This window comes from Barbus barbus (assembly GCF_936440315.1).
Source record: "Barbus barbus genome assembly, chromosome: 45".
NCBI lineage: Eukaryota > Metazoa > Chordata > Actinopteri > Cypriniformes > Cyprinidae > Barbus > Barbus barbus.
The window spans coordinates 4,269,408-4,391,303 of NC_136723.1; the positions used below are offsets into that span (position 1 = coordinate 4,269,408).

The window sequence follows — 121,896 nt, forward strand, 5'->3', positions numbered from 1 at the left end:
CCTCAGGGGCAGAAGACTTCAAGCCCTATCTCGATTAGCTTATTTTGATGTTTTTATCCTTCCGTGATTGGGAGCCATTCTCGACAGCCAAAACAGACAGGTTTGCGAAGGCGTCGAGTGCATTTTTAGCCCCTCTCAGAGGACTCTGCTTCAATAAAACATCACCCCACCGCCTCCTCTGACTGGCCAGAAAGCTGCATGCGTCTCCAGCGAGCCCTGCCTCCCCCTGTAACATTACGCTCATGTGAATGACTCGGCCACTCAGTCGAGCTCTAAGTGAAGGTTTGCACGCAAACATGGCTCCTACTGAAGTTACCTCAGGCAAAAGTGCCTCCATCATCGACAAAATTAAACATTACGCCATGTCTCTGGCGATTAACGCCGAATCTGATTCGACTGCGCTGCATGTTTTTTTAATGAGGTGCGATCGTCCTTTTATACCCGACTCCCAGAGCAAGGCGAGCCTGTCATTCTTGCTGAAGGGGGAATGGGCAGGAGATGTGAATGGAATGGATTGTTGGTACAACGCTAGATTTCTGTTGGTGAAGCAAAGCAATGAAAACAGACTTTGCTGGCAGACATGACATGCGCACTGAGACTTCCCTCTAGTGACTGGCTATCTTTTATTAACCAACGCTGCAAATAGAAGACGGATTACTCAAACAAACCAAAAACACTTAGCATTTTGCATCCCTCTACAAATGCTGAGTAATAGTCATACTGTACCCTGATTTATGTATACCACCTGATATTAGCAAGGAGCTATTATTTGCAAGAACATTAAAAGATTACATCTTTTTACACTAATAAAGATTTTCACAAAAATAAAAGTTCTTTATTAGCATCTATGCTTCCCTGAAGAAAACTTAACATTTATGGAATTTATAATTGTACAAAGGGTTTTTCAGATTTTTCAAATATTCTTGACAAACAATAAATATATATATATATATATATATATATATATATATATATATATATATATATATATACACATTTTATTTTATTTATTTATAATTGTTTTCTAAGAACTGTTTACTAAAAAGTTATTTGGGGACCCTAAAAAGTGTTTTTTTTTATTTTATTTTTTTATGGTGTTGGCTGTGAAAGTACCCTTTTGGAACCGTTGTATTTAAGAGTGTATTTAAGAGTGGCTTTATATAAAATTTACTAAAATTGTCCTCACCCTCAGACCATCCAAGATGTAGATGAGTTTGTCTTCATGGGAAAAGATTTGGACAAATGTAGCCTTGCATCACTTGCTCACCAATTAATCATCTGCAGTGAATGGGTGCCGTCAGAATGAGAGTCCAAACAGCTGATAACAACACCACAATAATGCCCAAGTAATCCACACCACTCCAGTCCATCTTGTGAATTGAAAAGCTTCATTAAATGTAAGATATAAATAGATCGTTGAGGTGTTTTAACTAACGTCTGGCCAAAATATGAGTCCATAATCCATAATAACGCTTCCTCCAGTGAAAAGTCCATCTCCTTTTGTCCTCTTACATCAAAATCCACCGACATGTTTAAAACTGTTTTGTACTGTTTTCACTTGCAAACTATGCTTGTAAACTATGCTAAGAGTTAAATCTGTGCAGATTTCTCTCCCGATTCAGCAGAAAAGTAATATTATGGAAGCAACAGTTAAAAGCAGCGTGATGGATTTATTTCTTAGAAACACGCAGCTTTTGGCTTCATGAGATGATAATTGATGGACTGGACTACTTATGGATTACTTGTGGAGTATTGTTATGTTTTTATTAGCTGTTTGGACTCTCATTCTGATGGCACCCATTCACAGCAGAGGATCCATTGGTGAACAAGTGATGAAACGCTACATTTCTCCAAATCTGATGAAGGAACAAACTCATCTACTTAGATGACCTGAGAGTGACGACATTTTTAGCACATTTTAGGACATTTTATTATGCAATATATATTTAACTACAGTACTATGTACTAATATTAAATACCTACAAAACTAATAATTTTCTGTGTAACAAGCCTACATTTTGTTCTGGAAAATTTCCACATTTACTGTTAATCAGTTTGAGGTATGCGGTTTACTCTTATGTGTAAGAGTAAATGCTAATGGATGGGTTACACTTATGGGGCGAGTTTATAGCATAAATACATGTGCTTATTAAATGAAAGTTCTTTAAATGTAATTATGCATGTACATAATATGCATACTGTATCAAGTGGTTAGCAATGTAAATATTAAATCAGATTAAATGAAAGCTATTTTAAAGAAGATAACGACTAAAAACCTTACCTTATTGTGACAGTTTCCTCATGTGAGAAGGATCTCCACATAATTTCAGTACAGTCAATAGTGATAAACTCAAATCAGAGGACGACAGCCAATTAAATACAGACTGAAAAACAATCAATAATGATAAAACAGTTGGACTTCCTTTAGATGAAATGAGCTGCCTTCAAATCTGATAAATATTTTTTTTAAGAGAAGAGAAAAGCTGATTGTGCTAGTTTTCTGTCAGATTTGAATTTACAGGCTTTGTATGATCTATATCAGCAGTAATGGCTAACCTTGACGCCTCTTATTCACCAAGAGACAAATATCTATTGATTTCATACTTCCTAGTGCAGGAAAATACAGTCAAATACAGTTGTTCTGATAACATCTGCTGTGTAGTTATATAATAGTTTTTTTTTTTTCTTCACACGTTGTGCTGCCTGAGGATCTGTGTAACAATCATGCACTACTGCAGTTGATGCAGTTGTGGAATTAGGAAACAGCTTACTGAACTTTTATTTCTCAATAATCTAATTTGTTTTTAGATTATTATTTCTGTATTAATACATTTCAAATTTGTTAAGAGCTTTCTGAATTACGAGTCAAAACACAATCCTTCATCTGTTCTTTCTGTGATTGATTTATGTTCTAAAATTTATATTCTGGAAAATATAGATCTATTTTAATACTTGGTAACACTTTACAGTGTGCTTGTTATACATGTCACCTATTAAAGTAACAACAGTAAATTAAGCATACTCAGCTAACCCTGAACCAAACCCTAACCCCATGATAAGTTGCCTGCATGTTGTTAATTATTGTCAGTAGTAATTAATTGCATAAAACCACTGTAACAAGGACACCTTAAAATAAAGTGCAACCTTATATGTTAGATAGCACTAATAAAAACACAATTGCAAGTAATTGTGGTAGCTATTAATGCCTAATTAATGTGTAATTACATTGTATCAATGATTTTACACTATATGATCGATATTTGACTGCATGTGTGTGGGATCACGGTCTCATCTGGGCTTGGTCCTGCTGTGTGTGTCTGATTACCGCAACGAGCTAATCATTTCCAGGTGTGGCTCGTTTGCAGCACTATATTAGCTGTGCTAATCTCGCCTTGATTTGTCAGATCCTTGATGTTTGACCTCGCGTTCTTGGACTCTCTGTGTTTCCTGTTTCTGGCTCCTTGGTCTGCTTCCTGGGATTCTTCCTCCGTGAGCTGCCCATTGCATCCCTGAACTACAGTGACTGTTCAGCCCTAGACTGATGTGGACGCGCAATTGTTGTTCTTCAGAGATTCTCTAGTAAACTGTTTGTTTAGCACCCGCTATTGAATCCTGTCTCTGCTTCCTTGTGACAGCATGCATTTGCGACCTTTCAAATAATTTAGCTGTTATGTAAATTGTTACATATACTTTGCTAGTGTGACCTTCCTCTTACATTCTTTCTGAAAACAAATAACCATTGCATTAACAATACACTTCCACGTCAGTTATTAACAACCCAGTGAACATATTCATCTTTAGCTGCTCCTCAAGTAAGCTTTTCTAGTTAAACACTAAGTATAAATAAATTCACATGGTTTCATACCACTTAACTGTATGATTCTGTATCTCAGCTCTGTTATTGTTTCTTATTTGCACTCACAGTAAATTTTCCATAAAACACTATGAAATTTTCACACTGAGGTTATCACAGCAGTGTTTATGAAATTTTAAAGACTGTTGTCTGTTGAAGGTGTACTGTAAAAGCCTGGGTGAAGCAGTCCTTGTTTATGAAGAACGTCTTCAATGACATCAAATGAATGATTGCAACACTTATACGGCAATCTTAAAATAATCATCCATAACACCACCACAATAAACAACAATCTATATCAAGCTAAATCATTTCTCCCGGGGTACAGCTTATCCCACTGATCAAAAGAAAGAAAGAAAGATAATGCATTGGTTTTTAAATGTGTCAGGCATCCAGTTATTAAAGATTAATATTTTTATATTTAATAATAGCAATAATCATGTTTCATCTCTTTTCTCAGGTTACAAAAGGTATCAAAAATGTATTTCTATTTTTGTTTAATTGATAGAGAAAAAAACACCCCTAGGTTTAGCAGAACATACATTTGAAATACATTTATTTTGTGCTATGTGTAAATACATTTACATGATTAATAAAAATACTTTACAATTATACTTTTGGTAAACTACTTAAAGTAAGCTAAATTGGAAAAACTAATTTTGGGCTTACTGCACTTTAAATGTGTGCTGAGGTCCAACTAAATGTATGCTTAAACATATTTGTGCTAAAGTGAGAATATTGCAAGATTAAGGTACACATTGAATTTCTTGCATTTAAAGACTGATATTTTCATATACTATTATTATTCCTTATTATTAGTGATATTTGTTACGGAGCCGATGAGACATGAGACGTACGGATCCATGTGCAAAGCTTTATTAAGAGACGTGATCATGAAACAGGTATGGATTCAATAATGGCAAAGAGGTACAACACAGGCAAGACAAAGAGTAATCATAGGACAAGTGTGGGTCTTCGATCAGCGAACGATATCCAACAGGGCAAGGCAACGAGATAATCCAGGTATACGAGCAACAGTCCAAGCAAGGTGCAAACAGAGTCCAAAACAGCAGGCAAAGGGTTAATCCAAGATACACAGGCAGGAGATCAGGAAACAGGAATCAACAAGGCAACACAAAATGACTAGAATTAGACTAGAAATAGAAACTAGGACTGTAAACGTGAAATGGCTCTGTAGTGTAGCTATCGCTAGAAGAGTGACATACACTAGACAATACTCGGTGATCTGAAAGAGGAAGTCCAAGGCTTATAAAGCGTGTTTGAATGAATTCAGCTGTGTGTGTACAATCAGTGCAATGGATCATGGGAACTGTAGTCTGGAGTGAAAAGTATAAGTCTGTGTGGTATGAGAGGCAATGTAAAGAGAAGACGACATCTGGTGGTGAGCAAACGGAAATGCATGGACAGGATTCGTGACAATATTAAAACACATTTAGGCATAATATTTAGAAATGTGCATTGTGTCATAAAGAAATACTCCAACTAAAGTTTAATTATAATTTATATCAATAATCCGTCAACATATACAGTGCCCTCAAAAGTATTGGAACAGTAAAGACAAAATTGCTCTGTTGGCTGTGGAATCAAGACATTTACAAATATGATTAAAAGATGAATATGAGACAAAACTAAAGAATGTCATATTTTTATTATTGGGTGATTCAACACATAGATGTTTTATCAGCTAAGAAGTTCAGCACTTTTAGAGTTTCATCCCTCTATCTGATGAGAGCATAAGTATTGGAGCAGTTGCCTCACAGGTCTTTCTAAGTGATCAGCTGTGTCCTGTTGCATTAATTCTTCAGATATTAAAAGCAGGGAATGTGTCGTATCAGTTATATCCATTACTTCTGTATTCTGAATATTGCATTCGATGATGACACACACAAACCAGGATGAAGACGAGGGAGCAGACTTTGAGAGAAAAGCAAGTGATTTGGATGCTAAAAGAAAAGAGGAAGTCAATTAGAGCTCTAGCAAAAACAAAGGGCATGGAGAAATCAAGAGTTTGGAAACCACCAGCGACACCAGCAACCAACAACGACCTGATCGGCTGAGAAAACAACAGTAGTTGATAACAGACAAATCATAAAAGCTGTGAAAATTAATCCTAAAAGACGTGTCTGTAAAATCACCAACAACTTCCAGAAAATAGGAGTGATGCTCTGACAATCTACTGTCCTCAGGAGACTTTGACACAGAATTACAGATGCTACACAGCAAGATGAAAACCTCTGACCAGCACCAAAAATACAAAGGCAAGATTAGAGTTTGCAAAAAAAGCTCAAAGATGAGCCAGAAGAGTTTTGGAACTGTGTTTATGGACCGATGAGACAAAGATGAACCTTTATCTAAGTGATGGGAAAGCACTAATGTGGAGAAAAAAAATGGAATTGCGATGATCCCAAGCATACAGCCTCATCTGTAAAGCATGGTGGAGGTGGTGTCATGGCATGGGCATGCATGGCTGTCTCTGGAACAGGCCCTCTCAACTTTACTGATGACTTAATGTATGATGACAGTAGCAGAATGAATTTGGAAGGGTACAAAACCATCTTGCCTACCAATATTCAAGAAAATGCCACCAGATTCATTGGGAAGTGCTTCATATTGCATCAGGACAATGACCCAAAACACCCTGCCAGTTCAGTCAAGGAATTTATAAGAGCAAAGAAATGGAAAGTCTTAGATTGCCCAAGTCAATCTCCAGATTTAAGATTTAATTTCACCATCTGAAGAGGAGAGTAAAGGCAGAAACTCCCAAAATAAGCAACAATTGGGATTGGCTGCATTAAAGGCTGGGAAAGTATTTCAAAAGATGAGAGCAAGAGTCTGGTGATGTCTATGGGTCACAGACTCACTGCTGTGATTGTGTGCAAGGGATCTGCAACTAAATAATAGCTTTTAATCTTTTATATCTGCCTTATGTTCAACTGTCCCAATACTTATGCTCACATCAATGAGTGGGATGAACTCTAAAAGTGCTGTTCTTTTTATTTGCTAAAACATGTATGTGTTGAAACGGCTAATAATAAAATGTGACATTCTGTAATTTTGTCTCATATTCATATTTTAACCATATTTGTAAATGTATTGACTCCACAGCCAACAGAGCAATTTTGTCTTTACTGTTCCAATACTTATGGAGGGCACTGTATGTTCATTCGAAATATACTTAGTATACTTTTTACTAGAGATAATTTGTTTGAAAACAAAAGAGGGGGCATACAATACATACAATAATACTTTGGAATTGTTTTTTTTTTTTTACTTGCTTGCTTATTTACATTTTTAATAAATGAATGATGTAGGCCTATATCTTGGACAGGCTCACTCCATTATAATTGCCTACTTTCCACACTGTAAAAAGTGATAAGTTGACTTAACTTAAAAAAAATTGAGGAAACCTTTTGCCTTAAAATTATTAAGTAAATAATAATAAAAATAAAAAGTTAAGTGAACATGACAATTCACTTAACTTATTTTTTAAAATCATTATTTACTTAATAATTTTAAGGCAACGGGTTGCCTGCACCAACACCAATTTCTGACACCAAATTGACAAAAAATCAGATGACCAAAACAAAACTCACAAGCATCTAGAGTATATTCAAAAACCCATTTGTCTTTATTAAAGACAAAAGATTTATCTATGATGTGTTTTTATTCTGTTATGACATCCCATCCTTTGCCTGAACATTCAACTCCACTGAAGAGATTAGATTTTTGGATGGGTTTTGTCATTGCGGTTAGCAGTTTCCTGCCCCCCACCCCTGAGTCCCGAGCAAAACGTGGCAGTTAAGAGCAGCAGGAGATTTTCTTGATGGTCTCGTCTGTCTCGCTCGCAGTCAGTGTCCTCTGCCCTCAGCCGTTGGCACGATTGTGTCTTCTCGGCTAGTCCTGTCAATCAGCAGCCAGAGGCAGATGGCCAGGCCTATGGATGGAGGCAACCAGCGGCCTGTGAGCAGCCCCACAGCTATCCCCACCTTAATGGAAAGCTAAGGAGGATGGAGACATACAATGCTGATGATGCCATGATCTCAAGAGTCTGCAAACATTCCCACATCTGACATGCTCTGAAAGGAGCCTGAAGCCTTTCATTGAAACTGTGGCGTGATGGAGCAGTGCCAAGCCAGCATGTAGCGCTGCCAGGATGCGTGATGGGAACTATGGCACCCTACAACATAATTTGTTTGATTGGTTAACACACTGTTATTCAGCCTAGCAAACCATTCTCAGATTTTGGGCATCAGATCTTTCAGTAAATTATGAAATGTATTCATATATGCAATATAGATGACACCAATAAAGTCATGAATTGATCTGAATTCATCAGCAAAACTGAACAAGTGGGAAACACATGCAGTAAATACATATCAATGTTTTATGGCTATATTAAAATGAAAAATAATAGAAACATGTTTATTAAACATAATGACTACTATATTATAGGCTTGTAATGAATAATTAGTATACTTTACAATTTGTTTAAATGTAGAGGGGAATTATGGTGTATAAAGTGTGAAATTATGTATTATGCAATATTGTAGTCATAAACATTGTTCTTGTCTAGTATTTTGAAAACACTTAATTAATTTTCTAATTAGTCAAGGTCTTGAATGATTATGTATGATGTCTACAAGTGGAGTTCATCAAATGAATACGTTTTTAAAAAGTAAATTCTAGTTAAAGTATTTAAAAAAACATTATCATTTAATGAAGTTGGAATACATTAATTTTGACAGGTAGAGTGGCAGCTGCTCTCAGTGGACTCTGTCTAAAAACTCACTTGCAATGAGGTTTATGAAAAACACAATTTAGAATACGTCTTGTGGAAAATAATTGAAATTTTAAGGAAAATGTCGTGAAATGTGTTTTATTTTCATTAATTTCTAGTAATTCAAATCAAATGCATTGCATGAGTATACAAAATGTAATGTAAAGCATGACTGTCTCTAATGTAATGATTACGAGCATATATCAGCAAAATCAATAAACACTATGTTTGACATGTTCTGCGTTATTACATCCTTGAGAAACAAAATTATATTTTACCTGCATCAGATAGATCATGAATAAAATAAATAAATTAGCAATTCAACTTAGGAAGAATTAAGTAGTGTCGTTTGCTTAACCTGCCAACTTCTTCTTTTTGTTCATGCTCGGAACGAATTTGTTATGCCTTTCACAGGCCCTTGAACTCAAGAAAGAAATGTTATCTTCATTTAAATTGACGAGTGTGGAAGTTTTTTAAAGACTTCTGAGAATTTACATTACATTTGCATGCCAGTGTGGTTAATGGCATCAAGGCATTTCTCTAGATGTACTCAGCACTTCTGTACCTCTTCATTATCTCTGAAGATTCTGTAGATTTCCATTCTTTAGATCTATAATTATCTTCCAACTGCAAAACCAGAGAATACGTGGTGCTCACAAGCAAAATTCATTGTTTAAAACTAATAATACTAGATGTCTCTTTGCGGCCAAATTAAGATATAACTGGGAAGGAAACATGGTGAGATGCTTAATACATGAATAAGTGGCCAAAAAAATTTACTTGGCATTCCCTGAAATGTTCCACTCAGCTGCAGCTCTGAAATAACATTTTCCATTACACATATTTGAATTTGCATGTTTGCATATTTGAAACATGACTTTTGGTGTCAATGACGTCAAACCTGGTTTGACGCATCCATTTTGAACCTGCGTGCAGATGTGAATAACATATCTGAACCTTCAAAGAACCATAAATTATCACCATTAAGCAGGACTTAATGGTGACTTTTTCCACTCTATATTAGTACCAAATTAAAAATGGCTCAGTTACAACAAACAACAACGTCCTGCTTTCACTACATTTCACTATTTATAATCATACTCATTACTTATCCCAGTGTGATTCCTCTTAAAATATTGCTAAGATCAGCTGGTGGTACTGGTTGGTTATAGCTTGCAGTGTTTCTAGCCACTGTATGAATTCCAAATTAATATTTATTTGTATATGGACCACCTGCAGTTCATTCACTGACCGTCTGATGAATATTGCACACAAAATTGACAAGAGCTGCCAATTCCTATCAGATTTGCTGGCTTTAAACAGCTTCCAAGAGTTAGGTGCAGAAATCCACCTGGAAACATTTTTGCTGTGGTACAGTTTTGATAGAATGAACACTTGAGGAAGCTAATCATTGCACTTGCCAAAGTTAGCCAGGTTAGAGGCATCATATCTTTCAAAGAGACTCGGAGTTAGGTATTTGACTGTGGGTGCTTCTTGGCTAGAATATAAGATGTAATGTGAGCCAGACTTTATGGCGATATTCAACAGTTTACCCAATACTACTCTCTACGTTTAGGCAGGGGTAGCCAGCCCTGCACCTGGAGAGCTAAGATCCTGCAGAGTTTAGCTTCAACCCTAATCAAATACACCTGAACCAGCTAATGAAGGCGTTCAGGATTACTTGAAAATCACAGGCAGGTGTGTTGAAGTAGGGTTGGAACTGAAGTCTGGAAGGTAGGACTCCAAGAACACTACCCTTGCTTCAGGGGATAAAAGGAAAAATAGTCACACACCTTTGACAATTAAATAATTAAAACACTAGAGAGCATGTAAACTAAATATCCATGAGCAGAAATGCCTACTCTGCTTCCTTGTCTGAGAAGTAATCTGTATTTTAATTCTGGCTAGAAGGTAGTTGTAGACTTACACTGCTGTGTATCCTTCCATCCACCTTCCAACACACCTGTCCTATTCAGGGGGTATGTGCAGCCTCTCTCATCATCTCAGTCCATAGGCAGGGAAACACCCTGGATGCACCCTGACCTGTATTTCTTAGGATTGTAATGGAAACCTAAACACCTGGTCCACAGAAACAAAGGGAGAACATGCAAACTCCACACAGAAAAGCCTCCTGGTTTAGCCAGGACTCAAACTAGGGACCTTTGAGGTGACAGTAGTACCCACTGAGCCACCATGCTGGTCTAATTATATATAAATATTAGGGGCTTTCGCATGTAGTTCTAGGAACTAGCCAGTAGGGCGTTTCCTAGAGAACCAATTTCTCCCTTGGGCCGTTTTCCTGGTTGCATTCACACCGGCAGTGGAAACTCGGAAGCGGTCAACAGCAATGTCTTTATTCACTGTATTTACAAAACGTCAGCAACCGGTTAATGGAGGACCCTGTGATCGGAGATGTTTTTGTTGTGTGTCATGGGTATCATGATAACAGAGATTGAATGTAAATGCACAATTTACGCAATTGAAAGAGCATGAAAATCTGGCTAAATCTCCTATGACAGCTTGCAGTGTTAAATATCATGGAGGCTGAGACACAACACTGCAGACAACAGGTAGCTAAATGTCGTTATCTCTGTTTTCCATGTTCATGGAGTAAATATTTCTACACAGCTTTTTAAAAATTTCCGGGTAGCCGCTGTTTTGTTTGAGTTTGGACAATCAGCATACACTTACATCATTGGTAGTTCCTATAGAACTGTTTTAGACCCTACTCTGAAACCGGAGGCAATTTAGTTCCCCCAAAACGGAGTTCCTGTTCCTGCGGTGCGAACACACCAAAAGGCAGGAACTTCTGCCAATAGTTCTAGGAACTATGAAAAGGTTCCTCCTCTGCGAAAGCCCCTTATAATTAAACAAATTTTGGTCCATTTTGGTCAGATGGTCTCTTCCCGTGGAGAAGTTCCTGATAAGAATCAGCTGGCCCAAAGTGGACTGGGGCCGGTTGCATAAACTGTTTAGACTAGTATTAAGTCATTCTATTTTTTTTTTCTCTTCAAGAAGTTCTTATTTGTGTTGTAAAAGTAAGACTGATTACCCCTTGGGAGCTGCTAGTTGGTCAAACTAGTTCTTAAGACACAGTCTTAACATGGTGGCTAAGTTTATGCAAACTTTCACAAACGTACTCTTTGCTCCTTCTGTGCCATTCATGCGTTTGATACCGCCAATATATTGTCCTGAGTTTCATTTTGCCACACTGGCGATAATAGAGCAGGGTCTTGCCCAGATTCAGATAGCGTTGATTAATAAAGCAGAACACTTAACTTTGTGTGGGTAAACACACTTTGTAACCTACACTTACATTTCTCTGTTGGATCAATAATTCATTGCCGGCGATGATTCTTTCATGAGACTTGCTGCACATTATTCATGCTGGGCTGCAGAAAGTAGGACACAAATAGAGTGAGCGAGCTAGCGCTGCTAGCATAAGGATGAGAATATCACTGGAAACTCACAGGCTTCAATCGAGGGGGGAGGGTGAATGCTCAAAGACGTCTCAATTAGAGAGTTAGCAGGTTTGTGGTTGACACAAAGATCGAGCAGGGTAGCTGGAGAACCTTGGTGGCCTACATTTGCAGTATAACATTGAGCCAGGAAGAGGAATCGTCTGTGTGAGGGATGAAGAAATCTCAGGTGTTGAATAAATGTTCAGGCAGCAGTTTTCTTTGCTGTCGTTAGCTCAAGGGCAGTGTGTGTTCAAGAAAGGTAACGGCGCACACATCAAGCTGCGAGAGGTGAATCTCGGGAGGGAGTGTGTGTACGATGGAGAGAGGGAGAGAGAGAAAGAGAGAGAGAGAATGATAGGATATGATGTTTTTGGGCTGTAACAAGTGTCAGAAACCATCTGGTTTTATAGTTGGTGGCACAAGATGCTGGTGTGTGGAGAAATAATATATAACAACCAAAAACCACAGCGGCGGCAAACATTTCTGCAGCATTTCTGGTTCCATTGACATTAAACAGATGACAGGGGAAGACAAGCCTAACAGAATGCATTGATATTCCAGAGGCATTATTTTGTTGGGGCCTCACAGAGACCATGTAATTGTTGCTCTACAGTACGTAGCCTGAATTACAATCACATGTGCTTATTGTTATGAATTTACTTTGTGTTCCTCTAGACCAGACGGCATACCCACAGCCTGTTCACTGCCGCATTGTGCATATTGCCAATAAAACTGGCAAGAAGCTGTGGAATATCGCAAGCGCCAATCAGATTGGCAGATTCCCTTTTAAAAATAAAGGTTGTTTAATGCCATCAGTGATTCCAAAAATGTCTTTTAACATCCTTGAAACCTCTTAATTAACCTCTTAAGTCTCTTAATTAACTTATTTATTGAACTGTTGTACAAATTCTATATGTAATAATGCTGATTTTTGGATAAAAAAACTCCAACTATATGAAATTATATAAATATATAAATGTTCTGCCCTTATATCTTCAATTTTATGATAATTCTAAATGCATTTAACAGACTGAGTCATGCATTGAAAGAACGCACTGTAAATGCGCACGCGCACTAATCTAATCTACTAGACTTCACTGCACTCTATAGGAGAGTTTTGTTTGGTTTTTGGCTAAATACCAGTGTTGGGGAAGCTACTCTGAAACTGTAGTTTGACAAGCTACAAGCTACTCGTAAGTTAAAGTAGTTAAACTACAGTCAAGCTACCCTTTTGGAAAAGTAGTTAGCTACACTACAAGTTACTATCAAAAAGTAGCTAGCTACATTGAAACTACTTTTGATTTTTTTGAACAACGTATATTATAAATAACTGAATAAGTGTCTGAGGAATGTTTTAAGTAAAATATTTAGTGTTTAAAACAATGCAATACAATTATGATTTCAAAGAGTATTGTTTTATTACACACAACACTCAAATATCTCAGACTGTTACAAAAAGTGTAACCTTTACTTGTCGTTTCTTTGAGAGACATGAACTTGGACAAATAAGGCCATGGGTAATTAACGTTAGTTGTTTCTCCATCCTCCAAATCTGCCGCCACGTCTTGCTCCATCATGGATAATATGGGTGTGTCAACCCACTTCTGTACGTCAGTGAACTGTTAGCCGCAAGATGCGTGATTAAACAACAGGTGGTGGTAATGGCAAAAAATTAGTTTGTAATCAAACAAGAAGAATATCCTTGCATCGCGCTGATTCGCGCAGGCTCGACAAAACGCAATGTAGCTTTTGCTCGCGCTACACCGCTACTTGCTGCAAAAAGTAGTTAGCTACTGGAAAAGCTACACTGTTTAAAACCTGTTAACCCGCATCGGCCCGCGGGCGGGCCGGAAGGGCGTGGTCGGGCGTGGTCGGACTTTTTATTACCTTTGTTTTAGAACAATATTCAATCAATTATCATTAACTATATATCATTTGAAAGCTAAAACACTCAAGATTAACGATGTGAGCTTGTTTTTGAAATCAATACACCAGAGAGGAAAGGGTTAACAGAAATGCTGAAAGACCGGCCATTTAAAATGAACAAAGCGAACCGCAGTACTCATGTTTGATCGCCAATAGCGCTGGTCAGCTCAGACTATTCCAAGACACACCAGCATACATTTCAAGAGAAGGGTCCACTCTTCAAAATGCATCCACTTTTTAATCCAAAACAACGAAAAAATAGGGGAAAACACGATAGATCCTCCTTTGTTTACATAAGCGATTCGAGTTATAGTTATCGATAGCGTCCATTTTCCAATAAATATCGATTATAATTCGTATTCCAGCTTTGAAACGCCATCTATTTCCAGCAGAATCGTCTCTTCCGAGTAAGAATAGCCCTCCCTCGTCTCTCTCCTTCAATCGCAGGAGCTGTTATAACCCGGGACAGTAAGCGCGTCCGTGAATGGGTCAGCGAGGTGTCAATCCGGACACATCACAATAGGGGTGTTTGAACCCAGCCAATGCCTCGCCAGCACAGTTTTGATGGATGGAAGTGTTAGCCAACCACAAGGACGTTTAAAGTGATTGACAGTTTGAATAGTTTACGTAAGATTGTTTAGAGAATAGCTCGGCGTATTGTCCGTGTGTTTTCGTGCGCTCTCGGGTTACGCATGAAGCGTACACATAATGGCGTCGCGGCGCTACACAGACTGGCTATCAGCGAACAGATGTTGTCCAAAGCTCACATCTGAATCTCTCCATCGTGGATCTTCGACTTGAGAAGTGTTTCTGTGGCGTTTGGTGGTGTTTTGGAGGACGTGGGGAGAAAAATGGCTAATTTAGTAGCCGAATACGCGCTGAGATCGCTGGGAAGCGTGGATAGCATTAGCACGTAAGTGTCTCCACCCTCCTCTTGAATGTTTATGTGTCTTTATCATGTATTTGCAGCTTTTGTTTCATGTTAGCTGTTTTAGATTCTAAAAATGACAACGGAGAGGGATAATATGAGGGGATTACATGAGTTTTGTTCGTGTGGGTGGGTGGGTGTGTTTGTTTGTGGGTATGTCCCGGTTATTGTGTGTGTGTGCGTGCGCGCGTGTGTGTGTGTGTGTACAAAATGTAAACAGTGTTGCAAGTTTGATTTGTTTTGCTTACACACTTTCTCACTCTTTTTCTCTCACTCTTCCCTGTCTTTTCAGAGGTCTGGTGAATCCAGATGGTCAGAAAAAAAAACATTTTAGTGGCTGCTAGAGCGTCTTCCTCCACTGTAAATACTGTAAATAGTTTTTTTTTTTTATTATTTAGTAATATTAGTAATAGTAATCTATTACTATATTAGTAAAATAGTAATATTCATAATATTCACCATATAAAATAAATAAAAAATACAAATGTTGTAAAAACAATGTATTTTGCATGTTTTGTGTTTTCACTAGTTCAAAAATGATCAAATCTGTTTTGGTTCACTGTTTTCATTATTGGAATTGTTCAGAATAAAGACTGTTTAGTTATGTTCAAATTCTGAAATAGTTTTGTGTTTTTTTGTGGTTTCATTGGTAGAGCAGTTCTGAATTGATATACATATGTAGTATGCAGTGTCTTATGGAGTCTCTAAATAGCATTTTTGAAAGGATTCCTAGACTTTTCTTGAAATAAAATATCCAAATGACTTTTCCAAAGCTTTTCTTGAAATGAAATACCATAAAGATGTACTTTCTGTAAGTCTTTACCTATAAAAAATTTATTATTTCATATTTTATTTCAGGAAATATTTAGGCGTTTTTTTTCAAAAATGCCATTTGTAGACTAACCAAATGACTAAATGAGTCAGCACTACAAATGCTGTTCAGAAATAGTTTTTTATCGTGTGTTTTGGTGGGCAGAGCAGTTCTGAATTGATATACATATATGTATTATGTAGTTTTGACTCATTTGGACATTTGTTTACAAAGTGTCTATTTGGGGTCTCCAAATGGCTTTTTTGAAAGGACGCCTAGATTTTTTTTAAATAAAAGCTTACAGAAACTACATTTTTGGGAGTATCATCCTCAAATTTGAATCAAAACATGGTCAGATGTTCAGCTTTATCTTTATGGTGTTTTCAGGCCTTTGGCATGAAAGTCTCATCCATTTTTCCCTTAGTGAGCTTCATTAAAACATATCGCGAGTCAATTTCATGTATATTTTACCTTGTTTTACTCTATTGCTATACTAATTTTGAGTTATTATGACTCTAGAGTAACAAAGGATCAAGTGTCTAGTTTCAAACAACACCAGATTTTTAAATATAGACCTTAGGGTTCAAGAGCTACAGACATTTTTATTTGGTTATATCGTTTTTTACAAAATGCTCAAAAATAGGGGCGCAGGGTAACAGGTTAAAAAGCAACTGAGCTACTGCCAAGCTACTGAAAAATGTAGTTAAGTTAGTAGCATCGCTACTTGTAGTTAACTACTCCCCAACACTGCTAAATACTGATAATGTCACATCGCACATCATTAAAACAACAATTACGATATTATCGCAGACGATATATATCGCAGACCCTGCACCACTGTCTTTTTGGCTAATTTGTGCAAAACCTTTTGCTAAACTGTCAAAGCTTCATTTTAACCACCAATGCAACGATGCAAGTATTTACCTTACCTCTACATGCTTGTGAAGGGTTGATGTTGAGATTTTGTAAGCTGCTAGTTTGGTCTCCTTAGGCAAACACAGCTAACACTGCATAAAAGAACATAAATATGGCCAGGGGTTCACCTCATTTCCTTCGAGTTCAACTTCAGCAGAATACGACAGGGTTTTTATTTTCAGCTGGGGCTGCTCCATAACGCCTGTCTTGTCCGTCTGCATCTTTCTTGTGATTTTAGCGCCAGTTTGTTCTCATGGCCAAAATTTACTGCAGTAGTTTCCAGGGAGCTATTTTTTTTTTTACTCAGTAATTAATGGGTTTTAAAATGTAGTGGATTACAATACTTCAAACAAAGTATACTTAAGTAAAAGTTAAAATACAGATTTTAAAAATTACTTTAAAAAGTAGAAGTACACAAAAAAGCTACTCAGTTACAGTAACGAGAGTAAATGTAATTTGTTACTTTCCACCTCTGCATTTTAACATATTTCCTCTGTGTTTTGTTGACAAGTATTTGGATTTGGAGATATATATATATATTTATTTATTTAATGTCATCTATTATATATATTATGATATCTGATATCAACATGTCTTCATGAGTTTTCATGAGTCTTCCTTGCCTAAGTTGGTGGTCAATGCACCAAATTGTTATGAACTGAAGAAAAACGTAGATGTTTCATAATTTTCAATATCACCACATAATAGATTAATAACTCAAATTAATTTATGAATGAATAATAATTCATACAACTGCTATAAGTATATCCATCCTTACCTGGATACACACAGTAGGGATATATACAACATAGCAAATCATAATTGCCTGATTTTTGCAACATGTAACTATATTATAACCCAGCTCTTTATATAAAGGCGTATACATAAGTATGTCCAAATTTATCCACATACATAAAGTACTCTCGTGTAGGGCTATATATTCTATATAGCAAATTATAATTGCTTGATTCCTTGCATTGTTGTAAAAATGTAACTATATTATTGTGCAGATGTAATAGTTGCAGAATCAACTATAAGGCATGCAAATAAGGCAAGGCAAGTTTATTTATATAGCACATTTCATACACAGTGGTAATTCAAAGTGCTTTACATAAAAGAAAGTGAAATAGACATTAAAATCAATAAAAACATGGAAATAAGAACAATAAAAACAAGGAATTTTAAAATGATATAGAAAATGATTTAAAATAAATTTAAAGAAAATGATTATACATAAAATGTATTGCAGTCAGTTCGGACATACAGCACAGTGCTCATTCAAATGCACAGTTAAACAGGTGAGTTTTGAGTCTTGATTTAAATGTTGCTAATGTTTTAGCACATCTGATCTCTTCTGGAAGCTGGTTCCAGCTGCGGGCCGCATAATAGCTAAAAGCAGACTCCCCTTGTTTTGTGTGAACCCTTGGTATTTCTAACTGACTCGATCCTAATGATCTGAGTGGTCTGTTTGGTTTATATTCAGTGAGCATATCAGCAATATATTTAGGTCCTAGGCCATTGAGTGACTTATAAACGAGTAAAAGTACTTTAAAATCAATCCTAAATGTAACTGGAAGCCAGTGTAAGGACCTGAGGACTGGTGTGATATGCTCAGATTTTCTGGTTCTATATCTTATAAATAAGATATTATAAACATTAATATCATGATTGTCTGTAAAGCTCGATTTAAGCAATGAGTATTTTGAAAATAAATAAATTTGACTTGACTTTATGACCTGAATAAATGCAATGGAGACCAGACTTTATGGTGACAGTCAAATTCTGGTTATATCATACTACTGAAGGTCCTACTGTCAGAACTTGAGAATCTCCAAGGGGAAAAGCATAAAAATAGTCAAAACATGATTTTGACAGGGATGTAACAGTGGGCAGTATTATATATTATCAACAACCCAACTACTGGACAGGGCTCGAATTCTCATAGCTAGTAGTTTGTTTCAAAATAACCATTCTAACTGTACAGTTTGAAATAAAAACCCCAGTTTATTAATGAAAACATGTATGTTGTCTGTGTTTCAGCTGTAATAATGGATGGTAATATTCTAGTAGTCCATTTACAGCTGAAAGGGCAGCAGGACATACTGACCTTTCTTACACTAATGGTGATCTCTCTCTCTCTCTCTCTCTCTCTCTCGCTCTCTCGCTCTCTGTCTCTGTCTGACAAACACTCAGTGGAGTGCAGCCGTTCCCAGGGGTTCAGAGTCCACAGGAACTGCCCTTAGAAACAAGCTCACTGCCAATGAAAGTGAAGAAATGTGTTTCACAGGTGAGAAACACTTGAGATTAGTCTGCCTGATTGTTGGAAAGAAACTCAATGTTCAATGTTTCACACTCCCATGTGTGGTATAGTGTGGTTTATTGTTAGCACACCTGGACATCAGGGAGTGTTGTTTTGTTCTTTCCTTCACCTCATTAATAGAAAAGATCGGGACGCTTTCATTCTTATCTATATTGCATGTGCTGTTATTGTGGTTCAGACACAGTTCGACCTATGCACAGGATAGCATGGACAACATATTGCATGTGTTCTGCGATAAGATGTCCCATGTCTGGTTTATGTTTACTACGACAATTGAATGTATCATGTTACTTGTAAAATATCCAATTATGAACAGTTGTTGGAGTGTGACAGTGTATAATCTTATGACTCCGTATTTGGAAATAAAAGTTTGGTGGATTTCCCCTCAAGAAAACCTCCAAAAAAAGAGTGTTCGCCAGAACTTCAATAAAAAGTATAGCACTATAATGTGGTGTCATGTAATTTTGGTGACTGAATGTGATGTATATATGTATATTTTTATTCAGCAAGCATGCAAATTATAGGTGACAGTAAAGTATGGAAGCTAGTTTCAAGCATGGGATAAAACAAACAAACAAATAAATAAATAAATACATTTAAAAGGATATTGTGACTTTTATCAGATTTTTTTCTCAGAATTGCTTGAAAAAAAGTTGGAATTATGGGATGAAAAGTCACAATTAGCTTTTTTATGTTTAATTCCATGGTGGTAAAAACAACAAATGTATCTCACAGTTCAGATTTTTCTTCTCAGAATTGCAAAATTAACATTCTAAATTATAAACAATAATACACACACACACACACACACATATATATATATATATATATATATATATATATATATATATATATACATATACATACATACTGGCATAATGATGCTGAAAATTCAGCTTTGCGTTGTAGAAATAAATTGCATTTTAATATATATTCACATAAAAGGCAGTTATTTAAAATTGTAATACTATTTACAATATTTCATTTTTTTTTTTTCGTTTTTTTTTTTTTACTTTTTTTTAATCATGTAAATGCTTCTTTGGTAAGCATAAGAGACTGGTCTGATCTGTTCCTCACTCAAAACTATTGTATTAATTTAAGTGTTTCTGTAACGGTTTTCTAAAGTATTTTTAGTGCATTTAAATTAATTCATGCCTCGTGCAATGTATTGTTACATTTGAACATATTTTACAATATAAAACAATTATTTTAAATGGTAATATTTCAAAATATTACTGTTTGACTTAAATTCCGACCTGGCAAGTATAAAATACTTCTTCAATAAAAGTACCTACTGACCTTTTGAACAATAGTGTTTATCTTTACAGTCACTGTACTCACAGTAAAGTTCTAATGACCGCTGTTATATAGTTTTACAGCATTTTACCGTGAAATCATTTGTATTATCCTCCATAATATAGTACGGTCTACAAGATCTTGTTTGTGTGGTACATCGTGTTTTCAGCACCTCCCAGAAAACAAACCCATAAAAACAAAGGAAGTATCAGTTTGTCATGATCAGATTACTTTTATAACGTTTACAAGATGATAACAATCGTCTCCATATCGATATGCACTCAGACTGTCTGATGACCGGGAGTATATTATATGATGAAATAATTGTTTTCATAAACAAATTAGTCCATTGTAATGGATATGGTCGCAGAGCCTATTTATACTGTAACTGCATGTCTATCTCGTTACAAAATTATACATTTATATTCATAGACATATAAGGTAAAAGAGACTTTGTGCGTTCTGATAAGCCTACAAAGCTGATTTCTGCTTACTTTGTTTATTATGTGGCACACCAAAGCAATTTTTGCTCTTTGTAATTTTTTATTTTTCAAAAGTTCAAAGTTTCCTCCTAAAGCTCCATTTATCACCATGTCTACTTTAGAGGTCAGAGAGCCCTTCAGAAAAAAAATAACACCCCTCCTTAATGATACACTATGAGGAAATGGATGATTTGAAGGCAAAAGTTGAGCTCACTGTCAGAGATTTCCAGAGGTATTTGTCAGATAAGAAGTCTGTATGGTCATTAGTGCATAAGAGCATGATGCAATCACACACCTGTGATGATAGACAGATGCAAAGAGCCATATAACAAGCTCACTGTAGACAAGCTCTTTCAGGATCCCTTTCATTTTTTTTCTAAGCTAATAGTGTGTATAATATGTATGGATGTCTAATCATAAATCAGCTGTCCTGTTAAGATGCTTGATGAATGCAGATCCTAACCTTTTTCATTCATGTCTATAGAAGTGCACAGAGTCTAGTTATCATTTGCATACCTCATTGGACTTCATGGAGGAATTTCATCCCATTTCCATTCATTACAGAGCAATGGAAGCATTATAACGGTTCTGGGCAAATTATGGTGTGGCAAAAAAAAAAAAAAAAAAAAAAAAATCCAGATTCCAATAGATAATAAAATTTGACCAAATTACATTTATTTAAATAAATAAATAAATAAACAATAATAATAAATAAATAAAAATCACAATCGCATAAAGAGCTTAATTAGTTACAGTTATTGCAAAAAAAGGCTAGATTAGATTTACAAAATTAGATTTACAACATTGTTGCCTAATCAAAAAGATTTCAAATGTATAAAAAGTTCGAAAATAATATTAAAATCTATAACTATTGTAATGACACGTGAGTCATGGGGATCCATTTGCAAGGCTTTATTAAAAGGAGTGGTCGGAAACAAGCATGGGTCAAACACTGGCAAACAGGAATATATATGGCAAGACAGAGTAATCCTAGGGCAAGCGTGGGTCGACGATCGGCGAACAATATCTAACAGGGCAAGGCAGAGAGATAATCCAGGTACACGAGCATTTATACAAACGAGGGGCAAACAAAGTCTGAATGGCAAGGCAAAGGGTTCATCCAGGAAACACAGGCAGATATCAAAACACAAGAAAACTAGCAAGGAAAGACTAACAACTGAGTGGGCTCCGTAGAGTAGGCTAGCTATCGCTAGGATATACACTAAACAATACTTGGCAGAAAGGAAGAGGAAGTCCATGGTTTATGTAGGGTATGTGATCAGTGCAATCAGCTGTGTGTGTTGTCAGTGCAGTGGATTATGGGAATTGTAGTCTGAGGTGGCGTGCAACAGTTAGTGTAGTGCAAGAGTCCCTGTGGTGAGTGAGTGACCTCTGGTGGTGAGTTAACGGACGTTCGCAGGCCAGATTCATGACAACTATGATGCAAGGATTTAATTAGTTAATTTAGTTATTATTATTATGATTATCTATATGTGTATTCAATGCCGCTCACAAACAATTACAAAATACTGCCCTACAAAATAAAATAAACCTCAATTTTTCCGTCCATATTGTTTAATGTCCTGCACCAAATAACTCATTCCACACACAATAAAGTTGATCTAATTTTCCGAGGCCTGCAGCTGAACTTTAGATGTGTGTAACAGGATTCGGCCGTCTGTAGCAGGCTAATCACTTCACTGTGAAAGCCGGCGGTCGCATGGGGAGAAAACGCCTTTGATGTCCTGTATGTGCATCGGGGTCAATTGGCATCACACTCCCACAATTCTCTGCTAGTCCAAATGGCAAAGCTGGTGAACACACAGCAATTCAGCCCTTCGCTTTTAATAAAGCTGTCAGCGATGACACAGTCGGCCGGGTCTGCGTGCGTGCGCGTAACTTCTTCCTCTCTCTCTTCCTGTGATCGGGACGAGGGGGATTATGGAGATGAGTCTATGCATTGTTATAGACTGGGGAGCATTGTCTTTTTTTTTCTCACAGAGCAGTCTGCAGCTTTCCCCCGGTTTCATAAATGCCTGCACTGATGAGCTGTCTCTTTGGGTTAAAAAAACAAACAAAACAAAACACCTAACAAAGCTATTTTAGTTCAGCTGTTAACTAGATGTGGCAGGCTTTGGCAAGAGGAAACCATGGCATTTTTTTTTCTCAACTCTATTTCTTTCTGCCCTTTCAAGTTTTAATTGCCCTTGCCCTGCCAAGTGCAGCCAGAACCTTTGCCAGTGTCACAAAAATAGCAATTACGCAGCATGCACACGGCATTTTGCATATCACTTGAAATAATCTCTTAGTTGGCTTTTTTTTGTTTTTATTAGTAGATGCTGCAAAAGGATGTATTGCAAAAATGACATAATCACATAAAATGATGAAAACAATGATGTCTTACTGGATATAATGTAAAAGATAAGAGATATTATGTTTGCTAATAGTATGTAATATTTAATTTCTGAAGGACATTTGCTCATAGGTTGATTTGTTGGCTTGTTTTCTTTATTATTTTTATTATCATTTTTAAATTTGCTAATTTTGGCAAAACTTTATTATACAGTGACTTTGTTACATATATTACATGTACTTACTATGGTAATAACAACTAAACCTAAACCATGTATGTTGTTAACTAACTTTTCTCCGTTCTTATTTGCTTTTCCATAGGTACATCTAGAATCAAAATTGTATTCTGCAATTTAGCATTATTATAATTATTTATTTATATTTGCAAAACTTTACAATAAGGTTTAATTTGATAATATTAGTTAACTGCAATAGTTAACATGAATTAATAATGTAAAATATCAAAAATACTAGCTCATTTAATCTTAGTTCATGTCAACTCCAAAATGTACTAATGCATTATTAAAATCAAACGATGTAATTTGCATCTTTGAATATTATTCAATGGACCTGAGCTGCATTAATTAAGGGTTAATATTTGTATTTTTTTAGTAACTAACATTAACAAATAATGTAAAAGCTATATTATGTATTGCTCATTTTTAGATAATATTTGTTAATGCATCAACCAACATTAACTAATGAGACCTTACTGTAAGGTATTTTATTATTATTATTATTATTATTATTATTATTATTATTATCATAATCTATACTACAACAACAACTACTACTACTACTACTACTAATAATAATAAAAACAATTGTATTACATTTAAATTAACTTATTATATTTTAAATTTTAGAATACATTTTATAATTAAATATCACTTATTAATAATTACAATACTTCCCCCCCCCTATATTTTTTAATTGTTGAATCAAACATGCAATGTGGTGATGTCATGTCATGCTAAGAAAATCATGCTATTGTTTGAAATGTTGCAAAGTATGTACTATTTCAGGTACTTTTTAAAAAAAATACAGTTTTACATAGAATACGATATGCAGTAAGCAGAAGTACACACAACCATTTCGAACATAGGCATAGCAATAAAAAGAAAGTGGTTATTAATTAAAAGTATCATATAATTTTCATGAAATATGCTTTTTATTGTATATTTGAAGCAATATTAAAAGTAAATTTTTATGTGTCTTGGATGTAATAAAATAGTATATTAATATAAACACAATATAATTATTATAAAATATTAACAATACATTTATTACATAGTTATAAACAGTTATAATATCAATGAGTTCCCTGTTTACAGTCCCAACCAGGTGTAAAGCCAGTGGTGCTTCATAATCCATATGCCACTAATGACACTGTAAGCATTTTGACAGGCTGAACCGTTATGCAAAGCAAGTGATAAATACACTCATCAGCTAAGTTGCCTCGTGTTTCCAAATCCCTGAAGTCCAATCAGTGTTGTTGGTCGTGTGATTAGAAGAGTCATATGCATGTGCAAACACAGACCAACCACTGAAACACGGGTCCAAATGTTGGTGGTCTGTCTTTGCAGCCCAGAACCTAGGGCCACTGTCAAAGTGTCAGATGCTTTGTGGTGTACTATGGGGACAGGGATGTTTCTGTGTGAGGCGTACAGTACTCACACACACTAACAGACGGGCTTGCCTTTATAACAGCCCACTGGTCTCGTCGCCCTCCCTTTGGACTAAGAAGATTTGTGATTCAGACAGCTGGGTCTGGCAGTTCATGGCCCAAACCAACCCTCCTCAGCATTTACCAGCAACCCCAGACGCATCTCTGAGTAATTATCAGTTGATAGATTGGGATAATATGCAAATATCTGCTCATATCCATGATGAATGAACTTTATAGCTACATTTTGAAAATCTAATATGTATAATGATGCAACAATTCCTGCACCCATAATTTCATAGTGTCATTTGCGATAAAATGCATATGTGTGTCATATATGATTATTCGCAGCCACTGGTTCAAAGGTAACACACTGAGTGCTGTCTACATATATTATTAATTTCCACCCTACACATGTGTTATGATGGTTTTAATTAAAGACAGAATGTCTTGTTGCATTCTTTCAGAAATCTGAATGGGGAACATTTTTCTGCCCAAACAAGCAGCTTCCTACTTAAATGACTGGATTTTACCTGCAACATTTCACTGAGCCATGGTAAATGTTATGCACCTTCACACTAGCAAAGTGAAATCAATGATTTGCAGTGACAACACTTGATAAGATTGAAAATTCTGAATACTTTGTACCGAAACGTAACGTTTGGTATGAATAACTATCCACAGCCATATCACCCTGCAGCCCAAGACCGGTTGCCCACTGAAGCTAAGCAGGGTTGAGCCTGGTCAGTACCTGGATGGGAGACCTCCGGTGAAAACTAGGTTGCTGTTGGAAGAGGTGTTAGTGAGGCCAGCAGGGGTGCTCACCCTGTGGTCTGTGTGGGTCCTAACGCCCCGGTATAGTGACGGGGACACTATACTGTCAAAAAGCACCGTCTTTCGGATGAGGCGTTAAACCGAGGTCCTGACTCTCTGTGGTCATTAAAAATCCCATGGCACTTCTCCGTAAAGAGTAGGGGTGTAACCCCGGTGTCCTGGCCAAATTCCCTCTAATGGCCCTTGTCTATCATGGCCTCCTAATAATCCCCATACACTTGATTGGCTCTATGACTCTTTCTCCTCTCCACCTGTATCCGGTGTGTGGTGAGCGCACTGGCGCCGTTGTCCTGTGGCTGCCGTCGCATCATCCAAGTGGATGCTGCACACTGGTGGTGGTTGAGGAGAGATCCCCCCCACATGATTGTAAAGCGCTTTGGGTGTATAGCAATACACAATAAAGCGCTATATAAATGCATCATTCATTCATTCATTCAATAACTAAACAAAATCTAGTTATATAAGTAATTCCTCATTATATGCTTAGTTTGGATTACTACAATACCTTACTCCTAACTCCAACAACCTCTATAAAAACTTTATCTCATAAGAAAACACATCTATTTTAAAATCTGTTGATTTTGTGTGAATGCATACGATTTGATTTGTATGAAAACATTTAATTTTCAGAATAAAAGTAAGCATGAAAGTCCACATCTATACCTAACTCTCAGTATAGGGGATGAACAGATCATACAAAAACGTACAAATGAGATCCTTCGAATGTTCTTATTCACCACCATTTCGCAAAACATAATATAGTTATGAATAGCCATGAGAGTGTGTTATCTGTAACTTAATATTCCATGTGAAAATATGGCAATAGAAGAGATCACAACAGACTTTGCAAATAAAACAAAGATAATTGGATTTCAAAAAAAATACTATTTTAGTTTTTAATTCGATGTCATACTTGCCTTTTCTTTGTAATTAATTGTGACATTTACTATAAATTTCTGAGTGAAAACAGTTTCTGCACCAATTCTTATTTATTTATTTATTTATTTTGTGCAGTGTACTCATCTCATTAAGTATTAAAAACCGTGTAATCAAATCAGGAATAGCTGTATAATATAAAACTACTGCTGACTGGTGAATGGAAGCATCATGCAGTAAAAAAAAATAATAATAAATAAATAAATGCGCAATATATCAATCCAAACAAAAGATGCCACCAATGCATGTATTTAAAGTGTATTGCAAAATAAATATACTATTTGTAAATAAAACAACGATTATTGTAATATGTTTTACAAGAATCATTCCTTCTGTTTCAAAATGTTTAATTCAGTACTTTATGAAAGTGGGGGTTTCTGCTGAGATCCATATCCATGGTAGGACCAATGTTGTTTGGAGGCAAAATTGAAGGCACAATCCAGGTAGTATTTCATGCAACTGAAAATTTTATATGAGGGCAAAAAACTTCTCCATGCATATTTTGCAAGGGGGTTGATATTAGTCATGCAGATTTGCTGTGTTGACCAACAGAAAGCTACTTGGTTTGCTTCATAGATCATGCTATTGACAACAGACCTTTTTTTTTTTTTTTTTTTTTGCTGCACCGTGTACTGAATAGAATAAATATAACAGCACACATATGCAGTCATGAAGTCATGTGGTTTGATAGCATTGGTGTTTTATAACGTCATAGGAAGATCTCAGCCGAACCTCACCATAGGGGGTTAAGCCTTTCACCCACAATCCCGACAGCAAGTGGGATTTTGCAAATTGCATTTGATTGCAGAGCACCCGAGGTTAACTTGTAATGAAGAATCAAGTTCTGCAATTAAAAAATAAAAAAGTATGCATTCAGAATTAGCATTTGAGATAGAAATAACATCTTTGGATGCGAGTGAATTGCAGCTGGCAGCGGTGTCATACAGTGACGCGTTGTAGCAGACGTCTGGTCTGTTTCTCCTCTGTAGCAGCTCGTATGCAGCTCACACACTCACCATATGCTTGAGTTTCACAGTGTTACCTCGGGAGCCTCCAACATGCTCAAGGACCAGCTTAAAAACATGCTGCGATGGATTACTCTCAATATCTCTGTTAGATTATATTGAGATGTATGTAAAAACTAGGTCATTGGCTGTAGTAATCTCAGTTTAAAATGCTAAATATTTAATTTTGTAAGGAAATTCTCAGTAGGTTTTTGTTGTAAGGTTTATTAGCGATAAGGCAAGCATCACTGTTATTCGGAGATGCTTTCCCTAAAGAGAGATTTTCTTGAGCTCATTGTGGGGAGCAGGAACAAGAAAAATATGGGAAACTAAATGTACATACTAAGAAAATAATGCAAGTATTTAAAATGGGGATTTAAATTTTTACTCAAAAACGAAAATTGTGAGATATAAACTCAAAATTGTAAGATATAAACTCGGAATTGTGAGATTTAATCTCAAAATTTTGAGACATAAACTATTTGGAATTGTGAGATATAAACTCAGAATTATGAGATTAAAACTTGGAAATGTGAGACTAAACTGAAAATTGTGAGATACAAATTTGGAATTATGAGACGTAAACTTGGAATTGTGGAATTTAAACTCAAAATTGTGAGATTTAAACAAAATTGTGAATTTTACATTTGGAATTCTGAGATGTAAACTTTGAATTGTGAGATGTAAACTTGAGATTGTTGGATACAAATTAAAAATTGGGAGATTTAAACTCATAATTGTGAGAAACTCGAAATTGTGAGATGTAAACTTTGAATTTTGAAATGTAAACTCATAATTTTAAGATTTAAACATGTGAAATGTAAAATAGAAATTGTGATATGTATACTCAAAATTGTGTGAACTCAGAGTTTTCAGATAAACTCAGATTACTCTGAAACTCAGATATAATTCCATGTTGGAAACGGCTGGAAATGCTACCATAGTTTACTCTTAAGGTCTATTTATGCCAAGAATGCTAATATAGTTATGATTAAAATTATCTATAAAGTTAGCCTTTATGGTGTGAACAGGCCCTTCAGTCCAGCAACCAATCCTTCAGAAATGCTTCAGAAACTGCTCATAACATCCTAGCAACTGCATAGCAGCATTCAAAAATCACTCAGAACTCTATAGCAACGCTCTGGAAACCACAAACAGCCTAGCACTATGGCAGCGACTTTTACATGGACAACCAACAATCATGTTTCAGAGTAATTTCATGAAGTAATTTTCTCAGTTTCATTTGAAGACTGAATCATCCTTGGAAATGGGAGGTTTTTGAAATCTTCCAAACTGCTTTTGTTTTCATTGTTAATGAAATCATGTGTAACAATGAGGTGATCAGTCATTGCTATTTTTCACTGTCACACTGTCAAGCTCTTTGAATAGAAGGGAGAATAACCCTGGCAGTGGCCAGTGACCAGTGACTCCGTGAGCTTCATGTTTGGACAATAGAGACACAATTGATGTGAAATGCACAATTAGGAACTTCAGCGCCACTTGCCAAGTTTACAAAAGTGGCGAGTACATATTGTAATCAAAATATTATGGCCTGTTACTCACAGTTTAGTAGATTGTGGGATTGTGATTGGTGATTGTAAGTAGGTTTAGAGTTGACAAAACTAAATATATCAAAACGGGTTTCGATCAGTTTCACAACACTCGCTATAATAATTATCTGCCAATTCAGGGTTTGAACCAGAGTTTATTAATGACACATGCAGTGAAACATGGAGAGCATCAGTTTGATTCACTTCTCATTTGAGAGATATAGTTAATTAAAACTAAAGCTAAAACCATAAAAAAACCTTCTCTTACTTAAATTACACAAACTTAAAACGAAACAAAATAATAATAATAATAATAATAATAATAATGATTATAAAACTTATGCTTAAATATTTTTTTTTAATTTTCACTTAGTTTAACTTCAAGTACTTGAATAACTCAACCTAAAGCTGAAAGAAATACTTAAATAGTAAATAATGAATAATAACCCCTTAGAAAGTCAACACAATTTACTTTTCCGCTGAAGACTTGGAGATCATTACTGAAAAAATCATAAATTTAAATTAATTTACAAGGAAGGATAAATATAACTGCTGTCACAAAAGTTGGATAAAGCAGCTGAAAGAAAATATCTGACTATATTAATACAAGTGAATGAACGGAGTTTATTTAATAATATATATATATATATATATATATATATATATATATATATATATATATATATATATATATGTGTGTGTGTGTGTGTGTGTGTGTGTGTGTGTGTATTATATTATATTATATATATATATATATATATATATATAGGTTAACAAAGAAATCATGTAAAAGCTTAAGAATTCCAAAAGCTTGGTGAGCATTTTCATAAAAGTCAGTGGCACCAACATATTTCACGTCAGTACAAGTTGCTTTTAGTTAAGAAATCTCATACATGCGTTTTAGTCTGGGACTAGGTTTAAGCTTTGCCTGTGAAACTGGGCATAAGGATAATATATTGTATCAAATAGATAGGTAACACTTTTTTTCCCACTTTTTATTGACTATAAGTAACTTTTCAAGTATGTGTCTGTCAACTTACTAACACTAATCATAACCTAACAATCTACTAATACTCTAATGAGAGTTAGCTGAGATGTAGTTGCAAAGTTACCTATAGTAAGTAGAATATCCAGCTATTGAAATAAAGTGTAACCGATAAATACAATAAATTATTAGCAGCAAAATTGGAGAATTTCATCTATAAAACACTTTTGTGTACTGCTTTAATTTGGAGTGGCTTTATTACATCAGATATATATCACTTTGCTCACAGCTGATTCATTGTGTCTTCTATTCAGAATAGTAAGTTACCAATGTGATGATCACTGCTAAACACAAATCCATCTTCTTAAAACCGAAAACTTTGCTCAAACTAATTTTAAACTTACCTTGATAGCCACTGAACCCGATTGTGCAACTAAATGTCATAAAATGTATGGAAAACATGTGCATGAAAAAAAGAGCTTTTTCTACCTTATCTGACGCTTAATACCCAGTATAGTCAGGTTTAAAATGTAAAGGTATGTAGAATCAGCCAGTTATTGTCTTATGTGAGGATCCTGTTTGTGGACTTCAGCTCCGCTTTTAACACCATCATCACAGAAACCCTCCAGAATAAACTAGCCCAGCTCTCCGTCCCCTCCTCCGTCTGCCAGTGGATCAACAGCTTCCTGACAGACAGACAGCAGTTAGTAAAGCTTGGTAAATTCACATCCAGCACTCGAACCATCAGCACTGGAGCTCCTCAGGGCTGCGTACTCTCCCCACTGCTCTTCTCCCTCTACACCAACGACTGCACATCTAAAGACCCCTTTGTCAAGCTCCTGAAGTTTGCAGACGACACCACACTGATCGGCCTCATCCAGGACGGTAGAACGGTGATGAGTCTGCTTACAGACAGGAGGTTAAGGAGCTGGCTGTCTGGTGCAGTCTTAACAACCTAGAGCTTAACACGCTCAAAACTGTGGAGATGATCATGGACTTCAGGAGAAACCCCCCTGCTCTCCCCCCACTCACCATCATGAACAGCACTGTCATTCAGATTCCTGGGCACCACCATCTCCCAGGACCTGAAGTGGGATATTCACATAGACTCCATTGTCAGGAAGGCCCAGAGGTTGTACTTTCTTCGCCAGCTGAGGAAGTTCAACCTGCCACAGGAGCTTCTGAAACAGTTTTACTCTGCCATCATTGAATCCATCCTCTGCACTTCAATAACTGTCTGGTTCAGCTCAGCTACCAAATCTGACCTCAGAAGACTACGGAGTGGAGTCCGGACTGCTGAGCGAATCATTGGTACAACCCTCCCCACTCTCCAAGAACTGTACTTATCCAGAGTGAGCAAAAGGGCTGGTAAAATCACTCTGGACCCCTCACATCCAGCACACTCCCTCTTTAAACTGTTACCGTCTGGTCGACACTACAGAGCTCTGTGCACCAGAACGACCAGACACAGGAACAGTTTCTTCCCTCAGGCAATCCATCTCATGAACACTCAACAATAAACGTGGAACACACAACTATAATACACTATCCATTCACCACACTCACTAATTTTATCTTTATTTTCTAATTTCTAATTTGCACATACTTGACCTGTACATACATAGTTGTCTATATTATATATTGTGTTTTTGCTGCTTTGTACATTGCTTTTTGGTATTTGTTGTTATTCTTTTATTATCTGTGTCCTGTTCTGTTGCTGTCTTTCTGTTGCACTGTGGAGCTTCTGTCACTACAACAAATTCCTTGTATGTGTAAACATACTTGGCCAATAAAGCTCATTCTGATTCTGATTCTAATAAACCCGGATCAGCAGCCTGGTGTGAAACGGAAATACTTTTATCCTGCACATTTATGGATACTGACCAAATTAATGGATATGAAATTGTGATTTGAGTCAAAATTGTTGTATGAGAGAATTGTTGTATGAAAATTGTTGTACATTTATTTTCTGCCCTGTACATAAATACAAACAAATACTTGACTGTATAATGCAGTGACTGACCACTCAGAGAGCTGTAACAAGAATGTAATTCCAAAATGTTTTTAGTATGTAAAACGGTTCTATGTCGAACCATATTATAGTTTGTATTTTGTCAGTCATGACTACCCACTGGCTTCTGAGTCACCCTCTGCCTCCCACAATGCACCAGTGTGCTGCTCTTAGACTGTGCGCTGACTCTCAAACTGTTCCTCTTCCTGTACTTTTGTCCAAGTCTTCGCTCTCTTTAATGCCAGGACACGATTATTAGTAGCGACAGCTCAGCTGTGTCTGCCCAAACCGAGCCTCCTCTCTGAGTGCAGCGGCAAAGACCCTGCTGCTTCAGAATCACACAGGCCTGGGCTTCGCTGCAGTCCATGATTTCATTTAGAAGTGGCAGCTTGTTCATTTTAAATGAGATATAACTAGACCTGCAGAAATTCTGTGCATGCAGTACTCCAAAAAAGCTTTGTACAATTTAACCAAACACAGACTTTAACCCATCTATTCCAAGCTTGTTTTTTTGTCATTTGCGTTGCTTGTTAAGACAAGCCTCGCTGATATTATTGGATATTTTCATGTCTTGGCGGATCCATTCCAGCACCACATAAAATGCAATTAAACTTACATTGAAGTGTAACTCTGTTACTCTGAAGTGACTTTTGGCCGCTTATACAGCAGCTACCGCCTATCAATGACTCAGCAATGCATAGGTGTACTCGGGAAACCCAGTGTGAACACCTTAAATGAGAGAGATTGTCTTTAATACATTTAATCAGATTTAAAGACTTTTGTAGAGGTTTGGACCTTATTTTTATTGTGATCGAGACATTTAGTACCAGATCCTGACCATGATTTTGTGATGTCACATGAAACCGAGACAATGGTGTTGTTATGGATTGGTTTGTATATGCCAACTCTTTTCTCGCCTGATTTTGTTGACATCTGAAGACAAAGCCCTTCTCTGTTGTTCTTCAGCTTGTCGTTTTGAACTCAGGAGGAGCTTGGGTCTGATGTCGGCTGCTGAATTTCTCTGAGTGTCTGGTGAATGAGGACAAACGCTGAGGAGCGTGAGATGTGTCGGAAGGGCACGGCACGGGAATATGTATAATCATGCAGATGAAAGAGATTGAGCTGCAGTCATTGAGCCACATTTATCTTGTGGGTGGAAGAGCTGCTTCGGCTTAAATTTGGATTTTAAGAATGCAGTGAAAAATAGAGCTATGGAAAAAAGTCCATGTGAGCTTAAATCACATTTGCTCTGTGAATACAGACCTGCTTTTGGAAACCTCTACATTTGTATGTTGCACAAGCTTGTTGTTTTAAGGAATAGTTATAGTTTAATATGTCACATAGTAAATCAGCCAAATTATCAGACATTACTTATAAATAAAAACATTTTAACCCTGAATGTCATTTAATGTAACGACACAATAAATAGATATACATTTTATGCAATATTAATGTCACAAACTTTTTCACATTTTATTGAATTATTTTAGATAGATAGATAGATAGATAGATAGATAGATAGATAGATAGATAGATAGATAGATAGATAGATAGATAGATAGATAGATAGATAGATAGATAGATAGATAGATAGATGATGGATGGATTGATAGATCAATAGAAGGATGCATGGATGGATTGATGGACAGATTGAGAGATCAGTAGATAGATTGATAGATGGATGAATGGATGGATGGATAGATTGATAGATCAATAGATAAATCAATAGAAGAGTGAATGGATTGATGGATAGATTAATATATGGATGGCTAGATGGATGGATGGATGGATAGATTGATAGATCAGTAGATAAATCGATATATGGATGAATGGATGGATGGATGGATGGATGGATGGATGGATGGATGGATGGATGGATGGATGGATAGATCAATAGATCAATAGACGGATCGATAGATGGATAGATGATGGATGAATGGATGGATGGATAGATTGATAGATCACTAGATAAATCGATATATGGATGGATGGATGGATAGATCAATAGATGGATGAATGGATGGATTACTTGATTTATAGATCAATAGATAAATCAATGGAAGGATGGATGGATGGGCAGATCAGTAGATCAATAGATGAATGGATTGATGGATGGACCAATAGATTAATCAATAGAAGGATGAATTGATGGATGGATAGATTGATAGATAAATAGATAAAACAATAGATGGATGGATGAGTGGAAAGATTGATATATCAATAGATGCATGGATGGATGGATGATTGATAGAGAGATTGATAAATGTATAGATCCATAGATAAATCAATAGAAGGATGGATGAACAGAGTGGTAGATCAACAGATAAATATATAGAAGGGTGGATGGATAGATGGACAGACAGATAGATAGATAGATAGATAGATAGATAGATAGATAGATAGATAGATAGATAGATAGATAGATAGATAGATAGATAGATAGATAGATAGATAGATAGATAGATAGTGTTATGGTATATTATGTGATTAAAAGGTGGACTTTATAGATTTATAATGCATTAAGATTATTTATGATGCTATGTTTATGTACAGGATATACAGTGTTACTGAGTCTATCATCTTTACCTCAATACATGCATATTATATGGGATTATACAGCATATTATATAGCATACAGGCTTAATAGAAAGTGTTGCTTCATTACTCGCATTAGGGAAATTGCAACGTAATATCAATCCAACACAATCAATATAATATGATGTGCACATAGCTGTCATTTTTTAGCATTATTCGTCTGACTTACTCCTTCATTAGTCTGGATGAGTCTGGTGTCACGAGCAGTCATCGATGTCTATTGGAGAGCTGTAATCGTTTACTCATCCTCCTCCTCCTCCTCATGCTGTCGGCTGTGTGGGTGTCTGACAGTTCCGCGAGTCTCAAACCCGAGCGCTTCAACACTGAACGCTCTCCGCTCAAATGTGCTTTCATTCCTGCGTAACTACCTTCCGCGCTGCTCATGTCCTCCGTAACTCTCTCAGGATCGTTTCGGTGCTGATGTGAGTCCAGTGCTTTTATTCATTTGACACATTTCTTCAGTCGATGAGTATGCGTTCACGTTGGAGTTACATCGCCTGGATTTGCGTCTTCAGTCTCGGCGCGTTCAGGACTTTCTGCATTCCCAGTAATGAAGGTAAGACGCTGGATCTGGGAACGGTGTTGTTTTCAGGGATTGATGGTTGACAGTCACTGGATTCCGCCTATACAGTTCTGGAAATGAAGGTTCAGCAAAGAACGCTCTTCCGATCAAAAACCGTTTTTGGCTCCATACGGTCCTCGGGTTGCTATATGGTTGTTTGGAGACTAAAACGAAAGTTCTTAATGTTAAATTAAAGATCCATTCGATCCGAGCGTTAGTTTCGGAGTTCTCTACATTATCACAATACAATGTGTTTTTTTTTTTTTTGTTTTTGTTTTTTTTTGAAGTTGTTAGTAGAACATAAAAAGGTTCTAAAATGGAATTAGACTGTGAAACTGTTTGGTTTTAAATAGAACCATTATTTTTCATTGACGCATAATTTACCAGGTTAAATTGCAATAAATACAGAACATTAGAGAAGTGTCAATGCATCAAAAACCTGTCAGATCTTCTCCAGAACGTTGTATAGGTCTATAGGTTTGTGGCATATGATGTGTATGGTTCTCCAACAGAAATGTTCTCTACAAAGCATAACATATCATCTGTGAAGCATTACGTAATATATTATCCATAAAGCCAACAATGATTTCACGCCAGACCGTTTAATGGAGCAGAAGTTCATGTGAAGATCAGTGATTACAGTTCACCAAACTCCCAGCCAGGTGGTTTCTAAACATCTCAATTCACTATGAAAACACGAATTCATAAAGTATATCGTGAATCACTTCATTGCCTTTGAACATGTTCACTGCGTCCCTTTAAAGATTTTATGAACTGTATTGTTCAGTAAGAACATCCATTCACAATCACAGCTCAGATCAGAATGAAAGCACTATTCAGTGAAGCTCAACCATCAAGCTTTATAAAAGTCAAGTCAATGGTCTATTAAAGACCTGTTGTAGCATAATCTTTCAAGACACAGATATTAAAACGATAGATGAAATGCAATGCCTATAATACGATTTCTAAAGCGCAAACAAACAGAGATATATGAGGAACTTCATGAAGATTTTAAATGAATCTTTCATTCAAAGGTTAAATTCACTAACTAAAATATCTCTGTTGTATTGGACCACAAAGGCACTTTTGGTAAAAAATATGACGTCTTTTTTTTTGTGAGAGCTGATGTGCACACGTGGGATGCTGCATTTGCATTAGAGGCGTAAAGACAAAGGAAACACAGACACGGCTTCATCAAAGTTCCCTAAATTTGCTTTGTAGTGGTCAGAGAACAGCAGGCACCGACTACAAATCATATTCCATATTTTACAGCTTCATTTCCCAGAATACAAAACTGTATCCCTGTGGAACCCTTTCAAGTTACTGGATGTTTTAACTAGCGTACATAAAAAAAAAAAGGAAAAAAGATTTCACCCGGTGATACCATGGGAAATGTCAACAAATTATCAGCAAGTAAAATTGATGTGTTTCCATTTATCACTCGAGCTGAAGTGCGCAGACTATAGAATATGTAAATATTCTAATGAGCAGAAGTCAGCATATGGATAGTGCAATGACAAGTGTGGGGATGAGTTGATTGATTGTACGCTGATGATGGCACAATAAAAATGAGAGCAGGATGGGGGAGGGCGCTCGGGTGCCTACACAGGCTGGCACAATGGCCCAGCAGACGCGCAAGGACATCGGCCACTACTAAATCACAATAGCGGTAAGTCTGCTCGAGTTTCAACAAACCTGTCGATTCGGAGAGCTGCGACCTGCCATGAACTGTAATCTGTAATGCACTTTCAAATGAACATTAACAATATTTGCAGTTACAGTACAATTGGACTGTTTAAACCTTGAGTATTCCAAAGCAGAAAGGCAACAAATCAGAATATTTACATTAAATATTCTGCAACATACTAATCTTCTATGTTTTTATTTTTCAGTTTTAAAGTGTATTTTTCCCTTCCTGAAGTTAGATTTCTACATATTGCACATCTTGCCTGTATTTGCCTAAGGATGGACATAAACTCTCTTTTATCTAGTTCAGAACTGTATTTCTTCCTGCTAATTAGATTTATGCGATTCTCCCCAGGATATTTTTCAGTTTAAGTAGGACAATGTACATCAATGTCTGTCATTCAAAAGAAACACATTTAGACCTCATTTAGAGACATTTAAACAGAACACAAGCGGATTAAATGTAAATGTATTTTAGTGTTCCCACAAATCATTATCAAATTTGAGGTTACGTAATATTTATGATCAATAACCATTTTCCGCATCCAGCTGTTGGTTTTATTTATTAGGGCATGAAGTGCAAAAATGATTCTAAATATGTGCTTTAAATTTCAGAAGTTTTGATGAACTAATCTTTACCTTTTGAAATCTTCTTTTTTAGCACCATTGTGACATCTGTGTTGGTTTCTTAGTCATTAGCTTATTGTTTTGATTCCCAAAATTATTGCTATTGTGAGTCATCTCACATGCTAAACAGTCTCACCACACAACCTTTGATCAACACAAGGTCAAATTAAAATTCAGCCCTGATCGGACTGTGAATGTAAAGGTCATCTAATTAGCTATGGCGGTACTCATTCGTAAAAGGTTCCAGCAGATAAAAAAAGAACCTGTGACCTACTCTGGGTATCAAATACTGGCACAATAATCTAGAAAAAGACTGGCTTGTTTAATAGACATCGCACATAGACTGTGCACTCAATATAACCAAAGGCAAAGATTATACAACAGATATTATTCCATGTTCTTTTAGATTTTCTATTGGGTATTTTCAAATGATTTTCCGCATTGTTCTGAAACATTTAGATCAATATCACAACAAGCCTATACGATCTCGTTTGTTTTTTGCAAGTATTCAGATGTGAAGTGTCTGGATACATAATATTTTCTGACTGGGATTGATTTTCGGGGGCATTTTTCCCCCTAAATCATAAGACTTTTACTTATTTATTTTTTGCATTTATATATTTATTGTATTTTTTTTATATATTTTATATGTATTTTATTTATGTATTTATTTATTTTAGTATTATTTTGTAATTGCATTTTTGACAGAAGTCCTTATTAAAATTTGGACCTGTTACAATATAAAGAAATTGCTGTCATCTAAAACATTTTACAGACATATATATTTTTTAAGGGTAATAGATTATTGCATTCATGTAATTCATATGTATGTCATTTTATTTTCTTTGAATAAAACAGATTAAATATGTTTATATGTTTAATAAAATGTTAAATTTTAAATCTATTTACATTTCTCATATGCACTTTACTTATGAATGTCTATGAAAACAAATATACTGAAACTACATTGTTATTAAGGGATAAAAATAAAAAAAAGGATAAAATATGATTGTGTAATTATGATGTAAGTAAAAAAACAAACAAACAAAAACAAAACAAAACAAAACTGAAGAATGTGTGTACAGTGTATGTACAGAAATCCAGTTTGCAATTTATTTTAAGGTGTCATTATTACAGTGTAATTATATTGTAATTATTATGTGATATAATAATTAACAGCATGTGCTTAGTATACAGTTAGAGTCTGGTTTAGGGATAGTTGCTTGTAGTTATGCATAATTTAATGATATATTACTACAGTAAGTGCATATAACAAAGGCAATGTAAAATAAAGTGCTACCGAAAGCTATAAAAACGAACAAGATCTGAGCGAGACGATGTTGTGATAAAGAACATCTAATGTGATCTGTGATCTTCATATAAATGTTCTTTCTATATTGCTTTTACAACTCCAGATCATTGATTTGTCCCCGTTTCTCATTCTCCCGCAGTGAACTTGCTGGACTCTCGCTCTGTAATTGGTGACCTGGGGTGGGTCGCCTACCCGAAGAATGGGGTGAGTTCCACACATCTTCCTGTCTCTCAGCACTTTGAGTTAAGAGCCGGCTTAAGAGAACATCTCAAGGTCTCCGATTCCCTTGATGGCAGAAAAGACAGTTTCAAAGTGAAAAATAATAGAACGTGGAAAGCGCAGCACAGAGAGAAAGGGACTACGAGAGGCCAGAGACAAACAGAGAAGAAGGGAAAGCCCTTTTTTGTTCTAAAAGAGGCACAAAGACACACTAAACCTGCTGTTCTAATTTCTTTGTGACTCTCAGAGTGAGATTCATTTCTGTCGAGCCATCCGATTGGTAAACCTGCCGAACAATGTGTTGAATTTTAATGACAAATGGCCAACTTTATATACACATCTGTTTTTGTGTTCCCTATTTCCATTGAGAATACCAAAGGGAAGAAAGCTGAAGCTACATGAAATGGTATGTCAGCAGAAAAGCAACGTGTTGAGTATCTCGGTAGTTTTTGACAGGCTGACAGGAATAAGCAGCTACAAACTCAAACAGAACATGAAAATAAATATCCCAGTATTGCTTCAGGTCTGTCAGTATACCCAAAAAACAAGCAACACCGTCATGTTAACTTCTTATCATGACATCACCCAGTTTACTGTTACAAGAATAGTGCACCAACTAGGGCTGTGTGATATTCACAAACAAATTACATCTCAATGTTTATTGGGATATTTACGGTACCATGGCTGGTCTATATGGAAGGCCATTTTCACCACTTAAAAAAAAAAAAAAAACTTACCGTTAGACAATTCTCAGAATTGAGCGATATGAACTCGCAATTGATAGCTATAAAGTCAGTATTGCACGAAATAAATTTGCAATTGCAAGACAAGTAGTCGAATTTGGGGAAAAAAGACAAGCGTTTTCTTACAATTTCGAGTTTATATCTCACATTTCTGACTTTATGACTAGCAATTGTGTGTAATAAAGTCACATTTGCAAGATATAAACCCGCAATTCTGAGAAAATGTAATTTCTCAGAATTGGGACTTTATTTCTTAGAACTGCGAGTTTAAATCTCACAATTGTAACTTACAAAAAGAAGTCAGAATTCCTTGGAAAAAAATTAATTGTTAGATAAAAAGTCGCAAATACCTTTATTTATTTATTTGTTTATTTATTTTTCTGTGTCAGAAACAGGCTTTCGTAGGTTTAGGCCTGTCATGGACAAATACATAAATACACCGGTAGGTGGCGGCAAATCCTTGTCTTAATGAGTGACTCATTGGATCATTCATTCAAGCAATTCGTTCAAAAACAGATTTATTCACGATCGAAATATCACTATGTGTTGCTCTGAGACATGCAAATGTTCTGATCTGGCTTTGTTTGAAACTATTTTCATCAGCAAAAAAAATAAAATGTAATGTTAAAAATGTAAATTACTCAACAATAACTTTGTGTTTGTTGAACTCTTGTATAAAATTAATATGACATTTGTGATCACACCTACGCGCTAATATTTAGGAAAACTGAACTTTTTCTTGTTTGATATTACTTAACTATGTAAAAAAAAAAAAAAAACGCAAACCTACGATATTATCGCAGATGGTATCGATTGCACACCTTTAGGACTGACCAATCGCTCACTTCTAGTTTTGGATTTTGAGATTTTGATTAGAAAAGTGTGTTTTCTTTAGGAATGTGCAAACATTGTCACTTTTCCCTTCTCAAAATCAGCTTGCTCGTCCCAGCTGCTGTTTAGAGGCCTTTATTGTTATCTAGCGTGGCCTGCATCCAGTGTTGACAGCGTGCAGTTATAGCTTAATTCAGTTTCCTGTTGTGAAGGTAAAAAAGAGCGCTTGCATTGTGCTTACCTGCACCTGCCCTCCAATGCAACAATACAGGCCGACAATAAAGTCTCCAGGCACGCTGAATAACACCTGTTAACAGAGACGATTATTCCTCCTTTCAGATGGAAATACAAACATCCTTGTGTGATATCCTGAATATGACGTGAAATCTGGAGAGCGATAAATCAAAGTCAGATACAGCAGAGGGTTTTTCACATCCTCCTCAATGGCTATTGAGATTAAATGATTTTTGCTCTATTATTAGCTGTTCAAATTACTCAAGGGTGACACGTGCCGTCTGAGATTATGTCAGCAAGCCTGGGATGTTAACTGGTATCTCTATTATGCAAGATGTGTCGAGTTTTGATAAAATAGTTGATTTTAAGGGCTGGGTGATTCATTTAACTGTTAATTTGTTGATTTTTCATAAATTTTTCAAGTCATGTTGTAAAGAAGTCATTCATTCATCTTAATTTTAATATTATAAATATGATTAATCATAACATTAATAGTAGTATTTGATATTAATATATTGATTTTTTTTGTCCCATCCATTTATTTTAAATAGATTAAAAATATAGATAGTTTCAAAGCAACTTTATAGCGATACACAAGAAAATACACTCCAACAACGACAAAAAAAAAAGGTGCTATATAGCACTAAAAGTGGTTATTTGGCTTGTAATCATAGAGGAACCACTTTTGGTGCTGTATAGCACCACATCTTGGTGCTTCAGTGGTTTTTCAGCGGTTCTTCACAGGTTCTTTGGCATGACTCAGGGGCTATATAGCACCGCTACCCTAAACAGAACCTGTTAAGCTTCTGTATGGTTCTTCAGAGGTTATTTGGGGTGATTAAGGTGCTATATAGCACCAGTGTCGTACAAAGAACCTGTTAAGCTCCTTTAAATGTTCTTTACGAGCCAAAGAACCACTGTTTTGTTAAAGAAATACAATGCAATATGGCACCTCTTATGGTTCTACATAGCACTATTTGACAAAGGTGCTGTATAGCACCTTTAAAGATATGGTGCTATATAGCACCAAAAGTGGACCCTATGATTACGAGCAAAGAACCACTTTTCAATAATAACATTATGAAATAATTTTAATAGAGGTTGTAAAACGTGATGTGGTGCGACTTCCCATAAACTTTGTTACGTTTATGTTAAACTATTTAGCTGTTTGTACATCCATATTGTTTTTAAAAATGACCTTTGACAAAAAATACTGTCTCATACTAAGGTGACAATATCAGATGGTAATACCTGGATATCTACCATTGTACTGAATCACTACCATTTTCTACCATAGCACAAATCCAAAAAGAAAGAAAGAAAGAAAGAAAGGAAGAAAGAAAGAAAGAAAGAAAGAAAAAGAGAAAAACGGTATGAGTGTGTGTTGTAGACCGAATTGTCAAAGTATCGTCAAGTTATGCATGTTTACCACAGGCTTTATTTTAATTTGAATCAACTTTTCTCAATCACCCCAAAAAATCTTTTCTCAATTCACCCCAAAAATCTGCATGAATTTCTTTCTTCTGTGAGCCATAAGAGAACATATTTTGAAGAATTTGTGCAACCAAACAGTTGTTTGGCCCCCATTGACTTCCATAATATGGACAAAATGCTATGGAACTCAACAAGAACCAGCGACTGTTTGGTTACACACAAATATTCTCTTTTATGCCTCGTTTCCACTGAGCGGTACGGTAGAGTACAGTTCAGTACAGAACGATTCGGTAACCCTGATCAGGCTTGCGTTTCCACTGCCAGTACCCTTTACTTGATAGGCGTGGTGTATGCCTGAAAGTAGCGATCGACAATAAAGCACGACAATAAGCACAACTCTGCCTCTTTTATGTCATATAGCATGAGCACGGAGCACCCGGCGATCGCCTGGAGCTTCGAAATTGGCATAGCAAATTTTCAAATAGGCGCTATTTCTTTATAAATAAACCGCAGATTTGAGTTTTAAACAACTACATTCTCGCCTGAAAAACTCTTAAAACTACATTTCATGACACAATAACAGTAATATTTTGAAAATTACGCAGGTTTTTAGGCAATGACATTTCACAAGAACAGACAAGAACACATATTGAGAAATGGTTATTGTCTGTGTGAAAATATTAAAGTATAAAATACACTGTTATTTTTTTGTGTGTGTGTGTTTGCGCACACTGATGTAATAAGCAGAACACAGCAGAGCGGAACGAATGAAGGAGAAGCTTTATCCCCTTGTATGACGCACAAATGACGATTCTAGTAAACCAATCAACTTCTGCAGTGAGTTTAGCTCCACCCTTTTGGTACCCTTTGCTGTGCTAGGTACACCAACGAAAGGTTACCAAAAAAGTGGTACAGTACGGTTCGCTATTTTGGTACCATCCACAACTTCTGACAATGGAAACGGACATAATTGCGTACCATACCGTACTGTACCGAACCGTACCGCTCAGTGGAAACGAGCCATTAGATCATTATGGGATTGCCTTCTCCACAAGTGTTTTAGAAGATATAGTAGCATTAAAGTGTTCACTAAAATGATGTTTAAGTAGGCAGCTCACTAGATTCTGGAAAGGAGCTGTGAAATAACAACAGTTTAAATTCTTGTTTGCATGATTTATGTCGGTAACGTAATTGGGTCAAATGCTGGTTTTTGAAGACTCAAAGGCTTTTGGATCTACAATCAGCAATCTGTACTGGCAGGTACATCACAAAACGCCAACAATTATCTTTCCTCCCTGGTTTGTTTATTGTCAACGCTGGCTTCATGCTGCTTTAACCGCTGTCAGAGCGGGCCAGATTTGCCAAGTCAACGGAGCGGTTTACAGGAGCTCAGCTAAATCCGGGCTTTGTGCAGGCCTAGGGCACCTCTGGCTCACACCGCTCTCTTACCGAAGGGGAAAAACGCATTGACGTGATGCTCAACAAAGGAGCCGCTCCACCCACCCTGAAAAGTCACATTCACATGTCCCACCACACTCTCACGCAAAGACATTCAGCCAGAATCATAGCAGGGAGCTGTTTTCAACCTTGCCTGTCAGTCATGTTCAGCTCCGCCCCCTGTGGACCCTGGGCGGCAATGACAGGGATGGCTGGGTGATGGTGATTGGTGGGTAATGACGGGTTGTTTTTTGAAAGGCAGTGGGTCGTACTTGCTCGTTCTCTGCGGTGCAGCGCCGGTAATAAGCCGAGAAGGAAGTGCTCTGGGAGCTGGGGTTTATGGGTAAATGCATGCTTATAGCACACGCTAACTCACACTGGGAGAATTGATGGTTTTAGGGGCAGAAAGCATTGGTAAATAAGTGTGCCGGGATAGCGGAGGCAAGGATTTAGATGGAGAGAACGAGAAAATGGAGAGGGTCTCAGTAGGGGACGGTAGGAAAGAGAGTTTGAGTGATGATGGTTCACAGATTTGAATCTCCATATATCAGACTCGATGTGCTCTTGTTTGATTAGTGTTTATACAGAAGTTTTTTGTTTTTAGTTAAATGCACCATCTGTTTTTAAGCTATATTAGAGTCAAACCCAGTCTGTTAACCTCCGCTTGATTAACCAGCACTAATTGGATTTGTTCCCTCACCCAAGAACTGGACCAGTGTCAGACCCAAGTCTAATCTTCTCATTCAGTTACTCCAATTCAATTCAATTCAATTGTATTTTTCTTTTCTTTTTTGAGTAGGATTGAGAAGGAGTTAAGGTAGAACTCCAGTAAACTAATGATCCACCTTATTCTTAACATAAGAGTAGTCATGGCCATTTTTTACCTTTAATATGCAGGATTTCCAGTTTCAATCCAGTTTTTAGTTATTTCACCAGTATGAAGACAGTCTGTTATGCTTCTTGATATTGTAAAATGGTATTTGTCATCATATTATTTTAATGTATTATCATATTCATAAACACACTGGTTTATTGCACAAGTACTTTTACCGTTTACTCAACTTTGTTATTCAACACATATTTCATTCAGTATTAAAAAAAATATTGTTAAAAATAGTTACAGGCATATTATGTTTCTTAAGACTTGTGGGTTTTCATGATGTTTGGATTATTACTGTTAGCTTAGCAACATGCTAACTCAAACACTGTTGAAAACAATGAGTCTTCGTGTGAGGTTTGCTATTTGTATATTCCAAATCAGCCACAAGGAATTCATTTTCAGATTCATACTGTATGTAACAAACAATGGGTTATGAATTGTCAGATTTTTAATAAACGGTATGCATTAGCATGCACTAGCATACTAGGGCCACCAAATATACCAGGGTAATGTCCAGGTGTGCCTTTTCAATCTTTGGCTTGATATGATTTATGTTATCAGTACACAGATGTGACACACATCCTCGTGCAATATCTCTTCTCAATGTGGTGTTTGTAATGAAAGCCTTTTTGAATTATCTATTCGTCTTCATCCATGTGTCAGAAATGTTGTCGTCCCGGAGTGCCTGGTATTAGTAATGTATTTTCACATGAGAGGTTGAAACGAATATCCAAACGCCCTTGGATATCTGCATGATCCAAATTCGCACAGGCCCATTTTCATTTCAAATGGCAGCTTTCCCTAAATTGCAGCTTTGCCAATGCAATTTACCAGATTGTGGCCACACTGACTCATATTGGAGAAATCTGTGACACGCACTTTTCAGCATCATTCTGGTCCTGATTCATCACCACGGGGCCCTTTGGTATATATGATCACCTCGAGTAAAATTCATATGGTAATATGGACATTTGGCTGATTGGAATGAAATTAAAATGTGCCGTGAATGTCCTTTGATTGTTGAACTTGAGGAAGAGCGGTGATGGTACAGGGAAATGGATTTATGGCTCAGTTTTTTTCAAATGAGATGTGCTAAAGCTGTGACTTTGAAACTCATGTTGGAATTTTATGAAAGATACAAAAGAGTGTATAAAAATAGTTTAATGACAATATTATGCATTAGTGGGCACAATGAATAAAATAAGCAATCCATAGGTTTCTTAGTTGCAGAATGACTTTGAACCCATTATAGAGAATTCATACTTGACTAAAGGTTGAATGGTACATAACACCAATTAATTATTGAATGTGCTTTAAATAACCTATGCTTTGCATAGTACAGATACTGATTTCTTAGTTAAAATCTTGTTAATATTTACCTGTAACTGAAAAATATGCAGTGTGCTTTGTTGTATACTGAATATGTTAACTAATGGTGTAAATTATGATCTATATAAGCTTATGAAAAGAAGTGCTTAGCTGCACTTTTAGTGTACTGTAGTATAGGCATACTTGATCTAACTATTAAAATAAAATAAATAAATAAGGCCACTTAAGTGTACTTAGAATATATACGTCCATGGTTGTTTCTAAATGCAGTACACTGATGTCAAATTGTTTTACATTAAAATAAAACTTTTATTTTAAAAGTACATTAAAAAGTGCATCTTTAAAACAATACAAATATTCTGATCTGTTGACGAACATATTAAAGCACATACAAAGCACTTGATTATATATAACTATAGTGTTATGCAATATTACATTTAATGTTAATATATTTTAAATGTACTAAATTGCAACTTCATCTTTACAAATGTTCAATTACAAACATATTTAAATAAACAACACATGGGCTTCAATAGAAATAACATTAAAGCATAGTTTACCATGAACATCCAGCAGTCCATCTTAACTATATTTCAACAGACAATAGAAGTAATTATGAAATTACAAATTAATTGTACTTATGTCCTACTTAAGAGGCTCAAAAAACACTATATATTTTTTTTTATTATTTAATTGCAATTAACATGCCGTTACATGCTTGAAAACATTAAGTGTATTATTATATAGTACAGTATATTATTTCCATAATAAATACTCTTTTTAAAAGTATACTGAAGTGTACACTTTTTCACAAAGATGTACTGAAAAAAAAAAAAAACGACGACTAAGCCATATGAAATAAAGGCCCCTTGTTTGGTGTATTTTGTTGCACATTTTGAAGCAGTTATGACATTTCCATATTGACTAAAATTACTGCCTATGTAGCACTTCATAATTTGTACACCTTCTAACAGTAAAGCCGTGCTCACACTAGATTTGAACATTCAAAATTTCTTCAGATGCTGCAACAGTCGTGATATGACGTCACACTCTGCAATGTCTCTTTAATAAAATAAACACATAACAGATACTAATAAATCCAAAATGCACAAACATACATGCTACTCCACTTTCCTGCAGCGCTGCAGTTTTACAATTTTACAATTCTGCTACGAGGTCATGTTGTGATGTATTGATCTTCTATTGGTCAAATGTTTTCACATGATAAGTATTCACAGGTCGAAGCTTACCAGTCATGAACTTTAGAGCTCAGCGAAACGCGAAACAACTTTGCATGAGCTTGCGTTTGCGCTCTCCTGCATTCACGTGTTCGAATGAAAGTCATTGGAATGAAAAGGTGCAGTGTGATTACACCTTAAGTCATATAGGCAATGCATTTTCAGTGTGTGAACAGCAAAACTCAGACTGTTAGCACACACTGAATGACTCCCAGTGGTCCAGACTTCAGTTCTTCTACTGTCCACACAGCTCACAATCGCTCACATTCAGAGAGCGTCAGGCAGAGGTAATATGAGGCCTCGGGAGGGTCTCAATGGTCATTGACTGCGTTTGAAGAGCGCTGAAGGGCCGCTCGGGCCCTCGGGGTGCATTCTGAGGTCTTGCTTTGTTAACTGCCATGTTACAAGCCTCCTGACTGCGTAGATTATAGCTGGCAGATTGTTTGTTCCAATCTCTCTGCCACCTGTATTGTTATTGAGCATCTCTACGGACAGCAAAGCATAGAGGCATATTTTGTTAGATGTGGCAGTTGTGGTGTGTGAATATGCCATGATGTGCTTTAAGGGTTGAGGTACTATTATGCTACAGTACACATGTATAACATTCCCTAACATGCAGTAATATCAGTATAGTGTTTAATGGAATTTTACTGGTTGTGTGTGTGTGTGTTTTCTTTTTTCCCCTCTACCAAGACTGCTATTTCTACTATTAACATGTCTTTTATGTATAGTTTTTTTTTTTCTTTCTTTTTTTACGCTTGTCTCAAACTAAGACTTTTCCAAAAAAAAAAGGATTTTTAAATATAATTGTTTGATAAATTATTTGATAAAATTATATATATTTTATTATAAAATTACAATTATTTGATCAACTTTTTAAATGTATTTCCAAATTAGTCTACAGTTTGTGAAGAGCATGGTTGGGATGAATGAAACCTGTTATATGTGAGGAACTTCAACTTCAAAAAAATCATGTGATGTGTGATTTAGACAATCAAGGTACACAGCACTTGTGAATCAAATAGAACATTTTAAATTCCTTTAATCCGTTAAAATATATATTTAACATGATTAAAACAACATTTCAATCCCAGAATCTTATTAAAAAAAAAATGAACAGAATTCACATTTCTGATCCTTCAGATAAATTAACTTAACTAATGTGGATATAAAAGTGAGTTTTCAGGATTAGTCCACAGCACCAAACATGCTCATAGTTGAAGAAACACCCAGTTCCACTAATATTGCATCAGCCACTGAATATATTTTAATATATAATTTGCAGCCTGTACTTGACCCGAATGACATGTCCACGAAGTCCACTAGACCGCAGGGTGTAGCATTTGTCACTTCATGATTCAGATGGGTGAGCACACCCTTAGAAGGCATAATAAAAATGTGCCCTCAATGCACCCCTCTGCCAAGCACGCAGTCAGTCTGACAGTCATTATGTCACCTAAATGTGGACCTGTATTTGGTACAGGGCCACTGTCGACTTCTACGGTGTTTCCTAACCCTGGTCCTGCATGGAGTACTTAAAGCAGTAGACAGTTTGGATATCATTGTTATCTAGTCTCAGCCTCATGCATATACGGCACACAAAATTGAAAACACTGTGTGTGTAGCGTTCTTTATCGTTCTGCCTGGATGCCATGATGCCAAACCCCCTTATGGAAGAAGAAAGACATTGTGTTTACAACTGTGACATTGAGCGCTTATCAGGATCAACTAGACACTACATTTTCTAAAGTATGTGAAATATTTAAAGTTTGTGGCATAGACATAGATTTTTGCAGGGACATTTCCATGTGGCACAAAACATGATTGGTTGCTTCACCTGTCAGTTGTATGGCCTCTGGGGCGGGCCTTGGCCATTCAAAGCAGCCAAGGTTCCCAGACCGTGAAACTACTCTTATCTGACAAACCTATTTCAGGCCTTGGGGTACAATTACATGGCAATGATTGTACTAAAAACGTTTTTCAGTTTTTGAAAAGTATCGCATGTAGACCATACTGTTATATTCATGCCAGGCCAGTAGGTGGCAATCTCACTTTGTAAAGTAAATCTACGCGTCTGTGCACGAATCTATAGAATGAACACATAATACGCATGCGCATGGCGTCACCGTTTTAACAAATTCATGTTTTTTTTTTTTTGTAGTTTACAAAAAATAATGGCATTAGACAATAATGGCATTGTTTTCAAAAACTTGCACTTTAAACCAATTTTCAAAAGTTTGTATTTTCAGGCTCCCAAAATGCCATTATTGTGTAAATGAATGGCCAAAACGCATAAGTTTTCTGTTTTAGTTGAAAACGGTGTCTTTACTAATGAGCTAATCAGTAGATTCAGAAGAGTTTGATTTGGGAAACATACAAAATGTTTTGGGTACATCAAGTCTAAGGCTGGGAACCACTTCTCTTCTACACAGAGGTTGAATCAGAAGTGTTTTTGTCAGAGCCATGGCCTTGTGGAAAGTGCTCCGACAGATATGGCGCTTTTCCACTGCATGGTATACGGCACGTTACTGTTCAGTACGGCTCACTTTTGGGAGGGGGGGGGATCCACTGGGTACAGTACCTGGTACTTTTTTTAGTACCTTAACCAAAACGTGACGTGTAAACTCTGCTGATCACTGATTGGCCTGCGTCATTGAACTTGCGGCACGAGACACAGAACAGACCTGCAAGAATTAAATCAGCACAGCCAGTAAAGGATCGAATGCAACTGTTTTGAATGAACGCACCTTTCTTTTAACTACCAAAAAATGGCTGTTTCGTTGTCTGTTGAGGAATTACAGACGTTCCTCTCGTTGAAAGCCGAGGAGCGGATCCAGCGAGAGCGTAATGGAGCGACGCGGAATTAAAACGTTTTTCAGGAGTCATGGCAGTATAGGCGGCACAACTATAACAACACGTGAATAATCCCACCCACTCTAAAGTGGCACTAAACTGCAGTGGAAATGCAAGCCGAGCCGAACTGAGCCGTGCCGAGACGAGTCGTACCATGCAGTGGAAAAGCGCCAATAGTGGAACAGTACTTTGACTGAATACAGTTTGAGTCCCAACTTGTAGTCCTCTTTTTGGCCCCATTTACAGTGCATATTCATATGTGGAGATAAAATTATATGAATAAATCTGGATATGTGCATTAGCTTCTGCCATGTAAGCGGACAGATCGGATATTCCCTTGAATGTGAGTTGAACGTCATTGAGAAAGCGATGATAGTAAATTATGTTAATGCAGGTGGACGTTTTTCTGGGCAGTGTTGCCAAGTCTGCAGATTTTCCCTGGAATTTGGCTACTTTTAAACTGTTGCCATGGGTTAAAGTGATCTAAACCTGCTATTTCTATGTAGAGGGACCCCCACAGGAGGGGAAACCATGAAAAATGCGATTAGTTTTGAATAACGATTAGGCTAGTTTTATTTCCCAGACCAGGCAACCTGTCAGTACGTCCATGCTGGGTTGTTTCGGCAAGTTTATAATGCAAATGCAGATATTGGATAGGGGTCACTTTTAAAAGAAGATGTAAGCTGGTCATCAGAATTATTTTTTTTGGGATATAATCAACAAATCAGAATTGGGCATCAAGAACTGCAGTGTAAATGCGGCATTGAACTGTCCTCTCAAACAAAAGGCATAAAAATCCCCAAAAATGAATTAAAAATCAACTCTTTTTGATCTGATTTTTCTCTCCTTGTTCTTTAGTGGGAAGAAATCGGAGAGGTGGATGAGAACTACACGCCCATCCACACGTACCAGGTGTGTAAGGTGATGGAGCACAACCAGAACAATTGGTTGCAGACGAACCTCATATTAAACCAAGGTGCCCAGCGAGTGTTCGTGGAGCTCAAGTTCACTCTACGGGACTGCAACAGTCTCCCCGGAGGTCTGGGCACGTGCAAGGAGACTTTCAATGTCTACTATTACGAAACCAATGACGAGGAGAGGAAAAATATTCGGGAAAGCCAATACATGAAGATCGACACCATCGCGGCTGACGAGAGCTTCACGGAGCTTGATCTGGGAGACAGAGTCTTGAAGCTGAACACGGAAGTTCGGGATTTGGGTCCGTTGACCAAGAAAGGCTTCTACCTAGCTTTCCAAGACCTGGGCGCGTGTATCGCGCTCGTGTCCGTCCGTGTCTTCTACAAAAAGTGTCCTTTTGTTGTCAGGAATTTGGCCCTCTTCCCGGATACTATAACTGGGGCAGAATCCTCCCAGCTTCTGGAGGTGTCAGGGACCTGCGTCAACAACTCGGTGGCTGATGAACTTCCCAGAATGCATTGCAGCGCGGAGGGGGAGTGGCTGGTGCCCATTGGGAGGTGCATGTGCCAGGCGGGCCATGAGGAAGTTAATGGCTCCTGTCAAGGTTGGTGAACATCTTCATTATTATGCAAATGCAAGTGCTGCCGATGCCGCACGTGTGTGACGTATCCCCTTGAACTGCGTCTCTGAATGTCACACACGCTGATGAGAACCTGACCTCTTTGTGTGGTGTGGGCAGACTGTGACATTCATTTCACAATCTAGTAATTTTACGGTGTGCATTTGTCATGTATTATGGCAAACAGAGTTTATATTTGAGATGTTTATAATGGTTGTGTGCATATTTAAGGTACTTAGAACACTCAGAGATACTTTCTCAAGATACTTTCTCAAGATGGTTATAAGGATTTACGTGACTCAGTGCTGAGAGGCAGCGTTAATCATGGAGGAAATGGTAGAAGTGATTTGCTAGTGTAAGAGCTGTCAGACAGTATAAGAATGACAGGCAGATGATTCTCTGAGTTAAGCAATACAATGAATCTTACTGGATGGCAGCCCACTTCATGCCGGATATTGTAGAGTTTTATTGTTTTAAATAACACCATATACACTGCAACAAACTTGTATTCAGACAATCTGAAAGTAATGTGAAGTGTGTCCAAAATGTTTGTGCCTCGCTAATATTAACTTCTGAAAGGAAATGTCTTCAAGATTTGACAGGAAAGTTTTGTTTTAGAGACTGTAGGTGGGATCAGTTTGTTCCAGGAAACTCCACCAAAATCAAAATTTTGAACAAATTCTTTGGTTTTCCAGCATTTGTGTGTATTTTAACCCTTTCCAACAATGATTGTATGATTTTAAAATCCATCTTTTCACACTGAGGACAACTGAGGGACTCATTTGCAACTATTACAGAAGGTTCAAACGCTCACTGATGCTCCAGAAGGAAAAACCATGCATTAAGAGCCAGGGCGTGAAAACTTTTGAACAGAATGAAGATGAGTACTACATTTTTCTTGCTTTGCCAAAATATCATATTTTTTTCATTTAGCACTGCCCTTCAGGAGCTACAGAAGATACATTCATGTTTTCCAGAAGACAAATTAAGTGAAATTTACCTTGATCTTCAAATTCAAAAAGTTTTCACGCCCCGGTTCTTAATGCTTGGTTTTTCCTTCCGGAGCGAAATTGTTGTTGGCAGGCTCCAATGACAAAGAAAACTCAAATTTGACTGATGTACTGCAATCCATCAACGGAAGAAAGATAGAAAGAAAGAAATACTGTACACGAATGAATGAATGAATAAATTAATTAATAACAACATTATATAAAAACAGGAAAACTGAATTGTCAAAAAAAGTAAATTAATAAATGAGGTACTGCAACATCAAATGTTTTAAAAAAATTACAATGAAAAAAAAAACATTCAAAGATAGATTAAGAAAGAAATTAGTCTTGATTTGATTTGTTGATGCCAAGTGGCTTCAAAAATAAATAGTTGTTATAGGGTTGTTATAGTGGTTATTAGTATACACTGTACATCGTTGATGGGATTTTTTTAATGGCTGATGTCAGTATCTCTACAATATCCATTATATGACTTATATAATGGCAGAATGAGTATGGAAATTCTATAAAAGCAAGTAATATACATACAATTACCGCAAACAAACAAAAAAACCCCACAATACTGTATCTACCCAAAAATCTTTTTGACACTATTAGCTTGTCAATTTATTTTCTCTTTAGTGGCAGTTCTCTTACATTGTTTAGATGCTCTTGTTGATCCTCAAATCTAGTGATATTCTAAATACTTTATTCTTTCTGTTTTTCCTCGGTAGCATCCGGTAAAGATGGTAAAACTATTTTGCATTCTACTACTTTGGTTTCTGTAGGCACCACAGTCTTTGATCGCCAATATACTATATTTAAAATGTTCATTCCCTGTGAGCTATGCTTTTGCTTTCTGCACCATCCTTCCTGAAATGCTAACACATGGGTAGCACATCTTACTTAGTGGTGTCTTGTTTCATCTCAGAAACTGAAAATTCAGAGGGCAGTTATTCTTCAGTTAGGTTATGGCTTTATCATGCATGGATTACATTTTATTTGGGGGGGGGGGGGGGGGGGGGCGTCTTTGTTGGCTTTACCCAACCCCCATCCACACCACTGGAGCCCAGAGGATATAATGATGGTTTGGATAGAGGAGACAGGATGTGATCGAGGGGTCCACGCTCCAGTGCTGGAGGAGGACAGTGTGTCCTGTGAATGAAACGGTTCCTTCATCCTCCTCCTCCTCTCCTCAGATTGCTTCCTTTGTCTGCTGCCAGAGTTGGCGCTTTGCGATAAGGGTTCTTTTTGAGCACAGTGTGATATTTCTGTGCAAATTAATTTCCATTGAGCTGTCCTGAGGGAATGTCCGGCGCTTGTGCAATGTAAGCTTTACAGGGAGTTGGTTTGTGCAGTTGGCCAGGTTTCCAAGCAGACCAGGCGACAACGTGTCTGAAACGCTTTCAGGGCTTTTGTCTGGAGGACGGGCAGCAATTCAGTGGGCAAAATGGTACAGTGAGCACCGGAGCTGTGGGTGTGGGTGTGCAGCGCTGTTTCTATTCAAATGTTTCATGCAGACAATTATAAAATTAATGTAAACATGACAGTCACCTGAGATAAAGAGGAAAGGGGCTGTCTGGCTGCTCTTTAGGGAGACACGCTGAATACATTGTTTGTCAAATAAATAGGACATTGTATCAGAGTAGAATAGAAATAATGCAGAGGCTGATGGCTTCAATGAGAGTTTGTACCTCTTGCAATTAGAAAAGATTTTATGAGTTACAGTAAACTACGACAGCTTATGCAATTACCCAGCAGGAAAGGCCTTTAGGCCCGTTCACACCAAGTGTAGTGATAACTATGTTAGCCTTCACATCAATGGATGATGTGAAAACGCTCTGAAAATGATTCCAGTTATATCGTTCCTCTATGCCATTATCTTTAATGTTGTAGTGTCTGCTCTTCTCTTAGGTTGTGGCCACATTAGTGAAATTTCGAGGACAAAAAAAAGGTTGATTGTCTGTTGTCAAAAGTGTTACAATCACTTTCAAACCTGTGAAGGGAAATTTTGTGCAAATATTGGGGTTTCCAAATTAAACGACTGGATTTGGCCTGCAGAAATATTCACCACCAGTGTTAAATGTGACTGCACCTTTAATCTGCAGATACAAATTAATAAACAATGTTTTGATTCATAAAACGTTGAATACTGATATTTGAAATTATTAAAAAAAAAACATAAAAAATACTGTAAATGTGAAATTAAAACCCCCAGTCGGTGACATCAAGACTCTGTTAATAAGGGATTCATTGCGACTCAACCGAATCATTTAAACGGTTGATTCATTCAGGAACGAAACACCTGCTCAGAGACGCAAAACAGTGCTGTGGCTGTGTTTGGGATTATTTTTGTTGGTGAAACAGAGCAAAAACAGGAAATATGGTGTCTAAAACATAAGTCTCTTAATGTTAACTTCTTGTTTATTAAACTGTTATAAAATCACATTTGTAATCATGATGGTTTTTGGAGAAAAAAAAAAGGCGCTCGATCTTTGTGTGAAGCTATGTGAAATTATATAAATATATACATTTTCTTCTCCCATATGTTGAATTTTCTGGTCATTCTTCATGTATTGTAATACTGAATCATGCAGTAAAAGAATGCACTCGCACGTGAGCTAGTCTAACCTAGACGACTTTACGTAATGTATGCGTGCACTCTGTAGGTGTGTTTTGATTCTTGCAGTACACTCGATAAAACAACAATTACGAAATTAATCGCAAACGATATATATCACACACCCCTATAACAAAGGCTATATCATAAATAAAGGCAGTTATTATTGTTTTTGGTATTGACTTTTTCAAGTTACTTGTCCGACTGGGCAAGTAAATTTCTCTTTCACTTGCCCGACCAAAACATTCAATTGTCCCGGACAAGCGGACAAGCGTTAATGTCGAGCCTTGCCATGATCACATTGAATTTTATTACAGGAGTAATGGTATATAATTATAGTTAATGTATTTGTGATTAAGCTGTAGCATGTGTGCATGTACACTGAATGTTTTTAGACTACTGCTTGTCATACAAATAGGCTACCTAAAAACAATATAGTTATATTTTTTACCATGGTATTGAGGTGTTATATGTGTGGATTTAACTGTGTTTATCATGATTTAAATGTATGCTACTGTGGGAGACCAATGCTTAATTAAAAAAAAAAAAACTTGGTCAGAATAAATTTAACCATATAAAACTGAGCTTGCTACAATTTGAATTTGAAAATGTATATATTTAAATAATTTCATATAGTTAATCAATATCACAGAAGAGTGCCGTTTTTTTCTATCCAAAAATCAGCATGATTACAAATGATTTTTACAACAGTTCAATAAGTAAGAAGTTAATTAAGAGACAGCATATTGCCTGTTTTTGCTCAATTTCGCCAACAAAAATAAATCCAAACACAGCCACAGCACTGTTTTGCGTCTCTGATCAACATGACAGCGTTTCGTTCCTGAATGAATCAACCGTTTAAATGATTCGGTTCAATCGCAATGACTCACTTATTAAGAGTGACTCGCTGCCACCTGCTGGTGGTTTTAATTTCACATTTTATAGGGGTTCTATTATGCTTTTTTACAAAGTCTTGATTTTGTTTTGGGGGTGTACTAGAACATGCTCTCGTGCTCGGTGGTTCGAAAATCGCATTATTTTTCACATAATTTACATTATTACAATACCTTTCTCCCCAGCCCGACACAAACGACTCGATTAGTTCCAGGTTTGATGAAGGCCCACCTTCCAAAAAACAAAATGTGTCGTGATTGGTTAGCTGTCCCAGTGCGTTGTGATTGGTGAACAACTTAGATGCGTTTCAGTATTGCCCCGCCCCTTGCTAGAACAGCAAATTTGTCAATATTGCCATATCAGTTCAGACCCGAAAAATATTGAACAACAGGATCGTGCAGAACCTTTGCGTGCACGGATATTGCAAGACATATTAAAGTGGTAATGTTATCTAGTTGTTGTTGTTTTTTTTTGGCTAAATCACGTTTTATATGGGATGTCAACAACAGCTTAAAAATAACTGCATTGACTATGTACAGATAAGTGCAATGGTAATATGTATTATGTTTATTGTTCTTTAATTCTAACATTATAACATGAATTGCACTGCAACTGTTATACAGTTGAATTTATTTATACCATAGTCCCACAGACTTACAATATTTGTGGCCGCATATATATATATGCAAATAAATTCTCTGCCAGCAGGAGGAGCTGTTGGAGCAGGAGAGTAACGCTGTACACAAAACAGAGCTGAGCTCACAAACACTGCTTTGCATGCAAGATTAAATGAAAAGGACATCCAAAATTTTCTGAAAATAGTTGGTTTCCATCAGAAATACAGTGATATAAAAACACCCGCACCGGGTTTCGATTTTGAAAGGTGCAGTGTTCCTCAGCCCCCAACCATTCAAATTTCTGTAGGCGGGATTTACAATTTGTGATGTCATAAATACAGGAAAGCAACTCTGTAGTCCAAACGAGCCGTTCGCTGTAGTTCTTAAAAAGGGATTTTTAAAAAAAACTAATTATCTCCTTTTGGAGTGGACTTTGAGATTTGTACATTTGTAGAGCTTGAATCTATCTTTCATTGAAGGTCAAAATCCCTTCCGATTTCTGTGGGGAAAGGAACAGCGGCTTGGCCATCTCCAGCAGTGATGTACTCACCTCTGGTCCCTGTGGGTACCAAGGTCAGCGAATTTGCGCTGGGGCGATGGGAAGGTTGCGACGTTTTGCATGGCATTTGTCTGGCATGCACTGGCTTGTCAACATATGCATGCCACAAGGTTGTGACAGGGTTCAGGTTGTGGCGCTTTCCATAGACCCCTAATGTCGTCACGACATAACTCGTAGTGACCGACAGATAGGGAACGTCTCGGTTACGTACGTAACCCTCGTTCCCCGATGGAGGGAACGGAGTCGTTATGTCCCCATGCCACAATCTTTTTAAGGAATAGCTTACCCAAAAATGAAAATTTACTCCTCCACATATTGTTCCAAATCCATACAACGCACAAAGGAATTTGAAATATGTATATACAGAGAGAGAGAGAGAGAGAGACAGAGAGAAATTTTAGATTTTGAAAAAAGCTTTATTTGCAAATACTCAAAGACTCTTTACAAAAGACTTAAAAACAAAACATACCGCAAGAACACATTAAGGAAACCAAAACACCATAGGATTATAAGGAAAACACCAGAACATCTTCAGATAACACACACAAAGTCCCATGACTGCACCAAATTTGTTCAAAAGTGGAAAGATCTTTCATAGTTCTATAAAACTGAAAATCAATCAATACTCTAGATTTGACCAATGTCAGAAAACACATAAACATCATCACTAGATCTTTGTTCAAGCTTATTCTTCCGGCTAATATACACAACCAACTTTGCTTGTCCTAAAATAAAATTCAACAATTGACAGATAAAACGTTGTTTTTTTTTTTTTTTTTATGTAAATATTTAAAGCCCAAAATAAAAGTCTCAATCGAAACATTCTCATTCAACCTACAAAACAACTCTTTTAGCTTCACAAATAAAGGTTCTAATCTAAAACAGATACATGAAGGCATGAAAAATAGTTTCTTTTTGGAGACAGAAAGGGCATTCAGGACTAACTTCAGGGTTCATCGTTGAGATAAACGAATTAACAGCAATAGCACCGTGCAAAACCCTCCATTGTATATCACTTACCCTCTTTGACAATGGTGGCTTATACAAAGATCTCCATTCGGGTTTTACATCACTCTTCAATTTAAAAACAGACCGCCATGGTGTATCAATTCTTCCAACAAGCAACTTCTTATTAAAGACCAAAACACAGGCTTCATACAGTTTTTTTTTTAACCTTCACTTGACAAGAAATCTACAACAAAGATTCACATGGTTTTAAAAGAAAACTTGTATTCTCCTGTTAACTCCTGTAAAAAAAGTATTTCAACATATGCTCTTCTTCAACCGTAAAACATAGTCTTTACTTGGTTAAAAATTGCTTGAACAAGCAAACAGATCTAATTCCCAAATGCTTGGAAGTTGCCACCACATGCTCAAAATGAGGCCCAGTTAGAGTCAATAAATGTCCCAAAGTAAAAACCCTGGATTCCCAAAGAGAGGTACTGAACCCTGATAAGTTACAGTGTGAAGTATTATCCAAGCAGGCTCCAAATAGCAATGGCTCCTGTAGTAGCCAGTGAAGAGAAAATTAGTTCTCAATCTTTTGGACGCGAAAAAGGCTCGACACTTTAAAAAGATTCCAAGAAAAGACAGGCAGTTCTGATAAATCCAACTTGGTAGGATCCATTAAAAATACCATTTTATCCAGTACAAAACCTCCAAGGGTACGTAGAATCATGCAGCTGACGGCACTCCAGCTACAATCTGTTGAACCATCCAAAAATCTTCAACGAAAAGCAGCAATCCTACTTTGTAGGTGCATTAAACCTTGTCCACCTTTTTTCCCTTGGGAGGTATAAAATACTCTGTGGGACCCAATGTAGTTTATCCCAAATAAAATTAACAAGAGCGGTTTGAACGTCAGATAAAAAATATGGGGGAGGGTCTACACATGCCCACTATGCCAAAGCAAAGAACACCTCTTTTATTTTTAGTTGATCTGAGGAATAACTCGATGTCATCAAGCTCATAACTCTGGCCAACAAACTCACTCTGAGAAAGAGTCACACTAGAGTCAGAAGACTCAGCATCACTCTCCGTATCTTGCTCTTCATCCTCATGCATTTTAGCATTGGGTACTTCATTACTTTTCTTTCTTTTTTGAGGCATTTTAAAAATAGATTGCTCTTCTTCCTTTCTAAAACAATTATCCACCTCACACATTTCTTGCAGCTGTGCCAAACTATGTCTGAACCCCTATCAATTTCCCCATCTCCAATGTCTCCAGAACCCTGCGCCACATTAACACCAGAATCTGAATGTGTTTCAGTGTGTGCCGTACTCGATGCAACAAGGTCGATCCAGTCACAGATTCACTGGAAGGACCTGGAGCCGCAGCCGCCGAGCTTTCCCCTGAGGGTACCACCTCAGCCGCACAGGCATCACCAGCTGTATCACCACTTACATTGTTTTCTTTTGCTGCAATTTTTCAGGACAGTTATGAATTAAATGACCAAAAACTCCACAGCCAAAACATTTCATCTTTGCGGTAGTGACAAAAACAACAATTAAAATCGTCAATCCGAAAATTAAGAGTCATGTCCAAATCAGCGTCATCCTTAGTGATCATATAAACAAAACCCCTAAAAGAAACAATATGTTTCAACAAAGGAGAGTCACAAGTAATTGAAATCTTCGTAATCGGAGAAAACAGTTTACCATAACGAGATAAAGCCTGAGTTAAAGTGTCATCGCTCACAAAAGGTGGAACGTTTGACAAAGTGACTCGCTTAGCTGGTAATGAAAAGGAAAGAACAGGGACAAATTCACCACTGATAACTATTCCGTGCTCAACTATCTCATTAGCTTTATCTATACTGTCAAGAAAGACTACAGTGGCACTGTTCATTCTAGAGGCGGAGAACACACTCTCATGTCCCACCACCTCTCCTATTGCCAAGCAACAATCTTCCACACTCCGCGGATGCCACCTTTACAGCGTGGCATCGTGTAAGTGAGCCTAACCCCTTCACGTTTGGGGCCGACATGCTTCCTCAATAAAGCGGATAGCACGCGGCCCGAAAGCAGCAAAAGATACAACTAGAACTACGCAGCCTAAGGATAGACACAGCGAGGAGAAGGAAAAAATTATAAAAGTTTCACTCACAGCACTCCACCTGCTCACGCTCACACTCGCACCAGAAATGAGAGAGAGAGAGAGAGTTTAGAATGAAATATGACTTTGTTGGGAGGCACTCTTATCATAAAATAAATAAATCAATAAATAATAATAAAATAAAATACTTTTATCTTTAATAAAATAATTTTCCACTTATCATAGGCCACATTCTTTTATGACTTATTCAATATGACAATACAATAAATATTATTATTGTGATTATTATTTAAAAAAAACAATGTTACATATAGTAATAATATTAAATTATATAAAATACATATTAGGCTAATAATACTCCTTGAGAATTTAATCAAATTAATAATAATTGAATAGTACAACTTTAAAATTAAATAATACTTATTCACTTCATTTTCAAATGTTTCAAATTTGTATTTGTTTTATTCATTTTAATTAACTAAACGTTTAGTTTAACATGCAGTGCATGTGTTTAATTAAATCACAGTCTTTGCGTTTTGATAATCACAATAAGCCATACTGCAAATTTAATTATATGTCATTATGTATTTTTAAGTATTTTACCTTGAAAGCCATAATCAATATAAACTGTCCTTGTATGCAGTGTGAATGTTCTGTAGTATGAATATTCTTCAAAACGTAGTTAGAGAATATACATATAACAATATTTAGTACACATTATCACTTCATTTATCAATTTTTTTTATACTTTTTAGAGCTTGACAGCCTTAGGTCATTTTTTTATATGTATATTTTTATCAAATGGAAAAGAGCAGCATGAACATTCTGCTAAACGTCTTTTGTGTTTTATGGAGGAAAGTAAGTCAGATGTGTTTTAAATGACCTCATGGCAAGTAAATCATAACAGAATTTTCTATTTTGGATGAATGATTCTTTATATTTTTCATATCAGCTGACAATTTCACAATCATTTGTGGCAAGAAATATCATAGAAGTATAGAAACCGAATTAGTGATTGATTTATTTCAATGCACTGTTCATAAACGGCTTGCTACTTCAGCATGATGGTAATTGTATAGTGATTGACTACATTTTCCTGTGCCTTCAGTATGAGAATTTAATAGGATTTTTTATGGGCTCATTTGTAAGCCGTTCTACCTGTGATTTCACCCACTGCTGCAGACTGCAGTGCAGAGATGTCGCTCTGAAAGCGGCTTCTTGAGAGTCAGGAAATGACAGCTTCATCCAGAAAGTCTTCTCACCCCATCTGTGGGCCCCGCTGGCGAAAGAAGCCCAGCTTCACACACACAAGTGAAAAGGACACAGCCTGAGCTGTCCACACTCTCTGCGCGAGAAGCCGCCCGGGTTGTGTTTAATTCAGCATTTCCTCCTGCACACCACCATTCTGCAGTTACTTCACAATCTTGTTAGTCGACGCCGAGTTTCACGGTTGAACATTGATCTGAGCCGACTGAAGTGTGGTATGTAGGTTGTTCTTGAGCAAACTAGGTCTGCATTGACACTAAAGAAATGCAAGGTCTTTGGAGGTTATTTTGGAGTTGCAGTCAAATGCAAATCAAGCACATGTTTTGCCTTATTCAAACACACTGAGAAGCTATCGCTGTTTACATACCCATACATGTTTCAATGACTTTTCTTATATATGTTTTTTCAATAACATCACCAGGATATTTATTATTATTATTATTATTATTATTATTATTATTACTTTATTAGATTAAACATCATATTTATTTATTTAACATAATATTTTTATACATTGGTCTTTTATTAAAATACAATATTTATTTAGTTATAATTTATTTAGTTATTTATTTACTTTAATGTTTATTAACTTGCTTTATGACTCATTACCAAAATGTGATTTTTTACTTTTTAATTTTTTTTTATTATTATTTATTATAATTTTAACCATTTATATGGCTAATTTTAATGCAATATGCAGACTTATGAACATGAAATTGACAAAATTGCTGATTCAGAGAATGCTTCGAACAAACACAGGGGTAAAAACTGTTTAAGCATTTGCTTTAATATCAAGAGACAAATTAATTTGTGCCAATGCCAATCCTAGATAGATAGATGATAGATAGATAGATAGATAGATAGATAGATAGATAGATAGATAGATAGATAGATAGATAGATAGATAGATAGATAGATAGATAGATAGATAGATAGATAGATAGATAGATAGATAGATAGATAGATAGATAGATAGATAGATAGAATTTTCTTTGCCCTTTGATAATCTGATAAGGCTTTCCTCACTTTGTAAAATTAGCTGCATGTTATTATTTGTTTTTAGCACAGTTTTATTTTCTTTCTTTCTCTCTCTCTCTCTCTCTCTCTCTCTCTCTCCCCCTCTTTCTCTCTTCCTGCTGTTCTTTATGAGAATAGATCTCCAACCAGTTTTTTTGGGGTGGCGACCCACCGATTGAGAATAACTGAACTAGATAATTATGCATAATTGCAACATTTCTGTCATTTTATGTCAAATTTTTGTCTCTATTATATTCCCTTTCAATACCTGCAGCACCTGCACACAATTCCTTTATTCCTTTTACAAGCAGCACGCTACAGTTTCTGAATGCTAATCGCTGCGTTTGAATATGTTGTTGGGGTATTTTATCAAAGCGAACAATGAAAACCTGAATCAAAAGCTGTTAATTCATCAAAACATTGGTGAACCATTGATATTTTAGCGTTTACTGGCTAAACACTGTAGATGTCCACATACATGATCCTTATCCTGTGTTTTGTGCGAGTCAGATATTGGATATTCATTAGAAGATGAAATATAAACAAACATCAATTCTAGCCTTTGTTTCAGAGGGAATCATTTAGCGTGTTTTCCACACCTTTATCTGCAGACATCTGCTAAACAGGTTTTACTGTCATGTAAATGTGGGAACTTTAGCTTATTAATGCATGTCATTTGCTTAAACAGTCAACTAAACTGCAGTGTAGTGTGATTTCAAACACCCGTTTGTGAGATTTTCATAATTTGAAATCTTAGATTTAAAGATGTTCCCTTGTTGTCATATATTCAGAAAGAATCTGTCAATTCTGGATGTATGAGCTTAAAGGAATGCAACACTGATTATTTTATCATCTATAATTTGGTGGATTTCGGCAGGGCTTCGTTTCCACCAAAAATGGAGAGAATCTAATTGATTTTTCCCATTTTTATGCAGTAAATAGTGTAGCATTACATCCCATCTAAGCTCTTTTCATATCTCACAATGAATGACAAAACCCAACAATGACATTTCTGATGTGTTTTCAGGCCTGCCTATAGCGGGCATCAGCTAGAGATGACATGCTGTGAGTATTAGCAGGCGTCCAACTCGATGTCATTGACATAATGGAATTTAGATAGCAGATTTGCTATGCCATAAATCAGCTTCAGTCCGGCCCGCTATTCAAATACAGCATTGAGGAAAAACACACAAGTTTGGCCTCCACAATAGCCGGGCACAAAGACCAACACTAGCAGCCGCCAATCACATGTTTGCATATTGTGATTTGAATGTATTGGTTTATAGTGGCGTTTACTCACAGGACGTTAAACACAGGAAAAGGATGTTTATTGGTGGCGCTCAATAGCCATGTGGGGTACCATTGTTATGGTTTCCTCGCTGTCTGTTTCTGTTTTAAAATGCATTCTTGGAAAAGCAAGTTTATGTTTTCTGACTGGTTTTTGTTTGACATATTGATGTTAGCACAGATTTCAGCTAGAGATGGAAATCTTAAGGAATTTAGTGATTCTGGCTCAGATTCCAATTAGTCCAAATAGTCAATAACTGTTCTGAGCAATTTAGTCGATCAATTTTAAACAATGTTTTTGTTATAGCTTGTTATAGCATACAAATGTTAAGGGAACATTATATTTTATCATTTTACAAACATTATAAGAACATTAGTTTTGGATGTTCTTTCAATGTTCTTAAACAAGTAGTAATAGAGTATTTAACCCATAGTAAACCCGTCCTTTGGATGAGACGATAAACCGAGATCCTGACTCTCTGCGGTCATTAAAAATCCCAGGGTGTCCTTCGAAAAAGAGTAGAAGTGTTACCCCGGCATCCTTGCCAAATTCGCCCATTGGCCTCTGATCATCATGGCCTCCTAATCATCCCCATATCTGCTGATTGGCTTCATCACTCTGTTTCCTCTCCACCAATAAGCTGTGGGCGTTCTGGCATAATATGGCTGCCGTCGCATCATCCAGGTGGATGCTACACACTGGTGGAGAATGAGGACATCCCCCCTCACATTGTAAAGCGCTTTGAGTGTCTAGAAAAGCACTATATAAATGCAACGAATTATAAAAAATGTATGTTTAAAAAAAAAAAAAGTTTGACAAACATCTAACATTTTAAAAACGTTTAGAAGAAAACCATTCCATGTCATGTTTTTTTGAGATTGTTTAGTTTCATTACCGGAAAGTGAACCAACTCCAGCGTAAGGCTAAAAGCAGCTTAATGTTTTTTAATAAGACTGAATTTGTATTTAACATGAAAATGCTTCCATGTCCTCAGTTACTCAAACAGCAGCTACAGAAAACGAGCAAAGAACATTTACATTACCAAAAAACATCATCACTGACTTCAGGCTAGCGTTAAAAAACACTCCCGTTATAATCAGTGAAGCCATCTACACTGTATGATGAATAGATCTTTTATACTTACATCACACATACATCTGCACTTTGTTGTTTACGCTGAGATCATTTCCCAGAGAGCTGAATTCAGTCAGCGAGCGAGGCGAGCGCAATAAACAACAAAACTTTGCTGTTTCTGAAAGCCTCTGATTGGCCATTGCATTCATAAACTCAACGGAATAGTGTGTGATAATGTGCAACACTGAAAAAGCAGCACGGAAAATAAATATAATGGAACAAATAAGCCCTAATATTAATTGTATAGCATTACTAGCCTGATACTACTACTACTACTACTAATAATAAATAAATAATAATAATTGTATTGCTATCATCAGTGGCATCAGCCACAGGCGATATCTCTGACTGTCGTCGATACACTATACTATCATCTAACACAACCCTAAAGTACATTCAATTAAGCAACAGATTATTCTATTCTAACATGTACTGTAACTCAATGTGCTCTTTATTAAATGCTTGTCAAATAACTCTAATTAGCATCAAATCTATTTATAAACTGCTTTCATCATAATGTTCTCCAGCTAATTAGTTTTCGTTAACCTACTCTGCCTCTTATAGCGAGCATCAATTATCGGACATATCTGCTATCAAAGCTTGTTTGAAACACTTTCTTTTACTCTGGTAAATATAAAAGCTTATTAATCAACAGATCTTGTCTCAATGTATCTCTATTAAAGGCACACATATTGAGATCCTCGCAGCTCGTTAATTGCCAGGCCCACCACTGTTTGCTGCATATTAATTACCTATTAGCCTTGTGTGCAGCGCATTATGACTTTAGCTAGACTCCCTCTAGAGTGAGCAGTGATCATCCCTGAATCGTCAATGAGACGCTGCAGACGAGCATGTCCAAATCACATCACATTCAAGTCAAGGCCGAAGTGCACCAGAGGGATTTCCACATTTCATGGCCAGCGTTTTTCTTCAAGGGATTGTGAGATAATATTTAGCGTCTGTCGTTGTTTGGTGGGTTGTTGTTTGGCTTAGATGTGGTGTGATGTTGTTTGGAAATATGCATAAATAAGTAAGTAAATAAATTAATGAATGGATGGATGGATGCATGAATGAATGGATGCATGAATCTGCATTAGATTAAATGTGGCTGCTGCACTTTTTTTCAACTGTATCTCATTGGGCCAACCATTGTTATTGTAGTTACTATGTAGTTACATATAAAACATTGTTACTTAAAATGAACATTAACTGAAACATCCTATATTATTATTATTATTATTACCATATAGTGTGTTTTTTAAAAGTACAGCTTATTAAAGCTTAAAATCTATTTTATTTCAACTAGTTGCCATGGCAAAATTTCTAATTTTCATTACTAGAATAACTAAAACTGAAATAACAACAACAATAATAATAATAATACAACTATATTAAAAAAATATAAATATTGTCCAATATATTCAATAATATCAGTGTTATTAAAATAACAACTCTCTATTCCACAAATACTTACTTATATATCATCAAATGTTTTAATGTAATGTTATTGTGCCATATTCAGTGTTTAAACTATTTATTTATTTGTCTGCCTGTCTGTTTATGTATGTATGCATGGATGGATAGATTTATTTATTTTTGAATGAATGAATGAATGGACATGGTGGAAGTTTTGTTTTGCTGCTGGTTTACACAGAGCAGTCAATTGAACACATTAAATTCATTATTATTTTATATTTTTTAGATGGATAGATAGATAGATAGATAGATAGATAGATAGATAGATAGATAGATAGATAGATAGATAGATAGATAGATAGATAGATAGATAGATAGATAGATAGATATAAATAAAATTCATATGCTTAATTTGATTCTAATGTTTAATTGATTGACAGCTGTATTTTTAATGCAAATATGAACAAAGTTCTCTGACATGAAACAAAACTAGCTTACGTTTCTGCTGTCATTGTCAGCTCAGTTAATAAGTGACCGAATGACAACAATGAAGTCATTTTTCTCATTTCACAGGCAAAACACAGATTTGCTGTTACATCTTCGGCTCTCTTGTGTTGGAGAGACACAGAGGTGATGATTGAGTTACCACCCAGCTGAAGAGTGATAAGAGCGTGTGCGTGCGCGCGTGTGTGTGTGTGTGTGTGTCAGCATTGAAAGAGCCTGGTGACAGTGATGAATCGAGCTTGTGAGCAGGTCTCACAAAAGACTGAGCCATTGAGAGGTGATAAACAGAGCGGCTGGCTATCAGATGTATGTGTGTGGGTCTGGATCATATCAGGAGAGCTGATCATAAAACAGACTCTCAATGGCCAATCAGTACAGCATGACAGAAATGATATCACAATCAGAATCTAGGTTTTTACTGCCTCTTTCAAGGCTGGTGAAACTTATACAGTTAGAAAATACAAACTTATTATTATTATTCATGTATTTATTTATTTATTTTTACAAAAATGCCAAGGCTCTGACTGCAATCATAGAGAAAAGCAGAAAAGCACATCCATTGAAAAGGGATAATGTTATCTAAGCCTTACAATGCGTTTCTCATATCTAATGATAAAATGGCGATGCTCATATACTGCCTGTCTATGACCCAGTTTCATATATATATATATATATATATATATATATATATGATTCTAGTCAGTTTACAAATCAATACAAAGACATCAAAATGCTTTCAGTGCTAGATCAATTTAGCATGATTTAGTATGCTAAATCAATAAGTAGAATGAAATAAGCCAAAAACCACAAAAAAAGCCCCTTGGTCGTGAGATGAAAGATTTCAGCATTGTGTTTCCTAGTCTAATGTTGCATGACAAGAGATTCAGTGAACGACTTAAAAAAAAAAATAAGGGCCCAGTTAGGTTTGCAAAGGGAAAAGGTCTTTGGAAAATAAATAAATACATAAAATAAGACTTCCAAATCCATCCTTTTGGAGCTATTGGATTAGGGCTTCAAGCACTTCTGTAAACAGAATGCATTTTTTTCTAATCTTCAAGGAGGCATCTGCACGGTTCATGAAACAATTTCATGAAAAATGCATTTTAGATATTTTTAAATATCCATTCTGCGCTTTCATGAGTCGAGCATGTCAGAACAGATATATACTTGTCTTGTGACTTCATTATGCAGATAAAATGTTGAATAATCTTGTCGCCTGAGCTGTTCATTTAATAAAGACACGTGTGTCCGATCGATGCACACCAGCTCTGTGTGTAATGCAATCAAAGGTTCCTACAAGCTGCATTAGTGCAGCCCAGCACCAATGCTTTATTTAATCAAAACTCATCTAGTTTCCATTAACATGGGCTTTTAGATCATAATGCTGTGTGTCGTTTGCGGGGATTATGCTATGTGGAGTTGAGTGAAGAGTGGAAAAATGTATTTTGCCATGTCGTGATCTGTATCTGTCAGCTTGCCATCGCATCTAAATGGATCATGGTCATATGACAGAATGTTTAAATGAAGGTCTTTTCACACGGAATCTACAAGCTGAATGCTGCTCTAAACTCTATCTATCTAATGTGTGTGTGTATGTGTGTTTACATACAATATATTTTAATTTGTAAGTGCAGTCAATGCATTAACAAAAACACAGTAATATTGCAAATCTTTATTTTATTTAAAATATCATTTTATTTTCATTTTATTACAATATTTAAGAAATTAATGACATGAAAGTTCAAAATAACATAACTTATTTGAAATATATTGTATAACAGTTCATAACAATGTCTTGATTGTCACAAAAAAAATAATCAAAAATAAAAAAAATAAAAAATATTATTAAAAAATATGTAAAGTTGTGTTTTTTTTTCTACAATGCTCAGTGACCAAATGTCACTCATACAGTATATTCAATAAAGTTCAATTCAAATGTATTTGCATAATGCTTTTCAAGACATACTGTTTCATACAAATGTCATATATATATATTTAATGACATATAATCTCACTAAAACTCATGCTGTTGGAAATCTGTAACCAGTCTGTGTTTGCCCTTTCATGGAGATAATAATAAGACTGTGAGCTTTAGAATGTTCTAGTGTTTTCCAGCAGGACGCAGGTTAATGCTAATTGCAAGGTCACTTAGAGGTGTGTGTAATTTAGAGTTGATTCGTGTTAGCACTACTCTAAAACAACAGGAGGCCAAGTCTGACAGTAGATTTTAAAGCGACAGTTACCTAAAAATTATAATTATGTTGTTTTTTTGACCAACAAACCTGCATATGTTTCTTCTGTGACACAAACTTTTTCACCATATTAACTTAAAACAAGCAGTCCGTTTAGCTCATGTGAGGATCGTCTCGTCTAAACGCTGCCAATGGGGCAAAGATGATCTATTTACGGCCTCAGACAGACGGCTACAGCTGAGCAAATCTCGTCTGGAGGCCACGGCACTGCCACTCTGAAAAAGATGGATATGTTGCTCATGCAGAAGAGAAAGTCATATGAGAAGTTTAGATCACATGATTTGGCAACAGATGAAGAGAGAAGCACAGGAATAATTATAATGAAAACTATAACTATAAAGTTATAAAAATCAATCTAATTCCTGAGGATAGGGAAGTCCACATCACAACTATAAGAATAACAATGCAGAGGAACTTAATGGTTCACTTTCAGGATGATTTTTTTTTTACAGCTTATGAACAATAAAAACACTGACAACTGATTAGAATACACTCGACTTTAGACTTTTAAACAGGATGTTACTGTTTAGTGTGGACACTAATATATGGTTATTGTTATGGTTATCTTTATAGGAATCATTGTTGGTGTGAACGGGCCATATAGTGGTTGGCCAATTTTTATAGCGCACAGTTAATGGAAAACGTTTAAAATAAAAGAGTTTTTGATTTGTTATGTTGGCTTTCTTTGGCAACCTTGATGAATGACAGTTTCACAAGTCATAAAATCATAAAAGATAATTATATAGAAAAATCACGGGTGAACACCATTTTTAATTTATTTTATTCAGTAATCAGACTATATATATATATATTAGTGACACACACCAGAGTGGAGCCAGGTGGTGACGTCAGCCCAAAAAGAAAAGAGGCACTTATTGCATTTTCATCGAAAACCTATGAAGATAAACATTCTTTGGAATGCAGTGATAAATAATTTTACAATAAGATGGAGTGCGTATTAAAAAGTAAATAGGCTTACTTTTGATTTCATGTTGACTTTTAAGGCAAAGTAGCACAACTACAACTGTTTTGTTGCACTAAAGTGGACTTCAGGGAGAAGAATAAAATACTACGGAAGTGCTGAATACGGCTCATTAATAATACTTAAATGCTGAGTGATATTATATATCATATAATTCTGCATTAGCCGCCTCTTTCAGCTCAGCTTGTTCTCGCCGTGGCTCAGAGTTGGTATGAATTCACCGTGCACCTCTGCTGTCTGCCTCTTAATGCACACCAGGGAGGCTTTAATTCATGTCTTTGTGTGCACTTTGGACCGCCGTGGCCATTGATAATCTATCTCTCTCTCTCTCTCTCTCTCCATGGCAATACATTATTTAAATGTATTTTGCGCTGACAGGGTGTCTGCTGTGCATAAGCACCTGTCCTGAATGGAGAAGCATTGCAAAAACCAAATATACTGAATCCATTTGTCCCACTTGTGGGTGTAACACTGTAAATTGTGGTTTCCATGCTTTCTGGGAATGTTGCTGTGTAAGAGGCTGGATGAGTGTGGTGTTTTAAGAGTGATTGTGTGAAGATTATACATAACATTGTTTTAAAGGAACAGTTCACCTTAAAAAAAAAATATATATATATATATATCTATGTTATTGTTTACTTACCCTCATGCCATTCAGAACCCATTTGGAGAAGTTTAGCAAAATTTAGCAAAAGTTTAGGAAAAAGACTGCTCTTTCACTGAAAAAATTTTTGATTGAGGAACATACTAAAAATTAAGTAACTGCCTTCCAACATACAGTAACTCTCAAATCCTATTCATCGTAACTGACACAAAACCTAATATATTTTTATGTGCCATATGCAAATCAGATTTCACCGATGAATATCAGTGAGCAAGACTTTCAGCAATATTGGATTTAATTTAATTTATTTTATTTGAGCTTGATTGCACTTTCATTGCATGGAAAAGAGCAGCATGATCATTCTGCCAACCATCTCTATTCATTAATATATACTACAATTTAAAAGTTTGGGTCAGTTTTAATTAAATTAATACTTTATTCAGGAAAGATGGATTAAATTGATCAAAAGTTACAGGAAAGACATTCATAATGTTACAAAGATTACTCGCATGTGACACAAAGATTGAAGTAATGAAGCTGAAAATTCAGTTTTTTATTTTTTTTTCATAAAAAAAATAAATCTAACCAACCCCAAACTTTTGAACAGCTCTGTACACACATATTTCCGTTCTACCCGTTTGCCTTGCACATCAATACGATTAACATTTAAAATAAACAGATGCTAATTATTAATAATTCAGTAACATTAAACAAAGGAAATGTTTCCCATCATTTATAAATCCAGTAAAAGACTCATTTTGGGTTGATAGCAAAGAACAGAAAGTAGGCTATTCATTAAACCCTGTTCAAAGCAGCAGCTCTCTATTGAAATAAGCACCTGCTCTTTTTAATGAAGTTGTTGCATGTTTGACTTTAATGACTACATTTTCTCACCAGCTCTGAACAAACAGTACAAAGGCACTGATCGATGGCATAAGTAATGTAATCACCTCCCTATTGTGCTTGATATCCCTGCAGTGTGCAAGCCAGGCTTTTACCGATCAGCTCTTCAGACCAAAAGCTGCAGTAAATGTCCTCCCAGAAGTTTCACCAAAGTGGAGGCCTCCACCTCCTGTCAGTGTGAGCAGGGATACTACCGGACTGAATCGGACCCCACCAACATGGCCTGCACAAGTAAGAGGTTCCAGGGATAGTTCACCCACACTGTAAAAAATGATTGTGATTTTAACGGTAAAAAACTGTGAAAATGCTACGGTAAAAACCTGTTACATGGTTAACGGAAAGTTCCTGTAAAATTTACTGACGTTCCCAGAATTCCCTGCGTTCCAGTTCAAATTAATTTTTTTCTTATCAGTTATGTTTATTAGGGTTGTATGTTACATCTAATGTTGTTAAATTAATGTTTATAGCATATTTCAGTTTAATGAGTCTCACCATGATGGTGTTTAGTGCTTGTGTGAATGACACTGTGCACCTTCTATATATGCTATTGTTTAAAAGTTGCTTGTGATGGGCTTTGGTTCATCATGTGACTTTCTCATCATCACCTGCATTTGGTGGTTATCAGTGTATTTCAAAGGAACAAATCAGATTTCAGTACTTTAATAGGTTGGTATATTAAGATTATATCAGTTAAATAAATTACGGTATTTAACTGTAAATTTAAGTTAAAACCTAAAACGTTGCTACCGTATTTTTTACGGTAGAATTCTGGCAACCACAGCTGCCAGTTTTTTACCGTAAATTTTACGGATTTTTTTTTTACAGTGCAGAAATTAAAATTATGCTGTTATTTTTCTCCCTTTCAGGCCATCCAAGATTATTATTTTTTTTCCCATTGCCTGATGTTTTAAATAATGTTCAGTTTCTTGCACAGACCGATCGTTTCGCTTCATAAGACCTCAATTTATAGTCAGGAGCCACGGTATTAATTGTATGTTCCTTGATAAGCTTTTTTGGAAATGCTGGTAGCCATTAACTTGCATTTTATGAACCACCAAAGACCACCATTTGCTCTATTTAAAAAAAAAAAAAAAAATCTTGGATGGCCTGGGGATGAGAAAATTAACAGCAAATTTTAATTTTTGACTGAACTATTCATTTAAGTGTACTGTTCTGCTATATTTTGTGGTATAATATTTATAATTTGGTCATGATACTTTATTATCTTGCAGAGCCACCTTCGGCCCCACGTAACGCTATTTCCAACGTGAACGAGACCAGTGTCTTCTTGGAGTGGAGCGCTCCGGAGGAGACAGGTGGTCGGAAGGATGTTCGATACAACATCGTGTGCAGTAAGATCAGCACAGACTCGGGCCAGTACGAGCCGTGTGGAAGTCATGTGCGATACCTGCCTCAGCGGACGGGTCTGAAGAACACCTCCATCATGGTCATGGATCTCCTGGCTCACACCAACTACACCTTTGAGGTGGAGGCTGTGAACGGGGTGTCGGAGCTAACTGTCCCTTTGAGGCAGTACGTCTCGCTCAATGTCACCACCAACCAGGCCGGTGAGTAGATTCGTCCCTCTGGAATTGTTCCTATTACATGCTAAAGCTTAACGTGACAAAGTTCATGCTGTCCGCAAGAGCTTAAAATGGCATTTGCAAATCATTTAATTTATGTAATGCGACACATTTAAGAGTGAAACTGAATATTTGGCTGGAAATAATATAGGACGGGGCTTCACTTGACCTTTGGATTGGATTTGATCAGGAAAAATGTCTAAACATAAACTGTATTAGCAGGACGTAGTCTTTTGTACCCCAGCGACTTAAGACTGGTTTTGTGCTCCAGGGTCACATATGATGTTAATAAAATAATATAAATAATCATAAAAACACTTAATCATACTTAAAGAGAAACACTTTCATGATTCTTAGCACATTCTTTCAAAAAGTGCACTTGGTAATAATAATAATACTTTCAAGTACATTTTTAATCCTTATGTTTTAATAATCGTTTTACGCTTATTTTATAGTATACTTTATAATAATTTACAATTTGTATATTTTATAATGTAATATAAATAATCAATTTTGATTGGACAAAGGTGCAGCTTCATTATAAAAAATGTGTAGTTACAAATATATTTAAATAAAGACAAGTTTAAATATAAATTATGTTATATAATTATATTGTAGTTTATCATAAATGCTTGACAGTACATTTAACAGTACGCGCTAACCATATATTGTGGAATGGAAAAAGTTATTTGGATGCAGATGAAGAGCCATTATTTTTCCAGAAATAGTCGAGATATTAAACGATATTAAAAGTGATTTATCTTTTCTACAGCATGATAATATTGGTTAATGTTATTTTTCCCCACTCACATGGCCTTGTTCATATTATTAGAAAAGGAAAATCGTTTCAGAGATGGTGGAAGTAATTAGATTTTAGGAAAGCTCATGAAAACAAACATTTTAATTTAGAATAATGTGCATAATAATGCTACAATTAACTAGGGGACATTCTAATAAAGTAAAATTGTATTACATGTTGGCTTTAAAACAAGAGTTAAAAAAACCTCTGACCAGTCAATTCATGGAACTATTTTTTGTGGTCGACATGTGACGTCTTTGTCACATAAATAAGAGGGTGTGAACTGGCCCTAAACCCTTTTCAATACAGTGGCACCTTTCTCTGACTGCTATTGACTTTTCATTAAGCTAATGATGACCCTAATGGACACTGAAGCGTAATCTGCTTTATCTGAAAGAGGGTCTGTAATTGCTGGGGGATTTGCCAGAGATGGGGGGAGGGACTCTGTGTGTGTGTGTGTGTGTGTGTGTGTGTGTGAGAGAGTGTTGTGTGGATCATGGCAGTGTTAGAGGTGATAAGGCCTCTTAGAAATGAAGGGTTTTGCGTGAGGCGAGCGCAGGTTGCAGTGAATGCTGAGCGCTCTGCCGGTGTGGTCGGGATAATCCGTTTGGTCGATGTGTTGAGTAGCGGTCATGTTTTATATGAATTGGATGGCTGGAGGCTAAGCGAGAGGTTTGGCTGGAGTTCTGAGACCAGACGTGCTCACAAAGGTGCTTTACTGTCTGAAGGTGATGGGCTATTGAAATATTGAGGGGTAATACTGGCTTCCTCTGTGCCGACTGACTGAAAATCACTTTTCCATTATCTTGCTTTTTTCTTCCCTCGTTTGAAGCACAAATCTCAAAGCATACACATTCTGGGACATTCCTACAATGCAGTACATTACGTTCACGGCTTAATATATTGGTTAAAATATTACACTGACAACTTTTATGGAATATGGAAATCATATTAGATCGTTTTTCATAATTAATGTTGTGTTGTTATTGTTCAAACTAAAATGATTAAAAATCCTTTTGGTAACTGAAATAAAACTGAAATGTAATTATTTATTTCAAATACTGAGAGCATTTTTGGTAACACTTTATTTTAAGGTGCCTTTGTTACACGTTACATGTACTATTATAATAACAATGATTTATGCATAATTACATGCAAGTAACCTTAATCCTAACCCCTAACCATATAGTAAGTACATGTAGTCAGTTAATATTACTCAGACCTTAAATGTAAAGTAAATTATAACCCATTTTTATATAAATCTTCTTTTTGCTTTATTTTAGATGAAAAACTTAAATGAGAAGTAGAAACGTGGCCTTGGCAACTAACTGAAACAAGTTTAAATTGATATACAAAAATTACTACTTCTTCTTCTACTACTACTACTACTAAATACATAAATAAAATAAATGTAATTTTTTGTTATTATGTTTTTACTTGATTTAGATTTGTGCAGGAATGACATCATTTTGGAGGGAAAACAAACATCACTTAGTATTAGAAGTGTATTTGATGGATTCTGAGACTTTTCATGCTATTAGTTGATTTGTATCTCTATAATAATCTAATCTATAATAATCTTGAATCTAATGTTTGATATACTTACATACCAATGATTGGTATGATAATATATTAATAACATTGTAATAACATTGTTATTGTATCACCTGTATGATTCAATCCTGTTTTTTTGGCCAATGTGTTTAATAATCGAGTTATAATGTGTCATATTTACCTTTTTTACATAAATACCTTCTAAAATCAAATGAAATGCTACTGGCTGTGTAGCACTGGTCAATCAGTTTCTTATTTTCATTATTGAAGGTTGTGACAATCAAAGCAATGCTAAACACCATGCAAACTTCAACCCGTTCGTGACCAATAATTCAATATTGGAATACGGCAGAGTCGCTCCAGCTTGAAGACCCACAGCGCTGCAACGCAATAAGAGGCACAGGTGCCGTCAGGCTAAGCACATTTATTTTCACTTTGTGTAATCCATTATACTAAACTCTCAGGTCTTTTTTTGCAACCTTTACGCACGGCCGCTGCATTCTAATTTAGGGAGAAATATTTAACATAATATTTGTGCCTATTTCCATGCCCATGCATCTCTGTCACAAAAGCGCAGCAGATGCGGTTACGAGGCGTACAGAAACAGTCTTAGGGTGCTAATTTATTTCACTGGGCCTGTGAGGCTACAGTATTTTTCCCTGAAGAGACGACATCAACATCTGCTCAGCTCATTAACTTACTCTCAAATCAACAGAGGAATTATGCTCTTTAAAACACTATTAATTATGACAAGCAAAATGATCATTTTTGTAGCACAAGGCGAGCTGCCACGCATAGTCAACAAAGCTTGTGTGCGGAACGCTAGCTCGCTAATGCGCTTCTTTTCAAAGACGTCGATGACATAAATTCTGTTTTTACTTCACAAGTGCTGGGATTTTTAGTACCAGGAGCAGATTGTACAGGTTGATCAAATGCGCGCTAATTTCTAGAGTTTTCAAGCGGGATTTCAAAACCGACTGAATAGTTTGCAGGTGCGAGTGATTAGCACGTAGCATTGGCGTGCCTCTCAAGTGCTTTCCCTGATAAATGTCGACAGACTCATGAGTGGAGGCATTTGTGGGGCTCTTTTTGCCGAATTATTTTGTGAGCTTTGACTATTTTCTCATTGACAGCTGAGTGCATGACGTGTCGGTCTGAAAAGAGTTGTGACACTAAGTATTCTCAAAGCCTCTCAGCAAAGCTCTTCTGGCACACGGCTGTGAGCACTTGTGCTTTACTAAACTCAGCACTTCCGGCACTCGATTGTTTGAGTCTCTGCAGATGGTGACCTGATCGATTTTAGAGAGTAACTAACTAAAAGTACAGAGGCAACTAACTTTCAATTGTGTGACAGTCATTTTTAAAACTGCAGCCTTTCAATGACATGCTTGTTACCAATCAGTTTTTTTTTTTTTTTTACACATACAGATTTACAGCTACGAACTAATATCAAAATATGCTTGCTAACATCACACCATTATTTTTTTTTCACAGTACCATTTTTTAACAACAGTGTTTTGGGGACATAAAAATGCAAACTTTTGAAAAGTTTTTGAAAATGATACAGTTATTGTCAATGTGTAAACTACAGAAATGTGTAATCATATTATGTGTATTCACTCTATGGCTTTGAAGAAAAATGCTAATGTTCACTGAAATGAATAAAACAGCATTTTTTGTAATTTTCGTAGAGTGTTTTGGCAATGTTGTCATCTATACACAAACTTTTCAAAAATGTAAAGGAAAAACTTTTTCTACTTTTACTTTGTTGTTGTATAAATATACCGTTAGAAATTCCTGTTCATGCTAATACATTGATTTGTTTGTCCAGATCATGCAAAGAAATCAATGCAAAAATTGATTCAGCGCTTGAGTAGCTTCAGTGTTGTTAGTTATGTTTTGTTCGTAGGCTGTAGCTACATGTCTAATTATGCTTTTTAAAAGAATATCTGGACTGCAGTTTGACTACATTAAATTATGAGTAACTTGTTACTGCAAACTACAGTTTCAAAGAACAATGTAAAAATATATTTTTAAAGTAAAAAACAAATAAGATTATTAAAGTATGTTTTTCAAGAAAATACAATTTCAGTTTTGGTTAATTGAAATGTCATGTTTCATTGGTTGTGTTACTTGTCTTAAAGTGCATCTATTATGGATTTTTGAAAATGACCTTTCATGCAGTGTGTAACACAGCTCTAAGTGAATGAAAACAAAGCTTTAAATCTGAAAGTGCCCCGTGTATAAAGTTATTGTCTCTCAAAAGAAAGAGTAGACTCTGAATCATTGAAACAAGCCGTTTTTTAAAACGAATCCCAAGTCCTTTCATGTTGACGTCAGCATGAAACATTACCACATTGCCTGCCCACTTGTTGCGCGCGGGCCTGGGAAAACTTGATTTACGCGTTGGTCTGAATGAAAATGCAAATTCATTATTTGCCAGTAGGTGCTGCTTTTGGATCGTTAAAAATAGCTGTTTCCCCGGTAACACTGTACACAAAGCAGCACTGAGCTCACAACACTGCTTTAAATGAAATCGACCAATCACCGCAGATTAGCGCCACACAAAGGAGGGGTTTGGAAAAATTAATTGTTGAATGAATCGTTGAGCAAATAAGGAAAAAAATAAATGCATATTATAAGAAAATAAGTGTTTTTTGACCTTGCATGCATGTCAACCTGTTGTTGGGGATCCCCAAAACCAAAATATGAACCTTGTATAACCCATAATAGGGGCACATTAATTAACTGTAATTCATTTAATAGCAATTTCTATCAAAAATTGCTTCTACATTAATTTTTTGGTTTTAAAGTTTAAAAGTAAGAAATGAATACATTTCTAATATAATAAATACAGCAAATTTGCATTAAATTGATAAAAAGTGACATTTATAATGTTTGAAAGATTTCTATTAAAAAAAAATAATAATAAAAATAAAAAATCTTAAATAAGTATTGTAAACCATACTGCACGTTCCGCGGCAGTTTAAAAGTGAAGCATCCAGTGAGTGGCACTGAAACATGGGGTCAATATGTGACCCTGGCACGTATTTGTTATGTTGATATAGGCACTTATTACTGTGTTTGTTTTACGTTGCTTCAGGTACATATTGCGGTGGTTCATAATTCAAATATCCGAGGAGTGTCGCTAAAAGTTAATGCTCTATCATGTTGGAAATATCCCCAACACTAAACCCAACCCTAAACCTACTCAATAGTGTTAGCAAATGGAAATGTGATATAAAAATACACTTATTGATGCAGCCCTATTTTAACTTCCTTATGTGGATCTGAGCTGTTTTGTTGAACCGCAGTTTCACAGGGTTCGTACTGGAGCTCTTCATCACTTAAGTGCAATGCCACTTAAGCACGCGTGAGCTACCGAACAAACCTACTGAATTAGAAAACTCATGCATATGAAGCTGGATATGTGACGAGATGCTCTAAAGTATCAGTTTTCAAATCAGTTTCCAAAATCGCAGCATGCAAATTTTTATTTTTAAATTCATAACATAATATTCCTCAAGTAACTGTGTGAAAATTAGATAATAATCAGAAATGTTTCTTGAGCAGCAAATCAGCATATTAGAATGAGTTCTGTAGGATCATGTGAAACTGAAGCCTGGCGTAATGATGCTGAAAATTAACAGAAATAAAAAACATTTTAAAAAATATTAAAAACTGCTACTTTAAATTACTATACTATTTCACAATATTACCATTTTACTGTAATTTTGATCAAATAAACACAGCCTTGCTGAACAATATTTAAAAAACCCAAACTTTTGAATGGACTATAATAGTACTGGTTAAGAAAATATGTTGGCATTTTCTTAGAATCTGCACTCCTGTGTCTAGCCAGATGCTATGCATCAGGGCAGATACGTTTGGCAAATAGTTAAGATTGTGTTTGGTAGCTCATAGTTCTCAGGCCAGGCCTCTGGCTGGCACAGGCGTCTGTTGGCAGGAGTTATATCTCAGGCCTAGATTTGGCCGATGGGCCGCTCGGCTCTGCCAGGGGTTTTTCATCTTGCTTCTCGGCAGGGCTCCCCAAACAACACTTGTTTACAAACACACGGCCTGTCGAGATCCTGATGCTGGCAGTCATTCGGGGCCGGAGCGGAGGAGATGACCTTTCTTACCCAGATGAAAACCACGGCCCAGCATGCTAACTTCAATTAAATCACATGCAAATATTTTCTTGGAAGATTCCGCCTACACAAAACTCAATACAGTCAGTGTTGTACAGCCAGGGTGATGCGAGTTTTCGATGCTGCTCACGCTAAGCTGGATTCTTGTTGACAGCTGAGATTAACTAAGCTAAAGCGGCTCGGGTTGTGTGAAAAAAGAAAAGACAAAAATAGTTTGCTACATGAGGTCGGTGTGGAAGTAGTGACATTTCATGCTGTTTCTTCGGCTAGCACAGAGACTGTATCAAGCCTTTGCGAGTTAGAAGATTCTCACACTAGATGAAGGCAACACTTCCCATTTGGAGGAATTAATCAGAGTGAAATAATCACACACGCTTCATCATCTGACATGCTTCCCAGAGAAGGCTGCCGTTCCATCTGTTAATGAACTGAGAGGTGGCACTTTGGCAGGACCTTTGCACTGTGAGCTGTCACCGGTGATGGGACTGTCGAGGAATTTATTACCTTTGCATTTCAAAGCTGACTGTATATTGTGGTCTTTTGGAAATGGGAAAGATCCAGTTCAAGCTGTAATATAAACAGTATCTGGTTATATCACATTATTAGACGATCCACAATATACTCCGCAAAGCATGCTACAGTAGATGAAATTTCTTGCTGAGCTAAAAATAGAACTGTGAAATTTCACACAGAGGAAGGTTTCGCTGCTTTTGTGCTGTCGTATAGGTCTACGCCAAATCTGCACACATTTTTACATTTTCTGTGTCGATTTTAGGGGAATATCTGTGGAAACAGATGCTAAATGGATTTTTGTATACAGTGAAATGAGGTTTACAATTACTTGTAACTAAAAGTGTGATCAAATAAATCCAAAATAATCTGTATGTAAAAAAAACAAACAAACAAAAAAAAAATAGATCTAATGTCATATTACAGTAAAATACAGTTGAATTAAACATTTTTGTAAGTGGAAAATATGTGTTTTTGTGTTTGTGACAAACTTTTATTCATCATGTGACTATCTTTATTACCTGTATTTTTAAGGTGGAATTCAGTATTTATTTATTTTTTTTTAAAGAAAGATTTAACAGTTAACCTTAGTTAACAAGAACTATCAATGTAAAATACTTATAAAGCATTAATTAATAATAGTTCATGTTAATTCCAACATATACTAATATGTTTTGAAAATCTTTTTTTTTTTATCATCAATTTTATTAATTGATTGATTGTAATTTGACTACTTTAAATTATCTACAAACGACATTTATTTATTTATTGTAAAGTTCTGGCAACCACAGTTTTTTTTTTTTTTTTATCACAGTTATCTTTTTTGTTTGTTTGTTTATTTGTATTTATTTATTATATTTTAATTATTATTATTATTTTTTACAGTATACATACAAACCCTGAACCATACATGTTAAAGAGACAGTTCACACAGATATCAAAAATCTTTCAGAGAGAGAGAGAGAGAGTCACAGCGCAGCGTCGTTTGTGTGTGCGTGTGTGTGTGTGTGTGCGTGTGCGTGTGTGTGTGTGTGTGTTCGCGTGTGTGAGAGAGGGAGAAATGGTCACACAATCATGGCTTGTGTGCAAACACATACAAGCTTCATCACTGTGTCTGTCACACGACTCTGTTCCCCTCTTGGGCTTGAACTGATGGTAAAACTAAGGACATTATTTACTGTCTTTACTATAATTTTGAAAGCTGAAGCTCGCGATCATGGAAAGGGGCGTTACATTTCCGACACATCTTGTGGTGTTCAGCCAATCACAATACACTGTGCCAGTTGGCCAATCAGAGCAGACTGCACTTGTCGGAAGGAGGGACTTTGTATAAAACGAAACGAAGCGAAACTTTTCAACTTTTCAAGCGCCAACGCAGGCGTCAGCCAATCAGACCGCCTTATGCAAATACCCTAGTGCAGACACTAGCCAATCCCGTTCGTGCACCAGAAGAGTATGTGATTGGCTGTTGTCACTATGACGGCGCGTCAGCACCAAGCTTCAGACACGCCCTCCGTCAAGTGTTGGCGCCGACGCCCCGTGTGAATGGAGCGTTACACCACAAAATAATGATCTTTAAAAAGCATCATATGACCCCTTTAAATATTTTGTTTGTGGACTTTTAATGGATGCACAAAATACGTATTAAAAATATCTGTATTCTGAATATAGCTTTGAATGACATGAGTGTGAGTAAATAGTGACAGAATTTTCATTTTTGGGTGAGTTACCCTTTATAACTTCAACAGAAAGATTCCATAGATTTACATTGAAAGAGAAACTCAAGCCACATCACCATAGAAACTCAGTGGTTCTTCATAATAAACAGAGACACATATAGCATACGATGTGTGAATTACAGGCGTGCAGATACTGTGTAAAACAGAGTGTGGGCAAAGATTTTGTGTGGACCTACCAACATTTGTGCGTTTGGATATATATTCTCACTCTCTGTCACATAGCATGACTATTTTGTTTGATGGATCCCCTGCTGATGTTTTTGTTTCTTGCCATCACCAATATAGATCAAAATTCCCTGTGCTGACCTTAAGGATTATTGAGAATCAATAACTCAAAGGGCCGCGTCTCCCGCCTGACTGAAAGTCAAACATTTAACAGGCTGCCAGACCGTTTAAGTGGCCCATCTACCCTCCATAATACCTCTCTTCTCCTGCAGGCCTGAAGATCAGGTTGCCAAGTATATGGCTTCAGGCTTTTAAGATAGGAATGATTACAGTTTTGTCTGAGCAGAAAGGATACAGTTACTCTTTGTTTGGGAAAGAGAGGATGGGGGGAAAAAGACTTTTCTTTGCTTTCCTATCATGGGCTTCTATTGAGCTATTGGATCTGCGCCTGAGGGATCGTCCGGAGAACTTAAACGCGATTTATCTCGTGGACACAGTCTGACACTTCTGTTGAGGAATATAAAGCCGGGTTTGATTTCAGCGCTCCACGTATAGACAGAGCTTTTTATGTGTGTTCTTATATTAGTGACACCAAACACAGTCTTATGGGAGGAAAACTGAGAAGCAGAAGAGAAAGAGTTTGGGAGATCAATAATTGAATTGAAAGTTTTAATGTTTCCTGTGTTTATTCTACAAAGGATGTGAGTTTTATGAGTTTTTCTTAGAATTCCTACAGTGCAATATAGGAACAAGTAAAAGTATAAAGTCTTTGCACTTTAGTCACAAAGTATATATGAATCATTGCATTAGTTGAAAAAAAAAAAAAAAAGCATGCTACCTCATTTTAGCAGTCAAATAAAAAAGGAAACAAAAATGAAAAAGCACTAAGTATCTAAGATTTTTATACAGATCTAATATAATACAAATAATACAGATATAATGATCTGGTCTTGAATGAGTCATTGATTCAGTAAATTTGCTCCTTAAAATATTCTTTAAAGCGGATCATAGTACATGCATTGTATGAACTATGTTTATGATATAGTTCTGATAGTAACATATTGCTTTTGTGTCCTTTTTTGTTTAGTTTACATAATTTTAGCAGTCAGATTGGGTCTCATTTTTGAAACATCCTCCAATTGTATAATTTCTTATGTAAATTGAATAAAAACAAATAAAATAAAAACTAAAATAATAAAATTAAATTAAATTAACTAGTAATGATTTTTCACAATATTATTTTATTATTTTTAATTAGTTTATTTTTTTAAATATGTATACTTAAATATATAGTAATAGTTGTTTTTCAAAATATTGTACATTTTAAAGATTTAAAGACTTATTTTGTATTATAAATGACATTTGTTTGTTTGTTTGTTTGCAGCATTTTATTGCACACACACACAGATCAGATTATGTATTTCAAGGCATTCGTCCAGTTTTTCTACTTAAAGCGGACCTATTATTTATTATTTAGTTTGGTTCTTTTGCTGTTTTAGGCTGTAAGGACCTTTGAAATAGCCTAACTCAAATCATTTGGCAAAGTGATACAGACATGTAACGCGGTCAAGAGCTGCCTGGAACTATGTTCGCCGTGCGTTTCACTGAAAATAATTGCACACCTTAGAACGTTCGCCATCCAATCAGATGCAAGCATTCAACGGACTTTAATATATATATTAAAACTCATTAATACTGTATGAAATATAGACATTTCAGGTTATACATTAAAGAGTTTTTAAGATACAAAAAATGCAGTTCACCCAGTGAAATATATGGTATGTTCTATGTAAGGGATAATCAACGCTATTAAAGGATTTTAATGCACGACGTGGAGGCAAAGAACTGGTTGCCTCTGCAAAGTGCATTAAAATATTTTAATGCACGGCTAGCCGTTGATTATCCCGCTTATTCAGTAAATTGGTCATTTGCCAGTTGCAGTGCAATATTTGACCAAATGGGTAAAAATGACAGTTAGCCTATTTTCGTCAGTTACGGCTCGCTAGCGATAGCATTCTGCCTGCTTCAAATCATAGACAGAGATGAAAAAATGCGATAAGACCACATTTATTTGAATGAATTATAGCATTTCAATTAATTATTGATTAAGAGAGAGAGAGAAACCCAAGATTTCTCTAAATGGGAAAAAGAAGAAATTTAAATTATGCACACCCGAATTTGTGAAACCATCTTAAAAGTTAACAGAGCAACCCCAAACAACTCGTGCAGAGCTGAATTAGGACAATATCCACTATTAATTCATATTCAAAAGAGAGCTGTGAAATTCCAGCAGCACCTGAAATCCAGTGATCCGAGCTCTTACCAGGCTGAAGCCCTGCAGTGGCAGGAGCAGAACCTGCAGAGGAGCGCACTTTTACAGCTGGTACTCACACTACACCCAAACCAGCACAGCACAATCAGACCCAACCAAATCACACAGTTACAAAAACAAAACTACATCACCTACTGGAAAGATGCCACTAAAATACAAAAGAAGATGGAGCTGTATTTACACCTGAAAAGAGACTACAAACCAGCAGAATACCTGAGCTGTGTAAAAGATCACAAATTAAGAAAGACACTTAGAAAGTACAGACTTAACTAGTTATTCTAAGTAGTATCATTCGTACTCTTTTATGGACAAATTATATAAACTATAAAACAATTTCATACTTGTTGAGAGTGATGTTGTGTCTGGGACTTTATGGGAATGAGGTAAATCAGGACAGATTTCACCATGCATTTGTCATCTGCGATAAGTTTGTACAAACATCAAAGCATGTCATTGCCTGAATCCACATTCAAAGCGATCGGATAGTTAAGATGAAAGACGCTCTCTCTGATTGTCTCTGCCACTGAAATGTGGAATATTACATATTTCTGAATTGCCTTTTTCTCTAAACTTTAATGAAACTCATTCAAGTAATTAGCACAATATGATCTCTTCATTTAATTTGGAATTGCTGAGGGGTTGGACTTATCAAATATAAGTCTTAAGTATATACTGTAGACTTGGAAACCTTCAAATGACAATTACAGCACATTGCATCAGGGCTTCACTGCATCACGCAAGAAAATACATTTTCTGCTTTATTTGAGGTGAAAAGTAAGGTGAGATGTAACTGTTTTGTTCCCAGCTCCGTCTCCTATAACCGTGGTGAAGAAAGGCAAGACGGCGAAGAATAGCATCGCAGTGTCCTGGCAAGAACCCGACCGACCCAACGGCATCATCCTGGAGTATGAGATCAAGTATTTTGAGAAGGTAAATACAGAATGCTGTAAACATTGGCAGGTTATATTTCACCCTAAAATCAAAAAGAAACAATGAAAATTATAGAAGATATGCTACAGGTCAAATGTCACTTCTGCTCACCAGGACTGCATTTATTTGATTAAAAAAAAAAATACAATAAAAACAGTAAAGTTGTGAAATATTGTTACAAATTAAAATAACTGTTCTCCATATATGTTAAAATGTAATTCATTCCTCTGATTAAAGCTGAATTTTCAGCATTGTGACTCTTTAGTGTCACATGACCCTTCAAAAATCATTCTAATATGCTGATTTGCTGCTTAAGAAATTTCTGATTAAACCAATGTTGAAAACAGTTGTACTTTTGAGGAAACCATGATACACTGCCATTCAAAGGTTTTGGTAAGATTATTGAAAGATGCATTTTCACTGAATAAAAGTGACAGTAAATGAATGTATGTGGTGCAAAAGACTTTTACTTTTAAACATATACTGATATTTAGGATTTTCTATTGCTCATATATTCCTGAAAAATCATGAAAAATATAATTTCTGTGTAAATTTCAGTAAAATGTTTATAAGGAAAAAAAAAACATCAATTTCAGAATGTTTAAGATTTTTGGTAACACTTTACAATGAGGTTCCATTTAATGAATTAACAGTCACACTTTATTTTACGGTCCAGTTCTCGCTATTAACAAACCAATTGCTATGACTTTTGCTTCAATAAACTCCTAATTTGCTGTTTATTATTAGTCAGCAAGGTAGTTGTTAAGTTTAGGTATTGGGTAGCATTAGGGATGTAGAATATGGTCATGCAGAATATGTGCTTTATAAGCACTAATAAACAGCCAACATATGAATTAGGCATAATTAATAGGCATGCTAATAAGCAGCTAGTTAATAGTGAAAATTGGTCGCTATACTAAAGTGTTACTGTATTATCAAACATTAACTAACAATGAGCAATGGATTGTTAGAGTATTTATTCATCTTTGTTAACGTTAATTAATAAACATACAACTGTTCCTTGTTAGTCTATTTTAACTCAGGTCCATTAATAGATACAACTTTTGATTTTGATATTAGTAAATGTTGGAGTTAATATTAACTAAGATTAATAAATGATCTAGATACAAAGATAAATGCATATGAAATAAGGTCAGCCATAAAAATAACCATGTTCACACTTTATAATCGCTGAAGTTTCACAGAATTTATTTAGTAAATCATGAAAGTAGTTTTTTAACACCAAACAAGGATTAGTGCTGATGCATGTTGTTAGTAAATCTGGCCTTTGGTGTCCTTTTCCAAGCTTGAAATCTCTAGTCCACAGTCATTGTCAATGCACTGAAATCAGCGACCAGTTTACTGTTCAAAATTCCTCCAGAAGACAGAAAATTCATGCATCTGTGCAACACCTTGAGGTTGAGTAGATGATGACAGGATTCTTCCTCAAATTAAGTGACGTTACCAGCAGCCGGGCTGTCGTTGGGCGTCTCAGTCGACCACCCCGCTGGCGACAATCCTCACAAAGCCCGAAACTAAATCCCCTCTCCGATCGCGTCTCTGATTGCTCCTCACCTCGCAGGATTTGCCGGTTGCTTTGTTGAGCAATTTAAAGACAGAATACCTCTGTAAACGAGCCTCAGCTCCTCATGACCTCAGTGTTTTGGAACGTTCTGTGAAACACTGATACGATGCACTTAGAAAACGAAACAGCTATGAAGATCCGCGACCGCTCGTATGAAAGCTAATGGACAGAGCACTTAACACAGGGCTTTAAAACAAAGCCAATGAAGACCGTGAAACTGATCCTCACTACTGGCCACAGCACACACACTTTGCCGTTCTCTCATGGGACGGAAGGCCTTTATCCCTCCTTCTCTCCCTCTCTGACCGTTTTTGTCTTCACTTGTCTTTTGGTGGCTCTGTAGGATCAGGAAACAAGCTATACTATCATCAAGTCAAAGGAGACGGATGTTTTGGTGGATGGCCTTAAACCTTCCTCAGCGTACATCTTTCAAATCAGAGCACGCACCTCCGCGGGCTACGGAGGCTTCAGCCGCCGCTTTGAGTTTGAAACAAGCCCTTACTGTAAGTGAAACATGATGAAATATTGGTTACACATTATTTTGATAGTCCACTTTAGACATTCTACTAACTATAACTAGATCTCATTAATTTGCAACTACACATCTACGAACTCTCAGAGTAGACTGTTAGGGTAGGTTTAGGGTTAGTAGAGTAAGTTGACACATACTTGCAAAGTTTCTCATAGTCAGTATGTTGTATGTCATAGACCCATCAAAATAAAGTGTTAGAAGATATTTAAGCAGACAATCTACTAATACTCTAATGACTGCTAGTTGACATGTAGTTGCAAAGTTACTTACTGTTAGTAGAATGTCTAAAGTGGACTATCGAAGTGTTCAATAGTCCACTTTAGACATATGCATTTATGAGCTCAAAATAACTTTATGGTTTCAGATTGTTTGGGTTTTCGCAACTATTGTCTTAAAAATGGCCTTAAGTAACGCTAATCTGTTTTGGCTGTTTTAAATTACTTTGTTCGGTAAATGCAAAATAAATGCTACATTTGGTCAGTAAATTCACTGAGGTGATTATCAACACAATAAATGGATCTGTGATCGTTGATATATAGCAAGAAGACATGTGTAACCTATTGGAATTGGTTGTTTTTCTGCATTATTGGTTATAAAATCTCATCTGATCTTCATCAAAGTCACACGAATAGACAAATACAATGTGCTTAAGCTAACAACACACAAACAGGTATGCTCTTTTGTGTCTTATTAAATACATTTCATTAAACATTTGTAGTGTTGTTGGAAATGTAAGTGAACTTTACCTCGTTGTGATTACCTGTATTCTATTTTCTTGCAGATTTATGTACCTTTTTGAGCATCAGCGAATGTTTTCAATAGTTGTTATAGTTGTGTATGAGCCTATCAGTTGTCCTCAGAGTGAATAAATGGATCTCAAAATCACATAATCAGTATTGTGTAAGGTTAAAATATACAGAAAATGCTATATATACATATACATATACATACATATATATATATACATATATACACATACATATATATATATATATATATATATATATACATATATACACACACACACACACACACACACACGCATACTTGTGACTTTGATAAAGATTAGATGACATGCCAGTTAAACCAATTAATGCAAAAAACAATTGATTCCAATGGGTTCACATACTTTTTCTTATCACTATATATTAATTAATTGGCCATTTATGTATAGGTTATACGATATAATATGATTATATGTGAATTGAACAATGCTAGTTTTGTTTCTGAAGGCACAGTTACCTTACAAAGCTATATGGGAGGTTTGGATAGGGGTCAACGCTTGAGACACAAACTTTGAGAATGCTGATGCATATCAAAACAAAACAAACAAACAAAAAAACAATTTACGAAAGTCAGCAAACATTGAAACAATAATCCAATAACAGTAACAGCATCATTTATTCATGTATTGCAATGCATGCTGGGTACTCACAAGCCCATTTCAGCAACATTGTTCAATTTAAAATTCTTTGTGCAGACAACTGTGTTTGATTAGTTGGGACATCATGGAGAATTCTGCATCTCTAACATGTTTTTTGTATAGTTTTATGTAATTCTTAGCATTTCTGACGTGAAAATTTGTAAAAAAAATTATAGTGTGCAAATATACAACCACACATTAACTAAATGTTGCATTAGCATGCCATATAGTGTTGGGTGTGTGTAAAAATGGATTTCACACTCGACACTTACTGTAATTCCTTATGAATTTAGCAAGAAACAAGGTAGTGATTGTGATGAACTCCCAAACCATGTTGTTGTGTTTCTCTGGTGTCTGTTCCAGCAGTAGCGGCCTCCAGTGATCAGGGTCAGGTGCCCATCATCGCTGTCGCTGTTACTGTGGCCATCATCCTCATCGCATTGGTCACAGGTTTCCTGATGAGTGGCAGGTAAGACGACGTCATAACAAAATTTAAGTGGAAAAATCCATTCCAGAACAATCCATAACAAACTATTTCACAATTGTCTGCTATAAATGATGTGAATTGGTTTGTTTCAAATCATAAGTAGGGCTGCAACAACTAGTCAAACTAATAATGAAAATAATCAACATCGATTATCAGTTAATCAGGTTTGTCCACTGTGCACAGAAAATCCATCAGTCTCATGTGAATTTACAGTAGTCACTAAGCATTTCTATGGACAAAACACATCTGGAAAACAGCGGAGCTTGCAGAAAAAGTGCATGACCCAAGCTATCATAAACATGATGAGACATGCTTTATATCAAGCGCTTCAAACTAACGCATAAGTATTTAGCGCTGCTTACCATCAGTTGCTTTGACAGATAAATGTGATGTTTGATGCATGTGAGACTTGATTTCCTCAGAACATAACTTATGTCAGTTCGATCCTTATCTACAAATGTTAGAAAGTCAATATGAAGCACAATATAATACAATACAATACATAGCAAATAAATACATATTGCTGCAAATGAGAAACGTGGGAGGGAAAATTTAATTACATAATTATTAAATATTTGCAATTCTACATGTTAAAATGCAATATAAACATGTTTATACAGCTTTATGTACAGTAGGGGTGGTACGGTTCGGTACGTACCTCGGTTCGCGGGTCACGGTTCGATACGATTTCGGTACAAAAGGAAAAAAACAACAAATCTACTATGCTCGGTTTCTTTTCATTTATTTTGAACAGTAGTACAGTAGTAATACTAAATATTATATTACATTATATATAATCTGCAGTATATATATACATACAAGGAATACATTCTTGAAATATATTTGATATAGTTAACAGATAAACAAGGGGAAAAAACAGTGTGACACATAACATAGCCTATATATGCTGAGTTTCAGTTCATTTTTGTGACAGGCTTCATTTGTTCACAGAAAGGAAACTCGTTATTGCATTATTAAGACGATGAGTGTTTAAAGTTGATTCTGCTGGCATAAGGAAACCGTTGAAGTGATACACACACACACCAATACACATCAGTTCCAGCATTGCTAAAGTTGGTACTTTATCAAAATAAAATACAAATTTTGCGCGCCCGCCTCTGTGTCACCGTTGGAACACAACTGAAGTACAAAGCCTATAATTTACATAAATAATAGTTCGGTACGAATATATGTACCGTGCCACCCCTAATATACAGCCATGAGAATACATCAATTTATTGGTCTGTTTTAGCTGTCATGTATTGAGCTAGTTAAAGACCTCACATATGTATCTACATCTTTGATCACTGGCCTCAGTTCAACAGTTAGGAGAATATGTGCCTGTTCACTTCTTCGTGTAAACAGCGTTGGGAGATTTGTTTGCACAATCACAAAACACAATGGCAGAGCAAGACGAGGAGCCAATAACAATATCCTGTTTCATACATGCTGTCCTATTTAGCATTTCAGGCGCAACATTTTAAAATTAGACAGTAATGCATGCTATTGTCCTCACTGGCTAGAGGAAACAAAGTGAGACACGTACTGTCTATATATAATAAACAGTCTGCAATTTACTGGAATTACACTGGGAGTGCAGTAGGTGCAGATATAAATGTGTGCTCATCTTTGTTTGTGCTTATGAAATGCTAAGTTTATTCAAAATAAATGAAATACTGAGTTTGAAATAAAAAGAGGGATTGTCTGGAAAAATAATTTCCTGTGTCCAAGGAATATATACATGAACTTAAGCTGTAAATGTTTGATGTAACGGAAAAACAACTCTATTCTACCTCTGAAAAACATTTATTTATTTATTTGCTTATATATATATATATATATATATATATATATATATATATATACTAACACACACACAGTGGTGTGAAGAAGCTTTTGCCCCGTTCCGTTCCGTTCTTTTTTTTTTTTTTTTTTGCATATTCATCACACTTGAATTATTCAGATCATCAAACACATTTTAATATTACATAAAGATAACCCAAGCAAATACAAAATGCAGTTTTTAAATAATGATTTCATTTATTAAGGGAAAAAAGCTGTCCAAACCTGCTTGGCACTACGTGAAAAAGTAATTGCCCCCCTAAATCTATTAACTGGTTGTGCCACCCTTTTCAGCAACAACTGCAATCAAGCTTTTGAGATAACTGACAATGAGTCTTTCACATCACTGTGGGGGAATTTTGTCCCACTCTTCTTTGCAGAATTGTTTTAATTCAGCCACATTGGAGGGTTTTCGAGCATAAATGGACTGTTTAAGGTCATGCCAAATCATCTCAATCGGATTTAAGTCCGGACATTGACTTGGCCCCTCCAAAACCTTAATTTAGTTTTTCTTGAGCCATTCAGAGGTGGAGTAGCTGCTGTGTTTGAGATCATTGTCCTGCTGCATAACCCAAGTGTGCCTGAGCTTGAGGTCACAAACTGACGGCCGGACATTCTCCTTCAGGATTTTCTGATAGAGTGCAGAATTCATGGTTCCATCAATTATGGAATGTCATCCAGGTCCTGAAGCTGCAAAGCAGCCCCAGACCATCACACTACCACCACCATGTTTGACTGTTGGTATGATGTTCTTTTTATAAAATGCTATGTTGGTTTTATGCCAGATGTAACGGGACACACACCTTCCAAAAAGTTGAACTTTTGTCGCATCAGTCCACAAAATATTTGGCCAAAAGTCTTGGGGATATTCTAGATATTTTTTGGCAAATGTGAGACGAGCCTTTGTGTTCTTTTTGGTCAGTAGTGACTCTTGCCTTGGAACTCTCCCATGGATGCTGTTTTTGCCTCTTTCTTTTTTGTCTCTTTCTTATTGTTGAATCATGAACACTGACCTTAATTGAGGCAAGTGAGGCCTGCAGTTCTTTAGATGTTGTTCTGGATTATTTTATGACCTCATGGATGAGTCGTCGTTGTGCTCTTGGAGTAATATTTGTAGGCTGGCTACTCCTGGGAAGGTTCACCACTGTTCCAGGTTTTGTCCATTTGTGGATAATGGCTCTGATCGTGGTTCGCTGGAGTCCCAAAGCCTTAGAAATGGCTTTATAACCCTTTCCAGACTGATACATGTCAACTATTTTGTTTCTCATCTTTCTTGAATTTCTTTAGATCATGGCATGATCTGTTGTTCTTTCAGTATGCTTCACTTTGTCAGACAGGTTCTATTTCAGTGATTTCAGGTCTGGCAATAATCAGGCCTGGTTTTGGATAGTGAAATTTAACTCAGCTTTCTAAAATAATGTTGGTTAATCACAGTTATTTCATTATTTAACAGGAGGGGAACATTTATTTTTCACATAGGGCCAGGTAGGTTTGAACAGCTTTTTTCCGTTAATAAATGAAATCATCATTTAAAAACTACATTTTGTATTTACTTGCATTATTTTTGTGTAATGTTAAAATTTGCTTGATGATCTGAATCTTTTAAGTGTGACAAATATGCAAAACAATTAAAATACAGGAAGGTGGCAAAAACCTTTTCACAGCACTGTATGTATGTATATGTATGTAGATGTGTATATGTATGTATATATGTATATACTGTGGGTACGGAAAGTATTCAGACCCCCTTAAATTTTTCACTCTTTGTTATATTGCAGCCATTTGCTAAAATAATTTAAGTTCATTTTTGTTACTCATTACTGTACACACAGCACCCCATATTGACAGAAAAACACAGAATTGTTGACATTTTTGAAGATTTATTAAAAAAGAAAAACTGAAATATCACATGGTCCTAAGTATTCAGACCCTTTGCTGTGACACTCATATATTTAATTCAGGTGCTGTCCATTTCTTCGGATCATCCTTGAGATGGTTCTACACCTTCATTTGAGTCCAGTTGTGTTTGATTATACTGACTGGACTTGATTAGGAAAGCCACACACCTGTCTATATACGACCTTACAGCTCACAGTGCATGTCAGAGCAAATGAGAATATGAGGTCAAAGGAACTGCCTGAAGAGCTCAGAGACAGAATTGTGGCAAGGCACAGATCTGGCCACGGTTACAAAAACAATTCTGCTGCACTTAAGGTTCCTAAGAGCACAGTGGCCTCCATAATCCTTAAATGGAAGACGTTTGGGACGACCAGAACCCTTCTTAGAGCTGGCCGTCCGGCCAAACTGAGCTATCGGGGGTGAAGAGCCTTGGTGAGAGACGTAAAGAAGAACCCAAAGATCACTGTGGCTGAGCTCCAGAGATGCAGTCGGGAGATGGGAGAAAGTTGTAGAAAGTCAACCATCACTGCAGCCCTCCACCAGTCGGGGCTTTATGGCCCGACGGAAGCCTCTCCTCAGTGCAAGACACAATAAAACACCTGAAGGACCACAAGATGGTGAGAAATAAGATTCTCTGGTCTGATGAGACCAAGATAGAACTTTTTTGCCTTAATTCTAAGCGGTACGTGTGGAGAAAACCAGGCACTGCTCATCACCTGTCCAATAAAGTCCCAACAGTGAAGCATGGTGGTGGCAGCATCATGCTGTGGGGGTGTTTTTCAGCTGCAGGGACAGGACGATTGGTTGCAATCGAAGGAAAGATGAATGCGGCCAAGTACAGGGATATCCTGGACGAAAACCTTCTCCAGAGTGCTCAGGACCTCAGACTGGGCCGAAGGTTTACCTTCCAACAAGACAATGACCCCAAGCACACAGCTAAAATAACGAAGGAGTGGCTTCACAACAACTCCGTGACTGTTCTTGAATGGCCCAGCCAGAGCCCTGACTTAAACCCAATTGAGCATCTCCGGAGAGACCTAAAAATGGCTGTCCACCAACGTTTACCATCCAACCTGACAGAACTGGAGAGGATCTGCAAGGAGGAGTGGCAGAGGATCCCCAAATCCAGGTGTGAAAAACTTGTTGCATCTTTCCCAAAAAGACTCATGGCTGTATTAGATCAAAAGGGTGCTTCTACTAAATACTGAGCAAAGGGTCTGAATACTTAGGACCATGTGATATTCCAGTTTTTCTTTTTTAATAAATCTCCAAAAATGTCAACAATTCTGTGTTTTTCTGTCAATATGGGGTGCTGTGTGTACATTAATGAGGAAAAAATGAACTTCAATGATTTTAGCAAATGGCTGCAATATAACAAAGAGTGAAACATTGAAGGGGGTCTGTATACTTTCCGTACTCACTGTATATACATATGTGTGTGTGTGTGTGTGTGTATATACACACACACACACATATACACATATATAAATACACATACACACATTATATACACATATACACACACACACACACACACACACATTATATATATATATATATATATATATATATATATATATATATACAAATATATATACACATATAGATAAGATTAATATTTGTTATATGTTTTTAAGATCTGAAGTACACTACAAGTGCATATTCAATACAATCAAGCAAACTTTTTCAAGGTTTTGAATGTCTGTCAGTGGAGAACTCTCTAATGCTAACCTCAAACAGTGTTCGTCTCTCCTCACCCTTCACCCTTAAACTGAACCGCAGCCTTTAATTTGATGCTGTTAAGTCCTCATCAAGATTGACGATTGGCACGAGAGCAAGACCTCAAGCAGACATCAGCCAGCTGAATTCTCACAAGCCACTTGAAAGGCAGTTGAATTGTTTAAGCAAGGGTTAGGATCTCCCTCAAGGGTGCGACGGTTTCAGGCAATTACTCTTAAAGTGTATATCAGTGTATCACACGGGCCACAGCCTTGACACTTCCGTCACCTTTCATGTCAGAGATGGGTTTGAAGCACGCTCTCTCTTGCAGGAAGCAATCAGGGTTGTTAATAGCCTCTTTGGCCTTAATAGGTCAAGACGAATTCATGAATGAGCTGCAGGGCTCCGTCAGAAGGCCATTACAGCAGGCTGTCTAAAGAACAAGCTCCTGCTGGACAGGATGTTAGTAAAGCTGTCAGAGAACCATCTTCGCAGACATTTGAAGGTGATGCTGTGAAGATTTTGGGTTGAGTCGAGGACACTACTGAGAATGTACACAAATTCACACTTTATTATTTTACCTACATTTATTTTACCAAAAAATACCAGAATTATTATGAATATTATTATCATTTAAAACAACAGTTTTGTAATTTAGTATATTGTGAAATGTAATTTATTTCTGTAATGCAAAGCTGAATTTTCAGCATCATTACGATCCTTCAGAAATAAATTGAATATGATGATTTGCTACTCAAATAAATCAGTTAAAAATATTAAGTAAATAAATAAATAGTATCACTTTTGAAAATAGTTGATATTTCATATTTTCATATTCTCATATATTTATGATGATTTTATCCATGGTTCTTTAATGTAAATACAGTTCACAAAGAACTTTTTTTTTTTATTTTATAAATATACTGTATTTACTGACACTTTTGATCAATTTAACATGTCCCTTGAATAAAAGTATTGGTTTCTTGCAAACAACAACAACAACAACAAAATTATAATAATAAATATTACCGGTCGATTTAAAAAAATAATAATAAATTAGACTATTGTAAAATAGACTAGTATTCATTTTATGCTTACCAAGGTGGTAAAACAGTGATGTTGTGAAATATTATTACTAGGGATGCGCCGATAAGATTTTTTTTTTGGCTGATACCAATACCGATTTTAACAAACAACTATTGGCCGATTCTGATACCGATATTGGTCACTCAGAGCAGAATTGGTATTTGAATGTTTCTGTTCCTGCATTCCCCTGTATTATTACTGTTCCGAAACCGGTAGAAAAAAAACTAATTGTAATATCTTTAAGGATGAAACTGTAGGGTTATATTAGTTGAGTTAAAAATATAAAAACTTAAATCAACCCTAAATTTGTTGGTTATACTACAATCATAAGGGCAGCTGTTTCTTCAACAAGACCAAAAATGAGCACATTTCATCAGCATCAAAATATTTACAGATAGATGAATTAAACATGTCGCTCATATCTTTTGTTTTTGGGCTTGTTATAACATCATAGATCAGATGATAAAGTAAACATGGCGGATCTCATTCATACTCAACCAGATTTGGCTGTAAAGTACGTACTGTTTTAGCGCTCGTTAAGTAAGTACTTCTTGAAAAAAAGTACCTACTCATTGAATAGGCGGTTTCGGATGCAGCCTAGGTCAAAACAGAAACTCAACATACAGACATGTGACACCTATGAAGGATGAACAAATAATGTCATCGCATTAAACATAACTTTAAAATTTGGCAATACTTAAAGCTTTGAAGTGCTGGGAAAAGTTGTGTGAAGCATTTAAAAACACTTAAAAACATTAGACCATTTCTGCCACAAGTTGTTCCTGTAGTTATGTTAAATCCATGGTGAATGGTGGAGATTTGTGTTTATTGAACAATGTTTTTCCTGGTTTCCACATTAGTGGCGTTTGTTCTAATATCCGTAGCTTTAACAGAATTCTGCGCCGAATTTGAATGCTTCTCACAAGATTTGACAGAGATGTTATTGATTCTGCGGTGAATTCAACTACTTTCTTCACTGTATCTCCCAGCGCTGTGTATAATGGTGTTGTGTGATCGAGAGCAGCCCGCGGCTCTGGCCCGAGCAGATAAGTGGTCTGCGCCACAAAAGCCCAAACGAGTAGCGCGGATTCGTTCAGCTTTCGGTTCGTTTGTCCAATGTAGCTCTTGTAAATCGGGCATGATGAGAACCCAAGACTGAGAAACAACCTTTCTTTGACTGAATGCGCATTGCAATGGGACGTCACGGGCAAATCAGCGGCAAATATGAACATTTGCGAGGTCTTGCAAAAATTGCGGAGTTTGCTTGATTTTGCGATATATTCAGCGTTTGCAGATTTTTTTTCAAATGTAGGTCTAATTGCTTGGCGGTTTCGTGACATATCCTCGGGTAAACTAATGCCAGGGAATTGCTGTTGCGATTTACCTATGGTGAATTTATAGCTGAGTGCGGGCATTTCCTATGTTGGATGCGTCAGCATCACATTTGCATAGGCCGTACTATGCTGTCTGGAAAACTATATTTTGTACAGATTTTATTTAGTTTTGGCAAATATAAAATTATTTTGCCCAGAGAAAAAACATTGGATTATGCAACAGACATGCAACTCATTGTCTCCATGCAGTTAATTAATAAACCATCGGTATCGGCCCTTTTTAACTTATTTCCGATATGCCGATGGCTTTAAAATAATCAAAAATCGTCCGATAAATATCGGCAGCCGATACATCGGTGCATCCCTAATTATTACAATTTAAAATAGCTGTTTTCTATTTGAATATATTTTAAATGTGATTTATCCCTGTTATGCAATGATGAATTTTTGACCGCATTTTGACTGTGTATTTTAATTAAATACATGCAGCCTTATAAACATATAATGCTAATACTACTCAGAAGAGTAGCTTTTCTTTCAGTTAGGATTTTGGTTTCGTAGCTTAATATGTCAGATTGAGTGACAGCACAGTGGTCCAATCAAATTCATCAGAAGAAAGTGGAGCACATGAAGAGGCAGGGTTTCAGGGTTGACATGCGGGTCAGACTAATCAGCTCTGCATGTGTATCTCCCCTGAGGCTGCAGCCATACAGCCAAATCCCATGGGGCACACACATACACACACGTAAGAACAATTGGCTACAATATACCCCTAAACAGAGCAGGGTCGGCCTAAAAGGGAAATGGCTTGTTTGGAATTGGACAAAACTGGGCCATAAACTGACATTCATAGTAAGCATCCGGTAAATGCTATTTTATAGACTGTGGGAGAACTCATGGAATACTAGTATACCGCATTATATATACTGAAAGCTGCCAAGGAAACAGTAGGCAATATGCATATTCACTTTATTTGCCAAGTACGCAATCACATTTATTTTTTGCATATTGAATACAGTTTCCCTGGCAGCATGCCACAGTACACATGTATTTGTGCATTACATGCAGAAAATTCCCATACTGCAAATATAGTGTGGTAGTTTGCAATTCAAACTCTATAATAATATTCAAAACTATTATTATTAATTATATTATTAATAATAATTCACACTGTAATTTGTTTTAAAAAAGTGTAATTTTAGTATCAGTGATTTATCAGTTTTTATCTTTATATTTTCTGTTATTTTAGTTAGTTTATTATATAATTATATGTATGTTTATTTATTTATTCATTTATTTTCTGTTTTAAATCTGGTTTAAAATTAAAAATTACATTCTAATCAATTTAATTTAATTATAGTTGATAACATTTATCATATAAATTTATGACATTAATTTTAAATCATTAATCAAATATAAATTATATATTTTTTATCTTTTTAATAATAATTAATATTTATTCACTAAAAATTGTGTTTTCACTCATCTTGTTTGCGAAATATAAGATAATATACAGTGATCATGAACAGGTAGTCAGATAATTTTACCATGATGTCTGAAGCAGATATCACCTTGTTTCTGCAGTTCATTGTGTGTGAATGTTCACATGCTCTTTTCACACATACAAACACTCTACTGGCAGATAAAGCTGTGATGCATTGGGTTCGTTAAGACTGCTGTCATACTGCATGTGTGCATGTTTGGATAGTCCTCTCAGGAGGATTCTTGTGCTGAAAGCAGATAAAACCATTACCATCCTGTATTCTCTCTTTACTAGCACTACTCTCTCTATCAGGCCGTTCAATTAAGGAAATTAGTGTTTTTTTGGGGGTTTTTTTTTTGAGAAATTGCTTTTAGAGAAAGGCAAACTGTGCTGTATAAAGAGTAACACGGCTCTTCTTTTTCACAGACGTTGTGGCTACAGTAAAGCCAAGCAAGATCCGGATGAGGAGAAGATGCACTTCCACAATGGACACAGTAAGTCTAACTGAAACAGACAGACAGACAGACAGACAGACACGTCTGGGTTCATCCAGAGTTCAGTGGGCTAGTCTTATCCTATCATAAGCTTAAAAATGACGTCAGGACGGTTGGGCATGAATGATTTTTACTTTAACAGCACTTTTACACCCCTCACATTATTATTATTATTATTACTATTATTATTATTATTATTATTTATTTATTTATTTATTTATATAATTTCATTATATTATACATATGTAATTCATAAATATAGTCATGCAAACAGAAAATATGAAGAGAATATAAATAATGTCCCTGCCAAGTATTAATAATAATTATTATTATTATTATTGTTATTATTATTATTATTATTATTATTATATTATTATTGTTGTTGTTGTTGCTGTTGTTGTTATTGCCAATGTGAATAATAATTAAAAAATATTAATAATAATAAATTGGTATTAATAAAATTACATTTTAATTTTTAAAAAATATTTTGTTAAACTATTATTATTATTATTATATTGCCAATCAGTGAATAATAATAATAATAATAATAATAATAAATTGGTATTACTAATTGTTTTTATTATTATTTTTTATATTTTGTTAAACTATTATTATTATTATTATTATTATTATTATATTGCCAATTAGTGAATAATAATAATAATAATAATAATAATAATAAATTGGTATTAATAAAATAAATAGTATTATTTGTTTTGTAATATTTTGTTAAACTATTATTATTATTATATTGCTAATTAGTGAATAATAATAATAATAATAATAATAATAATAATAATAATAAATTGTTTTCATTAATAAAAGTATTTTTTTTACATATTTTTTAACAACATTTTGTTAAACTATTATTATTATTATTATTATTATTATTTTTATTATTATTATTCACTGATTAGTGATAGAAGGACCGATGAGAAATCCCATAGACATAAATTCTTTGTTTAGTAACATTGCAGTTACTGGGACACCCATCTGTAAGCCAAAAACCCCACTGGCCCATTAGGCAACAACCACACTAACCACGTACCCAATAATACAGTGACACACAGACGTGTGGCATATTTTGGTGGATTCTTATTATGTAGTCCTAAAGCAATCCATCAACATGTTGTGCTTGGCGCAGCAGGGAAGAACAAACAGGGTCTCTAGAGATGAAAGCTCAAGCGGCATCTCCTGCGCACATCTTCTCCCGTTACATCACATAACCCAACCTCAGAGCTGCGAAGGGCCAGGATTCAACATTTCCTCCTCTCTCTCTTCATCATAGTCAAATTCCCAGCGGTCCACACGTATATCGATCCTCACACCTACGAAGATCCCAACCAGGCCGTCCACGAGTTTGCCAAGGAGATTGATGTGTCCTGTATCACCATCGAGCGGGTTATTGGAGCCGGTGAGTGAGTTATGAGCAACTAAAACAAAACAGGCCTTAGGAACAGAAGTACAATTAGCTTACATGAGGAACATTCACCGCTGAGAAGGAGAATGTGAGAAGGTTTGACTTTCAAATCTCATCTTTAGGACTGACTGCAGCGTTTGTATGAGATTAAACCTGTTTAGATACTGTGGATCATTATGTTGGTTTGAGAAACTGCCTTGCAACACCCTAGCAACCACTTCTTAAAGGGATAGTTCACCCACAAATTAAAATTTGCTGTTAATTTACTCACCCTCAGGCCATCCAAGATATAGGTGACTTTTGTTCTTCAGTAGAACAGTAAGATTTTTCCTTGGTGATTCATAAAATGCAAGTCAGCTGCTAAAGTCACTTTGAGAAAAAAGAATCATATCAAGATTCACAAAATTAATACCTGTGACTTCTGGCAGTATATTGAGATCTTCTGAATAAATCGGTCTGTGCAAGAAACTGGACATTATTTAAAACATTATTACGTGTAATCCAGAGTCTCAAGCAAACGGACCAGAGTGAAGTCTGGTTCACAAATTAATCATTCTTTTGAACCAATTCTTTTTGGTGAACTAGTTGAACCAGTTCACCGAATCGGACTGAACCGTCTGGAACAGTTCAATGGTCGAAAGCAGCACAGATCTACAAGTTACTCAATTAAATCTAATTTTCGGACACCTGACAATCAAGTAAAACGGAATGATCCGAAGAACAGATGAGCCGCTGATATGTGTATGCGTGAACCCAACACTTGAATGAAAGTTCCTATGGTTTCTTACAGTTTATGTAAAAAGTTGTGCTTATTAAGACTAGTTTATTCACTTTTTATGCTTTAGACTTTAATAATACAATTGTGTATGCATTTGTCATTGTGAGATTGCATAAACAAACTAGTGAATTAGTTCATTGAAACAAACTGTCTGAAAGAAGTCGCAGAAAAGAATTGGAGTCTGGATTAGGGGTAATAATGTTGTAAATAATGTTCAGTTTCTTGCACAGACCAATTGTTTCAGTTCATAAGATTTCAGTATATCGTCAGGAGCTATGGGTATTAATTTTGTGATCCTTAATATGCTTTTTTGATTCTCAAAATGCTGGCTAAACATTCAGTTTCAAATCCTGCTCTGAAAGTGTTGCATTATAAATACAGGCATTCACTGCCAGAATTTATTCATTCAGAAGGAAGTGAGTTCATCCCTCAGTAGCTTTGCACTTTGTGGCTTCGCAAGGAAAATCTGCCCGAGCACAATGAGGCGTTTCATTGTCTGGCTCTTTGCTGCCGCGGTTCACTGATGGCTCTGCTCACGGTTGCAGGTGAGTTCGGTGAGGTGTGCAGTGGTTTGCTGCGGCTGCCAGGGAAGAGAGAGATCCCAGTGGCCATTAAAACTCTGAAAGCCGGTTACACCGAGAAGCAGAGGAGGGACTTCCTGGGGGAGGCCAGCATCATGGGCCAGTTCGAGCATCCCAACATCATCCATCTCAAGGGGGTCGTGACCAAGAGTGAGTGCCGGGATGCCTTTGATTTGCTTTTGAGGATGATTGTTTCAGTATTGCACTGTAAAGAAACGTTAACCTGCACTTGTTCTCTTAAAGAGCTGCTTATACCAGATTAAACCTTCATAATAATAAATAATGTTTTTGGATCTAAATACAAGCAGTTAATTAGATGTTACGACACAGCACATATTTTGTATGTTACCAGTTTAACGTAGACAATGTCACGTTACAGTAACATAACAATGACCTTGAAGCTGAAATCTGAGTGTAATGTCTTTCTGTAAGGTAAACCAGTGATGATAATAACAGAATATATGGAGAATGGATCCCTGGACACCTTTTTGAAGGTACATTTTCAGCTTTTTGGAAGTATAGTAAATAATCATTCTGTGAATTTCATGGGAATGTAATGAATAATTACAGTTAAGTTTAGTCACACTGGTTGTGCTTTATTTTACAGTACATAACTGCACTTACAGTATACTTACCTAAGAAAGTACTGGATAATATAAAGAAACAACATGGGTTAGGATTAGGTTTAGGGGATAGTTCAGTGTTAGTACCTAGTTATTACCCAGGTATTGTAATAAAGTGCTGTCATTAAAGTGATTCTATTGTGTTTTGTGAATGAGAAAATCCATACACATTTTTTTTTAATTATTATTTTATTCAGTTTTATTTTGGGCATCAAACTAAATATACATTTATGTGTTACCTTATTTTATGATTTAAAAAATTATGTATTTAAGTGTAGAGCTGGTGTAGAGCTCTGTGAATGAGAAAATTCATAAACGTTTAATTATATTTCATTTTTATTAAGTTTTTGTATTTTTCATGAAATGTAGGTGTATATTTGTCTCTCAAAAATATAGATTTTTTTTTTTAATAAAATTACACACACACACATATATATATATATATATTAGTGGTGTAACGATACGCGTATTCGTATTGAACCGTTCTGTACGAGACTTTCAGTTTCTATTACGACTAATCATATTACGTTTGGACAATAAAAGCTTAAAGTGTGTGAGATATCAGTGCCACTGCGCTCAACAATGCAGCCCAAATGACGTAACAAGCAACGTGCTGTCTGCCCCGCGATAACCTCCCCTTGCTGGGGTGCGTCGAAAGATGAGTTTATATAATTAGTCATTCTTTCTGAAGTATAAGCATTCATTTTTATGTATTATGCTTACATTCATGTATAATATACAGAGGTGTAAAGAGTACTGGAAAACCATACTTGAGTAAAAGTACACATACCTTACAGTGAAAATTACTCCACTACAAGTTGCTAGTCACCAATTACAAAACAATTTTAGTAAAAGTCTTAGAGTATCTGTTTTTAACAGTACTTAAGTATTTTACTTATACTAAATATAGGCTCAAAGATGCATTAGTCAAGGAGACATGCCAGTGAAAAACTGTAACGTTGTGGAAAAGCTGGGGAAAACAGGCAGAGGCAAGGATCTATGTGCAGGCAACCAGAACAAACAATAACCGAACATCTCAAAACTGCAATAAAAAATATATAATAATAATAATTAAAAAAACAATTATTAAAAAGACAAAGTCTTGTTGCACTGGATGTGCTGGTTTCAACCTCATTGCCAGCTACAGTCATATAAAACCCCTGTGATTCACAACTACTTAAGGAGCTCACAGTCACGTAAAGTAGCCTTGTTGACAAGTTTGGGTGAGTAAGGTCAAAACGCACAAGATATAGTACTTTCAGTGCCCTGTAGGTGGCGATATCACATATTTTGTAGCAGAAATAAATTGCTGCAGAAAAGCTAGGTGCCACGCAAAATGTAATGTGTAACTGCAACACTCATTTCAAATGTAGTTGAATAAAGAGAACAGATACTCTTTCAAAAATGTAGTGAACTCATATATAATATATGTCTTTACTGCTCCAACAGAAGAACGACGGTCAGTTCACTGTCATCCAGTTGGTCGGCATGCTGCGTGGCATTGCTTCTGGCATGCGCTACCTCTCTGAGATGGGCTATGTGCACCGTGACCTGGCTGCCCGCAACATCCTGGTCAACAGCAACCTGGTGTGTAAGGTGTCCGACTTCGGCTTGTCGAGAGTGCTGGAGGACGACCCAGAGGCGGCCTATACAACCCGCGTATGTGCTACAGAGGATAAACACTGAGTCACGCTAACGGCTAACCTACTACACCTCACATCTATTAGCTACCTCGCAGCAGGGCTTTGTTTTAAGCCAATAGTCAAACCCAGTGCCACTAGCACCCTATTTTTCAATACTATTGTCTTCCTGCTCTCTGATATTGCAGTAACATATTAAGCTGGATGCTTCTGTTGCAGAGTGCATTACAGGCCTTTTACACACTACATAATCATCTGCTGCATCCTCCACGAACTATGAATGAACTATGGATGCTAATTTCCACCATAGAATTCTCAGTATTAAATTTAGATTTCAATCATTCACAAGTTATAAATATCAAGTTCTAAAGTTTACATCTCACAATTGCAACCTGCAAAGACAGAATTGCATATTTTGGATGGCATAGCACTGATTTACATAGCTATTTTACTGAAGGGTTCTAAAATAAGTCAAGCGGCCAGATTCACAAATATCTTATTAATAAATAAAAAATAAAATAAAATAAAAAGAAGAAGATTGAAAATAAATTAAGAATGTTTTTAAGAAGTACAACTCTTGAAAAATTCTTAAAATGTTCTCAAGTATTTTATTAATAAGTATTTTCTAAGACAGAATTTGGTGTTATCTGATTCTATGGCAGTTCTTGTCAAATACTTGCCGATGTACTTGATGAAAAATACCTCAAAGCCCAAAATTACGGTGATAATCATTAGCACACATTATTTTCATTGTGATTGGCTTAAGAGGAGTTTAATACTCATTCTAAAATGTTTGTAATAATGTTACTAAGTTCAACTTTTCAAAAATTCTTTAAGAAGTTTTGTTAAGAATTGTTTCAACATGACAAGCTGTGGTGTTTTGTATGGTGTTCTTGCTAAAGACTTAATGAACTCAATGAAAATGACCTCAAAGCCTATGTTTTTGCACAGCCTGCAGATTACTGCAATAATCATAAGTGTGCAACTCTTGAAAAATTATTAAGTAAAAAAAAAAGAAAAAAAAAACTTAATATATAGTAGTCAACGTTTAAAGTGGATCAAAAAAGTTAATCAAAGTTGTCCCAGATAGCATGTGCAAATAATACTATAAGCCACCATAATTTATTCTTGTTAAATATATAGCCTATATTCTGACAATTTTGGCCGTGTTCACACTTGGCGTCTTTTTTGACTAGAAAAAGTTGACAAGAGCGTTTTTTTAATGAAAAACAAAGCTGGCAGCGTCTGTTACAAATAGCAGCTGAGAGCGTCTTTTGTTGTCATAGCAACAGCTGTAACAGTAGCCTAGCGCTGTGTACAGCAGAAATGTCAAGAAAGAGTAAAAAGTTGGCTCTTACGTTGGCTTTTGAAGTTAACGGGAAAGAAAATGTCGATTCAAATGCCGACATTATACGGGGAAGGAACCAATATTATGATAGAGTTTTGTGCTCATATCATACAGCTCCCTGTGCTCCGAAACTAGTACGAGCAGTCTATCTACCGGCACCTTCTCCATTTTTCTTCTTGTTGTTATGGAAACGACAGATCTCGCTACTCGCTTGTCATTGGTCAGCTGTCAAAAAGGCGCTTGACGTAGGGCGTTTTTTTCAGAAAAGTTGAAATTTTTTCAACTCGAAAAAACGCTCTGAGCTGCAGAAAAAGACGCCGGCGGTGGCGTTTTAAAAAGCGCTCAGGACTTTTTTGAAAACACGGTTTACTCCATAGGATTATAATGTAAAACAGACGCCGGCAGCTTCGAAAAAGACGCCAAGTGTGAACACGGCCTAAAGGATATGTTGCTAAAACACAGCCAGAATTGAAAAATATTGCCTCAAAACCAGTGAAATTTGGTCAGAGCAAGAAAAAATGTATTCCACAGTGAGAACTAATTATATTTGAGCCCTGAAAATGGAGCTGCCTTTTTCTGAAAGAGGATAATTAGAGGTTTAATGGTGTCTGTCATAATTAGCATAGCACAGCGCTCTTTGTCGTCTGTTTCTTGTTTTGGTGTGTCAAAGTAACACTGAGGGAAGTGTTTTATGGCTGTGTGAACTGTCGGCAAAGTAAATTAAGACATGTCTGCCCAGTGCCGTCAGAGATGGAGAGCGTTAAAACCAGGACAGTCCATTAGCGATTAGCATGCAGCAGCCGTCCACATACCTAATGCTTCCTGTCACATTTCACAGCCTGACACCATTCTTTCCCAGCGATAATCACCCGTTAAGATGCTCTGACAAGACACTTTTCTGATGTGAGACGATGTGAGATTTCAGCAAGCTGTTTGTCTTGCAGGGAGGAAAGATTCCCATCAGGTGGACGGCTCCAGAGGCCATCGCCTACAGGAAGTTCACCTCAGCCAGTGACGTGTGGAGTTACGGCATTGTGATGTGGGAAGTGATGTCGTACGGCGAGAGACCATACTGGGAGATGAGCAATCAAGACGTAAGTCCAAATGAGCCCAAAATTCGATTAAAATGCAGTTCATATGTGGTCTTATTGGGACTACATAGTGTCTTCATAAGTGAAAATTGTGTTAAATTTTAGAAAGGGGAAGGGGGGAAATGGTGTGTGGCCAAGTATGGTGACCCATACTCGGAATTTGTGCTCTGCATTTAACCCATCCAAGTGTACACACAGTAGTGAACATACACCCGGAGCAGTGGGCAGCCAATGCTGTGGAGCCCAGGGAGCAGTTGGGGGCTCGTTCGAGCAGCAGTGTTTTGTTACTCAATGAACAAACGTTCTTTTAATCGAGTGGTGAATGATTCAGAGACTCATTCATAAAGTGAGTCGCTTGCTTCGTTTCTGAATGAATCAGCCATTTGAACGAATCAGTTGAATGCATGTCTGAATTACTTGTTTATTAAGACAATGACTTGGTGCCAACTACTGGTGGTGTTTGTTTCATATTGAGTATTGTTTTATTATTATTATTTTTTTATTATTATTATAATTTTCTCATTTAACACAATAATGACTTTTTAGTGATTTTTTGGGGGCGTAATTTCTTGGGCAGAATTAAAGCGCAATTACTTTGAATTTAAAATGTAATCACTTGACACAAGTTATTTTTGTGAATATAATAATATGGTATATATAGTGATGATATAGCATACATTCATGAACCGATTCAGTCTCTGGGCAGCGGTGAAGCCAAAGTGCAGATTTCTCCTGCAGTCTTTTAACACTACACCACAATAATTGCTTCCCATGGCCGTTTTTAAGCGCTCACATGCTCTCTTGTATTTGCCTTAGGGGGAATGAGAGTGATAGAATGCTGATATCTATAAATAGATCAGGAAGTGAGGGTAAAATCTGAGCTGAACTGACATATCGAACACCATCAGCAGGGGAGATTCATGCAAATTTTGGGGTTGGGCAGGGGCTGGATAAACTCTTTCTCCCACCGCGGTACATCTGCCTGCGGTCCAGTCAAAGGTCAGCTGCTCAACAGCAGAATAGGAACACACAGGATGATGGGTAATGGATTTTTGGGTTGAAAATGGGAGTTTCATAAATATTCATAAATAATTTTACTCTTAGCTTTTCTGCACGGAAAGAGCATCAGCTGTCTGTAGACAGAAATCTGCCAGTGTAATGGAGTTCGGTTCAGTCATAGAGTTTCTTTAAAAGACATGTACAGTAGCTTTTACCAGAAGCTAACGTCATCTGTTGTTTCCTTGTCTCTGTCTAAATACAAACATGATCTCACTGGATAGACACTGATACATATAGTAACTAATAGCATATGAACAGCTTATAAAAGTGTGTGTCAGAGATATAAAAAAAAAAAAAAAAATTATAACTGAAATAAATATAAATAAACAGACAGATAGATAGATAGATAGATAGATAGATAGATAGATAGATAGATAGATAGATAGATAGATAGATAGATAGATAGATAGATAGATAGATAGATAGATAGATAGATAGATAGATATTATTTTTATGTTTTAAAATCAAAATATGAATATAAATAATAATAACAAATTAGTCTTCAAAAATTCTGAATTAAGTAAATATTGCTTTCATAATTCAAGTAAACAGTAAAAAAAATTGTGATTTTGGTGAAATGGTGAAAAAGGTTTTTTTTTTTTTTTTTTTAACCAAGCCCGCATTTATTTAATAAAAAAAAATAAAAATACAATAAAACAGTAATATATGTGAAATATTATTATAATATAACATTTCATGTTTTCTACTTTAACACAGGAATTAATTTCATTTTAAAAGTTGTTAAAGCTGAATATTCAGCATCATTACTCCAGTCTTCAGCGTCACATGATTCTAACATACTGATTTACTGCTCAAGAAACATTTCTAATTATTATCAATGTTATAAAAACAGTTGTGCTGCTCCGTATCTTTGTGAAAAATGGAAACACTTTTTTTTCAGTATTCATTGATAAACAGAAGTTCAAAAGAACATCCTTTGATTGAAATTTACATGCCAGTTTACATATCAGTGTCTATACGAATAAACAAAAATATACTACTAAATGTTAAATACAAATAGCTATAAATGTTAATGCACTAAAGGCATTACAAATCACAAGCATCTTTTCAACTATTATTAAAGCACTACAGCCTCACACACAGTACACTGCGAACAGCCGCCTCTCTGTCTTTTGTTATGTAGATGCGCATGTCATATGTCAGCGTATGAGATGACAAGTATATTTGCAGGCAGAGATGAAACACAAGGCGATGCCTAAGTTTTCCCAGCATATCCCAGAAGGAGGTGCACATAGCAGTCACGGTTTTATCAAGCACGACTGACCTTTTTTCCTCCTTTACAGTTGCCAGAGATGGCTTCATCTGCGCCTCACATCTCGTTCTGTGCTCCATCATTAATCTATTTCACACACGCTTGGGAAAGGAGAGTCATTTGATGTTTTATTTAGCTGTTTCTTGAGGGTTCCCCTCAGATCTCGGCTTCCTCTGCTCAGCTAGACGCTGGCTCTGTCTGTCTGTCAGTCGGTCTCTTTCTCTGTCTGTGTTTTCTCTCTCTGAGTGTTTTCCGCGAGGGATTGCTTTCTGAGCTGCTGCTGCTCTTTGTGATGTGGGAGTGAGGGGGATTTTAGAGAGAAGATGCTCTTTGTTGATTCACGGCTCTGATTTCTGTTGCCAGTTTTTGAATCGCAGAAAAAGTCAAACTGATCTAATAGACATATCGCATTCACCCTGTAAGGCAAACAAGACATCTTCATTAATTATATATAATATCTGTCAACTGATACACTACAAAACACATGCTATATACTATTCAAAACATGATTCCTGCTCACCAATATTGCATATATGTAATCGAAAAGGCAGTAAAAACAGTAACATTGTGAAAAATTGTTTGCGAAATCATAATATGCTGATTATTATCAATGTTGAGAATTGTTCAGCTGCTTAATATTTCTGTAGCAATTTCATTTTTATGTATATATTTATGTATACATAATATATAATTTATGTATAGTATATTAAATTGAAAAACTATATTGCAAGCTACTTTACTGTCACTTTTGATCAATTTAATACAAACAACAGTATTAATTGACTAAATAAAATGATAAAAAAACTGGCCCCAAACGTTTTTAATGGTTACAAAAAAAAATAAAAAATATATATATATAGGCCTATATTTTTATTATATATTATGTGTTTTAATAATATTTATTTCAGTACTGTTACAGTATTAATAATATGAATATTACATTTAAAAATAATTATATATATATATATATATATATATATATATATATATATATATATATATATATATATATATATTTATTTACTTATTTATTTACTTATTTTTATTTTTGTAAATAAAAAAGTAAATTTGACTCCAAACATTTAAATGTTTATAATATAGGCCTTTATTTTTTTTTTTACTTATATATTATGTATATAATTATACATACATATACATGTACATATACATAGTTACTTATATATTCTAAATTTTAGTTATGTATTGTTCAGTACTGTTACAGCGTTATTAATATTCATATTAGTGCGATATTACTGTTTACGGTTACACTATTGTAAGGTATCCCTGTTACAGTGTAATTATATATTTAAGTTCTGAGTAATATTAATAAACTACACGTACATACTATATGATTAGGGTTAGGATTAGAGTTTGGCTTAGGGTTACCTGCATGTAATTATGCATAATTTATTGTTTTTATTATAGTAAGTAAAGTGTTAATATTAATAGTGCTGTAATAGTACTCTAAAAAGCATTGCATTACATCTAAATAAGTCTGTTTTGAGGTGGAAGTTCATTTAGTAGACGGTGAGGTCAGTGTGTGAATTCAGCACCTGCTCTCAGCAGCAATTCATGAAGCAGAACAATCCATATTCGGACACTGAATGCACATCATATATTTATTGTGGAACATGATGTAAAATGCCTGCAATCTCTTCTGTTGTCTCAGGTGATAAAGGCAGTGGAGGAGAACTACAGGCTGCCAGGCCCCATGGACTGTCCGACCGCCCTCTATCATCTCATGATGGACTGCTGGCAGAAAGACAGGAACAGCCGGCCCAAATTCGAAGAGATTGTCAGCTTACTGGACAAACTCATCCGCAATCCCAGCAGCCTGAAGGGTCTAGTTAACCCATCGAACAGGTAGACGAGCAGCCGTTATTGGTTTATTTGTGTTCCATTGTTCTCGCTCTTTACGCTCATTCCCATCAGAGTATATGGTAATTAAGCTGTTATTTACAGCATGTGATTAACATCGACTGTGAGATCACAAATGATGTGACATCTGTGAAGCATTGATAACCGAGGGTTAATCACCCTGCTACACGGCTGTCACAGGAAATCAATCTTTAATGACACTAGTGACAAATACACACTCACATTTTGTAATTTAATGTCGCGTTAAACAGAAGTGACAGTGTGCAAATGACTTCCAATTACTGTGATTGTACGTATCGAATACATTTGCGGTCTGTATTCTTACATGTTGGAATCATCCATCATCTGTAATTGTGTTATGCAATTATGTCCAGGTTTAATGTGAAATTGATTTGGAGTCTGGGAAGGTTTTAGGAGCTGCGTTATTGCACCATAATTTTCTTTATTTGCCTTGGATGATAATGTTAGCAAGTGTGGCCAAGAGATTGTATTAATATGTATTGTCATAATGCGATTTAATTTATACATGCATATGAAATCAGAATTATAAGATGAGTTTTATACTGGTATTTGTTCTGAATATATACACTCACACACACACAGTGGGCTTGAAAAGTCTGGGACCCCAGTTAAAATGCTTTTAATTAAATATACCATTTTTATTGCATTCAGTTTAGTCATAAAACTTTGTTTAGTTCAAAAACTGTGTGAAGAAATCTCAGATTTCCAGTTTGGTTTTAAACTTGTGTATAATAACAGTTATTGCAGTATAATAAATTAGTTATTACATTATAATAACATAGTTATTACAGTATAATAACAATTATTACATTATTATAACAGTTATTATAATATTACAAACTTTTGAGGGGGAAACTTGTATCATAAATGTTGGCTATACCTCAGAAGCTTGTTAGATGGTGTATTATTATTTGAGTCAGCTCGGCTTTGTAAATGTTTTTATTATCCAGCCTTCACCTAGAACTGTAATGTCAGCTCTATACATGTATTTGTTCACCACTATACCTGTCTCTCCCGCAGAGTGTCCAATTTATTAGTGGAGCATGGGAGCCCTGAGGGCTGTGTATTCAGATCGGTGGAGGAATGGTTAGAGGCCATAAAAATGGGTCGATACACAGAGCTTTTCATGGAAAGTGGATATACTTCTCTGGAAGTCGTCACTCAAATGACCTTGGAGTAAGTCATCTGTTGTGGAGGTCATTGAGCCTCTTTGCCTTTCACATACTTGGGAAATGAGTGTATTTAGAGTGTACTGAGAGTGTTTTGATCCTGGGAAATTCGGATGCAAATTCTGTTAATTGCTACAGTTTACGATGCTAAAGAGATGCAGAATAATGAACTGTAATTTAGGCTAATTATTTCCACAATTGAAATGTATCTTAATGTTCTTTCAGAATAGGCTGCACTAATAAAACATAATAAAGGGTACCGTTTAACACTAATTGAAGTTTTTTCGAACTAATAGTCTTTTCCATACAAAATAAATGAATGGAGACTGGGGAGGGTGACCTTCATTTGTGAGGAAAAGACTAACTTTTGTATCAGGATTATGTCAAATATTGCTTTAATTCTAATTTGGGATATGAACATGTGCCAGCAGGTTTGATATCAAATGAAACGTTTCAGTGAAAAGTTTAAGCAACTTAAATTTTGGCTCTTTTGTCACCCATTCATTTTTGTTGTATGGAAATTAGCAGTTTAGGCGTTCTGCAAAATATCTGCGTTTCTGTTCAATGAAAGAAAGAAAATCTTGTGGCATTTGGAACATGAGAGTTGTCATTTTTGGGTGTAGTTGTGTGTTTAAACTGTTATTTTATTATTATTTATATAGTACTGTAGTGATTTATTAATATTTTAAATTTATTCATTTATTTATTTGCTTTTGTCAATTTATTATTTTTTAAATATTTCCATTTAGATGGAATGGATATAATCATTTTTTTTTTTTTTTTTTTTTTTAGAGATTTAGTACTTTTTCCAGTTATCTATTTATGTGTTTATTTGTTTGTTTGTAAATGTGTTATGTGCTATTGCCATTTTATTATTTTTCTTTTAATTTAGCTTTTTTATTTTAGTTTTAATCATTTTAGTACTTGATTTGCCCCCCAGTTTATTTATTTTTATTTTTTTGTTGATTTGTTGATGATTTTATGTGCTTTTGTCTTATATATATATATATATATATATATATATATATACGTACATTTAGCTTTTTTTAGTAAGTTTAGTACTTATTTTTTTACCAGTTAGTTGCTATTTATTTATTTAGTTGTTTTTGTTTGTTTTGTAAATTATGTTTAAAATTTTCTGTTTTAGTAAACAATAACTTGTTTAAACCACGTTATTTAATTTTGATTAGCTGTCATAGATACAGTGGTGCGAAAAAGTGTTGGCCCCCTTCCTGATTTTTTTATTTTTTTGCATGTTTGTCACACTTTAATGTTTCAGATCATCAAACAAATTTAAATATTAATCAAAGATAACACAAGTAAACACAACATGCAGTTTTTGAATGACGTTTTTTTATTATGAAGGGAAAACAAAATCCAAAGCCACATGGTTCTGTGTGAAAAAGTGCTTGCCCCCTAAACCTAATAACTGGTTGGGCCACCCTTAGCAGCAATAACTGCATTCAAGTATTTGCGATAACTTGTAATGAGTCTGTTACAGCGCTGTGGAGGAATTTTGGCCCACTCATCTTGGCAGAATTGTTGTAATTCAGCCACATAGGAGGGTTTTCAAGCATGAACCGCCTTTTTAAGGTCATGCCACAGCATCTCAATAGGATTCAGGTCAGGACTTTGACTAGGCCACTCCAAAGTCTTCGTTTGGTTTTCTTCAGCCATTTAGAGGTGGATTTGCTGGTGTGTTTTGGATCATTGTCCTGCTGCAGAACCCAAGTTCGCTTCAGCTTGAGGTCACGAACAGATGGCCGGACATTGTCCTTGAGGATTTTTTGGTAGACAGCTGAATTCATGGTTCCATTTATCACAGCAAGTCTTCCAGGTCCTGAAGCAGCAAAACAGCCCCAGACCATCACACTACCACCACCATATTTTACTGTTGGTATGATGTTCTTTTTCTGAAATGCTGTGTTACTTTTACGCCAGATGTAATGGGACACACACCTTCCAAAAAGTTCAACTTTTGTCTCGACACAGAGTATTTTCCCAAAAGTCTTGGGGATCATCAAGATGTTTCTGGCAAAACTGAGACGAGCCTTTATATTCTTTTTGCTCAGCAGCTGTTTTCGTCTTGGAACTCTGCCATGCAGGCCATTTTTGCCCAGTCTCTTCCTTATGGTGGAGTCATGAACACTGACCTTAACTTAGGCAAGTGAGGCCTGCAGTTCTTTAGATGTTGTTGTGGGGCCTTTTGTGACCTCTTGGATGAGTCGTCGCTGCGCTCTTGGGGTAGTTTTGGTCGACCAGCCACTCCTGGGAAGGTTCAGCACTGTTCCATGTTTTCGTTAAACACTTTTTCACACAGGGCCATATGGGTTTGAATTTTGTTTTTCCCTTCATAAAAAAAAAAAAAAAAACTTAATTTAAAAACTGAATGTTGTCTTTACTTGTGTTTGTTTGATGATCTGAAACATTACAGTGTTTAAAGTGAAACATAAGACATGCAATAAAATAAAAAATCAGGAAGGGGGCCAACACTTTTTCACACTACTGTATGTAAATGAACAGTAAAATGTTAGTTGTGAATCAAACTTTTTTAAGATCCATTCTTTTATTTTGTGCAACAACAAGAAACAAAAGTATATGCAAAAGTAACTGTTACAGACTAAAACAGAATATAAACAAATTATTTTCATTATTAGAATAAGTTCCAATTTAACAAGTCCTTAAAGTTTGATCCAGTCCAAGTAGATAAATCTTTATTTACGAATAACTCCAGGTTGTTTAATAATTATGAGTGATTTGTGTTATAGCTATAACAAATCACTGATTTATTGTTCTTTTGCAGAGATCTTAGGAGGGTCGGAGTCACTTTGGCCGGCCATCAGAAAAAGATCCTCAACAGCATTCAGGAGATGCGAGTTCAAATGATGAACGCCACTATGCCCATCTGAGAGCGGCCTCAGAGGAACTTCCAGCAGTAGCCTAGCACTTTCTACAGACACTTATTTATTGAACGGAACTATTTAATGAAAAATTTGACACTGATGAAAAACAAAAAAAGGCTGGATAGATGGACAAACGGTTACTGTTTCGTTTGTGCAAAGCCTCCAAACAAAAGTGACTGAAATGTTGAGTGGTTGTTTGGAAAAGTGTGGCACATCTCCAGGCAGGACTACTGAATTGGGATCAGGTGTCTCTGGGTTGAATGTATAGCATTTTTCCATGACCTCATTCAACAATATTATTACCTCCGGAAGAGACTGCAGTCGGTTTCAGCTCAGATGTTTTTTTTTTTTTTTGGGGGGGGGGGGTTCCCACAAGTTCACCTGAGGCGAATTCAGACAGTAAGACTGAAGTCATATCACGAGCCGAGGAAACGTATGGCAGTGTTAAACAAAGCAATAGTAGATTTCGAGCTTGATGTTGATTTTACTTCCTTCTAAATTGTTGCTTTCTTGTTTCCAAAAGAGGACAAAGCAATGGACAGGATCGGTTTCCTTTTGCACAATATCTGTGTCGTGAAGGGCAGAGGAAATGTATTTGTTTTCGAAAATATGACACGTTTCAAAACCACAAATTTATTTTAGTTCCACTGATGTTTTGGTGTTTTATATGTAAATAGTGTACAGTTGAGTAGTTGAAGTGGAGCTCAAATGCATCCATCCATGTTCATGTGAGGTTTTAGTGCACAGGTGGGCAAACATACTATGTATATTCAGTCCGGTTAATAAATGTTTATATTGCCTTTCAGTGCTTCTTTAGATAGAAAATTAACAATTGTTTTACCGTTGATGTGTGATCTCTACTGTATTCTGCTACCCATAATTTGCCTTGCTCAGTTTCCACAGCTAGGTTGATATTAAAGTCAACATGAAATCACAATGGACCCTATTTTTCTTTCCTAATTCAGATTTTGGGTTGTATTGTGCAAAAACTATAATTGTTTTCTGTCAAATCTTCAACTTCCTCCATATGCAACAACTTTATTTTTCAGCTGATGTTAGCTAGGCTGCAAAAATATCTATTTCGGCAACAAGAGCAGATAACAATACATTGGATACAGTGAAATGTGTCACATTATGGAAGTAAAATGGGTTGTGAATATCATTTCATGTTGGCTTTAAGTTGGTTCAGTATGTCAGACATTAGCAAAATCAATGAAAATAAGTAAAAATTATACGTGCCACATCTGTCGATTACTGTAGACAATAATTTTGACTCAGTGTACAGACAAGCATTGAATTGTGTATATTTACAGTAAATAGACAGATAGGCCAGGAAGATAACAAGAAAACTTGTAGAAAATGTATTCACCTTCATGCCATAAAATTTGCAAATGAGTTTGCTTCTTCATCTGATTTGTAGAAATGGATCTTTACATCACTTGCTCAGCAATGGATCCTCTGCAGTGAATGAGAGTCCAAACACTGATAAAAACATCACAATAATCCATAAGTTATCCACACCACTCCAACATCAGATGGACTTTTTCACTGGTGGAAGTGTTATTATGGACTATAGACTAATATTTTCATCAGAAGTAACAGTTCACAAGACATTAATTATGATTGTGATGTTTTTATCAACTGTTTGGGCTCTAATTCTGATGGCACCCATTCACTGCAGTGGATCCATTGTTGTGCAAGTGATGTGATGCCACATTTCTGCAAATCTGTTGAAGAAAAAAACTCATCTTGATCTTGGATGTGCTAAGGATAAGGACATTTTCATAAAATGTTCATTTTTGGGTGAATTATTCCTCTAAAAGCTGTTATTATTTTAAAGAACATCTCTGGTTGGACAACTTATCAACATAATGACGCATTTTACAGAGCATCAGCAAAAGCATTGCACATTGTAGATGACGACGACAATGTAGTTAGCCTAGCATGCTAATTTTATCAGTTGTCTGTGTCCTTTTCCGACTTCTCAAATACCAGAAGTAGTGTGTTATTGTCTCCCAATCCCATTGTCTTCCATTTTTACGTGCACTGAGGTACAAGGTGAAACGATTGTCTGTGGTAATCAACAACATGCCACATGCATTATAGATACTACTTTATAGGTTTCATAATAAAAGAAAATGTTGAATGTTAAGACTCATAGTCAGAAACGAATCATTCAAAACCAAATTCCAAACATTAGGTAATTTCTACCCATATTTTAGGTCCATCATTTTTACAGCACATTATTATGCTATTAAAACTACTGAAAGGCTACAAGATTGTATTAATAAGTGCTCAAGTGAGTCAAATTTTTCTCAAAACCTCTTAAAATTGCTTATAATTATGGTCAGTATAATATTTTCAATAAATCGACTCTGATAGATTTTTTTTTAATCTTAGCAACATAATGATCCTTAATTAGTCAACTGAAAAGTACTCAGGTGCCTGTGATTATGTGAGTACATAATGGAAATCCGTAGATATCATTGAGGCGCTAATCAAAGGTTCATTGATCAGAATTAATAATAGTCAAAAATCTTAATGACAGTTAGTTACAAATGTTCAATTAATCTGAATCAGCACTTTTTTTTATGAGTATTGACTATTTGTTGCGATGAATGTTACTATAATATACTTAGAAATTTTACGCAATGCAGTTCCCCTTCATTTGGTATTTTGCACTGAAACTCACTTTGTAAAAAAATGGGCTTAAGTTTGAATTTATACATGTGTTTTAACCCCATTTTATTTTCAAAATGATACTGTAGACTGAAAAACATTTAATGTGACCAACCCACATGTCATGCTTTAATATTGCAGAATCCTTGACCGTTTTCAGATTTGTGGCTGTTGTTTATTGTAGTGATATTTGTTCATAACCATTAATCATATCTGCCCGAATTTAAAGACAGTTTGATTATGTTTTACAAGCATGTTTGCTCTATTATCAGGCTGTTTACTCGGATTATATAAATCTGGATGACTTTAAGTTATAGTCATAAACATAGAAGAGTTATGCCTTTCGTTTGACATTTATGATTGTGGTTACACAAAATACATCTATTTCACACATGGAAATGTCAAATGTAGCTGCAATTAAGAACCTTGCAGTAATTCTGAATGACAGCAAGGTAACACAATTTACCTTTATAACCTATTTGATCTTAGTTAAATTAGCCAACCACCCTCCAAAAACACATCTAAGAACATTATGCTGATTGTATTGTTTTTTGCATAAAACACTGATATTGAGTGCATCAAGTTTTTCCAAACATTTATAGCAGCACAAAATGATAAGCATGGTGTTGGTAAGCTGTATTGCAAATGCATTTTATCAACATAATGACTATGTTGTTTGAATCAGTTTGAATCATATTTGCTCCAATAAAGAGCGGGGGAAGAAAGAAAAGCACAGAAAAAAAGTAGTTTCTATGTGATAATTGTTTTTCTATTACCTTCTGCTGTTGTTGTGTAAATGTCTTTTGTAGTGTAATATATAAAATTTTATATTTTTTTGGAATAAACTGGAGAGAAAGCCAATATTGCTGAGTTCTCGATGCAATGCAACATTGCAATTCTGAATGAACCTCTGAGCAGAACCGAAGACCCCTGGCATAATTGTTTTCTATGGCTGGTTTTCTTTTTAGGTCGACCACTGCCATGGTGGAGCAACAGTTGGAATCTTGCTGAGCGAGTTAGTCACAGTTTGCTAAACTGTAGACATGCTTATCTGGGTGCTGAATAATAGCACATTCAGTTTAATGGCATATTTGAAAGCAACTCTATCGCCCCCTTGAGTACCGAGATTCTATGAATAACAAACAATATGGCTGCATGTTTGCAATGCAATGCATTTGTGTTTGTGGCCTCGTGAAAATGCACTGAATTTATGACTGTTTTTTTTTTTTTTTTTTGACACTTAAGTAGACTTTTAATTTTTTTTTCACATTCTAATAATAATAACAAATTAAACATTTTACTTTAAAGTACATTTGAAATATTTATGATTTTTTTCCATCATAATTTAAAGAAGTATTAATACACTTATGTTAAAATACATATGTTGACTAACATACTTAAGCACATGTAGGGTACTTGATTATAATTTTAATTGCAGTGTGTTATTATTACATTTGAAATGTATTCAATTGCAACTTCATTATAACTAATGTGTAATTACACATATATTTAAATGCATGACTTGTATATTTTAATTCATCATAAATATTTTTTCAGTCCATTCGACAGTACACTTTAACCATATTTCAAAAACAAAAATAATTATGAAGTTGCAAATAAGTAGGTCAGAAAAGCACTCTAAAGTTCAACTAATTGCATTTATTATACATTTAAACTATAATACAGTTTCATTTAATTACTATTAACATGCCCAAAAACATTACATTCAGTTCAAACTTAGGAATATTCCTTTAAAATGACGATTTCTGTAATAAGTACTCTTTCTAAAAGTATGCTAATATGTGCTTCTTTTTCACAAGGGTGTATTTGCATACAGTATATACTCTTAGAAGTCAGCCTCCACTGATTAACAGATGAAAAGGTTTCCAGACTGACAGATATATCTATAAACGTATGCTTTTGCTATAAGGATCTGTATCATATTGGGTGTTTCAATAATAATTTTTATTCTTACATTAATCTCTTACATGAATAACTTATAGTTTTATTTTTAGCTATGTAGGAACGACTGGAATTAACAAGACTGTCTTGACCCCATTGTTGCAAATGCATCTGAATCACTTAATTAAAATTTTCAGAGTGTGTATAATTACAACAGTGCATTATGGATAAAGTGCATATGGCTGTTGTAAAGCTTCATGCTGGCATATCTGGGTTTTATGTGCTCCACTTCTTTCAATTTATCTAAAACATGACCGATATGTTTAAATTTGAAAGATTCACAGCTAATATTCCATGAATACTAGAATATTATATTAAGGATATTTTACTCAAAAATTAAAGTTCTGTCATAGAATAAATGTAGAATAAATGATGACAATTTTGGTGAGCTAAGATATATTGCAAATACAAAGTGAATATCTCATGGTTGGAAAGACCTGTCAGCCAATCAGATTTGAGGACCAGAACAAACTGTTGTGTATATACTCACTAGTTACAAAAAAAAAAAGGAACTCATGACACAAGATGCTGAAAAACTGTGTGTATAGACCAACGAGTATTGCACATGAAATGCTAGAATATGTGGTCATATTTACTATTGTTGGGTAAACTTTTTGCTGAAATCCAGTCACTTTAATAGGAATCCATCCATTCTGGAATTTCATTTTTCATTGTTCAAGTCATTATTTACACACGTTACTGGGGAAACAAAAGCCACCAATTTTGTAGAATGACCCTGAAACTACATTCCATCAAGTGCTTCACTAGTCCTCTTCACCACTCGCTACCTTAAACTCCCATTAATGTAATGCTACTATATATGTTAATATCACTTATTTTGTATTTCACACCAATCCAGTTGTTTGTTATGACACCAAATCTCATCTAACCATTGTGCTCCTTTGGGAAATCACATTGCTAAACATTGCCTTAGGTGTTAATTATCAATCCATGTTTCTCAACCTCAAGGGCATCGTCATATATCAAATATCGAAATGGCCAAAGATTCCATATCAGCAATAGGCAAGAAACCCCTCCGCACCGTTCATCTAGTGTTGCCTTGCCTCACGTCATATCTGATTGTTCCTTTGATGGCTCATTGCTCGCAGTGCGGGCTGTCTGTGCTAATGTTGGAGGTGCGAGTCCCTGGACAGTGTCTTTGACTGGTAATGCAATTTTCATGTATAGAGGTGCCACTAGACCCACAATCCCTTGGGTCATTTAAGAATCATTTGGATTTTAATCATTATGAATGACCTTCATCAGAGTGTCTCCAGTCCTGGCAGCTTGGGGTGGGGGTGGGGTTCTATGACACGTTTTAGTAAAACCATATTTTAACACTCTTTGTATCAATGGGTCTGCTCTATAAAGCCGTTTCTTACATATACAACATGTGCTCATTGAAAAAATGTGTCTTATGTTTGCAAAACCTAAACATTTCCAGAAGCAAACCTATACATATATGCACAGCAGGTTCCAGCTGAAACACTAGAGCAAGTTTACACACAAATTAAGAATCATAATATTGATTAATAAATGATTAATTATCGATTAATGTGTGCTTCTTTGCACAATAGCCATGTTATGGCCTTTCGCAGCAGTGCATGTTTTACATTTTAACATTTGCATTTTAACATTTTAGCATTTGCATCACATAATCAGCTCTTTTCTGATGTAGTAAACTTGCTCCATAGCACACCTGGTATGGAGTTACAGTTGCGTTCACGTACGAGTCCTGTGAATCAAGAGTTGCGATAAAAGAGCTTAAATTTGTGGAAAGCTAAATTATAGCTGCATTTCCCTTACAGATTTGCACAAATCTTTTGTGATGTTTTATAAATGTCAATAAAAAAAACTATTGCGAAATGATGGCATTTCCATTAACCAATGTTATGCAACTTAAACAGATTTTTATATTTTTTTATTTTTCATGATAAGTCATGATGATGTTGGTAGGTTTGCATATATATCAGCCGCCACACTAGCATTATTTTTAATCAAAGGAGATGTAGGCGTGTATCTTTAGCAAGGCAGTTCAGAGAGACGTTTATAGGACGTTTCTGAAACGTGTGGCAGCAC

At 35.9% G+C, this 121,896-nt stretch overlaps 1 protein-coding gene across 2 annotated transcripts; it reads left to right on the plus strand.

Annotated features, from left to right (window-relative positions):
• Positions 1-35,043: 35,043 nt before the first annotated feature.
• On the plus strand, positions 35,044-115,182 carry LOC306864194 (ephrin type-A receptor 5-like; the record flags this gene model as incomplete). Of its 2 annotated transcripts, none has more annotated exons than XM_079407994.1 (17): positions 35,044-35,279; positions 39,050-39,114; positions 50,967-51,630; positions 71,821-71,976; positions 72,978-73,313; positions 85,384-85,508; positions 87,437-87,596; positions 89,412-89,517; positions 99,325-99,392; positions 100,681-100,806; positions 102,136-102,321; positions 102,604-102,665; positions 104,244-104,453; positions 106,727-106,876; positions 110,875-111,068; positions 112,125-112,280; positions 115,077-115,182. In XM_079407994.1, the coding sequence occupies exons 1-17, from the start codon at positions 35,189-35,191 to the stop codon at positions 115,180-115,182; spliced, it is 2,961 nt and encodes a 986-aa protein (XP_079264120.1). In that variant the 5' UTR covers positions 35,044-35,188. The 2 variants fall into 2 exon arrangements, with proteins under 2 accessions (XP_079264120.1, XP_079264121.1); XM_079407995.1 differs by having other exon boundaries at positions 89,415-89,517.
• Positions 115,183-121,896: the final 6,714 nt, after the last annotated feature.